Genomic DNA, 120,166 nt, shown 5'->3' on the forward strand with positions numbered 1-120,166 from the left:
TTGAACATTCTCAATAAGCACAGAACATAGAATTTACCCAATAAACACAAAACATTCCTGCTAAACACAAAACATAGAACTTACCCAATTAACACAGAACATAGAACTTACAAAATAAACAAAGAACATTCCTGCTAAACACAGAACATAGAACTTCCCCAATAAAGACAGAACATTACTGCTGAGCACAGAACATAGTACTGAGCAAATAAGTACAGAACATAGAACTTAACCATTAAACACAGAACATACATCTCAATAAACACAGAACATACCTGCTAAATTCAGAACATATAATTTACCCAATAAACCAGAACATGGTACATACCAAATAAACACAGAACATTCCTGCTAAACAGAGAAGATAAAATTTACCCAATAAACAAAAACATTCCTGCTAAACACAGAACATATATCTTACCCAATAAACACAGAACATATACCTTATACAATCAACATAGAATATAGGCACTAAACATAGAACATAGAATGTACCCATTAAACACAGAAAATAGAACTTCCCCAATAAACACAGAACATAGAACTTACACAATAAATACAGAATATAGAACTTACCCAATAAACACAGAACATTCCTGCTAAACACAGAGCACAGAATTTACCCAATAAACACAGAACATAGAACTTACCCAATCAACACAGAACATAGAACATTCTCAATAAACACAGAACATAGAACTTACCCAATAAACACAGAACATTCCTCCTAAACACAGAACATAGAATTAGTCCAATAAACACAGGACATAGAACTTACCTAATCAACACAGAACATAGAACTTACCCAATAAACACAGAACATAGAACTTACCCAATAAACACAGAATATAGAACTTACCCAATACCCACAGAACATTCCTGCTAAATACAGAACCTAGAGCTTACCCAATAAACACAGAACATAGAACTTACCCAATAAACACAGAACATAGAACATTCTCAATAAACAGAGAACATAGAACATTCTCAATAAACACAGAACATAGAACTTACCCAATAAACACAGAACATATAACTTACCCAATAAACACAGAACATTCCTGCTAAACATAGAAAATATAACTGACCCAATAAAGAAAGAATGTTTCTGGTAAACACAGAATACAGAATTTACCAAATAAACACAGAACATAGAACTAACCCAATAAACACAGAACATTACTGCTAAACACAGAACATAGAACTTACCGAATAAACAAAAACATTCCTGCTAAACACAGAACTTAGAATTTACCCAATAAACACAGAACATAGACTTACACAATAAACACAGAACATAAAACTTACACAATATACACAGAACATTCCTGTTAAATACAGAACATAGAACTCCCCCAATAAACACAGAATAGAGAACTTAACCAATAAATACAGAACAAAGAACTTACCCAATAAACACAAAACATTCCTCCTAACCAGAGAACATAGAACTTACCTGTTGGTTGCTAACTTGGTGTATCCCTCCCCTCTCACAGAGCCTTTTAGTCTGCTATAGCAAGAATTGTTTACACCCTTGGCAGCTGCTCCTAGCCCCTGATGTGGGGCTGTGATTTTCCATGGCACCCTTCCTCCCCACGGAGCCTTCTAGCTTGTTGTTTTTAAGAAGTTGTTTAAGTCCATGATTGGGCCGGAACTTTCACCACACAAATTTTCCTGTGTTCCTGGTTCGGGATTTTCACTTGCCTTGTTGTTTTCCCCCGGCTTTTGACTTGGGTATATAAAGAGATCTCAGTAAATCCTTGGTGGCACTCGCTGAAAAAAGGGTGACCCATGTACTTGATTTATTTCAATCCCGCAGACCTATGCCTGATATTCATACTCTGGCGGTGCAGTCGCCGACACTTTCCCAATAAACACAAAAAATTCCTGCTAAACACAGAACATAGAACTTACCCAATAAAAACGGAAAAGAGAACCTACACAATAAACACAGAATTAGAACATACTCAATAAACACAGAACATAGAACTTCTCCAATAAGCACAGAACATTCCTGCTAAAAACAGACCAAAGAACTTACTCAATAAACACAGAACATTCCTGCTAAACACAGAACATAGAAGTTACCCAATAAATTCAGAGCATAGAACATACCTGCTAAACACCGAACATAGAACTTACCCAATAAAAACAAAACATTCATGTTAAACACAGAACGTAGAATTTACTGAATAAACACAGAACATGGAACTTACCGAATGAGCACAGAACATTGAACATTCTCAATAAACACAGAACATAGAGCTTACCCAATAAAAACAGAACATTCCTGCTAAACACAGAAAATAGAACTTACCCAATAAACACAGAACTTAGAACTTACCCAATAAACACAGAACATGGAACATACGCAATAAATACAGAACATAGAACTTATCCAAAAAACCCAGAATGTAGATCTTACCCAACAAAAACAGAACATTCCTACTGAAGACAGAACATAGAATATACCCAATAAAGACAAAATATTTCTGGTAAACACAGAACGTAGAATTCACCAAATAAACACAGAACATAGAACTTACCCAATTAACACAGAACACAGAACATTCTCAATAAATACAGAACATAAAACTTACCCAATAAACAGAGAGCATGCCTGCTAAATACAGAAAATAGAACTTACCCAATAAACACAGAACATAGAACTACCCAATAAACACAGAACATTCCTGCTAAACACGGAACATAGAACTTACTCAATAAACAAAAACATTCCTGCTAAACACATAACATAGAACTTACCCAATAAACAGAGAACATAGAACTTACCCAATAAACACAGAACATTCCTGCTAAACACACAACATAAAACTTCCCCAAAAAAGACTGAACATTTCTGCTAAACACAGAACATGGAACTTACCAAATAACACAGAACATAGAACTTACCCACTAAACACAATACATAGAAAATTCACGATAAACAGAGAACATAGACTTGACACAATAAACAAAGAATATACTTGCAAAAGCAGAACATAGAACTTACCCAATAAACACAGAACAACGAACTTACCCAATGAACACAGAACATTACTGCTAAGCACAGAACATAGAGTTTACCCAATAAACACAAAATATAGAACTTACCCAATAAACACAGATCATAGAACTTACACAATAAACACAGAACATTCCTGCTAAACAGAGAAAATAGAACTTACCCAATAAACACAGAATATAGAATTTACCAAATAAACACAGAACACAGGCCTAACCCAATAAACACAGAACATAGAACATTCTTAATATACACAGAACATACAACTTACCCAATAAACACAGAACATGCCTACTAAATATGGAACATGGAACTTACCCAATAAAAAGAGAACATTCCTTCTAAACACAGAATTTAGAATTTACCCAACAAACACAGAACATAGACTTACCCAATAAACACAGAACATGCCTACTAAATATGGAACATGGAACTTACCCAATAAAAAGAGAACATTCCTTCTAAACACAGAATTTAGAATTTACCCAACAAACACAGAACATAGACTTACCCAATAAACACAGAACAGAGAACTTACCCAATACACACAGAACATAGAACTTATGCAATAAACGCAGAACATTCCTGCTAATCACAGAACATAGAACTTACCCAATAAACACAGAACATAGAACTTCCCCTAAAAAACACAGAACATTCCTGCTAAACATAGAAATAAGAATAAGAATAAGAATAAGAATAAGAATAAGAAATAAGAATAGACTTACCCAATAAACATAGAATATTCCTGTTAAACACAGAACGTAGAACTTACCCAATAAACACAGAACATTCTTGCTAAACACAGAACATAGAACTTACCCAACAAAGAACATAACTGCTAAACACAGAACATAGAACTTACCAAATAAACACAGAACATACCCGTGAAACATAGAACATAGAACTTACCCAATAAACACAGAACATAGAACTTATTCAATAAACACAGAACATATCCACTAAACAAAGAACATAGAACTTACCCAATAAACACAGAACATTCCTGCTAAACACAAAACATAGAATTTACCCAATAAACACAGAACATAGAACATATGCAATAAACACAGAACATTCCTGCTAAAAACAGAATATAGAACTTACCCAATAAACAAAAACATTCCTGCTAAACACAGAACTTAGAATTTACCCAATAAACACAGAACATAGACTTACCCAATAAACACAGAACATTCTTGCTAAACACAGAACATAGAACTTACCCAATAAACAAAGAACACAGATCTTTCCAAATAAACACAGAACATACCCTCTAAACACAGAACATACAACTTACCTAATAAATACAGAACATACAACTTACCGAATAAACACAGAACATATCCACTAAACATAGAACATAGAATGTACGCAACAAATACAGAACATTCCTGCTGAACAAAGAACGTAGAAATTACCCAATAAACGCAGAACATAGAACATATGCAATAAACACAGAACATAGAACTAATCCAATAAAAACAAATATAGAACTTACCCAGTAAACACAGATCATATAACTTACCCAATAAACAAGAACATATAACTTACCCAATACACACAGAACATTCCTGCTAAACACAGAACATAGAACTTACCCATAAACACAGAACAAAGAACTGACCATATAAACACAGATCATAAAACATACACAATAAACACAGAACATAGAACTTACCCAATAAACAAAAACATTCCTGCTAAACACAGAACATAGAACTTACCCAATAAACACAGAAAATACAACCTACCCAATCAACACAGAACATACCCACAAAACATAGAACATAGAACTTACCCAATAAACACAGAACATTCCTGCTAAACACAAAACATAGAAATCACCCAATAAACACAGAACATAGAACATATGCAATAAACACAGATCATTCGTGCTAAAAACAGAACATAGACCTTACCCAATAAATAAAAACATTCTTGCTAAGCACAAAACTTAGAATTTACCCAATAAACATGTAGTGAGCCATATTGGATTTGGGCCTGGCCATTTTGTAACTGTATAGCTCAAAGTGGCTACGTGACTCTTGGCCACACATACTCCTCTAAGAGCCTCTCCCATGAATTTACGGCACAGGAAGATAACATTCATAGGATGCTTCAGCCTAAGCAAAAATCAGTTATCTCCTCAGTCTACACCCCGTGTCTCCACTGCCTGACCTCATCATCTACCACCTGACCTCTTTGCCTCCAGCTATCACTGCCTATACCCTCATCTCCCCCTCCTTCATGTTTCACAAAGGTCACACCCCTACCTGAAAGCCTTAAAAGTTGTAACATTCATCCCAATAAACAAGACCTTGACAACAGAATCTTGCTTGGTCTCCTTCTTCTCTTCACCCTCATTTGGCCCACAGGTAGAAAGCCTCTTCGGGACCCTGAATAACTGGGTCCCTGCTGGCGGGGACATAAACACAGGACATAGACTTACCCAATAAACACAAAACATTCTTGCTAAGCACAGAACATAGAACTTACCCAATAAACACAGAACATCAGACTTACCCAATAAACACAGAACATACCCACTAAACACAGAACATACAACTTACCTAATAAACACAGAACATACCCACTAAACATAGAACATAGAATTTACCCAATAAACACAAAACGTTCCTGCTGAACAAAGAACATAGAAATTACCCAATAAACACAGAACATAGAACATATGCAATAAGCACAGAACATAGAACTAATCCAATCAAAACTAATATAGAACTTACCCAATAAACACAGATCATATAACTTACCCAATAAACAAGAACATAGAACTTACCCAATACATACAGCACATTCCTGCTAAACACAGAACATAGAACTTACCCATAAACACAGAACAAAGAAATGACCATATAAACACAAAACATAAAATATACCCAATAAATACAGATCATAGAACATTCTCAATAAACACAGAACATAGAACTTACCCAATAAACACAGAATATTCCTGCTAAGCACAGAATATAGAACTTAACCAATGAACACAGAAAATAGAACTTACCCAATAAACACAGAACATAGAGCATTCTCAATAAACACAGAACATAGAACATTCTCAATAAACACAGAACATAGAACTTACTCCATAAACACAGAACATTCCTGCTAACCACAGAACATAGAACTTACCCAATAAACACAAAACATTCCTCCTAAACAGAGACCATAGAACTTACCTGTTGGTCCCTACCTTGGTATATCCCTACCCTCTCACTGATCCTTTTAGTCTGCTATAGCAAGAATTGTTTACACCCTAGGCAGCTGCTATTAGCCCCTGATGTGGGGCTGCGATTTTCCATGGCATGCTAACTCCCCACCGAGCTTGTTGTTGTTAAGTTGTTTATGCCCCTGATTGGGCTGGAACTTTCACCACACAGATTTTCCAGTTTTCCTGGTTTGGCATTTTCACCTGCCTTGTTGTTTTTCCATAGCTTTTGCCTCGGCTATATAAGGAGATCTCAGTAAATCCTTGGTGGTCCTCACTGAAAAAAGGATGAAAGGAGGGAGAGAGGGCTGAGAAGCCGTGGCAGGACAAGATGGCAGGTGATGTTAAGATTCTGCTCTGTGTATTTACAGATTGTTATTAATGTTCTCAAGGAATGGATAGTACCGGGCTTTGTATGTTTAAGTGGGCAATTATATCTTACCAATTGGATCTAAGATTATTGTGTTGTGTGTTCTTTTACATGAGAGTTTGAGTGTAGGAAAGTGGGTGGATATTTAGCAGATATCTTGGGGCACCAAGGTGTAGACCTAGCAGGATAAAAGACAACTATACTTTTTTATTTTTATATTTTTACAACAACAGATGGCGAACCAAGGTGATGGGCAAGAATCCACTAGTAATCCTGAGAGTTGAGAGAAAGTTTTTATTTTCTAAGTAAGAGGACACCGGCGCCATGTTAAGTCATGTGATATCTTAAGTTCGGGGAATTCAAACAAAGAAATGGGGAAGCCACCTGGGCTGGCAGGCTGTAGGTCCCCTGCTGTGTGAGAAGTAATGCCAGATCAGAGAGTTAGAGATTAAAAGCTACTTATTAAAGAAAGTTGTTTAGAAAGTCTTTCAGGATACTCATACTCTTTTTAACGTGGGCTCCACGGGAATTTTGGGTTGAAATCCTAGTTAGACAAGCTACTTCTTAATTACAGGTATTATTAAAAGGTGATTGAGTTTGTTTTTAGAAAGAAGAGAGTAAAGAGATTACCTGAATCAGGTGGGGATTTTCATCCACGGTTCAGAACTTAGATAGGGAAAAATTAGTCACTACCTCCAAGTATAGAGTTGTGATGAATGTCTCTAACACCAGGGAGAGTGAATGCAGGCATATATTTTAGAAGTTACTAAGGTTAAAGAAAAATCTGTGGCTCCGGGTAGAGAGCTTAACAGATGGATATATTTTGGGTTAAATTCCTGAGTTTTAAGTTGTTTATTGGTATTAGAATTGATAGAAGGTGTTTAAGTTTGTTTTAAGGAGAGTAAAGAGATTACCCGAATCATGTGGAGATTTTCATCTATGGTTCAGAAATTAGATAGGGAAAAATTGGTCACTAACTCCAAGTAGAGAGTTGTGATAAATGTCTGTAACACCAGGGAGAGTGAATGCAGACATATATTATAGAAGTTACTAAGGTTAAAGAAAAATCTGTGGCTCTGGGTAGAGAGCTTAACAGATTGAGATATTTTGGGCAAAAGTCCTGGTTTGATGTGTTGCTTATTGATATTAGAATTGATAGAAGGTGTTTAGTTTGTTTTATAAATTATCTCACTAAAGGCCATATGGCTTGTTGATGCTGGCTAGCGAGGGTTTGTGGTTACTTTTGATATCTACCACCACAGGAAGCTCAGATTCTCTTAATGTGGGCTCCACGGGAATTTTGGGTTAATTTCTTGATATCACAGAGTACAAAAGCCTATCAGGCTCATTGTTTAGCTTACTTCCTTTTTAAAAATTTGTTTAGTCTTCATGATGGGTGTGACTTTGAGTTTTATGGTTATATTATTACTCTGGGAGAGAGTGCAAGATACAAGCTTTTCTGGTTACAGACTAAGGAACACAGTATTTTGGGAGAAAAATTTTGTCTTTGTGTTTTTAAAAAGTGTGATTAGGCTCTGGAAACCTCACAGAGTCATACTGATCAGATTGGATAGAGGTAGACTGCCTGAAAATTTTATTCAGGAGAATCAAACAAAAAGATATCTCGATTTTAAACTTTTGTCTTGAGAGTTGTATTTTACAGAGTGTGCCTACTTGGCTTCCTGATCTCAAGGACTTTCAGCTGGGTCTAGTCAGGTCACATCCTGCTACAGCATTTGCTTCATTCTTCCTACCCGCTATCCCTAAGGTTATCTCAATGCCCATGTACAGCTTGAAGAAGTTATGGAGGATCGTCGCCCCAATTCCCTGGACTTTGGGGTGCTGAAAGTGGTTGTTCTAAAGTTGTTTTTATGAGGTACTTAAAATTGGTTGTAATTTATCAGGGAGGAATTAGGTAGATTGAGTTATACAGTTGTAATCTTATTTGCTAACTAAGCTAAAATCATATCTTTGTTTTGATATAGAATTTATTTGTTAAAAGAGATTAAAAGTACAAGGTTTAGAGCCAGTCCTTCTATTGATGTCATTACAAACTACTGAGTTGATTACACATGTGAGTTAAGGGCCAAATAGCAAACATATTACTGACTTTGTGAGAGAACTTTCAAGATATTATTAAGATATAAAGACAACAGTCCAGACTGTTTTATATAGGGAGATGGTTTTCAAAAACGTCAGAAATCCACAAAATTTGAGATTTAAAGTTATTTATCTTTTGTTGAGACTTATCTGCTCCTAACAGTTCCCCTTTGGTGGATTTAATGAAGAATGTGAACATCTCTACCTCCAGGTAAGGCAATACTTTGTGACTGGGCAGCCACTACACAAAACTGCCTGTTTCATCTGCAGACTAATACTGTCCAGAAAAGGACAAATTATGCAGAGTAGTTGACTGATAAACTCTGCCAAGACAGGGTGATCAGCCCTTCAAAATCTGCATTTCAAGAGTCTGTCAGTTGATTTTGGGCCAGAAGAAGAAGACATATACTCACATGTTGCTAACAGGGGACTGTGCTGGTGGAGATTTGTCTCTACAACCTCTCAGTTCTGGAAGCCGTGTTAGGCTTCCTATGTGTATAGATATTTGGTCATTCTCAGATTTCTGATTGGGTTGAAGACATTATAGTCTCATAGCCTATCAGGCTGTTTAACTCTAAATATACATATTTTATTGGATAGTTATCAGATAGTATACGAGCTGGCCAGATATAATACAGATTGTAAGCCTTTCTTAAGCTGGAATGGATAACTGTTTAACTGATATAGTGATGGACTGGGTATTGAGAATATCATGCTTTATAAATTATGGAATGGCAATAATTGTACTCAATTTATATATGAGTGAAAAGGCTTTTTAACTGGACAAAAAGGGGGAAATGTTGTGGTTTGCCCTGAATTATCTGTATTTTGATGCTAATTCCACTGCCCCAAGGACAGCTGCCTAGTCAAGAATTCAGAACTCAGGTGACTTCACCAGAACCACCTTTCCATTGAATTTGTAAAGGTGAGGGGCAGGTACAGGATAGAAGGAGGCCTGTCATTGGAGGAGAAGGAAGGACGGGCAGGAAAGAAGTTTGAAGGAAGAGGAGGAGACGAGGGAGGAAGGAAAGACAGGAGGGAGAGAGGGCTGAGAAGCCGTGGCAGGACAAGATGGCAGGTGATGTTAAGATTCTGCTCTGTGTATTTACAAGTTGTTATTAATGTTCTCAAGGAATGGATAGTACCGGGCTTTGTATGTTTAAGCAGGAAATTATATCTTTCCAATTGGATCTAAAAACAAACAAACAAACAAAAAAAAAAACAAAAGAAAAAAGGATGACCCTTGTACTTGATTTATTTCAATCACGCAGACCTATGCCCGATATTCACACACTAGCAGCACAGTCCGAGACACTTACCCAATAAACACAGAACATTTCTGCTTAACACAGAACATAGAAATTACCCAAAAAAACCAAAACAAACAAACAAACAAAAATCGGAACAGAGAACTTACACAAAAAACACAGAACATAGAACATACTCAATAAACACAGAACATAGAACATACAAATAAACACAGAACATTCCTGCTAAAAACAAAACATAGAGCTTACCCAATAAACATAGAATATTCCTACTAAACACCGAACATAGAACTTACCCATAAACACAGAACATTCCTGCTAAAAACAAAACATAGAGCTTACCCAATAAACACAGAATATTCTTGCTAAACACAGAACATACAACTTAACCAATAAACACGGAACATTCCTGCTAAACACCGAACATAGAACTTACCCATAAACACAGAACATTCCTGCTAAATATAGAACATAGAATTTACTCAATAAACACAGAATATTCCTGCTAAACAGAGAACATACAACTTAACCAATAAACACAGAACATAGAATGTACTCAATAAACACAGAACATAGACCTTACCCAACAAACACAGAACATTGAACATTCTTAATAAACACAGAACATAGACCCAATAAACACAGAACATAGAACTTACCTAATAAAAACAGAACTTTAATGCTAAACAAAGAATATAGAACTTACCCATTAAACAAAACATTCCTGCTAAACAGAGAACACAGAACTTACCCAATAAACACAGAACTTCGAACTTACCCAAAAAACAGAACATAGAACTTACCCAATAAACTCAGAACATTCCTGCTAAACACAGAACACAGAACATACCCAATAAAAACAGAATGTTTTTGCTAAACACAGAACATAGAACTTACCTAATAAACACATAACAATCCTGCGAAACACAGAACATAGAACTTACCCTACAAACACAGAACATAGAACATACTCAATAAACACAGAACTAGAACTTACACAATAAAAACACAACATTCCTGCTAAACATAGAACATAGAACTTACAAAAGAAACACAGAACATAGAACTTACCCTACAAACACAGAACATAGAACATACTCAATAAACACAGAACTAGAACTTACACAATAAAAACAAAACATTCCTGCTAAACATAGAACATAGAACTTACAAAAGAAACACAGAACATTACTGCTCAACACAGAACACAACACTTACTCAATAAACATGGAACAGAGAACTTACACAATAAACACAGAATATAGAACATATTCAATAAACAGAGAACATAGAAAATACACAATAAACACAGAATATTCCTGCTAAATACAGAACATAGAACTAACCCAATAAACATAGAACATTCCTGCTAAACACAGAACATAGAAATTACCCAATAAACACCGAATATTTCTGCTAAGCACAGAACGTAGAACTTACCCAATAAACACAGAATATTCCTGCTGAACCTAGAACATAGACCTTACCCAATAAACAGAGAACATAGAACTTACCCAGTAAACACAGAACATATAACATACTCAATAAACACAGAACATAAGACTTACCCAGTAGACACAGAACAATCCTGCTAAACACAGAAGAGAACTTATCCAATAAACACAGAACATCCCTGCTAAACACAGAATATAGAGTTTACACAGTAAACACAGAAAATAGAATTTACCCAACACAGAACATAGAACATTCTCAATAAACACAGAACATTCCTGCTAATCACAGAACATAGAACTTACCCAATAAACACAGAACATAGAACTTACCCAATACACACAGAATATAGAACTTACCCAATAAACACAGAATATAGAACTTATCCAATAAACACAGAACATTCCTGCTAAGCACAGAATATAGAATTTACCCAATAAAAACAGAAAATAGAACTTACCCAATGAACACAGAACATAGAACATTCTCAAGAAACACAGAACATAGAACATTCTCAATAAACACAGAACATAGAACTTACTCCATAAACACAGAACATTCCTGCTAACCACAGAACATAGAACTTACCCAATAAACACAGAACATAGAACTTACCCAATAAACACAGAATATAGAATATTCTCAATAAACACAGAACATAGAACTTAAACAATAACACAGAACATTCCTGCTAAACACAGAACATAGAACTTACCCAATAAACAAAGAACATAGAACTTAATCAATAAAGACAGAACGTTGAACTTACCCAATAAACACAAAACATTCCTCCTAAACAGAGAATTTAGAACTTACCTGTTGGTCCCTACCTTGGTGTATCCCTCCCCTCTCGCTGATCCTTTTAGCCTGCTATAGCAAGAATTGTTTACACCCTTGGCAGCTGCTCTTAGCCCCGGATTTGGGGCTGCAATTTTCCATGGCACCCTTCCTCCCCACAGAGCCTTCTAGCTTGTTGTTGTTAAGAAGTTGTTTATGCCCCTGATTGGGCTGGAACTTTCACCACACAGATTTTCCAGTTTTCCTGGTTTGGCATTTTCACCTGCCTTGTTGTTTTTCCATAGCTTTTGCCTCGGCTATATAAGGAGATCTCAGTAAATCCTTGGTGGTCCTCACTGAAAAAAGGATGAAAGGAGGGAGAGAGGGCTGAGAAGCCGTGGCAGGACAAGATGGCAGGTGATGTTAAGATTCTGCTCTGTGTATTTACAGATTGTTATTAATGTTCTCAAGGAATGGATAGTACCGGGCTTTGTATGTTTAAGTGGGCAATTATATCTTACCAATTGGATCTAAGATTATTGTGTTGTGTGTTCTTTTACATGAGAGTTTGAGTGTAGGAAAGTGGGTGGATATTTAGCAGATATCTTGGGGCACCAAGGTGTAGACCTAGCAGGATAAAAGACAACTATACTTTTTTATTTTTATATTTTTACAACAACAGATGGCGAACCAAGGTGATGGGCAAGAATCCACTAGTAATCCTGAGAGTTGAGAGAAAGTTTTTATTTTCTAAGTAAGAGGACACCGGCGCCATGTTAAGTCATGTGATATCTTAAGTTCGGGGAATTCAAACAAAGAAATGGGGAAGCCACCTGGGCTGGCAGGCTGTAGGTCCCCTGCTGTGTGAGAAGTAATGCCAGATCAGAGAGTTAGAGATTAAAAGCTACTTATTAAAGAAAGTTGTTTAGAAAGTCTTTCAGGATACTCATACTCTTTTTAACGTGGGCTCCACGGGAATTTTGGGTTGAAATCCTAGTTAGACAAGCTACTTCTTAATTACAGGTATTATTAAAAGGTGATTGAGTTTGTTTTTAGAAAGAAGAGAGTAAAGAGATTACCTGAATCAGGTGGGGATTTTCATCCACGGTTCAGAACTTAGATAGGGAAAAATTAGTCACTACCTCCAAGTATAGAGTTGTGATGAATGTCTCTAACACCAGGGAGAGTGAATGCAGGCATATATTTTAGAAGTTACTAAGGTTAAAGAAAAATCTGTGGCTCCGGGTAGAGAGCTTAACAGATGGATATATTTTGGGTTAAATTCCTGAGTTTTAAGTTGTTTATTGGTATTAGAATTGATAGAAGGTGTTTAAGTTTGTTTTAAGGAGAGTAAAGAGATTACCCGAATCATGTGGAGATTTTCATCTATGGTTCAGAAATTAGATAGGGAAAAATTGGTCACTAACTCCAAGTAGAGAGTTGTGATAAATGTCTGTAACACCAGGGAGAGTGAATGCAGACATATATTATAGAAGTTACTAAGGTTAAAGAAAAATCTGTGGCTCTGGGTAGAGAGCTTAACAGATTGAGATATTTTGGGCAAAAGTCCTGGTTTGATGTGTTGCTTATTGATATTAGAATTGATAGAAGGTGTTTAGTTTGTTTTATAAATTATCTCACTAAAGGCCATATGGCTTGTTGATGCTGGCTAGCGAGGGTTTGTGGTTACTTTTGATATCTACCACCACAGGAAGCTCAGATTCTCTTAATGTGGGCTCCACGGGAATTTTGGGTTAATTTCTTGATATCACAGAGTACAAAAGCCTATCAGGCTCATTGTTTAGCTTACTTCCTTTTTAAAAATTTGTTTAGTCTTCATGATGGGTGTGACTTTGAGTTTTATGGTTATATTATTACTCTGGGAGAGAGTGCAAGATACAAGCTTTTCTGGTTACAGACTAAGGAACACAGTATTTTGGGAGAAAAATTTTGTCTTTGTGTTTTTAAAAAGTGTGATTAGGCTCTGGAAACCTCACAGAGTCATACTGATCAGATTGGATAGAGGTAGACTGCCTGAAAATTTTATTCAGGAGAATCAAACAAAAAGATATCTCGATTTTAAACTTTTGTCTTGAGAGTTGTATTTTACAGAGTGTGCCTACTTGGCTTCCTGATCTCAAGGACTTTCAGCTGGGTCTAGTCAGGTCACATCCTGCTACAGCATTTGCTTCATTCTTCCTACCCGCTATCCCTAAGGTTATCTCAATGCCCATGTACAGCTTGAAGAAGTTATGGAGGATCGTCGCCCCAATTCCCTGGACTTTGGGGTGCTGAAAGTGGTTGTTCTAAAGTTGTTTTTATGAGGTACTTAAAATTGGTTGTAATTTATCAGGGAGGAATTAGGTAGATTGAGTTATACAGTTGTAATCTTATTTGCTAACTAAGCTAAAATCATATCTTTGTTTTGATATAGAATTTATTTGTTAAAAGAGATTAAAAGTACAAGGTTTAGAGCCAGTCCTTCTATTGATGTCATTACAAACTACTGAGTTGATTACACATGTGAGTTAAGGGCCAAATAGCAAACATATTACTGACTTTGTGAGAGAACTTTCAAGATATTATTAAGATATAAAGACAACAGTCCAGACTGTTTTATATAGGGAGATGGTTTTCAAAAACGTCAGAAATCCACAAAATTTGAGATTTAAAGTTATTTATCTTTTGTTGAGACTTATCTGCTCCTAACAGTTCCCCTTTGGTGGATTTAATGAAGAATGTGAACATCTCTACCTCCAGGTAAGGCAATACTTTGTGACTGGGCAGCCACTACACAAAACTGCCTGTTTCATCTGCAGACTAATACTGTCCAGAAAAGGACAAATTATGCAGAGTAGTTGACTGATAAACTCTGCCAAGACAGGGTGATCAGCCCTTCAAAATCTGCATTTCAAGAGTCTGTCAGTTGATTTTGGGCCAGAAGAAGAAGACATATACTCACATGTTGCTAACAGGGGACTGTGCTGGTGGAGATTTGTCTCTACAACCTCTCAGTTCTGGAAGCCGTGTTAGGCTTCCTATGTGTATAGATATTTGGTCATTCTCAGATTTCTGATTGGGTTGAAGACATTATAGTCTCATAGCCTATCAGGCTGTTTAACTCTAAATATACATATTTTATTGGATAGTTATCAGATAGTATACGAGCTGGCCAGATATAATACAGATTGTAAGCCTTTCTTAAGCTGGAATGGATAACTGTTTAACTGATATAGTGATGGACTGGGTATTGAGAATATCATGCTTTATAAATTATGGAATGGCAATAATTGTACTCAATTTATATATGAGTGAAAAGGCTTTTTAACTGGACAAAAAGGGGGAAATGTTGTGGTTTGCCCTGAATTATCTGTATTTTGATGCTAATTCCACTGCCCCAAGGACAGCTGCCTAGTCAAGAATTCAGAACTCAGGTGACTTCACCAGAACCACCTTTCCATTGAATTTGTAAAGGTGAGGGGCAGGTACAGGATAGAAGGAGGCCTGTCATTGGAGGAGAAGGAAGGACGGGCAGGAAAGAAGTTTGAAGGAAGAGGAGGAGACGAGGGAGGAAGGAAAGACAGGAGGGAGAGAGGGCTGAGAAGCCGTGGCAGGACAAGATGGCAGGTGATGTTAAGATTCTGCTCTGTGTATTTACAAGTTGTTATTAATGTTCTCAAGGAATGGATAGTACCGGGCTTTGTATGTTTAAGCAGGAAATTATATCTTTCCAATTGGATCTAAAAACAAACAAACAAACAAAAAAAAAAACAAAAGAAAAAAGGATGACCCTTGTACTTGATTTATTTCAATCACGCAGACCTATGCCCGATATTCACACACTAGCAGCACAGTCCGAGACACTTACCCAATAAACACAGAACATTTCTGCTTAACACAGAACATAGAAATTACCCAAAAAAACCAAAACAAACAAACAAACAAAAATCGGAACAGAGAACTTACACAAAAAACACAGAACATAGAACATACTCAATAAACACAGAACATAGAACATACAAATAAACACAGAACATTCCTGCTAAAAACAAAACATAGAGCTTACCCAATAAACATAGAATATTCCTACTAAACACCGAACATAGAACTTACCCATAAACACAGAACATTCCTGCTAAAAACAAAACATAGAGCTTACCCAATAAACACAGAATATTCTTGCTAAACACAGAACATACAACTTAACCAATAAACACGGAACATTCCTGCTAAACACCGAACATAGAACTTACCCATAAACACAGAACATTCCTGCTAAATATAGAACATAGAATTTACTCAATAAACACAGAATATTCCTGCTAAACAGAGAACATACAACTTAACCAATAAACACAGAACATAGAATGTACTCAATAAACACAGAACATAGACCTTACCCAACAAACACAGAACATTGAACATTCTTAATAAACACAGAACATAGACCCAATAAACACAGAACATAGAACTTACCTAATAAAAACAGAACTTTAATGCTAAACAAAGAATATAGAACTTACCCATTAAACAAAACATTCCTGCTAAACAGAGAACACAGAACTTACCCAATAAACACAGAACTTCGAACTTACCCAAAAAACAGAACATAGAACTTACCCAATAAACTCAGAACATTCCTGCTAAACACAGAACACAGAACATACCCAATAAAAACAGAATGTTTTTGCTAAACACAGAACATAGAACTTACCTAATAAACACATAACAATCCTGCGAAACACAGAACATAGAACTTACCCTACAAACACAGAACATAGAACATACTCAATAAACACAGAACTAGAACTTACACAATAAAAACACAACATTCCTGCTAAACATAGAACATAGAACTTACAAAAGAAACACAGAACATAGAACTTACCCTACAAACACAGAACATAGAACATACTCAATAAACACAGAACTAGAACTTACACAATAAAAACAAAACATTCCTGCTAAACATAGAACATAGAACTTACAAAAGAAACACAGAACATTACTGCTCAACACAGAACACAACACTTACTCAATAAACATGGAACAGAGAACTTACACAATAAACACAGAATATAGAACATATTCAATAAACAGAGAACATAGAAAATACACAATAAACACAGAATATTCCTGCTAAATACAGAACATAGAACTAACCCAATAAACATAGAACATTCCTGCTAAACACAGAACATAGAAATTACCCAATAAACACCGAATATTTCTGCTAAGCACAGAACGTAGAACTTACCCAATAAACACAGAATATTCCTGCTGAACCTAGAACATAGACCTTACCCAATAAACAGAGAACATAGAACTTACCCAGTAAACACAGAACATATAACATACTCAATAAACACAGAACATAAGACTTACCCAGTAGACACAGAACAATCCTGCTAAACACAGAAGAGAACTTATCCAATAAACACAGAACATCCCTGCTAAACACAGAATATAGAGTTTACACAGTAAACACAGAAAATAGAATTTACCCAACACAGAACATAGAACATTCTCAATAAACACAGAACATTCCTGCTAATCACAGAACATAGAACTTACCCAATAAACACAGAACATAGAACTTACCCAATACACACAGAATATAGAACTTACCCAATAAACACAGAATATAGAACTTATCCAATAAACACAGAACATTCCTGCTAAGCACAGAATATAGAATTTACCCAATAAAAACAGAAAATAGAACTTACCCAATGAACACAGAACATAGAACATTCTCAAGAAACACAGAACATAGAACATTCTCAATAAACACAGAACATAGAACTTACTCCATAAACACAGAACATTCCTGCTAACCACAGAACATAGAACTTACCCAATAAACACAGAACATAGAACTTACCCAATAAACACAGAATATAGAATATTCTCAATAAACACAGAACATAGAACTTAAACAATAACACAGAACATTCCTGCTAAACACAGAACATAGAACTTACCCAATAAACAAAGAACATAGAACTTAATCAATAAAGACAGAACGTTGAACTTACCCAATAAACACAAAACATTCCTCCTAAACAGAGAATTTAGAACTTACCTGTTGGTCCCTACCTTGGTGTATCCCTCCCCTCTCGCTGATCCTTTTAGCCTGCTATAGCAAGAATTGTTTACACCCTTGGCAGCTGCTCTTAGCCCCGGATTTGGGGCTGCAATTTTCCATGGCACCCTTCCTCCCCACAGAGCCTTCTAGCTTGTTGTTGTTAAGAAGTTGTTTATGCCTCTGATTGGGCCTGAACTTTCACCACACAGAATTTCCTGTTTTCCTGGTTTGGCATTTTCACCTGCCTTGTTGTTTTTCCATGGCTTTTGCCTCTGGTATATAAGGAGATCTCAGTAAAGCCTTGGTGGCACTAGCTGAAAAAAGGGTGACCCATGTACTTGATTTATTTCAATCCCGCAGACCTATGCCCGATATTCACACACTGACGGCGCAGTCGCCGACACTTACCAAATAAACACAAAAAATTCCTGCTAAACACAGAACATAGAACTTACCCAATAAACACAGAACATAGAACATTCTCAATAAACACAGAACATAAAACTTACCCAATACACACAGAACATTCCTGCTAAATACAGAACATACAACTTACCCAATAAACACAGAACATAGAACTTACCCAATAAACACAGAACATTCCTGCTAAACACAGAACATAGAACTTACCCAATAAAGAAAAGCATTCCTGCTAAAAACAGAACATGATTTACCCGATGAACACAGAACAGAGAACTTACCCAATAAACACAGAACAATCCTGTTAAACACAGAACAAAATTTACCCAATAAACACAGAACATAGAACTTACCCAATAAACACATAACATAGATCATACTCAATAATCACAGATCATAGACTTACCCAATAAACACAAAATGTTCCTCCTAAACACAGAACATAGAACATACTCAACAAACACATAACATTCTTGCGAAACACAAGACATAGAAATTACCCAAAAAACACAGAACATTCTTGCTAAACACAGAACATAGAACTTAACCCATAAACACAAAACATTCCTCCTAAACAGAGAACTTAGAACTTGCCTGTTGGTCCCTACCTTGGTGTATCCCTCTCCTCTCACTGATCCTTTTAGCCTGCTATAGCAAGAATTGTTTACACCCTTGGCAGCTGCTCTTAGCCCCTGATGTGGGGCTGCGATTTTCCATGGCATGCTACCTCCCCACAGAGCCTTCTAGCTTGTTGTTGTTAAGAAGTTGTTTATGCCCCTGATTGGGCTGGAACTTTCACCACACAGATTATCCTGTTTTCCTGGTTGGGGATTTTCACCTGCCTTGTTGTTTTTCCACAGCTTTTGCCTCGGCTATATAAGGAGATCTCAGTAAAGTGTTGGTGGCCCTCACTGAATAAACAATGACCCATGTACTTGATGTATTTCAATCCCGCAGACCTATGCCCGATATTCACACACTGGCGGTGCAGTCTCCGACACTTACCCAATAAACACAGAATATTCCTGCTTAACACAGAACACAGAACTTACCCAATAAAAATGAAACAGAGAACTTACACAATAAACACAGAACATAGAACATACTCAATAAATACAGAACATAGAACATACCAAATAAACACAGAACATTCCTGCTAAAAACAGAACATAGAACTCACCCAATAAACACAGAATATTCTTGCTAAAAACAGAACATACAACTTAACCAATAAACACAGAACATTCCTGCTAAACACAGATCATAGAACTTACCCAATAAACACAGAACATTCTTGCTAAACACAGAACATAGAACTTACCAAATAAACACAGAATATAGATCGTACTGAATAAACACAGAACATAGAACTTACCAGATAAACACCGAACATAGAACTTACCCAATAAACACAGAACATTCCTACCAAACACAGAACACATAACTTTCTCAATACACACAGAACATTCTTGCTAAACACAGAACATAGAACTTATCCAATAAGCAGAGAACATAGAACTTACCTAATAAACACAGAACTTTCCTGCTAAAAAAGAATATAGAACTTGCCCATTAAACAAAACATTCCTGCTAAACAGAGAACATAGAACTTACCTAATAAACACAGAACATATTACATACACAATGAACACAGAACTTAGAACTTAGCCAATAAACACAGAACATAGAACTTCCCCAAAAAACAGAACATAGAACTTTCCCAATAAACACAGAACATTCCTGCTAAACACAGAACATAGAACATACCCAATAAAAACAGAATGTTTTTGCTAAACAAAGAACACAGAACATAGAACTTACCCAATAAACACAGAACAATCCTGCAAAACACAGAACAGAGAACTTACCCTATAAATACAGAACATAGAACATACTCAATAAACACAGAACATAGAACTTACTCAATAAAAACACAACATTCCTGCTAAACATTGAACATAGAACTTACCAAAGAAACACAGAACAAACAACTTACCCAATAAACAAGGAACATTGAACATTCACAATAAACACAGAACATAGAACTTACCCAATAAACACAGAACATTCCTGCTAAACACAAAACAAAGAACTTTCCCAATAAACACAGAACATTACTGCTCAACACTGAACACAAAACTTACTCAATAAACACGGAACAGAGAACTTACACAATAAACACAGAATATAGAACATATTCAATGAACACAGAACATAGAACTTACACAATAAACACAGAATATTCCAGCTAAATTCAGAACATAGAACTTACCCAGTAAACACAGAACATTCTTGCTAAACACAGAACATAGAACTTACCCAGTAAACACAGAACATTCTCAATAAACACAGAACACAGAACTTATCCAATAAACACAGAACATTGAACATTCTCAATAAACACAGAACATAGAACTTACCCAATAAACATAGAACATTCCTGATAAATACAGAACATAGAACTTACCCAATAAACACAGAACATTCCTGCTAAAAATAGAACATAGAACTTACCCAATAAACATAGAACATTCCTGCTAAACACAGAACATAGAAATTACCCAATAAACAGAGCACATTCCTGATAAACAGAGAACATAGAACTTACCCAATAAACACAGAACATTCCTGCTAAACACAGAACATAGAACTTACCATATAAACACAGAACATTCCTCCTAAACACAGAACATAGAACTTACCCAATAAACACAGAACATTCCTGCTAAACACAGAACATAGAACTTACCCAATAAACATAGAACATTCCTGATAAATACAGAACATAGAACTTACCCAATAAACACAGAACATTCCTGCTAAAAATAGAACATAGAACTTACCCAATAAACATAGAACATTCCTGCTAAACACAGAACATAGAAATTACCCAATAAACAGAGCACATTCCTGATAAACAGAGAACATAGAACTTACCCAATAAACACAGAACATTCCTGCTAAACACAGAACATAGAACTTACCATATAAACACAGAACATTCCTCCTAAACACAGAACATAGAACTTACCCAATAAACACAGAACATTCCTGCTAAACATAGAACATAGAACTTACCCAATAAACACAGAACATTCCTGCTAAACACAGAACATAGAATTTACCCAATAAACACAGAATATTTCCGCTAAACACAGAACGTAGAACTTACCCAATAAACACAGAATATTCCTGCTAAACCGAGAACATAGACCTTACGCAATAAACAGAGAACATAGAACTTACCCAGTAAACACAGAACATATAACATATTCAATAAACACAGAACATAAAACTTACCCAATACACACAGAACAATCCTGCTAAACTCAGAAGAGAACTTATCCAATAAACACAGAACATCCCTGCTGAACACAGAATATAGAGCTTACCCAATAAACACAGAAAATAGAACTTACCAAATAAACATAGAACATAGAACATTCTTAATAAACACAGAAAATAGAACATTCTCAATAAACACAGAACATAGGACTTACCCCATAAACACAGAACATTCCTGCTAATCACAGAACTTAGAACTTACCCAATAAACACAGAACATAGAACTTACCCAATAAACACAGATCATAGAACCTCATTAATAAACAGAACATAAAACTTACCCAATAAAGACAGAACAATCCGGCTAAACACAGAATATAGAACTTTTCCAATAAACACAGAACATAGAACATTCTCAATAAACACAGAACATAGAACATTCTCAATGAACACAGAACATAGAACTTACCCAATAAACACAGAATATAGAACATTCTCAATAAACACAGAACATAGAAGTTACCCAATAACACAGAACATTCCTACTAAACACAGAACATAGAACTTACCCAATAAACACAGAACATTCCTGCTAAACACAGAACATAGAACTTACCCAATAAACACAGAATATTCCTCCTAAACACAGTACACAGAATGTACCCAATAAACACAGAACCTAGAACTTACCCAATAAACACAGAATATTTCTCCTAGACACAGAACATAGAAGTTACCCAATAAACACAGAACATAGTACTTACTCAATAAATACAGAACATAGAACATACTCAATAAACACAAAACATAGAACTTACCCAATAATCACAGAATATTCCTGCTCAACAAAGAACCTAGAATTTACCCAATAAACATAGTACATAGAACTTACCCAATAAACACAGAACATAGATCATTCTCCATAAACACAGAACATAAAACTTACTCCATAAACACAGAACATTCCTGCTAACCACAGAACATAGAACTTACCCAATAAACACAGAACATAGAACTTTCCCAATAAACACAGAACATAGAACATTCTCAATAAACACAGAACATAGAACATTCTCAATGAACACAGAACATAGAACTTACCCAATAAACACAGAATATAGAACATTCTCAATAAACACAGAACATAGAAGTTACCCAATAACACAGAACATTCCTACTAAACACAGAACATAGAACTTACCCAATAAACACAGAACATTCCTGCTAAACACAGAACATAGAACTTACCCAATAAACACAGAATATTCCTCCTAAACACAGTACACAGAATGTACCCAATAAACACAGAACCTAGAACTTACCCAATAAACACAGAATATTTCTCCTAGACACAGAACATAGAAGTTACCCAATAAACACAGAACATAGTACTTACTCAATAAATACAGAACATAGAACATACTCAATAAACACAAAACATAGAACTTACCCAATAATCACAAAATATTCCTGCTCAACAAAGAACCTAGAATTTACCCAATAAACATAGTACATAGATCATTCTCCATAAACACAGACCATAAAACTTACTCCATAAACACAGAACATTCCTGCTAACCACAGAACATAGAACTTACCCAATAAACACAGAACATAGAACTTTCCCAATAAACACAGAACATAGAACATTCTCAATAAACACAGAACATAGAACATTCTCAATAAACACGGAACATAGAACTTACCCAATAAACACAGAATATTCCTCCTAAACACAGAACATAAAACTTACCCAAGAAACACAGAACCTAGAACTTACCCATAAACACAAAATATTCGTCCTAAACACAGAACATAGAAGTTACCCAATAAACACAGAACATAAAACATACTTAAAAAACCAAAATATAGAACTTACCCTATAATCACAGAATATCCCTGCTAAACAAAGAACCTAGAACTTACCCAATAAACACAGTACATAGAACTTACCCAATAAACACAGAACATAGAACATTCTTGCTAAACACAGAACATAGAAGTTATCCAATGAAAACAGAACGTAGAACTTACCCAATAAGCACAGAACATTCCTGTTATACACAGAACATAGAACTTACCAAATAAATACAGAACATTCCTGCTAAACACAGAACATAGAGCTTACCCAATAAGCACAGATCGTAGAACTTACCCAAGAAACACAGAATATAGAACTCATGTAATAAACACAGAATCTAGAGCATTCTCAATAAACACAGAACATAGAACTTACCCAATAAACATACAACATTCTTGCTAAACACAGAACATAGAACTTACCCAATAAACACAGACCATTCCTGCTAAACACAGAACATAGAACTTACCCAATAAACACAGAATAGAACTTACCCTATAAACACAGAACATAGAACACACTCAATAAACACAGAACATAGAACTTACCCAATAAACACAGAACACAGAACATACCCAATAAACACAGAACACAGAACATACCCAATAAACACAGAACACAGAACATACCCAATAAACACAGAACATATCACTTACTCAATAAACACAAAACAGAGAACATTGTTCACACTATTAGAAGAGATCTGTTAAAGACAAAATATGCAGTGGCCATTTTCATTTAACTGGGCCTGATTATTTGCTCCCAATATCTAAGAACCGTGGGTGCAGTCGGGGAAAGACAGGGCAATATTCTCCTAGTACTTTGCTGAGAAGTTCAACAAACAAAACAGAGAACAAGACACAGTGATGTAGGGAGCAGTTCCAATGCAAAGATCCTGTTCCCCAATTGGTTCTTGATCTGTCAGTAAAGGAAGCCATAGGCTAATTGCTGGGCCAAAGGTACAGGTGGGACTTCTGGGTCCCTGGAGGCAGGCAGGGAAATGCAAGGAAGGAGAGCAGAGTTCACCATGTTTTGGAGAGAGGAGAACCAGGAAACCATGAGGCCTGTGGCCACTACTGCAGGCAGGTGGTCAGGGAGTTTAGCAACTGAAGATTAGGGCAAATGGGAGAATCAGATAAGAAACTTAAGGGTACTGTTTTCCAGGTGGGAGATAGTAGTGCCTAGTAACTGTGCCAAGAAGGCAAGTTGAAAAAGAACAACTGTGTATGTGTCTTTTATCCTCGGATTCATGGGAGCTGGGTGGGAGCTGGTAGCTCAATTACTCCCCTGAACAAGGCAGGTAGAGTAAAAGCCACACACAACACTGGGGACCAATGCCCATGTGAGCAATGTTGCCCTTTTGCTAGTGCCCTTGTCTTGTCAGATACTTCATTGTCTCCTGATGGGATCCCAACAGAACCAGAATCAGATGGTTTAGAAAGACTTATAAAACCAAGTGCCATAGACATAACCCAAGCTGGTAGAATTGGGATCAGATGTCATAGAATTATAACTTACCCATAGAGTCCTCCCAGCCAGGTGCTTCCTGGTTTCTTTTGATGTAGCTGTTAGCTGCAGCAAACTGGTCCTTGGAATGCCCCCAAAGTGTGCTCCCTCTGGGGAGTGGTTCTTCAGTTTTGGAGGGTCAGAGCAAAGGGTCCAGCTTCTAAATTTGGGTTGGAGACCTTATATCTCATGGGCCTCTAATGTGGAGATTTCTGGTTTCTTTGGAGACTCGGTTGTATCATGTGATGCTTTTCAGGAACCTCTTATGAGAGGATGATTTTGCTGAAGCAGATACATGACAGGATGTTTTGCTAAGACCAGACACATGGTGTTTTTCTGGAGACATCCTGGAAAAAGGGAATATGATGTTTTGCTAGAGCAGATGCTTAGGAGAACACATGATGTTTGGAAAGGATTTAATATAGCCCAACGGACAGTGGATGATTCCGGATGGTATTGGTGCCTTACCATTCTTTTGCTGGTCATTGTTGGGCTTTGCTGATGCTGGCCTTTGTGACACTGGGTAGTATTGGTCTGCCTTACCATTCTTTGCTGTTCATTGTTTGTTATGACTTCATAGAGAGAAATGCACCAACAAACCTACTGGTTGTATTCCTGAGGCTTCTTGCAGCTTCCAAGGATTCAGCAAATTGGCAGGGCCTTGCGGTTTCTTCTGAATCGACAAGCTGTTGCTGATTCTTGGATGGTGTTTGCCTGTGGACAGAGGTGCTGCTGCTGATTTGTGTGAACTGAACCGCTGATATTGTGACAACACGGATTGGATTTGCTTCAAAGAACTACTTCTGAACAGGCCCACATCCTCCTCTGCTCTATTAACCTTTCCTTTCCACGATCTCTGGTGAGTGGCGGGCCAGAAGGGACATTAAAGCATTTAAGAACCATTAATAAAAGTGGGTTTTGAAAAATCTAAGCCTGCAGGCCTCCAAAGGTTAATCCTGAAGACTTGAGTTGAAAGACCACCAGTATGGCCACGTCAAAGCAAGCTTCACGGTGCACACCAGAGATCTGGGAAGAGGCTGCATCTTCCCCTAGGAAGGGGTTCAAGAGACCAGCCCTGAGCCAACCTCATTCCTTTTTAATAGGGCAAAAGGACAAGGTAGGGGATCTTTTTCAGGCACCAGTGGTTACTGAAGCAAAAAGAAGCAGTTAGGAAAGCCCCTCCTTGAACAATGGGCACATCACATTCCCAAGGAATTGGTTCACAACTGAGTTTTGGGTCAGTCTCTAGGAAACAGAAACTTAATATAGCTGCAGACTCAAAATGGCTTCTGGCTATAAAATGGAGTCGGGCTGGTTCTTCACAGTCATTAATACCCGCATCTCCTCGGCTGGGATTGCAGACCTGAAGAGCTTCCTTCCTTATTATTACAGGGTAGGTGAGAAAGTTGCAGACTACCACGAATATAAGGCCACATTAAAGTATTTTATTGTTGGTTGGTGTGGCGGCCAACATAGACTCATAGGGAGTGGATGGGTGGGGTGTATTGGAGGAAATGTATCACTGGGGTCGGGCTTTGAAGTTTCAGAGGCCCAAGCCGGGCCCAGTGGCTCACTTTTCCTGCCTGCTGCTTGCCTATCAGGATGTAGAACTCGGCTACCTCTCCAGTACCATGTCTGCCTACGCTTCCCACCATGACAATAATGGGCTAAACCTGTGAGCTGTAAACCAACCCAATTAAATGTTTTCTTTCATAAGAGTTGCTGTGGTCATGATGTCTCTTCACAGCAGTAACACCCAACTAAAACAGCCAGTGGCCAGGAGCAGGCTAGCGCCTCAGAAAGACTCTTGGTAGTGAAGCCCGGAGGCAAAGTGTTTTTTTTTTTTTTATTAACTTGAGTATTTCTTATTTACATTTCAAATGTTATTCCCTTTCCCGGTTTCCGGGCAAACATCCCCCTAATCCCTCCACCTCCCCTTCTTTATGGGTGTTCCCCTCCCCACCCTCCCCCCATTGCCGCCCTCCCCCCAATAATCACGTTCACTCGGGGTTCAGTCTTAGCAGGACCCAGGGCTTCCCCTTCCACTGGTGCTCTTACTAGGATATTCATTGCTACCTATGAGGTCAGAGTCCAGGGTCAGTCCATGTATAGTCTTTAGGTAGTGGCTTAGTCCCTGGAAGCTCTAGTTGCTTGGCATTGTTGTTCATAAGGGGTCTCGAGCCCCTTCAAGCTCTTCCAGTTCTTTCTCTGATTCCTTCAACGGGGGTCCTATTCTCAGTTTAGTGGTTTGCTTCTGGCATTTGCCTCTGTATTTGCTGTATTCTGGCTTGTGTCTCTCAGGAGAGATCTACATCCAACTCCTGTCTGCCTGCACTTCTTTGCTTCATCCATCTTGTCTAATTGGGTGGCTGTATATGTATGGGCCATATGTGGGGCAGGCTCTGAATGGGTGTTCCTCCTGTCTCTGTTTTAATCTTTGCCTCTCTATTCCCTGCCAAGGGTATTCTTGTTCCCCCTTTTAAAGAAGGAGTGAAGCATTCACATTTTGATCATCGTCTTGAGTTTCATGTGCTCTATGCATCTAGGGTAATTCAAGCATTTGGGCTAATAGCCACTTATCAACAAGTGCATACCATGTGTGTCTTTCTGTGATTGTGTTACCTCACTCAGGATGATATTTTCCAGTTCCAACCATTTGTCTATGAATTTCATAAAGGCATTGTTTTTGATAGCTGAGTAATATTCCATTGTGTAGATGTACCACATTTTTTGTATCCATTCCTTTGTTGAAGGGCATCTGGGTTCTTTCCAGCTTCTGGCTATTATAAATAAGGCTGCTATGAACACAGTGGAGCACGTGTCTTTTTTATATGTTGGGGCATCTTTTGGGTATATGCCCAAGAGAGGTATAGCTGAATCCTCAGGCAGTTCAATGTCCAATTTTCTGAGGAACCTCCAGACTGATTTCCAGAATGGTTTTGCCAGTCTGCAATCCCACCAACAATGGAGGAGTGTTCCTCTTTCTCCACATCCTCGCCAGCATCAGCTGTCACCTGAGTTTTTGATCTTAGCCATTCTCACTGGTGTGAGGTGAAATCTCAGGGTTGTTTTGATTTGCATTTCCCTTATGACTAAAGATGTTGAACATTTCTTTAGGTGTTTCTCAGCCATTCGGCATTCCTCAGCTGTGAATTCTTTGTTTAATTCTGAACCCCATTTTTTAATAGGGTTATTTGTTTCCCTGCGGTCTAACTTCTTGAGTTCTTTGTATATTTTGGATATAAGCCCTCTATCTGTTGTAGGATTGGTAAAGATCAATCTGTTGGTTGCCGTTTTGTCCTAATCACAGTGTCCTTTGCCTTACAGAAGCTTTGCAGTTTTATGAGATCCCATTTGTCGATTCTTGATCTTAGAGTATAAGCCATTGGTGTTTTGTTCAGGAAATTTTTTCCAGTGCCCATGTGTTCGAGATGCTGCCCTAGTTTTTCTTCTATTAGTTTGAGTGTATCTGGTTTGATGTGGAGGTCCTTGATCCACTTGGATTTAAGCTTTGTACAGGGTGATAAGCATGGATTGATCTGCATTCTTCTACATGTTGACCTCCAGTTGAACCAGCACCATTTGCTGAAAATGCTATCTTTTTTCCATTGAATGGTTTTGGCTCCTTTGTCAAAAATCAGGTGCCCATAGGTGTGTGGGTTCATTTCTGGGTCTTCAATTCTGTTCCATTAAAAATATGGAAGCTTCACGAATTTGCGTGTCATCCTTGCGCAGGGGCCATGCTAATCTTCTCTGTATCGTTCCAATATTAGTATATGTGCTGCCGAAGCGAGCCCGGCAAAGTGGTTTTAAATGCAAGCATCACACAGACCACAGTGCTGTCACTCTTAGATGAGAGGCAGAGTAACCCTGCAACATCTGTTTTTACAGAACATAGCAGTTATTTCAGAGACACCACAGCTGCTGATTTTTATTTAAACCTGTATCAGTTTCAGTTTAGTCTGTACGAAGATTGTGTTGGTTAATCCCGCTGGACCATGGAGAAATCATCTCAAATGTGTTGTCAAGGTGAATGTGGCTGTTAAATGGTGGGATGGGGGCTGGAGAAGTATTTAAGCAGACACAAAATGGAGTCAGGACAAGATGGCATTACCTTACTCCGGTGACCTTTCATGATGAAATATTTACAGGCCCAATCTTATTTACCATTTCTCTCTCTGGGTGGCTTGGAGTCCTAAGTACAAGGCAGGAATGAAGAAAGGGCCATTGCACAATACATATACAGGAAACCTGGAGCGAGGTGGGTGTGTGCATTCTCATAGAGTAGCACCCACTACTACCACCTCATAGACCTCAACTTGATCTTTCCGCTCAGCACAGGAGAGGATTGGCTAGTCTCTACAGAAGGTCTCCGAAGGCCGGCAGTCTCAGGCTGTAAACATCGGTGAGGAGGAGGAAGCTGCGGTCAACAGAGTTTTGTATCAGTCATCCTTAAACACTGTTGCTTGGACCGGAGGAAAAGACACACTGAGGGCTCTGAGCCTGGCCCATATGGAGGATGGCTTTGGTCTTTGCCATGGCTGTAACCATTTCAGCAATACACTCACAGTTGCACTCCTGCAGGGCTTCCTCTGCATCCTACACGTATGCAGCTAACACAGCTACTGTGTGTGTATTAGCACAGAGCATATCAAGTCCAGAGGATGTTTTCTAGCCCTTCCTCTCCAACCTCCCAGGTCTCTCTCCCCCCTCCCCTCCCCTCCCCTCCCCTCCCCTCCCCTCCCCTCCCCTCCCCTCCCCTCCCCTCCCCTCCCCTCCCCTCCCCTCCCCTCCCCTCCCCTCCCCTCCCCTCCCCTCCCCTCCCCTCCCCTCCCTTCCCCTCCCCTCCCCTCCCTTCTGTCTCTCTCTTTGTCTATCTGTTTCTCTCCCCCTCCCTCCTTCCTAAGATTTACATTTTATTGTAATTTTATTTTTTTATTTTTTAAACTTTTAAAAACTTTTATTTCACCTGTACTGATGCTTTTCCGAAGTTTTTTACCTATGCTGCATATGCATGCTTTGTGTCCAGAGTGGCCAGTAGAGGGCACCAGATTCCTTGGAACAGGAGTTATAGAAAGTTGTGAGCCACTGTAGAGGTTCTTAAGACCTGAACCCAGGTCTCCTGGAAAGTGCTTTTTTAACTGCTGAGCCATCTCTCCAGTCCCAGGTCTTATATCTTTTTTAAAAACAGGTTTATTTATTTATTTTATATGAACACACTGTCGCTATCTTCAGACACACCAGAAGAGGATATCAGATCTCATTACAAATGGTTGTGAGCCACCATGTAGTTGCTGGGATTTGAACTCAGGACCTCTGGAAGAGCAGCCAGTGCTCTTAACCACTGAGCCATCTCTCCAGCCCCCAGGTCTTATATCTTTCTGCCCACTCTTATACTGTTCTGTAATATTCCCTAATCCTTGGTGTGTGTGTGTGTGTGTGTGTGTGTGTGTGTGTGTGTGTGTGACTTAGATGTCTTGATTAGGGCTGAGAACTTGAGTCATGTGTCTCAGCACTTTGAGGAGTTATGAATCTTATATTAACTGCTGCTCCTTTAAAAAAAAGATTTATTTATTTATTATATATAAGTACAGTGTCTCTGTCTTCAGACACACCAGAAGGGGGCATCAGATCCCATTACAAATGGATTTGAGCCACCATGTGGTGGTTGGGACTTGAACTCAGGACCTCTGGAAGAACAGTCAGTGCTCTTAACCACTGAGCCGTCTCTCCAGCCCTTAACTGCTGCTCCTTGACAAGAAAAAAGAAAAAAGAAAAGAAAGAAAAAAAGGAAAAATAATTCTCTGGTGAAAGTGGAGAGCAACATTAATCTAACAGTGATAAGCACAGTGATTTGGAAGGCAATGTGTTGGGCACAGTATGTCCATTTAATACAACAGACATGCTCCCTGCTAGGGTGGAGGGATTCCTCACCCATGACTTTTTGCCTAGGTTTACATTTCCAGGCATGAATTCCTTCCTGTGTATCTGGACTCAAATCCAATCTGAAAGTGGTTGGTTATTTCTCAGAGTCATGTCACTCTGGCACATTTAGTGGATACGAATGACTGGCAGTGTTGGGTATTTTTAAGATTTATTTATTTATTATATATAAGTACACTGTCGCTGTCTTCAGACACCAGAAGAGGGCATCGAATCTCATTACAGATGGTTTTGAGCCACCATGTGGTTTCTGGCAATCGAATTCAGGACCTCTGGGAGAGCAGTCAGTGCTCTTAACCGCCGAGACACCCATCTCTCCAGCCCTGTTGTGTATTTAATAGTAATTCAAGGACATAGTTAGATACACAGAGCATGTGCGTCTTTAACCCATGGAATCTAAATTCATCTATGTTGACCTGGAAAGTTGTATACATTCCTTTCTGAAAACATCATTTACTAAGAATTCGGAATTAAAGATAGTAGCACAATTAAAGACAGCATTAAGGTTTAAGGCCATAAAGTCAAGCTGGCAAGGAAGGGCCAAGGAGGGGGAAGGAGGCCTGCAGTGTTTTCCTTCACTGAAGCCATTAACTTCACATGAGCAAGTAGAGAACAGCAGATGCCTTTAGGAAGTAGATGGTCAAGATGGTAACGACAATCTTGTCCTTCAAGCAAGAAGGGAGACATCATTAGAAAGCCATTAAACGGGAACAGGAGGAACAGGTCCCAAGGAGGCCGTTACTAATGGGTTTGGAGTCTAGAATGGGCTGCTTCTGATCCTCTGGAAAAGCAGCACACGCTCCTAACCACTGAGCCATGACCCTAGCCCGGCTAGTACTTCCTTCTGCCCACTTCATGCAATGTTCCCCGAGGCCAAGAGAGGGAGCTGTGGTAGGTCCCAACGAGGACTGAGCACTCAGCAGTCACTGTTGGTATCAGGAATTGAAGCGACACTATTTGGTCACTGTTGCCCTGGCAACAGCCACGCATTCCCGGAAGCCCCTTTGGCTCAATTCCCACCTCCACCCGGGATAGTCATACCACATTCCAAGTAGAAGACAGACTTCCTCTGCCCTCCTCCTCTTCTCTCCTCTTTCTCTCGCCCCTTCCCTTGTCTCGTTCTCCCATTAAGTCTCTCCACATGGACCCGTGGTGCGTTCTATCTGGGCAATGAGATTTTAATAGCATCAGTCACCTTCTCAGATCCGTGTTTCTGGCTGTGTCCTTAGAGGCAAGATAGAATTAAGAGACTGTTCATGATGGTGACATCCCAGGCAGGGCACAGCGCCCACCCGATGCAGGGACGGCATGGCCTTACTTTATTATTATTATTATTATTATTATTACTATTACTATTATTATTATTATTATTATTTATTTTTTTTTTTTGAGGCACGGTCTCACCAATAAGGCCAAGCTAGTCTTGAACTTACAGAGATCTGCCTGCCTGCCTCTCCCTCCTGAAGTGATGGGATTAAAGGTGTGTTTTAACATACTCCAGGATAAAATGTTCTAGAAATATATATAAAAAACTTCATTATAAAAAGTGGCAAATAAAAAAAGAAAAGAGAAAAGAAAAGCTATTATTCTATAGAGCAGGCTAGCCTGGAATTTACTGTGTTCCCCAGGCTGGCCTCAAGTTTCTTTCCTCAGCTTTCTAAGTGTTGGGATTATAGGCATGAGACACTAAACTTAGTTCCGACCTAAGAACTTGAAGGAGATCCCAAGTCAGAAGCCATCCTGGGCTATAGAGCAAGATGTTGGCACAAACGAAAGCATCTGAGAGGGCATATGATATGCTGGATAGTTTTATGTTAACGTCACACAAGCCAGAGTCATCTGAAAGGAGGAAACCTCAGTTGAGAAAATGCCTCCATAAGATCTACCTGAAAGGCATTTTTCTTTTCTTTTTTTTTTTTTTTTGGTTCTTTTTTTCGGAGCTGGGGACCAAACCCAGGGCCTTGCGCTTCCTAGGTAAGCGCTCTACCACTGAGCTAAATCCCCAGCCCCTGAAAGGCATTTTTCTTGGGGGGGGGGCCCAGCCTGTTGTGTGTGGTGGTGGACCTGGGTTGATGGTCCTGGGTTCCATAAAAGAAATCCAGCTAAGCAAGCCATAGGTAGCATGGCCTCCATGGCTCTCCATGGCCTCTGCATCAGCTCCTGCCTCCACGTTCCTGCCGTGTTTGAGTTCCTGGCCTGACTTCCTTTCCAAGATGACAGTGATACAGAAATGGAAGCCAAATAAACACTTTCCTCCCCAACTTGGGTTTTGGTCATGGTGTTTCGTAACAGCAATGGAAACCCTAAGACAAGTTAGTACCAGGCTAGTGGGGCATTGGTGTGACAGATCTAACCATGTTTTTGGTAGGATCATGGAAGGACTTTGGACCATTGGGTGTTGAGAGCTCAGTGACTATCCTGTACACATGTAGGAGATAAGAATGTTAAGAGCAGGGGCTGGAGATGGCTCAGTGGTTAAGAGCACTGACTGCTCTTCCAGAGGTCCTGAGTCAATTCCCCAGCAACCACATCTGTAATGGGATCTGATGCCCTCTTCTGGTGCGTCTGAAGACAGTTACGATGTACTCAATAAATAAAATAAATCTTAAAAAACAAAAAGAATGTTGAGAGTGGTGCTAAGATGGAGACCTGGCTTTGGACATTTTAGAGGGAAGCAAAGACTTTACTGGGCCATTTGTGTGAAGAAAGGGTGGTGTCTAGTCAGCTAAGGATGAAGAACTGGCTGTGATTAGTGAGAGTCCAGGAGCACGAAAGCAAAACCTTTGTCTTACTGGGACACCGGATGCTGCTTAGCTAGAACTAACACAGAATTGGTGGTGGTTAAGTAGAGACCAGCATTGCTAGGGCAAAATCTTCTGGACAGTGTTTTCAGTGCCTGCACACAGTAGGTGTGTTTAATACATGGCCTAGTGTTGGCTGCTGAGTTTGGTAGCATATGAATTACCCGGGTGGGACTGGTTTGGAAGGCATGAAGGGGTCCTAAGGAGCAGGCCCAGCTTTGCTGGTGCTGTGCCAAACAGCTGTGCTGGCTTCACGACTCTTGCTTTTTCCAGTGGATATGGCCGTGTTTCTACAGCCTGAGTTCTGTCCTGTGACCAGTGTTCACAATGGTAGCCATGCAGTGGGGGGACCAGGGGCTGTGAGCGCCAGTCTGCGGATTACCTTGCAGAGCGAATGTTCCTAGGCAGAATGCACAGCCACGAATGTTACGTGACTCACATACAGCCAGAGGCTAAAGATCTTTCTCTAAAAACCATTTCACTTAAGTGAGCAAACACCTCTATTCACCAGGTTCCCGCTATGTAGCTCTGTCTAGCCTAAAACTGCCGATACAGACGAGGCTGACATTGAACCTGTTGCAACACTCTGGCATCTGCATCTCAAAGAGAGCTGGCTTCAGGTGGTTGTGTGTGTGTGTGTGTGTGTGTGTGTGTGTGTGTGTGTGTGTGTGTGTCTGTCTGTGTGTGTGTGTGTCTGTGTGTGTGTGTGTGTGTAGGTGTAGGTGTGACCCAGACTTTCCTTCTAGATCAATTAATGTTGGACCCCTTAAAGTCCTTTCTTCTAGTCATTCAGTGAGACTTGTTGGGCTTTGTCATTATTGTAGGTATGGAGGGATGGAACCCAGTGCCTTGCACAAGTTAGGCAAGCGCTTTACCACTGAGCTACACTTCCAGCACAAATACTCACTGAGCTGGGAACACGTGGGAAGTCTCAGGTGCTGAGCACCCAGCAGTCAGCTAAGCAGACGCACTCTCCTTTTAGTGCGTACAAAGGTAGAGTATGTCTCAGTAGAGGAATTTACAGTTAGAAGGTCAAATTATGGTGACTCCTACGGGAGCGGGGGAGATAAGGGACTGGGTACTTTATAAAAATGTGATGATCTGGGGACATGTGACCAGAGAGATAGGTAGAAAGGAAGCTTATGCAGACATGTGGGTAGAAACACCAGCTGGAGCACAAGCTGCAAGGCAGGACTGAGGAAGCCAGTGAACCTGGGGAATAGGAGGTGACCTGGAGGTAACAGGGCTGCACACTGTCATCTCACTTCCTGTAATTTTGTGGTGGGGTGGTAGGTGGGATATGTGAAGGGCTGGAGGGTTGGAGTGATGGTGATGTGTGTTTGAAGTGTGTGGAAAAGTGATGAAGAAAGGGTCTTAGTTGTGGTCCAAGTGTGTGGGGTGTGTAGATGGGGCGAGGTGGGTGTTTGGAGGATGGAGAAATGTCACATTGTGTAGTGGGTATGGAAGGTGTGGGGAAAGAGGCGTCTGATGGTTTGAAAGAGTGCTAGGGGCCATTTGGGGTATGGGGAGGAGGGGTGCTGGGTTCTGTAATGGGCTGGGTATGTAAGATGTGGGGTATCTGGAGCATAGAAAGAATGGTGGGGTACGTAGTGGGGGATGTGTTTGGGTGTGTGAAAGAAAGATGGGTTGTGTGGTGGAGGCATGTGTTACTTTTGAGGAGGAGGGGTTAGGTTGTGGTGGAGTGTGTGGTCAAGACGGGTTGGGATAGGGTGTTTGAAGCACTTGAGGGGAGGTAAAGATGGGAGGGGTGTCCAGAAGGGCTGGGTTGTGAGCGCAGGGTGTGATGTGCTTGTGTCTTGTGTGTTTAAGTGGTGGAGGTGTGGAGGGATCCTGTGGGGATGTGTATGGGGCTTGTGGAGAGTTCAGGCATGGTATCGTGTGAGGGCCGTGTGAAAGGGTGAGGGCATGGGTCGCTTTTATGAACTTTGTAGAGAGGTTTACTGCTTAGAAATCTGGAAGGGGTGTGTGTGTGTGTGTGTGTGTGTGTGTGTGTGTGTGTGTGTGTGTGTGTGTGTGTCTGTGTCTGTGTGTCTGTGTGTGTGTCTCCCCTTCCCCCCTGGCCAACCCTCCATTTTCCTCTTTCCCATCATCCCCTCTCCTGTAACTTCCGTTCTTGATCCTGCCTCCTGCCAAGCCTCTAGCCTGCCGCTCGCCCCTCCCCCTTCGCACTCCCACGTGGCGCCGGCGGGTGGCTCCTTGACCACCGCGGTGCGGGAGAGCTTTCCAGCAGAGCAGGAAGAACTCCTTTAGTGATGCTGAGACTGGTGCTGTTGCTCCTGGCCACAGACTTTGCAGGTGAAGCTCAACTGGGTCTGGTGTCAAGGAAGAATCTCAGCTTGGATCTGAGAGCGCTGGCCTGCTGGGCTTGGATAGTTAGGCGACGGATTCTCACCGTTACTGGCGGTTGTGCCCGGTGGAGAGTGGTGGGCATGGAAGCTGTGGGTCAAGTATCCTCTGTCGTTCCAGTTGGGACTTCCATCCTAGCTCCAACCACCATCTCTACCTTTCTTAAGCAGATTATTCTGAACCCATGTACACACTTGAGTTGTGTCCACAGCTCTACCGAGCCTGGGGGTGTGCTAGACGTGGGAATCCTACGAGACCTTCTTCCGAATGGACTTGACATCTATGGGGAAGCAGAGTTGAGATCCTAACACCTATACTAAATTTTGTGTTTATTTAGTTTGATGTACTGGCTCACTCCTGTAATCCCAGCATTTGGGAAGTAGAGGCAGGAGAGCCATGCCCCTGTTTGCAACATAACAGCCGGTTCAACACCAGCCTGGGCTCCCTCACACTCTTTTTTTTTTTTTTTTTGGTTCTTTTTTTTCCGGAGCTGGGGACTGAACCTAGGGCCTTGCGCTTCCTAGGTAAGCGCTCTACCACTGAGCTAAATCCCCAGCCCCTCCCTCACACTCTTAAAAGTTAAATCCGAGTTTTGTGTTTATTTGAAAAAAAAAAAATCTTGGACACACAGACAAAAAGCACTGTTAGTTACTTCCCTGACCCGTGTAACTTCTAAGTCAGTTTTCAAGAAACTTGATGGAAACAGAATCAGATGTTTCTGTGCATTTCTTAGAAGTTCCAGAAAGAAATGATGGAAGGTCTTTTTAAAGAGGCATGGAGAGGGGCACCAGAGAGACTGTCATGTAGGGATAAACCACAAACCACTTTGGTTTTGGTCTTTGTGTCTTTTTTTTTTTCCCTTTTTTTTTTTTCTTTTTCTTTTTTTTGGAGCTGGGGACCGAACCCAGGGCCTTGCGTTTGCTAGGCAAGCGCTCTACCACTGAGCTAAATCCCCAACCCCGGTCTTTGTGTCTTAAGTGTGTGTGTGTGTGTCTGTTTGAAGGCATGTGAAGGCTCGGTGTCTTTGATTGCTCTCCACAGTATTTTTGAGACCGAGTCTCTTGCTGAATCTATAGCTTGCCATTTCTGCTAGGCTGGCTGGCCGGTAATTCTTGGTATGCACTTGTCTCAGCTCCTTCCAAGGACTAGGTGTTCAGACCCAAGCCCAGCTCTGGGTTTTGAAGATCAGAACTCAGTTCACAGCAAGTTCTTCACTCATTGAGCCATCTCCCGCCAACTGTTTTTCTCTACTCTCTCTCTCTCTGTCTCTCTCTGTCTCTGTCTCTCTCTGTCTCTCTCTCTCTCTCTGTCTCTCTCTATCTCTCTGTCTCTTTCTCTCTGTCTCTCTCTGTGTCTCTCTCTGCCTCTCTCTGTCTCTCTCTGTCTCTGTCTCTCTCTGTCTCTGTCTCTGTCTCTCTCTGTCTCTCTGTCTCTCTGTCTCTCTCTGTCTGTCTGTCTGTCTGTCTCTCTCTCTCTCTCTCTCTCTGTGTGCTTCTCTCTGATTGGCTCAGGGTACTTCCTCTGTAACCACCCTCCCATCTTATTTACGCACTGGGATTTAAGGATCTTTGTGGACGACTTACCTTAGTCATCCTACAATGCCAGCATTTTCTCCTTACAGCTTCTGATGACTCTCTGGACTCTTCCGATTCTCAACTCATAAAGAGGTCACAATTCAGAACAGTAAGTATGAAGCCCGTGTACCGTCTCTTCTCATGCAGCGAAGTAAGTGTTGAACCGGTTTCAAGCTAGACTTGTCACTTCAGAAACCACGCACGGCTTTGTAAAGCCAGCATCTCACGCAGTTTCCTTGATCTGGAAAATGAGTATACACGTTTCTTTTCTCAAGAGCCTCCTGAGCCCTGGGATGACAGGGATGAGCCACCACATCAGCTAAAAGTGTACCTTTCAATCAAGAATGGCTCAGTCTTCGAAGGCCCCCTGGATGCTTTGTTCTAACATTTCCTTTAATAATTCAAATTTACTGAGGCATGATAGTTACTCTGTATATTAGGCATTTCACGTATTTCATCCTATTAAATTCTGTGGGCATAAATAAAAATAAAATGAGACAGTTCATTGAGAACTGCAGTGTCAAGGGTCTTTCAGCAACATTTTCATCTGGGTAGAGACTCCCTGGTTGACAGAGGCTCGGGAAAGTGTCAAGGTGCAGAAAGAGGCATTGGGTATGGCCTGGTGCAAGCTCTTGGCAAAAGAAACTTTAGGTAGGCAGCCTACAAGACTGGCTAGGGGTGCACAGACAGCTTCACTCGGTTGGTCCTCATTGGGGGTCTAGGACAAAAGTAACAACTGACAGTTGTTAATCAAGACCTGGCCACTTAAATGGGTTATTTGGCTTCTTGGACTGGCTTTAGGGGCAGCAGCCCGACTTCTAACAAGTCAGATGTAAGGAGGATGGATTCCTTTCGGTATTTATTTGACAGTGAAAATGTTTACAGCCATTCTCTATGTAAAGAACTTGAAGGTACAAGATCCAATCTTCGTCTCTAAACAGTTTCCACAGCGTATTTGTCCCTTGTTGCCTGACTGAGACTGATCACTTGCATGTAATAGAACCTTCGACTGTCCCCTGAGCTGGGAGGCTTTGCCATGCTAGAGACAGAGTGCTGGGATCACAGGTGTGCAGGACCACCCCAGGCTTAGCGTTCTAGACTCTGGGATGGAGAGTGAGTGAAGGCTAGGCTGTCACTTTTCCAAATTAAGAGTATATTTCCTATACGGGTATAGCCACGGAGGTTGAGCATGTGGCTAGCATGTATTACTGTGTGTCCCTAGCTGGAGTTAGAGACTTTATAACACTCGAGGGTCTAATGGAAACATGAGTGTAATGAAGGAAAATTATGTGTGGGGGAGCAATATCTAAAATACTTAAAAAAAAAAAAAAAAAAAAACACCCGGTAAAAGGCATTGCTTAAAAAAAAAAAAAAAATACTGGGGCCGGAGAGATGGCTCAGCAGTTAAGGGAACTGACTGCTCTTCCAGAGGTCCTGAGTTCAATTCCCAGCAACCACATGGTGGCTCACAACCATCTGTAATGGGATCTGATGCCCTCTTCTGGTGTGTTTGAAGAAAGATTTAAAAAAACATACTGTAGCTTCTGGGTGTAATGTGAGCTTCAGAGGGCAGAGATATCTTTGAGGCCAGCCCGGTTACATAGCAAGCGACAGGCCAAGAGTGGGATTCTGCCTCAAAATAGATAACCCTCCCTCCAAACCACTGTTGATTTAGGTAAGAAATGGGCCAGGGAGGATTTAGAAATGAGGCTTACTAAGTGTGCAAACTCTCACTGTGTTTAACAGTATTGTGCTTACTTCCTTCTTTCCTTCTTTTCTTTTTTTTGTCTGAGACAAGGTCCAGGCTGGTCTCAAACTGGATGTATAGCTGAGTATGACCTGGAACAATGATCTTCCTGCTTCTGCCATCCAAGTACTGGGATTATTGTCCAAATGGTACCAACGAGGCTGGGCTCTGAGTTGTGGGTTTTTGGGTTTTTTTTGTTTTTTTGTTTTTTGGTTTTTTTTTTTTGTTTGTTTGTTTTTTTTTTTTGGAGGGCACAAAGTCTAGATGTGTTCCTTAGGCTAGCCTAGAAGTTGCTATGTCTCCCAGGCTGGCCTCAAACTGGAGGCAGTCCTCTTTCTTCAGCTTCCCAAGTACTGGAATGACAGGTTTGAACCACACCTACTCTGAGCTCATTTTTTTCTTTATTCTTTTTGTAATTGTATTTGAACTCTCACATATGAATTTTACGTTACAAACTCATTTTTGGAGGGCGGAGAGAAAGCATAAGTAGTTATGTAGGATATTTCTATGACATTTAGGGAACATTGGGGACAGTATAATGGTTGTGTCTCAGGTCATTCTCTTACTTCTCTGCTTTTCTCTTTTGTAGCCAGACTGTCATCGTTTTGACTACCCAGTATGCTCCAAGCACCTCAGCCCTGTGTGCGGAACGGATATGAACACTTATGGGAATGAATGCACTCTGTGCATGAAAATCAGGTTGAGTATTTAAAAAAAATCTTTAAAAAAAGATCATTTTATTTTATGTGTGTGAGTGCTTTGCCTACATGTATGTATGTGCACAATGTGTATATCTGGTACCCACAGGGGTCAGAAGAGAGAGTTGAAGACCCTGGAACAGAACTCCCACATGGTTGTGACTGGGATCAAACCTGGGGTCCTCTGCAAGAGCAGCAAGCGCTCTTACCGACCAGCCCCAGGTCACACACATTCACAGCTGTCTTCCCTTTTCCCCCACTCAGCTCTCTTCCCTTTTATTTTTTTATGAAACCAGAACATTTATTTTATGACCGATTGAAATCCTCAAGATGAACTGGATGCTGCAACAGCTGCCCTCTTGGGTTTAGGTGTTGCTCCTTCACGGAATCCATGTCTGAATCTTCGGTAGACAATTTTTTTTTTTTTTTTTTTTTTTGGAGCTGGGGACCGAACCCAGGGCCTTGAGCTTCCTAGGCAAGCGCTCTACCAATGAGCTAAATCCCCAACCCCTTCGGTAGACAATCTTTAGGTGCCCCATCGGACCAGTCCCGGTAGTGTTTCGTCTCTTAGCCTTGGCACTCCAGTTATACTTTCTCTTGCGCTTGGCAGGGTAGCCCCATTTGCCACAGGTCGACTTCTGAAGGGGATAGGCCCTGGAGCCACAGCGGCGGCACAGCGTGTGTGTGTGTGTGTGTGTGTGTGTGTGTGTGTGTGTGTGTGTGTGTGTGTGTGCGCGCGCGCGCGCGCGCCTCCTATCGGGACACATTCCAATGGATGACATTCTTTTCATCGTCTTGCTTCTACCGGCGAGGCCAAAGAGACCGGAAGAGCCTCTTTCCTTTTCTTGAATTCTGATTGGTGGAGGTAGTAACTCCTTTCTCAGATGGAGAAGTCGAATGTGACTTCAACTATTTTTGCTTTTTGTACAGACATTTAAAAGCTGTAAGACCTGCAGTCTATTTTTAGATCAAAGCTAGAGAGTAAAGCGTGTGATTGGCCAACTCCAAAGCAGCAGACAGTCGAGCTGTGTCACTATCTCCGTGTGCAGTTTTCCCAAACGAAGAGTGTAGTTGAGACAAAGGGTAGCTCAGGAGTTTGCCTAGAATACAAGAGGCCCTGGGACCAGTCTTCACCACTGAAGGGAAAGACAGGAGCATATCGCATATTTAGGGGCTGAGATGTAGCACAGTGGTAGAGAACTGGCCTAGCATACGTAAGTCCCTGAGTTCAAGTCTCAGGACTATAGGACCCACAAAAAGTCTATATTTTATAGTTAAGGCCTACAGAATGTTATATTTCCTTTTAGATTTACAGGGCATGCAGGTACACTCTGTATTTACCTGTTGGAGGTAAGACTTACTATATATACTTAGTAAAATGCTATAAGTGGTCAGTGTATGACTTTTGACTCCCTACATGCAACACACTGATGACATGGCCATAGCGCCCGGGGGTATGTATAGCAGAGTTCATTTCTGTATCTGAGATTCCACTGCACAATCCGAGCCTTCATGGGACATTTTGTATGATTAGAACCCTCTACCTTAGGTTTAGTGTGTGTATATGTGTGTGTATGTGTGTGTGTGTGTGTGTGTGTGTGTGTGTGTGTGTGTGTGTGGTGGGAATGGCTAAATGGGGAAATAAGGTCTTTACCCTTTATGTTTTCTGGATTAACTTTTAAAAGTGACCAAGTAAATACAGTCCCGACAGGAACTGAATGTATGGGGGTTGGGGATTTAGCTCAGTGGTAGAGCGCTTGCCTAGCAAGCGCAAGGCCCTGGGTTCGGTCCCCAGCTCCGGGAAAAAAAAAAAGGAACTGAATGCATGATGGACATAGGCCTTTAAAATGCAAACAGTGTCCGGGTTTCAGCACCATAGGCACTAATACCATGTTCATGGTTTCTCACTTTGCAGGGAGGATGGTAGCCATATTAACATCATCAAGGACGAGCCATGCTGATGGGCAGCTTGCAGGAGAGCAGATGGAGAACCCCCCTACCTCTCCAGTGCTCCTTGCTAGAATCCCACTCCTTTTTCTGTTTTCCCCGTTTCTTTGCATGATACTTGTTGACAAAACTTCCATGGGTAGAGGCTGGAAGTGCTTCATAAACTTAAAACTCCTGTCTTGGGCTTCCAGCCTACAGTTTATACGACCCAGGCAACTTTTGCCTCCTTAATTTCATTGGAATAAAATGAGCATTGAATTCAATCACTCGTCTGATCTGCTGAAAGTGCTATTTCGACCTGATGGGAAGTGTAACCTGCCTTGTTTCCGGGTTTTCGCACTGAGCCTGAGAATTAAGTGGCGCAGAGAGATTAGTGGGAGAAAGAAAGGCTTGCACAGGAAACATCAAAGGGTGCAAGATGTGGGTAAAACCTGAGAAAAGTAAAAGGGAAACCAAGAGAAGGTAAAGATAAATGATGTGGAAAGATGGGGTCTGGGGTAAAAGGAAGACTCCAAGTAGGAAAGAAGCCAGTAGGTGGTTCTCAGGGGGGTTAGGGGGAGTTGGGTGGGGTGGGGTGGGGTCAGGGTGAAGGTAAAGGAAAATCTAAACCTTTATTTGAACGTACCATAATGTTATCTACCTAATACTTTATGTAGTAACTTAAATGTTTTTAAAGGAGTCAAAGGAGGAAATGCACAGAGACATGACATGAGAACTGGATACACGTGAATTAGACAAAGTAGTAGCTAGGTGGTGGGGTGGAGAAGTGACCAGGAACACAGAAATTATTCTAATTAAGTCGTTCATAAATATAGACTACGTCTATCCTCAATTGTTATTCTTAAATATTTCTTTCTCTACTAGGAATATTCCTCAAAAAAAAAATCCACCCTATCTTTTGAAACAGGTTGTCATGTTTCCTGATTCTTCTACCTCTACTTCCAAGTGCTAAGAGCTGAGGAAACAGGCACCCTCCAGCCACTCTCAGGAGATGCTGAACAGAAGGCCCTCCTCGTGCCTGCCTAGGTCAGCACTCTACCAACTGAGCCATATCCTCAGCCCCGGAAAAGCCATGTACCTCAGGGTCTTAGAACCCTGATTCAAGGCATTGAGAGGGGACACACACACACACACACACACACACACACACACACAGAGAGAGAGAGAGAGAGAGAGAGAGAGAGAGAGAGAGAGAGAGAGAGTTTGTAATGACAAATTCAGTTTATGTGAGGAAACAGCACAGCTGAAGGTGGATATTATAATGGCTAATGATTTCCTATCTTTTCATCGTAATCTGTGAATGAAAGTTAAAAACCCATAGAGTTTGTAACACTCTTAAAAATTAATTGTTGGTTATGGGCAATATAATAGAGCGAGTATCAAATCCATGTAATTGTTGACAACACTGGGTCCTCCCCTGAGGACCCTCCCAATTATTAATTGAGCAAAGAGAATAAGGTAAGCACTTGGTATTTTATGGCCCTCATGCTGTAGATAGTGTGTATCATCCAGAGGTGTATCATCGTGTGCTATAATACCCGACAAGTTAGGACACAAGTTAGTGGAATAAGTAAGTTTAAAGGCAGTGTAGGCTCCACATATACACAAATGCTTCATTTTACTCTGGATTCAAATAGCTGTAGTTCTTTCTTTGCCTCTCAAGATTAGATGAGAGGACTGTTCAATGCTGTCCCTCCTTCTAGAGTTTTGAATAGATTGGCTAGTGCATATAAACATTTTGATTTGGCTGAAAACACCAAGCCAGGGAGGAACTGGGGAATTGATTTCTTTTCCTTCTGTTCCCTGGCTTGCCTGGGTGGTCATGGGTTCTCATCAGGAAATGGAGGAAATATAAGATTGGTTGATTTCAAATCCCTCACCCTATGCTTGAGGGTCATTTTCAGGCAATGGAGGCTCCGTGTCTAAAGGAGGCTGTGATAAGGAGAGCCAGGGAGCTGTTACCACCACCTGGCACTGTTTTTATTTATTTTTAAAAAGATTAATATATATATATATATATATATATATATATATATATGACTGCACTGTAGCTGTCATCAGACACATCAGAAGATGGCATTGGATCCCACTATAGATGGTTGTGGGCCACCATGTGGTTGCTGGTAATTGAACTCAGGACCTCTGGAAGAGCAGTCAGTACTCTTAACCACTGAACCATCTATCCAGCCCTGGTGGCACTGTTTTAATTTCCATTTTTCCAGAAAAGACAAAATTTTTTTCCCTCTATCACTAATTATTATAGTTTGATTATCCAATGTATATTCATTCAAGGAATTAGCTGTCTCTTTATCACCAGTAATATCTTCCTTAAGAGTGTTTTTAAAAAGATTTATTTATTTTTTTATGTATAAGTACACTGTAGCTGTCTTCAGACACACCAGAAGAGGGCATCAGATCTCATTACAGATGGTTGAGAGCCACCATGTGGTTGCTGGGATCTGATGCCCTCTTCTCATGTTTAAAGACAGCTACAGTGTACTCATATGATAAATAAATAAATCTTTAAAAAATAAATATTTTTATAAATAACTGCAAGTCTAAACTACATAAAATATCTCCTTAGAAAAATTTTGTTTTTTTGAAACAGGGTTTCTCTGTGTAGTCCTAGATGTCCTGGAATTCACTTTTTAGAGCAGGCTATCCTCCAACTCAGAGATCCACCTGCCTCTGCCTCCCGAGTGCTGGGATTAAAGGTGCACCACCACCACCTGGCAAGAATTTTCTGTGTAGCGTGGAGAGCTGTACACTTCTACATACACCGTAAGTGTTTGGGATTGGCTTTATGTTACTTTTTGTGATTTATTTTGTACTTTTTATGATAAGAAATAATATTGTGCTTACAGGAAATCAAGGCCCATATCCTTCAATGTTACCTGCTTAGATCTCTGAGCTTACGTCCTTGACAACAGGAAATGAAAGCAGTGGGAATGCCCGGAGCGTGGAAAACATTGAGCAGAAACAATGTTACCGATAACATGAACCACAGTATCTTGGATGTATGTTACAGCTTTAATGACCAAGCCAGCTCAACCAGTCAACAGGGTCTCGAGGGAGGGAATGAGGATGAAAATAAAAAGAGACAATTAGACAACATTATAACATGACTCCAGCCAGTGCTGAATCAGGTTTGTTTTTTCCCAGGCTGCTTTTTTTTATCACTCCAGGTACATGCAAAGAATAGGGTCAGCTCCCAAAGACAAAGTAGTCAGGGAACAAACAGTAGTAGTAGTAGTAGTAGTAGTAGTAGTAGTAGTAGTAGTAGTAGTAGTCAAGGCAATAAACAAAGTCCCATGGTCACTGTGTCTAGGGGTTTATCAGGACGACCAAGATACAAGGAATACAATACAACCCTCTGCTGTATTCATCTTGAGCCTTGTCCTAGCCCAATGTAAATGCTCTTGCCAATATTCTTGAAGCGGCATCAAGGGCTCTCCACCCTTTAAGCATCATTTTAAGTTGATATTAGATCCATAAAGAAGTAGTGAAAGGAAAATTATACAGATTTGAGGTTTAAAAATATGAAGTTAAAAGAATAAGTTTTAAATTCAGACTCAGGGCTAAACACTGTGAAAAGCAAGTCCAGGCAGCCCCGCCCTGCCGCTAGAACTAACAGACCATAAAAGGAAAGGAATGCAGAACAGACCAGGAGTACCGGATCTGACTCACAGGCCACCTGGCAGGAAGAGATAAGCCCCCAGCCCCCGACATCCAGGACGCCCCAAAACCTGCCAATGTGTGTAGCTATACCTTATTACCTCATCATGTGAAATAGCCAATCATATGTGAACATGTCTATGTGCCTCGTTTGAATCCACCAGTCCCCGTAACTATGCATCTGCTTCTGTACGCCCGCTTCTGCTTCCCCAATCCCTATAAAAGCCCCATGCTGGAGCTGCTGGGCGCGCAAGTCCTGTGTGCCCGCAGGTACCTGTGTTTTCCAATAAACCCTCTTGCTGATTGCATCCGAGTGGACTCGGCTCGGTCACTGGGCGCTTGGGACTCCTCCTGAGGGAAAGGTCCTCTCCGGGGGTCTTTCAGTAGATAGTAAGGCAGGGATTTGCAATTTACTTCCATATTGATTCCATTCAGATTTGGTGGCACTAGGGAAGCTGGGGCAGGAGGACATTTGGGGATTTAAGGCTAGCCGGGACAACGTAGAATGTTGCAGGATGGCCCACTCTGGCTGAGGAACCATCGGCCACTGATGCCTGCAGTGGGAGGGAGACCAGCTTTCTTCAGGGATGGGAATCCTGAGAATCTCCTCGAGCACATTACAGGCAGCCCCGAGTCCACTTTGTTTGTTTTAAAGAGGAAGAGCTCCTGAAGTTGGGAGAAGAAAAGTGGGTGGGAGGGACAGGAAGGAATTAGGGGGTCTGTGTACAAGCCTGAACCCCAGCCCTCGAATGTAGAGGCAGCAGGCAGTAATTGAAGACTATCCCTCAGCCACATGGCAACTTGAGGACAGCCTCGGTAGCATGAGATCCCTCTTGCCCCCCCCCAAAGAAAAATAAACTGAAAAGAACAACAACAAAAACTCTATAAACAAACAAAACAAAATAATAATCGAACTAATTGGGTTAACATTGCTGTGTGGAGACACCATAACCAAAGCAACTCTTATAAGGAAAACATTTAATTGGGGCTGGCTTACAGTTTCAGAGGTTCAGTCCATTATCATCATGACAGGAGGCATGGCAGACTGGTGCTAGAGGAGCCGAGAGTTCTCCATCTCGATCCTCAGGCCACAGAAGACTGTCTGTCACACTGGGTATTGCTTGAGCATATGTATAATACCTCTTGAAGCCTGCCCTCACAGTGACACACTTCTCCAACAAGGCCACATCTACTATAGTAAGGCCACACCTCATAAGAGCACCCTTCCCTATGGGCCAAACATTCAAATACTCGAGTCTATGGGGGCCATAGCTATTTAAACCACCACACTAATCTTTATTTTTGGGACATATGTCCTTCCACAGACTAAGCTCTCTCTTATGGCTTCCCCAACATGTCTCCTCTGACACCAGTGGGTTTATGATGTTGTCATTGCTTTTCAGTGCCAGGGATCAAACCCAGGTTCCTTCATGCATGTAAGGTAAGGACTTTGCCCCAGATCTACCAGTCCCTTAATAAGCTGTGATCTCTTCATGGTCTCCTTTTAATCTGCAGCTATTCCATAGAAAGGCAATCTATCATTACAGGAATGGCAAATTCCAGGGGAGACTGCACAGTCCTGACCCATGGCAGGTGTTCCCAGCATAGCAGGTGTTCCCAGCTTGGCAGGTGTTCCCAGCATGGCAGGTGTTCCTAGCATGGCAGGTGTTCCTAGCACAGCAGGTGTTCCTAGCATGGCAGGTGTTCCAGCTTGGCAGGTGTTCCTAGCACAGCAGGTGTTCCTAGCATGGCAGATGTTTTGCAGCCTAGACTTAGTCTAAGAATCCTGGAGACAGTGCTGTTGCCTATAATCAAGTAGACATGCGTTGACACCTGCTTTGTGATTTAACCCAAATGAGTGGATACTATATTTTCTCCTTGGTTTGGGTTTGTCTAAGTTGGAGTTTCTATTGCTGTGACAAAACACAATGACCAAAAGCAACCTGGAGAGGTTTATTTCATCTTGCAGCCTGTAGTCTATTACTCAGAGGTCAGGGTAAGAACACAGAAGCAGGAACTGATGCAGAGAAGCCATAGAAGGATGTTGTTTGTTGGCTTGCTCCTCAAGATTTGCTTGGCTTCCTTCTTTCCTTCTTTCCTTCTTTCTTTCCTTCCTTCTTTCCTTCTTTCTTTCCTTCCTTCCTTCCTTCTTTCCTTCCCAAACCTGGGCCAGTACCGCCTGGCCAGCCTGCTTTCTTGTAGCTTCTAGAACCACAAGCCCAGAAGTGGAATAGCTCACGATGAGTTGGTCCCATCAGGATCAATCACCAATAAAGAAAATGCACTTGCCCACAGTCCCATCTAATAGGGACATGTTCTCTTCCAAGATGACTCTGGGTCAGGCTGTCATAACACTAGCCAGCAGAGGACTTTAGGAACTGGAAACTGGATGACAAGCAGAAGGGAGAAACTGCGTTTGGCCTGTTTCACAATTTTACTGCTTAAAGACACACGCACAAAATTCTTAGCTGTGTGGTAGCACACACCTTTAAACCCCTGCACGCAGGAGGCAGAGAGTCAGGTGGAACTCTGTGAGTTCAAGGTCAGTCTGGCCTACAAAGTGAGTTCTAGGACAGTTAAGGGCTGTTACACAGAAAGATCCTGTCTCAAACGACAACAAAATGATGAGACAAAATCTTATTTTAAAAAATTTTTTTACACAACATATTTTGATCATATCCTTTCCCCTCCCCAACTCCTTCCCAAATCTCCCTACTCCCCCCCACATGTTCTTTCTTTCCCTCTCAAAACAAAAATAAAAACAGGCAGCAAACAAAGAAACAAACTAGCTAAGGCCATGACAACAACAAACCAAAGAAAAACCCAAGCCAAATCAAAACATAAAAGCACACAAAAATCACAGAGTGTGTTTGTGTTGGCCAATTATTCCTGGGCACGGGACCTGCTCTGGACTGTGGTTGGTACGCCTAGGAGAGCCCCACTGGGGCAAACTGATTTTCCCTTTCCTAGCAGGTATCAATTTCAAATAAAGTCATGGTTACGGGTAGAACTTTGTGTCCACACCCTCATCTCTGAGCTGGGATTGTTTTCACCCAAGACTTTTTGCCTGCTTTTATTTTAATAGCAAAAATAAAAATAAATGAATGAATGGATAAAGAAAAGAACCAGGATTACTGACCTACAAAATACCTTTAAAATAATGTATTAAAAGAAATGCTGGGAATAGAGGGAGGGCTCAGTCCATTAAGGACTCTTGCTGCTCTTACAGAGGACCCAGGTTTGGTTTCCCGCGTCTCTAAGGAGGCTCACAGGCATCATTAACTTTACTTTGAGGGGATCTTATGCCCTCTTCTGGTTTCTGAGGGCGCTGCATGAATGCGGTGCACTAACATTCACACAGGCATACCCGTTTACACACAAACATACACTACAAGTAAATAAAATCTTTAAAAACATTTTTAAGCGAGGAATACTCTGAGATCATCCTAAGTGGGTGGCCTCTCACCTCACAGACACCCAGCAGGTTTCGCACAGACGCTCTTGAGCCCACAAGGACAAGTGAAGTCCCGGCGCAGCTGGCGTGAGAGTGGGGAAATGCCCCAGGGCTTCATGACGTCACGAACAGCATCACAACGTCTTCCAATCATTTTGGGTGCTTTAGGTTGCCGCACCTGGAATCCGGTTGGTCCTGGAAACTTGACTTAGGGCGCCTTGGGAATGAAGAGATGACAGACACTGAAGTCACGACAGACACACTGATAGAAAAGCTGGGGTTTCGGAGGTGGATTGTACTCAGTGAGATGCAGGGCACCTGTAACCAAGCCTTGAGGCTGGCTGGGGTTTATTAAGTAAAGCACAAGAAAGGGCGGTTAGCTAGTCTTGGTAGGAAGTTTCTGCTAGGGGGTGGTCTCAGGCTGCAGTCTTCAGGGAGGAGGAAGCTACAGACGCTGTGCTTCCTGTCGATTGTTCCTAAACACTCACACTTGGACCAGGGGACGCTTTGCTATTTCTCTGAGTCTGACTTGGGGAGGGCTCTGCCACTCTCACGGGTCTGAAGCGTTGATCCAGCATTGACTCTACTGTAGACATGTCAACAGCAAACGCCCACCGAGGACTGCGTCTGTAATATTTAGCCTTTTAAATTTATCTGACATTTGTACCCACAAAGACATCGGAGAACCTGCTAGCTCAGTCAGGCAATTTTACTTTCTTAACCACTTACAAAATGTCTACTCACACACCCCCAGATTCTGCAACGGAACTGCTAGCTCTTCCGAAATATCTTTTTAGCTGTCCTTTTACCAAGCTCGTCTACCTCCAAACCCATTAGGGCTCTTAGCTCACTTTCCTAGGTTCCTGTCTCACCTGTGTCCTGCCAGCTGCTTCTCTGTGGTTCCTACAGTAAGCCCGGAGAGAGAACTCCCCGTCTCTTACCTGGAGCTCCTTCCATGAAGTTCTTCCAAGCCAAACGAGCGAGAGTCTAAAGGGAGAGCCAGCTCAAGAGGCTGACCCAGAAGGTGCCCCTCAAGAGTCCAACTTCTATAAATGAAGTCTCTAACTCTTCTCCTACGCCTGTTACTGTCATGGTAGGGGATTCCAAGTCAATGAGGGCTGAACCATTTCACCTTTATGGTGGGGCAGCACAAGGCCATCCAGCTGAGTCTGCCTTGGGTCATAGAGCAAAGACCACAAGGCCTCTCCCAAGCAGTGTGCCTTAAAATAGGCAGGAACTTTCTATTTTTTTTTTTTTTAACCTTCTTATCTAAGGAAGCCTTAGAGGCAGATCCGAACTGCACCTCTACAGGATGTACCTAACTGCATCTGACAAATGCAATATCTTTCTAGGCCTTCATGTTTTGCTAGCAATTAGGTTTTCTATGAACTGAAATCACATACCCTGTAACATCCATCTGTTCCCCACACCAAATACTTTGACGTTGCTTAAAGAATAACCTAGAATTTGTTCTCTTCCTACTCAGGTGGGACTACCGTGACTTCTGTGATAGAAGGCAGAGCAGAAATCCGCACTGAGAGGCCCTTCACAGAGGGAGGGCAGCACTGCTGGCACACAAGAGGGCTTTGAAAGGGCTAAAGGACAGCATGGAAGAATAGCAACAACAGTGTCTGTGAAGTACAACCACGTCTATCCACCCTCTCCTACTCCTATAACCAAAGCCAGGAGGACTTTATTGGTGCTGACAGTGGAGGGAGAGGGAGGACTCTTAGGACCAGGGAGGCAGAGACAGTCGGTGATTCATAAGGTTCCTGGTCTGAGGGAGCACAGTCATCTTTTCCGGATTCTTTAAGAATAAATCACATTTTAGAATCTTAGAGTGTGTGTGTGTGTGTGTGTGTGTGTGTGTGTGTGTGTGTGTGTCACAGATGCTGTGATGTATATATGGAAACCAGAGAACAACTTGAAGGAATTAATTTTTTCCTTCTACTGTGTGGGTCTCTGGATTTGAACTCAGCAAGCACCTTTATCCACTGAGTCATCTCACCAGCCATCATTTCAGGATGCAGAAGTCTCTGTTTTTTGAGGAAGAGTGTCTTGGGTGGGGATTGGGTAGAGGGGGGCAAGGAAATCCAAAGAGAAGTGAAAATAGACCTTGCATCTAGTGTAGGAGGAGGAGGTTCTACACTAGGCAACAACGTCTGTGTGAAAAGCTGGGCAAATTGGCACTGGAGGATGGGGAGACCTGAGAGGTTCCATGGTGAGAGGGTGTAGTCTTAGGCTAGGTGGGCTCATGACAATTTCAGGCACTCCCAAGCAAGGCCAGTTCTTTCCCTGCAGGTATGTTCAAAGAGTGTCCCCCCCCTTTTTTTTTCCAAAAAGAAAGAAAGCAACCTATCAGAGAGATTCTCTAAGGATGATGATATTTATTTGTAGATCAGTGCAGTGCAGATATTCCTGCTGTCGTAAACCATGAGCATGTTTAAAGGGATGGGGGAAGGGAGGAGAGGGGATGTTTTAGTAGCAAAAATGAAGAAACATTGAAAATGAATCAGACATTTTGAAGCAATCATTCCTGGCCACAGTGATTAACAAGGCTGAGCAGACAGTTGCTGGACAGACACACTTGCAAGGCAGACACACTTGCAAAAGGGCTTCTGTACAAGGTTGGGTGTCCTCCACGAGGGCTTGTGGTTTTTCAGAGTCTTTTGAAATAATTACTATCTCGCTACCAGGCACAAGAATCCTTCCTCTTTAACAGTTAGCCTGTGGTCAACCAACCCTTTCACAGGGGTTGCCTAAGACCATAAGAAAACACAGATATTTATGTTGTGATTTGTAAAAGTAGCAAAATGACAGTTACGAAGTAGTAATGAAAATAGTTTTACGGTTGGAGCCGCCATATCATGAGGAGCTGTATTAAAGGGTCACAGGATTAGAAAGGTTGAAAACCACTGCCATATAAAGGTGGCTATTATAACTTCATTCTTTTGTTGTTAGGGTTGACACACGTGACTCCCAGAAAATGCAGTGCTGGTGATAAAGTCCTAAATAGAGGGACTTTGCTCAGATAAACAGAAACCTAAAGGTGGGTTACCAGGAAAGCAGATCTCTAATGTGGTTTCTGAAACCAGGAACTTTGCTTAATCTTTCCCCAAAGGTCAACTACCTCAGGGAAGGGCACTGAGTTCTGTCAACCTGTACAGCCTGCATCAGCTCAAAGATCTCCACCCTCCTGACTGTCAAATAAAATCTAACTTGCTTCTCTCTGATCCCCAAGGAGATAGCCTTGGCAGTTCGATCCCCAATAAACCTTTCTTTCTACCCATGGAGTGGTCTAGTACAGCAGTTTCACGAAGTTTCCACCTGTGTTTTTTGGTAACCTACTGGATCTGAAGTCACTTAGGTCAGCTCATAAAACCCAGGTTATTTGAGTTTAGGCAACACCTGGTGGATGACGTGCAGGAGGAGAGCCCTGGGCAAGTGAGCTTCCTGGAGACAGTTCACTGTTCTGCATGGCTGCTATGGGTGCATGGCTGCTATGGGTGCATGGCTGCTATGGGTGCATGGCTGCTATGGGTGCATGGCTGCTATGGGTGCATGGCTGCTATGGGTGCATGGCTGCTATGGGTGCATGGCTGCTATGGGTGCATGGCTGCTATGGGTGCATGGCTGCTATGGGTGCATGGCTGCTATGGGTGCATGGCTGCTATGGGTGCATGGCTGCTATGGGTGCATGGCTGCTATGGGTGCATGGCTGCTATGGGTGCATGGCTGCTATGGGTGCATGGCTGCTATGGGTGTACCTTGGAGAGGAACGACCTCAGAGGTTTTGTCCCAGGCTTGCTTCTTGCTACCAGTGTGCCTTCTCATCTCATGATTTTCATTGCTATATTCTTCTTAAACCTGTGATTGGGCATGGAAAGACCATCACTGTTTATAACCTGGTGTGATTGCTTCCTAGATGGTAACCCACTCTGTTGGGCAAATTTCTTGCAGAGCAACATGAAGAGGAACTTTCATGAAATAATGCTGTCTAGATGACTTGATGTCTTTAGAATTCCTGATAATGACTTTACAGAATTCCTAATTTGATTCAAATAACTTTAAGAAGTTAAGATAGTTGATAGTTTAAGGTTAAAATTAAATGTAGAATGTGACTTCTCCTGCAAAATAGTAGAGGCTGCCCAGGTTAGAAGAGGAGTTCAATGATCTCTCATGTGTTACAAGCACACAAATTGCACTTGGAAAAAAATAGGCTTGGAACAAGTTAATGATCAAGAAAAACATTCATTCTAGATTAGGTTCAGGGATGAGGCCAAAGATCTCGGTGTGAACCATGATAAAGGTAAGGTCATGAACAGGGAGTGGGTAATTTTATTATGAGGTTAAGAATAGAGAGTGAACGATTAGCTTATACAAGACTTCAAAAGTAAGGATATAAGATAAATGACTTGTTTCATGGTAAAAAAACATTGTTAACCTATGACATAAAAAACTATTGCTTTGAACTAATAACGAACTTGTGAAATAAAAGATAGATAACTATCTTAATTTATAAGAACTGCTGCTCTTAATTTATAATGAACTTGTGGAACTGTTTTTAGTTAGGTACAAATTTTAATAGAAAAACATGTAGTAGAAAAACATGCAATCCTGATGTAACTTCCTCTTGTGTAATATTTTATCTGTTTTTGAATGAGATAATTATTCTTCTTACATAGAAAACTTTGTCTTAGGGGCTATAAAAAGGCCTAAAGGGAAAAAAAGTTGTTAGAGCTTGCTCCTTAGAGTTTTAATCTATCCACCAACTGTGTGTACATGAACATATGTAAAATGTTTGGAGCCAGCTTGTTAGAGCTTTGCTCCACCCACCCAATGCATGAATGTGTATCAGTCTGTCTATCTGTCTGCCTGCCTGCCTGCATGTTGGCATGCATGTTAGTAGAAGCCATCAGCTCTGCTTTAGGACAACCTTGTGTTGGTAATACAACCAGTAAGTACTCAGGGAAACAGAAAAACAACTATCCATTCTGTCCTCTAATTACATGTGAGACTAATACTCCCTTAGCTCTTAGTACTTTGTAGTATAGCTATCATACATGTGTGACATTACTTAAGTTACTCAGCAATGTGGCTGGTATAAAAAGTTTCTGGGTGCCATCTGTTGTTGTAAAATTATAAAAAAATAAAAGGCTGTTCCCCCCCCCCCACTAGATCCAACACCGCAGTGCCCTAAGATATCTGATAGATATCTTAATCTCAGTTATCAAAGTGTCTCACCCTCTTTGCTCCATCCCATATCACACTGCCGAAGGCTTCTCTCTGATCCTGGTTGCAATCTCTCTACCCATCTAGGTCCGCTGGCCAGCCCGAGTCTGCTTCTGCACTGGCATGATTTTCAGAACCTCATCCTTTAGAGATGCACCCAGGAAAAAGTCAATAATCTCAGACTCCTTAATGGGCAGAGAGAATAGGTAGATCTCCAAGGACTTCATGTCCTTAACCAGGCGACCCAGCTTGGTGACCGGGATCCACTCCTTGTCTTCAGCTTTACCTCCACGAGCCCCGCGGCCTCAACCGCGGCCACAGCCTCGACCACGACCTCGGCCCCTAAGGCGGCTGCCGAATCCTCCACGGAAGCCACCGCGGCCTCCTAATCCTGGGCCCCCGGGTCCTCCGGGCCCTCCCGCTGCACCGGTGTCATCTGCCATTTGGTGTTTTCCCGAAAAAGAAGAAGTGTTATGGGCTGGAGAGATGGCTCAGTGGTTAAGAGCACTGACTGCTCTTCCAGAGGACCCGAGTTCAAATTCCAGCAACCACATGGTGGCTCACAACCATCTGTAATGAGAACTGATACCCTCTTCTGGTGTGTCTGAAGACAGCTACAGTGCACTCATATAAATAAAATAAATAAATCTTTAAAAAAAAAAAGAAGAAGTGTTATTTGTTTTCATGTCTCCACTCCGCCATTATGCCCTCTTACCCTCCAGAACTGTGAGGTCAGATAAACTCTTCTACCCCTTTGTCTTGGTCATGGTGCTCTAACACCGAAACCGAAAAGTATCTATTGCAAGTGGATAAAGGCCACATCAGTTTTCCATGCCAGGTTGCTGTGGGACTGGAGGGGAGGAGGAGTCCTCACCAGGACTGGAGGAGTCATGGGAAACATTAGAAAATGACTGAACTTTACAGTTGCCTAGAGAAACCGGAGCAGTTGGAAACTGAGAGGGGAGGAGAGAGATGTTCTAGGTGGATGATGGCACAGTAGGCAAAGCCATAGGTCAGGAAGGAGGCAGAAGGCAGAACCAGGAGCAGGTATGGATGGACACCAAAAGAAGGAAAAGGAGGTTGGGGATATGGCTCAGTGGGGGATGCTTGCCTGGCAGATATGAGGCAAGTGCTTTATTCCCAGCACCGCAAAAATAAAATAGAAAAAGAATGTGGCAAGAATACTGAGAAGAGACGGAGAAGTGCAGGCACTAGAGGTCCCCTTGTTACTCTGCAAATTCTTACACCATGGGGTAGATGTCTGACAACCATAAGTGTGAAGAAATATTCTCCTCGATATTTCTATTTTCAAACCCTAAGTATAACATGGTGTGGTGGTTTGAATGAGAACCCCGCCCAACCCGCCCCATAGGCTCACATATTTGAATGCTTAGCCACGGGGAGGGGGATGGGGGGTCTGTGTGAAAAGATTAGGATTAGTGTCCTTGTTGGCCTTATTGGAGGAAGTGTGTCACTGGAGGTGAACTTTGAGGTTTCAAAGGCCTAAGCCTGGTCTAGTCTCCTCTCTCTCTCTCTCTCTCTTTCTCTCTCTCTTCCTCTCTCTCTTCCTCTCTCTCTTTCTCTCCCTCCCTCCCTCCTCTCTTCTCTCTTCTCTGTCTCTTCTGTCACTCTGTTTCTCTCTTTTCTCTCTTCTGTTTCTCTCTTTTTGTCTCTCTCTTCTGTTTTTTTCTGTCTGTTTCTCTCTTCTCTCTTTTCTGTCACTCTGTTTCTCTTTCTTCTCTCTTTTCTTTGTCACTCTCCCTTTCTCCCCCCCCCCTCTCCTGACTTAGGACCAGCTACTTCTCCAGCACTGTGCCTGCCTGTACGCTGCCGTGTTCCTTAAGATGATAATAATGATTCCTCCCCTGAAATTATAAACCATCCCCAATTACATGATTTCCTTTATAAGAGTTTCCTTGGTCATAGTTGGTTCTTCACAGCAGTAGAACACTGACTAAGACAGTGTCACAGCTCTTAGTTTTATTTATCTAGTTCTAAAACCAATCTCTACAAAACTGGTTGTAAGTCTAGGTATATAGGTGGTATACCTATAATAGCTTCTCCACTTGGGAGTCTGTCTTAGGGTTTCCATGGCTATGAAGAGACACCATGACCAAGGCAACTTTTATAAAAGAAAACATTTAACTGGGCCTGACTTATCGTTCAGAGATTTAGTCCATTATCATCGTGGTGGAAGTACGGTGGCATGCATGTAGACTTGGTGCTGGAGAAGGACCTGAGACCTTGATCTGAGGGCAGCAAAAGTGACTGTAAATCACAGTGGGCATAAATCAAGCACAGGAGACCTCAAACCCCACCCTCACAGCAACACATCTCCTCCAAGGTGACAGTTACTCCAACAAGGCCATACTTCCTAAAAGTGCCATGTTCTATGGACCACACATTCAAATACATGAGTCTCTATAGGGGCCCTTCCTAGTCATACCACCATAGAGCCTAAGGTAGGATTATTTCAAGTTCAAACTGGATTAGATAATATATAACAAGGCCCTGCTCCCACACTCCCAACCGAAAAACCCACCCCTCCTGTTCAAACGAACTTACAACAACAGCAGGAAATACCTCCAACAAGCTGATGGGGAACCAGTCTAATATGAGTTTTTTACAGTTTAGTGGATGCTGGCTGGCTCCCTCAGTGCAGCCATGGATGCTTCCAGGTCTTCCTAATCCTACCTCTCTAGTGGTGCTGGGCCACCTCTGCCTTACCCTATTGATTTAAGTCATTGAGAATATAAGGGAGGGGCAGACATAAGGGACCACATTTGGGTCTTGGATATGGCAGCTCATTTGGGTCTTGGATATGGCAGTCTACATACTCTTCCTTCGGGCTTCTGCTGGATTTTACATAACCCTGATTAGAGGAAGCAGGCGGCAAGCAATCGCCTCTGCTGGAAAACAGAACCCAAATAGGAAGTTAGGTCTCCAAAGGGACAGTTGTGTAGACAGATCCGGACCCTGAAGCTGGGTGAAGCCCAAAGTTTACACAGACTCTGGTGAAGGAAAGTGGGCTTTGGATCTGAGCTACAAGAGCTGCTCAGCTCTTTCTGGCAGAGAGGCACACACCTTCCAGGACAGCAACGGAAGCAGAGAGCGCATCTGAGTCATCCAGCATGCTAGCTGTTCTACACTCTCCCGGGAACTCCCAGGAGTGAGGGTGGACCCAGCCAGACCGGAAGAGTTGGAGCTCCGAGTGTCGTCCTGGTTCCAAGAGTTAGCTGACGCCAGATGAATTCTCCCCAAGCGCATACCGCAGACTTTCACATGACTATTGGTAATACCTTCGCTTTGAGACTTCTTTTCCCCCAACCCACTGTTCCCACCCACTCCCGGCCTCTGCTTTTCACTTCAACAGTATAAAGCTGGGGGAGCTGAATTAAAACACACCATTCAGATCACATCCTCATCAACAGTCAGTGTAGAGGTGCTCTTCCTCTCCCCCTTTCTCTTAGAAAAGATGCGGCACAGTGTTTGTGCTCACGCGCATGCGTGTGTGTGCGTGCCTGCGTGCTTGCGTGGTTTTCCCAGCTTGCTTTCTGCTTATTTTATATTTCGGTATTTTGAGACAGTTTCATGTCATCCAGGTTAGCCTTGCACTCATTTGCTATTTAGTGGAAGGTGATCTTCAACATCTATCTTTACCTCTCAAACACTGGTCTATCAGGTACTTATTATTTCGAGATTTCTCTAGATATTCTAGGTTGACCGTCAATTCACCAAGTAGCCCAGGTTGCTCTCAAACTCAAAATAATTCTCCTATTTTATGTTCCCAAATTGCTGTGTGTGTGTGTGTGTGTGTGTGTGTGTGTGTGTGTGTGTGTGTGTGTGTGTGATGTTCATGCCCAGTGTCCAAGGAGGCCAGAAAGGGGTGTTAATCTCCTGGCACTGGAGTTAAGGAGAGTTGTGAGTGGCCATGTAGGTGTTTTAAACCAAACCTACTCTCTGCAAGAACAATGCATCCTCTTAACTGCTAGGTCATCTCTCCAGCCCTAGAGGAAGAAGCTTTAGTCCATTTGAGCTGCTATGTAAAATTATAATTAGAGGCCAATGGTTAAATTTTGAAGGTTGGGAAGGCCAAGTTCAATATCAGGGCAGATCTGAAATCCAGTGTTTGCAGACAGTGTTTGGTTGTGTTCTCATGTGGTAAAGAGCACAGAGAGCAAGCCTGTGTATGCACCTCTTTTTAGAAGGACACACATTCCATTATTAATGCTCCACCTGCTTGGCACCATCTGACTTTAACAGCTTCCTAGCTACTTAGCCCCAAATACACTCACAAGGTGGGTTAAGAGTTCAACATTTGGGAACTGGAGAGATGGCTCAGCAGTTAAGAGCACGGACTGCTCTTCCAGAGGTCCTGAGTTCAATTCCCAGCAACCACATGGTGGCTCACAACCACCTGTAATGAGATCCGATGCCCTCTTCTGGTGTGTCTGAAGACAGCGACAATGTACTCATATATAATGAATAAATAAATCTTTTTAAAAAAGACTTCAGGGGGTTGGGGATTTAGCTCAGTGGTAGAGTGCTTGCCTAGGAAGCGCAAGGCCCTGGGTTCGGTCCCCAGCTCCGAAAAAAAGAAAAAGAAAAAAAAAAGATTTCAGTATTTGGAACTTTGGAGAAATTCAGTCTGGAACTGGGATAGAGCCACCACAGACACTTGCAGGAACGAGGAAGGACAGGCTGATCCTGTCCTGTGTCTCTGTGGTATCTGTGCCAGCAAGAGCAGAGGCAAGACAAGGAAGACGAAAAAGGGGGCCACCTGGCTTCATCCCCTGCATTCCTAAGAGCAGAGACCAAAAGGAATGGCCACTTGGACACACCATCACTACAGACAATCTTTCTCCCTGGTGGGAGTGTGGCCAGATGACCTTGGTTTAATTATAACCAAGGGCAAGGATGGGACCATGGTGATCATGGGCTGTTGGTATAGTGGGAGACTGTCCATATTTAATTCTTTCTACCTTCGTTACGAGGACATCCTGTAATATCTCACCTGCACATGAAAAGAGTCCTATCCTCTTGTTTAAAGCAACATGCTCATAAATTATATTTAAACTTTTAAGACAATGACTTTCTAGAGAACAAAAGGAAACCGCAAAGCATTTCAAAGTCCTAAGTAACAAAAGATGGGCAGAAATATGCACACAACAGACTTAAACATTGCAATTGCTGCCCAACTGTGGATGATTTAATTATCTCAGTTCTAGGATGCCTATTACGCCACTACAAATGCCCTTTCCATTCGGAGTCCTGGTGTCTCCATGTAGCTCAGGCTGGCATTTCAATTCAAGATCCTTTTGCCTTAACCTCCTAAGTACTAAGATGACAGGCAAGCATGTTTAGCATGTGAGAGTCTTTTCATTTCTTCTCAGTGTTCTTCAGTTTAGATATAAATGTAGAACTATCCTCCTACGCCCATTTATGCTTGTATCTACAGAGGTCTCTCTCTTTGTTCTTAATGACTCATTTATTTATTTTTATGTGTATGAGTGCTCTATCTGCATGTGCGCCCGCATGCCAGAAGAGGGCAACAGATCTCATTACAGATGGTTATGAGCTACCAGGTGATTGCTGGGAATTGAACTCTGGACCTCTGGAAGAGCAGCCAGCATTCTTAACCACTGAGCCATCTCTCCAGCCCTCTACAGAGGTCTCTCGAGTGCAGCAAATGGACATTCAGTGCAGCCTACTTCTCGCCAGGGCCTACTCACTACTCACTACTTTTTAAGCTCTGGTCCTAGGGTGCTGCTGACTCTCGACTGGGATGCAGTGTGTCCTGATATGAATCAACATGCACTTTGGCAGCTCTTGGCACATGCACAGGTCTTGGCAAGGGAGCGGCTCACAAATTGTCAGAGCCATGGGCCGGAAGAATGAAGATCAAACAGGAAGCAGAAGTAGGAAGCGCTCTCTCTCTCTCTCTCTCTCTCTCTCTCTCTGAGTCCATTCCATTTTTAAAAGCTAACTTTCCAAAGATGCTTAGGTTAGAGTTAGTGACCACTGAAATCTGAATGTCTTTCTCCTACTCACATTGCGTATGTTGAAGTCTTAACCTCTGGGAGATGGGATTAGGAGGTAGTAGCACAAAACTCTCATAAAAGGGACATCCCAGGGAGCTAGCTGACCCTTTCCACCACATGGTGGCCACACACACACACACACACACACACACACACACACACACACACACCAGCCAGATTTCAGGGATATGGACCAACAATAGGCTTGAATTCACCTCAGGCTGAACTTTCCAACAGCCAGAGATGTGAGGAGTGAATCCCCGTTGATTCCGAGCTGCTCAGTTTGTGATTTAGTGATGGTTATCCGAATGGAGTAATTCGAGCCTCCATGGTTGATTCTAAGCTATACAACCGTGTCTATGACTTTATCAGCAACTTGGCAGAATACAGACAAGACAGATGCCGAGAGAAACCCGAGACAGCTCTGTTCATCCCTCAGGAGAGGACTTGACTGAATGAGAAGGGCCTGTGCTGTAGACAGCCTTTCCAGAGAATTCCCAGACACTCCTTCAGATCCTGCCTGTCACAGCTTGGCAGAGCCATTCCGGTTTCTCTCTTCGGAGAGAGTTGCTTCCTGCCATAATTAACTAGCTCGGCAGTGTCTTCTCATCAGAAACCCAAGCCTCCCAGTTGCTTGCCTCCACGCACCGTTTGGCTCCAACAAATCAGTCTTATCTCCTGGCTCCGGGCGGCTGGGCTTACGTGTCTGATTTCTGTAAGCCAACTTAGAAGAATTACAGCTTTCGTCATTATATAGTTCCCCTGCTTCCCAAGGCAGGGAAACACTTTGGTGAGTTGATGCCCCAGGCTTTACTTCTGCTGGGGCCCGTTTCAACTTTCTTCTTCTTTTAAAAAGACTCCTCAGGTTCAGGAGACCGCTGCGAACGAGCTGGGACAGTCCCACATCACAGTGACTCTGTGTGCATCGTGGGTGGGTGGATGGGTGTGCGCTGTTCTCCCTCTCAAATCCTTCCCGCATCCAGATTCACATCCTGTTCTTGAGTGGATTCAAAAGGCCCATGCGGACCTGCCAGGTCCATGAAGAACCCAATACAGGCAGCCCACTTCCCAGCCTGCAGATGTGTGCTGCCCTCAACCTCTTCATCCACCTGCTTTTTAATGTATATGAGAAGGCCATTGCTGTGTTCAGACACACATTGGTTTTTCCATATTTCCTTGCTTCTTCTTCAGCTGTGTGTCTTCCTCTGAGGCAATGCCCTGTCTTCTTTCTTTCTTTCTTTCTTTCTTTCTTTCTTTCTTTCTTTCTTTCTTTCTTAATTTCATTCGTTCATTTATTTATTCTATATGAGCACACTGTAGCTGTCTTCTGACACACCAGAAGAGGGCATCAGATCCCATTACAGATGGTTGTGAGCCACCATGTGGTTGCTGGGAATTGAACTCAGGACCTCTGGAAGAGCAGTCAGTGCCCCTAACCACTGAGCCATCTCTCCAGCCCTCCATCCACCTACTTCTTATTTAAAAAAAAATCTCTTGAGTTCTTTTTGTCAGTCCAAGGAATGGTGACTTGACATATTTTATTTTATTTTTTTGTCCACATCTCTATTTTCACAGGGAATGCAACCCCAGATTAAAGGACAGGATGGTGCCGTGACGCTGGAGTACCAGGTCTCCACACAGCAGCAGGTGAGGAAGGTGGGCAGGAGTGGCTTGGGTCTCTAAGATCGCATCATGGAAACATTGAAAAAACTCACCCGAGTTAAAAGCAGCTCTGTCTTCAGGCTTGGGTCAAAAATTGGCTTATTTGGGGATCTCAGATTATATCCCATGCTAATCGTTCAGTCCTGAAAGGATTTATCTGTGACTGTATAACCTTATAATCCTTAGTGATGACTAACCAGGGACGCCTTCTGGAATTCTCCAAAGCTCCTGCCCCATCACTCTGAGAATGTGCTCTGGATGCTGCGGGTGTCCATATCTCTGTATTCCAGCCAGGGTGTACTGGGTAAGTTCTGCTCGTGGAGGAAGGAGCAGCTCTCCAGGGGAAGATGAAGACGGGAATCTTGAACTCAAGGTGCTCACACACACTCGTTTGGGAACAACCAGTAAGTAGGCAGTTAGCTGCGTAGGCCTGTAGTTCAGGAGAGGGGCTGATGCCACAAATTACCGAAGTGACAACTCACCTTCGAGGGTCTGGAAGGTGAAGACGCAGGAGGGACAGTGTCACATGGCCGGTCAAGGAAGGACTGCTGAACTTAAAAGACATGGAGTAGACAGGATGGTATTCGGAGATGAGAAACGCTCGGGTAGGTGGGAAGGAAATAGAGGCACAGACATGGGAGAGAAGAGAAAGTGACATTCCTGCTATGCAGGTGCTCGCAGTTGACTGAATCAATTACAGTAAGAGGGGAATTTATCTCAAGTTCCAAGGAAGGTATAATCCAAACAGAACAGAACATCTATCTGGGAGTTCCTTTTCGGTTTATCGTGTTTGCATAATTCTCCTAAGGCCTGAACTCCTTTCCCATAAAACAGGTAACTGAGAGGTTAGTTTATTATATATAATAGTGTAATTACATATAATGTGTAAGGACATCATTAGCAGGGCTGTTTTCTTAGATGAATGCAGTTATATCAATAGAAGGCTTTGAAGCCACTAGAGCATAGGGAACTCTTTTTCTTTCTCAATACCTTTCCATCATCTCTAAAATTAATAGCTTTCAGCATGTGTAAGCTTCATTTGAGACTGAAAAATAAAACTACATCCTAAATTTCTCAACCTGTGTGCAACGAGTTTCAAATGATCTCCATCTCAGAACCACCCACATCAGGGTATTTGCGTGATTTTTCTCACGGTGAGATAGATAGCCACATGCTAGCTGGGGAATATGAAGTTAACTATCACATATTATATGTGCAAAATTTACATTATTTTCTGAATTTTGGTTTTGTTTTGAAGCCTGCAGCTTTTAGAATTCATCCTTTTCTTTGTTAAATTAGGGAAATGCTACACATTTGAAAGTCTTTTGTTGATACAGATAAAATATTTAATAGTATTATTATTTGCCCAGGCCTAGTCATTAATTTAGTAGGTCAACCTAAGGGAGTTTGTACAGTGTCCAAGTCAAAATCATCTAATGACCTTGGGAGGAAAATTCTGAGAAGTGCTCAGGTCCCAGAAAGGGACACATGGGTTGGGGAGATTGCTCAGGGGTTAAGAGCACTGACCACTCTTCCAGAGGTCCTGAGTTCAATTCCCAGCAACCACATGGTGGCTCACAATCATCTGTAATGGGATCTGATGCCCTCTTCTGGTGTGTGTGAACACAGTGACAGTGTACTCATATAAATAAAATAAATAAATCTTAAAAAAAAAAAGAAAGGGACACATGCGACTGTAGCTATCTCCCCTCATTTCACACCCAAGTTTAATGTTATCTGAATAGGTATTTTAGAGTAGTTGTTATTACACTGCACGGGCTGCTTGTCCACGCTTGCTTGCTTTGGTTCTGTTGCTGAGAAGTACTCTGCGTTTTCAAGTGCGCTGTATTATTTATAAATGTTTTATAATGTATCATTACCTATATTCCTGACCATTGATCAATAAGAAAGAAACCTCTCTTAGCCATCTTCCTTACAGAAGTGCCACTTTTGTTCCTTTGGTTTGGAGTGATTCAGTAATTCTTCAGTAAATGGTACTGATGTCATAGAAAGAAATTGGAGCTATCTAGAGAAGGACGGGGGGTGGGGAGCTAGCTTTATCTGCCTTAAGAGTGTCTGACATTTGAAGACTAATGTAACGGAAAAAGTGGTATCTGAATAGGCTGTCAGACTACAAGAAGCTCTTTGGCTGCAGCTAAAACAGTGTGAAACAAATTCAATGTAACTGCAGTTAGGGCAATGAGAATCATTTCCACTCTGTTTTAAGTGTGGTGAAGCGTACTGTCCCATAGTAGTTGGTTACAAAATATTTGTTCAACGAATGTATGATTGAATGAATAGATACAAGTTAGCATCCTATCAGCTCATGAACTATGGGCATAAGAAGTTCATGATGAAGTCGCTAAGGCTGAGGAGGTATTGAGAGAACACAATTTGCTAACTTTATTTTTATTTCCTTTTTTATTATTTGCTGTGATTTGAATCTACAATGTCCATGTATTTATTAGACAGGGTTCTTTAGAAGAATGGAATGGATAGTGGATAGAATGGACCCATACACACACAAACACACGCACACACACGCACACATGTACATACATATGTATGAAGGGAATTTATTGGCTTACAGGCTAAGGTCTGGCTAGTCCAACAATGACTGTCTCCTGATAGAAAGGCCAAGAATCTGGTAGTTCTTCAGTCCATGAGGCTGGATGTCTCAGCTGGTCTTCAGTCTACATTGGAATCTCAAATAATTCTAGCATCAGCAAAGGAATGCCTCCACAGCAGGATAGATGAACTTGCCAATGAGAGTGAGGGCAAGCAGGCAAAGAGCAAAAGCTTCCTTCTTCCAAATCCTGAGCGGTTACCAGAAGGTGTGGTTTAGATCTAAGGTACTTTTTCTAACTTCAAATAATCCAGTCAAGAAAATCCTTCGCAGGCATGACCAGCTGCTGGGATTTAGTTCATTTCAGATGTAGTCACACTGATGTCCAAGATTGGCCATCACAGTCCCTAACAAGATCACGCGTTTGACTATGTGGTCTCAGTTTGGTAGTGTTGTTTGGGACGGTTATACGATATTTAGGAGGTGGCATTCTTCTGGTGCCTGAGGGTGAGGGGGACTCAGGGTTTTACAGCCTTAGAGACTTCCTAGTAGAGACTTCTGTTTGTTCTCAGCTTCCTGATGGCAGATACACTGTGACCCGCTGTCTTACGTGCTCTTGCTACCATGCCTGTAAACTGTAACTCTCAAACTGTGAGCAAAATAAACTCATGCTCCTTTAAGTTGCGTCTAAGTGTTAGGTCACAGTGTAGCAGTGAGAGCAGCAACTACACTGCTAATGCATATTCATTATATTCCCGAATGCTGGCTCTCAGTGTAGCAGTCACACCGCTCTACCTGGCTAGCCTAATGCTTTCAATTTCCATATTCATGTGATTTCTTTTGCTTTCTTGTTTAATACTTGTTTCATTGTCTTGGTTTTGTCTTATTTTGAGGGACTAGGTCTCATGCATCCCAGACTGGTCTCGAAGTCTTTATGTAGCCAAATGAGTGAGAACTTGAACTCCTGATTCTCATGCGTCCACTTTCCAAGTTCTGGGATTCCACGGGTGGGTACACACACACACACACACACACACACACACACACACACACACCTTGGAGTTAGAAATACAAGGAAGTAAGAGGGCTCTCCTTGGATTTACTCCAGGCTAAACCTCTCTCGTGAAGACTTTATAAATTTTATACATATTGAGACAGTCTCACATTGAAGCTCAGGCTGGCCTGGAGCTCACTATGTCATCCGACCTGGCATGATAGTGACACAAATTTGAGGCCAGCCTACGCTACATAGCAAGACCCTATCTCCCCAACTGCTCTTTCCTCACAAAGGCTTTGAACTACTGAGGTTGCTAAAAGTTTAAAAAATGGCGATACTTTGACTTGAACCTTAATTTAAAAAATATTTTATGTATACATGTGCGTGGCTGAGTGTATGTCTGTGCACCACAGGAATTCAGGAGCCCGCAGAAACCAGAAGTACATGTGGGATTCCTTGGAACTGAGTAATAGCAAGCTGATGTGTGTGTGTGTGTGTGTGTGTGTGTGTGTGTGTGTGTGTGTATGTGTGTGTTTATGTGTGTGTATGTGTGTGCATGTGTGTGTATGTGTGTGTTTATGTGTGTATGTGTGTGTTTATGTGTGTATGTATGTGTGTATGTGTGTGTGTATGTGTGTGTTTATGTGTGTATGTGTGTGTATGTGTGTTTATGTGTGTATGTATGTGTGTATGTGTGTGTGTGTATATGTGTGTGTGTGTGTGTGTGTGTGTGTGTGTGTGCGTACTCGCACTAGGAACTGAAACACAGGTCCTCTGCAGGAGTATTAAGTGTTCTTAACCCCAGAGCCTACTCTCTGACCTTGGGCCTTAATTCTAGCTAGTCCTAACATATTTGAATTATGAAAAGGGAAAGAAATGCAATTTTACTATTTTAAAACAAAAAGGGAGAGGTGGAAGTTCCCTCTTGGTGTACAAATTGTCCTTTTCTCTGTGCATTTCATGTAAGACAACACTGCCATGGTCCTGAGGTTACACAGTACACTTGACCTGTTGGGTTAGGTAGTGGACTAGCTGAAAGTCACAAGTGAAAGTAAACTCTTCTTGGCTTCATTCCAGGATTCACTTCTCCTGTAAAGATTCTAAAAATTGCGTACATGTTATATATACTGTATAATATGATATAAATTATACATGTTAGAATATAAATATGACATAAATGTATATATAATAGTCTCACATCAATGTAGCTCAGGTAGGTCTGGAGCTCACTAGGTAGTTCCAGGCTGGCTTGCTGATACCATGAGTTTGAGGCCAGCCTGTGCTATGGAGCAAGACTCTTGTCTCCTCACTTGTTCTCTCCCCATAAAAGCATTGCTTACCTCTGGGGCTTGTCTGCAGGGCAGGAGTCACTCTCTGTGTGATCTCTTCTCTGTGTGGTCTCTTTAAGTCTGTGGCCTGACTTCTTCCTTGTCAGCTAGGAGAGTCTACACTCGATCTTAGCCAAGAGGCCGCTGATCAGTTAGCTAAGAGATTTTAGAAACTGAAAATTAGACTCCTTCTTTAGGCTTGGACTTAGAGCTGGAAGAATGCCATGTCACAGAATTCTACTGTACAGTGTGTGTCATGAAGGTCCTCTAGATTTCCTGTGAGAAAGGACTTCAAAGGGTTTTATACCATGAGGTAGGGTTCTTGCGAGGGCATCTTCAGAGACTAGTTACTACCTCTGTTTGTAGAATGAATGGATTAGAAATTTGTGATCTAAGAACCAAACGTGTTTGGTGTAATTATATCATTCCTAGTTTGGGTGGCTGTGAGCATGTATTGCTGTGCAAACAGTTGTCCATAAGAGGTCAGTCACAGACCTTGAGAAAAGCTCGAGGATGGTCCTCTTGAATCAACCTTGTCTGGCTTTGCTCTGGCTGGAGTGGTGCAAGATGACACAGTGAGGCCCGGAGCCGCAGGACTTCTTGGGAAACTGTTTGCCTGGTTGGGGCAAAGTGAGTCCTGCTGGGTAGGTGCAGCCATTCCTGTTTTTCTTCATTCTGGGGTAAGTTAGATGGAAAGTAAGATGAAGCATCAAAAATGGGGCACCCGGGGCTGGAGAGACGGCTCAGCGGTTAAGAGCACTGACTGCTCTTCCAGAGGTCCTGAGTTCAATTCCCAGCAACCACATGGTGGCTCACAACCATCTGTAATGGGATCAGATGCTCTCTTCTGGTGTGTCTGAAGACAGTGACAGTGCACTCATATACATGAAATAAATAAATTAATTTTAGAAACACTGTAAAGATATGACGGACCGTGCTGAAGAGGGATAGGTAGCTGGGGTGGATTTTGGTAAATATTTTCCAGGAGTTTCCAGGGGACAAGGAAACCTACCTGAAGACCAGCTTATATCATTTGGTGATGAGGGGGGAAATGGAGTTATTGTAGCTTCTGGATGGAAAAGGCTTTGGCCGGTGCATTTAGTTCGTAGGATGTGTAAGATCTATATTACAGCAAACGATGGCTGCTGTATGTAAATAGAGGACATCGCAGGCACACAGCACCGCACACCCCAGGTCCTCTTGCTGTAGGTTTTTCCTTCGCTCACTCCCTCTCGGGTCGGGTCACCGTCAGCTGATGAGGCAGCTTCTGAGGCCCAGTACCGACTACACTCCTGTCTTCACACAAAGCAGTTGGTTCTGTTCTTTTCCACGTTGGCCTGAGTCTCACGATCACAAGCAGTGCAGAAAACTTCCTTAACTAGCAGGGAAATCGTGGGACTCTCGCGGGAACCATTCTAGGAGGAGATACCAAGGCGCAGATGGGTGAAGATGGTGTCTCTGCGCCTTTGGCGAGGCTCTGTGGACATCCAGGCTCGCTAGGCAAGGCCTCAACTGCAGAGGTACAGAGCGGCTCACCTGCCCCGCCTCCACCCGCCGCTCCTTTCAGAGATTTGAAACATTAGGGCGATTGTCAGACCGGTGTTTATTGGGCTGACTACCGGCTTTCTCCTCTTGGCAGCGAGTGATTGGAGAGTCTTAGGGATGAGATCAAGTTTCTCTTTCTCGAATAAATATTTAAAATCCTAAGAGGTGGAGATGCCGCGGATAGGAATGATCTATTTCAACTTCCTGCGTGCCCTCGCAGGTGCACAGGGTCTCCATCCAGGAAGAGCAGGCTAGGTGGCTTTAGTTACACAGTAGAAACACAACCGTCAGTCCCTTTGCTCTGTAACGGCACTTACAAGGGCAGTGCCAGAGCCCTGGCAAGAGATGTCACATGTTCAGAGGGCAAAGAGGAAGTTTTCCTGAAAGGCTCTTTACAAACGAGTGGTGGTGGGGTTGAGGGAAGCCAGTGGGGGATCCCGAACCACCCCAGAGCCAGGATGTCACCCTAGTTCTGAAAGGGTAAGGGGTTGGTAATGAAGTTCAGAAAAAGCAGATGAGAGGACAGAGAGATCGCTGCCTCTGGTCCCTAGCACCCACACCCTGTGGCTCACAGCTACCTGTAACCTCAGCTCCCAGGCCTCAGACAGCCTTTTCTGACCTCAGAGGGCACCTGCGCTCACACATTTCTATGGGCAGACACAAATATATACATAATTAAAATTTAATACATTATTTTAAAATCTTTTTAAAAAATCCGGCTCATCTTCGAATCTCAAATGTTTCCTTGCTTCCCTACTTTGCTTAGCCTCGTGACGATCCTGTAGAGGCCTTGGTTTATTTTATTTATTTATTTATTTATTTTTTGGTTCTTTTTTTCGGAGCTGGGGACCGAACCCAGGGCCTTGCGCTTCCTAAGTAAGCGCTCTACCACTGAGCTAAATCCCCAGCCCCCGAGGCCTTGGTTTATGAACACTGTGGTCAGAGCCCTTTGGGGAGCACACTTACTGCCTTTTTGGTTTTATCCGTTTTTGTCTTTGAGACAAGGTCTCACTATGTAGCTTTGGCTAGCCTGGAACTCGCCATGTAAACCAGACTGGCCTCAAGCTCTCAAAGATCCCTTTGCCTCTGCTTCCCAAGTGCTGGGATTAAAGGACCAGAACTTAAAACATTTTGAATAGGAAACCAGTTAAAAACTTTTCATAAACTTTAGCCTCTAACCTGAGCCTCCTTTGCTTGGAGGCCATCTCTCAACCACAGATGTTCTTCCTCTCCTTTTATTCTGTTTTTTACATTGTTGTATTAGGTATTTATTTATTTATTCATTTATTTATTGTGTGTATGTGAGTGTATATGTGTTGTATGTGTGAATGAGTTTGTGTGTGTGTGTGTGTGTGTGTGTGTGAGAGAGAGAGAGAGTGTGCATGTTTGGTGTGTATGTGACAGTGTGTATGTGTTGTGTGTTTGTGTGAGTTTGTGTATGTGAGAGTGTGTATACATGTGTGATGTGTATGTGAGAGTGTGTATGTGTTGTGTGTGTGTGTATGTGTGTGTGCGCATGTGCTTGCGTACACATGTGTATGATCTTGGGTATTGCTCCTGTACCACAGTGCACGTAGACATCAGAGGCAACTCTCAGGAATGGGTTCTAGCCTCCTACTATGTGGGATTGAACTCATCTGACAGCAGCCCCTCACCTGCCAAGCCACCTGAGGTGCTCCTCACCACATGTTTATTCAGAGGAGGACTTTGTTTAACTCCCAAGTAGGAAGTAAAATTCAAGCAATATAAAAATACTTTTTTAAAGTGTCACTTTCGTCCTGTTCTCTGGTATTTATTTAAAGTGCTTTTCAAACAAACTGGTCTGACAGAAACTGTAGTAGCAGGAAGCCGGAGCCCAAAACAAACACACACACACACACACACACACACACATACATGCACGCACGCACACGCACGCACGCGCACACACACACCAGAAAGAAAGAAAAGAAGAAAGAAAGAAAAGCAAAAAAAAAAAAAAAAAAAAAAGGGCCATTTGATGCAAGAGTCAAAGAACTAAACAGCTGGCCTCTGGAGGAGGCTATCCCTCTGCTGGCCTCTGCTGGAGGCTGTCTCTCACACAGAGAAGTAGCCGTATTCCAGTTGGAAACGGTTGCAGATACCGAGAATGAGCAGGTGCAGGTTCTGTCTCTAGTGAGAATTTTACCTTCTCCCTCCACAGTCCTCCCCATCCCAGTGCCCCAGCTACCTGCTCCTCAGTGCCTTCAAAGCCAAACCCACAGCTGCAGACGCTCAGCCAGCGAGGGCGGGCGGAGTGAGCCCCACAAGCAGCGTTTAGTGTGACAGGAACCACCTCGGTGCTGGTGGGAGGTGCAAATGGATCCCATGCAGTAGCAGCCAGGCAGGGCGAAGGCAATGTAATAATCTGTCCTTGTACTTGCTGCCTTGCCCTGGGTCCAAGCCAAAAACAAAGCCCAGACTCTGCTTGAAGAGACCTCAGCGGTTGACTCCAAAGTCTCAGCTTTGCTAACACTTCCCGAAACCTGTCCCGCCTTGCCCGTATCCCTCGCCTGCCCACAACTGTGCTTCCTGCTGCCCTGTGGGCTCTCACCTCGGTGTCTGCCTATGTCACTCTCCCCCACCCCAAAGGCCTGGCACAAGCAGTTTTGCTTAGTTACATTCTGTTTTGTTATTTTCCCATTTCAGTCTTGTATTTCCAGAGCTCAAGTTAGCGTGAGATTCTGCAGGGTTGACTTTGAAACTGGTGCCGGCCGGGCATGGAACATGCTCTTCTTATCCAGCCCAATCGATCAAATTGCCTGGGCTTGGGCTGTGTGGCCTTGGCAGACACTACTCTGGCTGTTCCCCAGGAGGCATAGCACAATGCACCCTAAGATGCTGCAACTGAAGCTGCCGGGTTATGCTGAACCATCAGATTCACAGCCACCACCAGAGGATTCTGGGAATCTCTTTCTATCGCTTCCAAATGACAGGACCTCATCTTAAATCTTTCTAGATGCTCAAAGGAGTTTCTCTTGCATCATAAAATTTCACTCTTATTTTTCATTATGGGTGTGTGTGTGTGTGTGTGTGTGTGTGTGTGTGTAGGGATATGTGAACAGGGGTGCACATACTACCACAGCTGGAGTGGATGCTGGACCAGAGATGTCATAACTAGAACTAGATATAGGAGCTGGCACCCAAACTGGATCCTCTGAAGAGCGGTGTGAGCTCTTGACTACTGAGACATCTTCCAGCCCCCACTTGTATCTGTGTAGTTCAATCAGCTCAGTTACAATGTCACTGAGCTCTGCTGTCAGGACCTGTGTCATTGTCACCCTGCGTTGGTAAAGCACAGAGCAAAGCGGTGGTGGGAGCACGTCATCCCCGGGTTCCCATCAATGGGTCGTGGGCCAAGAGATGGCCCCATAAAAATCACAGAATCTGTGCATGTTACCTTATTAGGGAACAAGAAAAGCCTTGGCAGATGTGACAGACATGAGGATCTGCACGACGTGCTTGCTCTACGCTGTCCAGGGGCATCTTGTATGCCTCTTTATTAGATAGACGTGGAGAAGGTTCCCACACAAAGGAGAAGGCTATGTAAAGGCAGGGTGGTAAGGACATGAACATAAAACGAAAGCGGTGCCTGGCCAAGCACGAGACGATCAAGAGGCAAGCACGGCTTCTGTCCAAGGCCACCTAGGAGCTCTGTTGTAATGCCTTGACTCTGGCCTCTGGCCTCTGGAACTGCGAGACCACACACTTCTTCGCTGGGCCCTCTAGTTTGCAGTTACATGTTGGAGCAGCCTTGGAGAATGCACGCAGGATGTACTGAGGGATTCCCTCTGTGCTCTGCCGGGTTTTCTTATGCAATTATTGTTTGAGGCCGGGTCTTGTTATATTGCCCAAGCCGGTCTCAATCTCCTGATGCTCCTGAGTCCCTGGTTTACAGGCATGTGCTACCGAGTCTGACCTGTTTATTTGTGTTTTAATTGGGTGAGTGTTCTCGTTATAGTGTGAATATAGCTTGTTCCCACCAAAATTCGCGGTGAAGCTTCGCTCTTCAGTGTGGCAGTGTTGGGAGGTGTCCGGCAGTGGGAGATGTTTGGTCATGGGGTGGGGCCCACATGAAAGAATCAGTGCTTTTCTTCAAATTGTAAGCTGTGACTCTCCCAGGCTGAGTTGCCTCGAATACTGTCGTTATAAAGCAAGTCCACCCCCAAGGCTTGGCTCTCTCTTACGCACTTGCTTCTCCACTTTCAACTATGAGTTTAGCACAAAGGCCTTCATCAGATGTCACTGCCCAACCTTTGTCTTACCTGCTTCCAAACCCAGGAACCCAAATACACCTTTATTCTTTAAGAAATTACACCATCCTGGGTGCTCTGTCGTAACAATAGAAAGCAGACAAAGATAACTCATTACCTGAGTTAGTTTTTTCAGATAATTGTCCCTTTTCATCTCTAATATTATATGCAGGTCTCAATCAAGCTGAATTATGACCACAGAACCAGTTGAGATCACGCCTCCCGTAAGCGTAAAACAGTTCTGTTTGGTTCTTACCCATTTCGGACAGCCTTTTCCTAAAAATTCCTTGAGGTCTCCTGGGACCTGGACTCACACTAGACAATGCACATTGTAGGCATAAGTGTATACTGGACAAAACTTTCCTATGCATCTCAAGATCAAAACTAATTAAGCAAGCAAGCAAACAACCCCCCCCCCAAAAAAAAAACCATCAGTGAGGACAACAAAGGCGGTGGCCATTGGAGACCAATCAGTCAGGACAGTGCTTACCTTGAAAGCATGAAGATCTGAGTTGCATCCCAGAACCCCCATCAATAAATCAGTCACTGGGCATTTTAGAACAAGCTTATAATGCTCACGTTAGGGAGGCAGAGTGATGTTCTCTGGGACTTGATCACCTGACAATCTAGAACTGCTTGGTCAATTCCAGGTCAGTGATCAAACCTTGTCAAAAAAACAAAACAAAAAACAAAACAAAACAAAAAAAAGTAATGTCCTGTGGAATGACATCCAAGAAAAATTAATAAAAAATGCATTTGTGTATATTTTCACTGAGAATCTAAGAACATGACAGAAATAGACGATAGTCAGCAGACAGGAGAGGAAGGGCTGAGCTTGGTGGTTCAGGTGTTAATGCTGGGCATATCCAGAAGCAGTAGATGTCCGAAGGGACTGTGATATTTCACAACAAGGTGGGCGACTCACCCAGCCCTCAAGGGCTGCCATTCCACACAGCAGCTTAATTAGTAGTTCCAAGCCGTATGGTAAACTTGTATTGGAACCAGGAGAATCAGAGAAGCCATGGTAATAAGAACGACTGAAAACCCTTGGCACAAATGCTTGACTGTTGTGAGGGTTTGTATATACTCAGTCCAGGGAGTGGCACTATTAGTAGGTATGACCTTGTTGGAGTAGGTGTGTCACTGTGGGCGTGGGCTTTAAGACCCTTGTCCTAGGTGCCTGGAAGCCAGTCTTCTGCTAGCAGCCTTCAGATGAAGATGTAGAACTCTCAGCTCCTCCTGCACCATGCCTGCCCAGATGCTGCCATGCCCCTGCCTTGATGATAACGGTCTGAACCTCTGAACCTGTAAGCCAGCTCCAATTAAATGTTGTCCTTTATAAGAGTTGCCTTGGTCATGGTGTATGTTCACAGCAGTAGAACCCTAACTAAGACAAGTGTCAACTGGTGCTATTGACACTTAAGTGTCATTAATGTCACTGGGGGAAATGAGCATAGCGAGAGGAGGCTACATCCCAGCAGGGAACTTGTGTCACAGCTAGGAAGACAGGAGCCTTGCCTCAAACTTGGGAAGCAAACAATTGCAGGGATGGGAGAGTATGGAGTCCATTCAGTTTAATGCTGTTTGCATGCTGTCTTAGGGTTTTACTGCTGTCAAGAGACACCATGACTGAGGCAACTCTTATAAAGGACAGGGTTTAATTGGGGCTGGCTGTACTGATTTTGATATTTTAGCCTGTTATCGTCATGGTGGAAAGCTTGGCAGTGTCCAGTCAAGCACGTTGTTGGAGGAGCTCAGAGTTCTACATCTCGTTCTGAAGGCAAACAAGAGAAGACTGGTGTCCAGGCAGCTAAGGGGAGAGTCTCAAAGCCCACCCCCACAGTGACTTCCTTCAACAAGGCCACACCCACTCCTGATAGTGCCACTCCCTGGGCCAAGCATATTCACCCCACCACAACCATCAGTTACAGGATGGGCGAGTCTGGGGTCATTCAGTTTCCTTGTTCTCAGCTGTTTATCCTCAGGCCCACCAGTTACTCCTAGAGCGAGAAAGCAGTGCCTGTCTTTGAGTGACCACACGACTGGCTTTAATCTACGTTGATGGGAGAAGCAGAGGTAGGTCTTGGTGGACCATGTCGTTCTTCTCCAGGGCTATCTAGTCATTCTGCTGGAGACGGCGCTGGGGCAGTAGGGTGTCTGTAGCGTAAAATAACACGGTGTATGTTTCACAAAGACGCAGGAGTTCAAAGGCTCCCAACACAAAGGCGTGATAAATGTTTAAGGAGATGATGTGCCAGCCGCTCCCATCCCATCACCACACATGATACACAAGTTATCACCTTCTACCCCACTAATGTCGGCAACTGAGGTTTCTGTTGTGAGATGTGTAACGAATGAATCTTTCTTTCCTCTCCTTTAAAAGAGTTAATGGTTGACTTATGTAGCCCAGGTTAGCTTCCAGCTTCTCTCTTAGTCTCCTACATGCGGGCTTGATGAATCTTTTTTTTTTTTTTTTTTTTTTTTACTGTGTAACAATCAGCTTTAGATGAATCTTTTAATATCTTCTCTGTGAGCTGTCTTTTTGTAGCTTTTACCTAAGAGGCAATTACTTTGATCCCTATCTGCAGTTCCCGTCCCTTCCCCTCCCTTCTTGGCATCCTTAGCTGTTCCTAACTGCCAGGAACCCATTAATGAGAGGCCCTTCATTGGCAGAGTCTGAGCTTCTTTTTTTTTTGTCTTAGGTGGCAGCTGTTGGGCTCTGTAGTAGCATCTGTGGGTTTAGGGCGCTTGGCGAAGTGGCAGCTCTAAGTAGGGCAGGGTGCTGGGCCGTGTTTATCACCAGGCAGAAGAACACGATGAACACACTGGACCAAATACTGGCAGGGGTGGTCCAGGCTTCGACAAGCCTGAGGGGTTTTTGTTGTTGTTTTGTTTTTGTCCCCTCCCCCTGACCCTCGAGCCCCCCACCCCCCTCCGAGCTGAGGACCAAACCTAGGGCCTACCACTGAGCTAAATCCTCAATCCCCTGAGTTTTATATAGTGGAGTTTCCTTCCCCTTTAAGAAACAGAGTTCTAAAGGGGAGCTAGAAAGAAAGAAACAGAGCCAGACATGGCAACGTAATCAGAGTAGAGTGCAAGTTCAAAGCCAGCCTAGACCACATAGTGAGGTTCTGTTTCTGTGGAGTTATTCTTTTTTTCATCTATTTGGATGTTTTGTCTGTCTGTATGTCTGCACACCAGGAGCATGCTTGGTAGATGCCCTTGGAGGCCAGAAGAGGCATCAGATCTTCTGAAACTTGGGTGCCATCACAGCTGAGCTATGATGGGGCTGTTGAACCAGGGTGTCTTACCTGCTGTCTATCTCTCCAGCTCTCCTAGATCTTATCGATGCCGGGTACTGAATCTAGAATCTTATGTACAGAAAGCACTTTACCACAAAACTATATCCCATTTCTCCAGGGTGATACCCTAGCTTAAAAAAAAAAAAAAAAAAGGAAAGAAAGAGGGAAATGAAAGTAGGTACGTCTGATTGCTTGAAGAAAAAAAGTTATTCTAATGTTCAAATGTACAAATGCTGGCCAGGAGTGGTGGCTGGGATTAAGATTCCAGGTCTCAGAAGGCAGAGGTAGGGTGAGTCAAGGCCAGTTTGGTTTACAAAGTGAGTTCCAGGCCAGTCAGAGTCACATATCCATGTTCGGTTTAAAGAACAAAACAAACCAAACAAACCAAAATAAATAAGAGTAATAGCAAGGATAAAACAATTACCAACTTTTTAAAAACACTATTTTGTACTCATTCACTATCCTGCTAACTATTTTTAGAAATCCTGAGAGTTAATAATTCTAAAAAAAATATACGAAATTCAGTCTTAAGTTGTACAAAAAAAAAAAAAACACAAAAAACCAAAAACCAAAAAAAAAAAAAAAAAAAAACCACCAAACCAAAAAACCAAAAACAAAAACAAAAAAGACTTAAAATCGCTTTTTGTATTGGATGTGTCATAAAGTCACAACTACATTATTACGTTGGTTTTTCCACATTTCCTTGCTTCTTCTTCAGCTGTGTGTCTTCCTCTGAGGCAATGCCCTGTCTTCCTTCCTTCCTTCCTTCCTTCCTTCCTTCCTTCTTTCCTTCCTTCCTTCCTTCTTTCTTTCTCTCTTCCTTCCTTCCTTCCTTCCTTCCTTCCTTTCTTTCTTTCATTCATTTATTTATTGTATATAAGTACACTGTCGCTGTCTTCAGACACACCAGAAGAGGGCATCAGATCTCATTACAGATGGTTGTGAGCCACCATGTGGTTGCTGGGAATTGAACTCAGGACCTCTGGAAGAGCAGTCAGTGCTCTTAACCCCTGAGCCATCTCTCCAGCCCAAATTGCCCTTCTGGCCGGTTCGAGGAGCGACATCCTATGCCTGTTATCGACCAATCTGTCATGTTAAGAGCTTGCATAGTCTAACCCGATGCAGAGAACTTGACCCTGCACCCACAGCCAAGCTAGCTGTTTGGAACATTGCAACAGGGTCATGGGGTGCAGCTGAGGGTCTATCACATTCATTCTGTGAATTTCCTATCAAAAAATAAATGCAATCATCATGTTACTATAATGTTATTAGTGGAATGTGAAGGATGAGTAGAACTTTCTAAGATTAGCTTTCAGCACTGTCCTTTCAAATCCTGTTTCTCCCAGACCAAGTCCGTACTGTACTGCAGTTCTGGTCCTCCCTTTGTCCTGTACCTTCACGATCTGACGCTGGTTGCCTTGGTTTGTAAGGTTCCTGGATGCCTGGTGCTAACCTAACCAGACACAGTAGTGACTTGGAGACACAAGCATTTCAGCCACTCAGTCCATTCTCAACCTATCCCTGTCCCCCCTTCTCCTTACCCAGAATGCCCGTTTCTGATTCATCACTACTCAACAGATAGACAGTCAAAAGAGTGATCACCAAGTGCTGTCGATGCGTATCTCATTTTCCAAATTGTATCCCAGGAGACAGCAGTAGGACCACCTCATTAGGGCTTCTAAGAGTACTAGATGAGGCATGGACAAGTAACTCTCATCTGTTTTAGCTTCTGCTCAGTCATCCACACACATGCTCCTAAAAAACAGTGTACTGTCCTCAAACACCCAACAGTCAAAACTTTCACCGGCATTATCATATTTGACCTTAAGAGCAGCCTGCATGTCACCAAAGCAGATACCAAAATTTGGGGAAAGCAAAACAATTTGTTCCAAGCCAGAGAAAACTCCCGGCTTTAAAAATTGAGGCCTTCTGAGTTTAGTATCCAACCTGTCTCCATCCTGCATCTCCAGGAAAGAATAAGAGAACCGCTTGCAAAATAAGGTCTCAATACGTACCATGGAAAGAAGGGAAGAAATGGACCAGGAGCCGGGACTGAGTTAAGGGGCAAGGATGAGAATCCTTCAGTGAGGTAGGAGGGGCCGGAATCCAGCCCTGCCTGCCGGGATACATTTGCATCTCTTGTAGCAGTTCCTCTTTTCTTTTCCATTGTAAAAGGTGGTAACTGTACAGGACCTGAGGTCTGTGTTCTCATAAAAGTTTGTTTTTCTGGGTTACAGTTGGGCAGTGAGCTGGGTTTTCATCTGTAGGTGGAGTTTGGGCAATGGAGAGTTATGGGTGAGCCTTAATTAGGTTAATTGAGGCTTTGGCAAAAGGAGGAAAATGTGCCTGGTAGATTTCTTTAGAGCCTGGTAGATATTCTCCCAGTTGAAACCTGCTACTTTCCACGTTTCGTGGGAGGAGACAGAAAAGGAAGTCTGGATTTTAACTCAAAGGTCCCCCGGCCTGATCTTTGCTGCAGATGTGAAGGAGGCGAGGGGAGCTCTCAGGTTTCTCTTCTGTGCTGTAGTAACCCCCAGCTCCAGTTCAGCAAACAGACAAGGGGCTGGATGCTCTGAGGTGTCTATCCCTGTCTATCCTGAGAAGGGATTATTATTTTATCAAGCAGATAAAACATTTTATTAGCATGTACTCATCGCACAAAATAATGGGTCTCAAAGAAAACAGACAAGAACGTAGTTGCTCTTTCTTATGTTTGTTCTACTTTTATCGCCATCTTAAGGGTTTGACTTAATTTCTGACATTTATTATTATGTACTAATTACACACAATAATGAGTTTTATGGCATTTCCCTATGTACGCTCTGTACTTCGATCAGGTTCACCCCCCACTTATTGCTCTGTCTTGTCCTATCACACTTCTGTAGATCTATGAAGATAATAGGATTGTGAAGGTTCCTGTTTGACAGTTAAGTAAGACCACTTCTGTGAGGGGTTTCTTCTTCAGGCCAAGCTGCAGAAGGTCCGTCTCAGATGTCAGAGGGGTTTCCTAGAGCTTGGTACCTTTCTCTGCTTTCTTACGTCTGGCAGCATGGGAAGAGTAAATGAAGAAAGACTTGAGTCTCTCCTCCAGTGTGCCATCATGGTGAGGGACTAGGTATTCCCACAGCTCGAGAAACCACCTGTTTCCCAAGCTGTGCCCCTCCCTCTGGTTGGTCAGGACAAGCTTCTGGAGCTTGCTGGGGCTTGCTTCTTTTATAATGGAGGCACTGTTCAAGCTGGATGGGCAGAGCCTTGGGTGGATTGCAGCCAGGAACATCCAATGGCAACAAACAGCAAGTTTAGGAGAGATACACGTGGGAAAACATCAGTTTAATGTGAGCAGCCAACCCAGGCCTGGGATGTCAACTTCGAATGAAATCTCAAACATTTGAGAGCCAATTGGAGGAGACCGAGGAAGTTCCATCCACACTGGAGAAGGTGTACTTCCCACTGGAGCCCTCTCCAATGGGTTTTAGTTCCCTGGAGCATTGCCAGGAAGAACTTGCCTGCTTTGACCACAAGAAAATCCAGGTAGACAGGGAGTGAAGGTGCTTCCCCAATTCCCAGCACTTGGAAGTTGAGGTTGGCAGATAAGGACTTCTAGGCCAGCCTGGACTACAAAATGGGACCCCATCTTAAAAGAACAGAACAAAATGAGAAAGCGTCAAGTCAGGAAGGGAAGGAGGACTGAAGATGGCAAACCAACAGACAAGGATCAAAGATTATCGTGTCACCTAATTCTGAAAGGTGATGAGCTCAGCATGTCCAAAGGAGGATGGCCTAAAGCCCTCAGCTCTTGCCCCAAGTCCTCACGTTGCCAAGTGACCTTGGACCAGCCACCTCAGTTTGAAACTCACACTCTATTTTCATGAAATATAAGACTTTAGTCATGGTGGCCAGGGAGAGGCGAGATGTTCAGCAGGCAAAGTACTTGTCAGCAAACCTGATGACCTGCATTCAATTCCTGGTACCCACACAGCAGATGGAGAGAAGTGACTTCTGCAAGTTGTCTTCTGATGTCCACACATGTTCCTGGTGTGCGCTCACACTCACATACACAAACAAACAAACAAATGTAACACAGTTTTCAAAGAGAAGGTCGTACTACAAAGTCCAGTCTGAAATCAAACTTGGAAGCATCCTGCTTCAGCCCCAAACGGCTGGAATTATAGGCACGCACCACCACGTGTGGCTCCCGGTTCAACTTTTTTATTGTTTTTTTTTGGGGGAAGGGGTCAGGGTCTTTTCGTGTAGTCCTGGCTGGCCTGGACCTCACTATGTAGACCAGGCTGGTCTTGAACTCAGAGAGACTCTGCGTCTATGCTGGGACTAAAAGCATGCACCACCACACCCAACTCTGTTTAACTTCTTGAGGAGCCGCACACCATTTCTCCAGTGTCTACACCAGATCATATTTTATCAGCAACGCACAAGGACTCCAATGAGATAGTGAACTTCTGTTAGCAAGAGGCTCTGTTCTGTAAGGGGCACCGTCCAAGAAGCTGAATTTTGAACACAAATAAGAACGCTGGTCCTGGGCTAGAGAGATGGCTCAGTGGTTAAGAACACTGACTGCTCTTCCAGATGTCCTGAGTTCAAATCCCAGCAACCACATGGTGACTCACAACCATCTGTAATGGAATCCTCTCCTTGTGTGTTGAAGACAGCGACAGTGTACTCATAAAATAAATAATAAAAATATGTTTAAAAGAACGCTGGTCCTTAGGGGGCGCTAATCCCAGTCACGTGGGAGAACGGATACCCAACTAGCATCTGGGGGGACAAAATGAAAGTGGGATGAGGTCTTTGGCAAGCTGATGAGGTCCTTCTCTAAGTCAGTATTGTTGGGGTAGAAATCTCGGCCCGCATCCGGACAAAGCACACCAAACCAACATGGTTCCATGTGGAGAGGTTTAATGAGAGAAGAAGAATAGAAGGGGGGAGGATATGTAAAGGCCGGCCATGAGCACATGGAGAGAAGTGACAGGGACAAAGAGGGCATTAGAGCAGAAAAGAGTAAGAGAGAATGAGGAGGGGCAAGCAGCCCCCTTTATAGACAGACATACCTGACTGTTGCCAGGCAACTGTGGAGCGGAGCATACCTGGCTATTGCCAGGTAGCTGTAGGGGTGGAGCTTAGACAGACTACTAACAAGTATCATACGAGCCTCTATCATTCTAGTCTGTCCACCGGGTTGAGCATGTGGTAGGCTCAAGGCAGGCTTACTGGCCTACACTTTGCCTCTTCTGTCTTATGAACGCTCACAGCAGAGCATGAGGCTTACATCAGAGTATCAGGCAGAGGAAGTATGAAGGGTGCCTGTAAGTCACATGAACAAGCTGACCCTGCCTCTGCCTACAGGTTCTTTCGGCCTTTGAGGATTGCATGGTAGAGGAATGTTGCAGGGATGCAGGGGCGCTCACTCTGTGCACATGTGCAGTATGACACAGCTTCTGCCCTCGGGCTCTTTCAGCCTGAGTGTGTTGCGAATGGAGGAATGCAGGGGAGATTACCCCATTCACGTACGAAATCTCCAGCCGCGGAGGAGGAGAAGGAGATTGCTTACGTCATATGTACCTTCACCTACAGTCTCCCTATGGGAACAAGAAAGGGAGCTAAACCTCTCCCTTGATCAGAAAGGAAGCCCATTGGGAGGGCAGAGTCTGTGGATCTCAGAGTGTTCTCAAGTCACAAACCCTAGGATCAAGTGCTAGGTTCACCATTTGCTAACGGAGGGGAGAATACATGGGCTCCTTGGGCTTCCGTGTTCCATCTGTACAATAAGGGCAGTGGTAGAAACTATACTGAGAATGAAATGAGCTCGTGACGCTAAGATGCTTAATCCAGGTCCTGGTACGGTTAGCAATCTCGAGGCATCAGCAGCTGCTCTTTCTGGAATAATTCTGGAAGTGTTCACGCCACATCGGTCTCGGTCATCTCTATCCCCAGCCTCTAGCCGAGTGCCTGGCTCCTAGAAGGAGTTGATTATATTTTTCAACATGGATTATGTAACTGTCTTTCCTGTTGGCGATGCCCTGTGCCACACACTCTCTCATGGTGATGGGTGACAAAGATGAGAAACATGAAGCCAGGCTGGTTGAAGGCGTTCCTCGCTAGGTAACACCCAGAGACGGCATGCTCAAGAGCTCGATGAAACTCAAGCTGTGGAATGTAGTTGACCATGACTCTCTCAGTCAAGAGCCTCTCCCATGCTTTGCTCTTGCCTTCTCTCTCCACAAAGGAATGTGTCTTACACCATTTCTCTGTATTCCAGAAAAACATGTGAAGTGATGGGGGAGGAATGGGAGAGTTAGACTACGAGGTCACAGTTAGAGGCAGGAGGCTCTGGGGTATGACTGCATAGCATGTAGATCACACATGGTCTGTGTAAAGCAAGAAGGATTTATCCTAAGTAAGAAGGATTTGGGATCATTTCTCACGAAGAAATGATAAAGTTATAGAATAGACGTCTTTAACTTGATTTAACCATTGTACAACATACACATGTATTTCATGGTAGTCATGGATATACTTAATTTTATGTTTTGTAAAAATCTGTTGAAAATTTTAAAAAAAGAAAGAAAAAGCAGTAAAATAGCTTATATCATACACCACCACATTGATCAAATAAGGGAAAAGTTTAAAAGAAAACAGAAAGGATATAAAATGACAAATTAGGATGCGAGCGACATTCACCTTGAAAAGTTCATTTTAGAACAACAACTGTTTCTTGGCTGTTGAATGTTACAAGTTCAAGGTTCTTTGCTGGACAAGAGAAATTCAAAGCTGAGCGAGAAGACACCTCTGTTCTCAAGGATCCTATTTTTTAAGTAAATGAGTGGTTGGTGGCTATTCCAGTGCAGGAAAAACATTGCCCAAAGAGAATAAACGGATGGGACGCTATACCGTCTGCCCTCATCGGAGGAGTGAGGGCGGGGTGGCGTGTGCATGCGTGCATTTCGTGCATTGCATACTTTGTGTGCATGCGTTGCGTTGCGTGCGTGCGTGCGTGCGTGCGTGCGTGCGTGTGTGTGTGTGTGTGTGTGTGTGTGTGTGTGTGTGGTGTCATGTGGGCTTGGGATTTAGCAGGCAAGCAGAAGGAAATGGGAGATTTGGGAGGCAGAGGAAGAACTGAAGTAGGCGTGAAGGGGTAGAAAAGAAGCGGCGAGTGCTCGGTGGGCAGTGAGTCTCCAGTTTGAGATGGGGCTGTGTTGAGTAGGACAGTGTGTGGTCAGGCTGGTAGTTATACAACCACCATGGCAGAGGTGCAGGTATGCTAGAGACGGACCCTTGTGCCGCTCACTTCATCTCTCAGAACTGAGGAAACGGACTCCAAGGGCTTGGAATTGATTTCTTAAGAGTCTCCCTGGCAGTGGTGGTAGGCGTTGGGGGTGGGGCCATCTAGATGGGGTGCTTGTCTTTCAGGAAAAGGTTTGTCACCCAGGAAGAGTTTTCGCCTGTATGATGACTGAAACCACTTTGCAGGGTCAATGATAAGTGGGACCACACCCTGACCAGGAGTGCCTAGTCCTGCTGACCTCTTCACACTCTTACCCTGTAATAAACCTCAAGTCACTGAATCTGTTTCTCCTTCCAGGCAGCCACACGGAACAAATCTCTTCTCTGTTTCTCACTATTTAATTTGCATCTCTTTAATTGGCATACTGAAGATGGACGCCAAAGGCTAGTGTGTAAGGGCTACCAAGGTCCAGATTTGACCCTTAAAGCTTGATGACAGTTTGGATGATACAGGGCTAATGGGCGTGTGAAAAGGACTGTGGTGCAAGAGCAGAAGCGGGGGACAAACGAAAGGGACAGTTGAAAACGGCAGGGTTTATAAAGAGGATGCTGGGTGTAGGAAATAGACAGGAAGCCTGAGAAGAGGCTCTGCTCACACTTACCGTGGGACTTAGAAGATGGCTCTAGGCTGGGAGGCCAGGGAGGGCCCTAAGATGGCGGCTGGGAATACAGACCCAGGAGCATCCTTGCTGGTCACTGGTGCTCCCGTGCTCAACTCTAACTCACTGTCTCAGAATAAAGACCTGCATGAGGCAGGGAAGGACGGGAAAGGTGTCAGCCACACCCGGTCCTCAGCTCGGAGGCAGGCACTGTCCTTAGCAACCTTGAGCATACTGGGATGTAGCACCTAGGTCAGGACTCTGTCAGGAATATGATAGAGAAAGATCAGTAACTCTGTATCAATTTTCCTTCCTCTCCTCCACACTCCACTCCCCACCCCCACCAACACAGAGGGTTTCTCTGTTCATCCTCCCCCTCTCTTCAACTCGTCAGAGAGGGTTTTGGCTTCGCTACTTCCGTGTTTTCCTACTGAGACAGAGGTAGGAAGGAAAGGGCAAAATTCCTGATTAGAGGCCATCAAAGTGGCTCATGGGTAAAAGCACTTGCCAGTAAGTTTAGCAACCTGAGTTCAATCCCTGGAACCTTCATAAGGTTGTCCTCTGGACCTTCATTTGTATGCTGTGGCTTGTAAATGCCCCCACACATCATATGCACATCACACACATAACACACACTCATACACACTCACTTACTCATACACTCACACACTCATACACACACACATACACTCACACACTCATACACACATACTCATATACTCACACACGCATACACACACACTCATACACACTCTCATACACACTCACACACACACACAGACATACATACATGATGGTAATAACCACTAAAATATCTCTCTTAATTGTTTGGGGGAAATTCCAGGATTAGTTTTTGTTTCTTACACTCAGGCAAAGAGCTAAACAGTAAGTTGAGAGTGAGTCCAGAAGACAAAGTCAACCCATACAATAGGAGCCAAGAAGGGACTTAGAAGAAAAACTATCCCGAGCTAGGTTTAGGGCATATTCGTAAAGGAAGGTGAGCAGTTGAAGGGCTCTGAGATCTGAAATGTGTTGCTGTGGTGTGGCCGGAGAATGGTTACCACCTCTGGACCTCACACTTTTACATGAGCCTTCCTCAACGAATATGGGCTGTACTTGTCTACAAGTCAGATTCTCCAGTGATGATAGGGTGTCACTTCATGATTAAGTGACAAAGGCTATGGTCTCAGTCCTGTTAGCAGACTCTCCCTGTCTGTCTCTGTCTCTCTTTCTCTCTGTCTCTGTCTCTCTTTGTGTCTCTCTGTCTCTGTCTCTCCATCTCCCCCCAACCCCCCTCTCTCTACTGGCCATGCTAGAAAAGATCACATGCCAAGGCACTAAAGATAGCTTGTGGCCAGTGCCTCATACAGCACCACAGGCCTCAGTGAGGAACTGAGTCTTTCCAACAACCACTTGGTAGAAGGGGATCCTGCCTGCTCCAGTTCTGTGTCTATGGCTGTGATAAAGGCCACAACACAATTGTTTCAGTTGCTGTTCTATTGCTGTGATGAGGAATCTTAACCAGGGAAATTTGTAGAAGAAAACATGTAATTTAAAGCTTACCGTTCCAGAAGGTTAATTCGTGCCCCTCACGTTAGAAAGCATGGTAGCAGAAAGGCATGGTGCTAGAGCAGTAGCTGAGAGTTTACATTTTATCCACAAAATGGAGGCAAAGAAAGGAGAGGGAGGAGAGGGAGGGAGAGGGAAAGATACTAGGCCCAGCACAGGAAAACCTCAAAAGCTCACCCCCTGTGACACACACATCTAAACAGGCCACACCTCTTAATTCCTCCCAAAACATTTCTACCAACTAGGCAATAAAACATTTAAATATCTGAGACTATGGGGATGGACCATTCTTATTCAAACCACCTCAAGAACTGAAGGCATCTGTGGCTGGAGGGTTGTTTTATCTCACTGTTCCAGGTAATACCTCATCACTGAGGGCGGCAGGGCAGGGAGACCAGGAAGATGCTCATGGTTGGCTTGCTCAAACTGCTTTCTTAGACAGCCCAGAACCACCTGCCCATGGTTTGGTATTGCCCTGGTGGGCTGGGCCCGCCTATATTGAAGAATTAATCAGGAAATGGTCACTACAGACTTGCCTACAGGGCAGTCTGATGGAGGCATTTTCTCAATTGAGGTTTTCACTTCCTAAAGTCCCTATCTTTTTGTCACCTTGATGAAAAGCTAACTAGCACAATCCACTCCTTGTCGACCCACACACAAACACATCACTATCAAACCATCACCTTTCCTTATTACTTCCAAGACCTCATTTTAATATCACATAGAGAAATATAACTTTAAAGGTGCATTGTTTTAAGCCAATAACTAGAAGGATGTTGTCCCCCTAGCACAACCAAGAGCCCTACTTGAGAATGTGAGAGCTGAGTGAGGGCAGAGGACCTTAGGACATGGAGGTGGCAAGGGCTGCACTTGAGAGCCACTATGGAAGGGACCTCCTCCAGTTGGCACTGTGCAAACCCCAGGTCTGTGTGGGGAGGATGGTGACTCAGGCAGAGGCTGCCCTAGTTCTTCCTGTCCCAGTGTGGGTTGGCCTGGAACACTCAGTTCTCCTTGTGTCACTGACCTCCTCACAGCACGTGAATGTGGACCTTCTGGAAATGCCTGCTTATCTTTGTGATGCTTGTCTGTTTATTCATTCACGTAACAACTGGGAGCTGGACACTTGTGTGTACGAGTTGTGCATTTCTTAGGAATGCGTAGAGCTAGAAGTGTTTTAGATTTATTAGCCTATGCATTTTAGAATATTTGCGCAGCCAAAGAGATGTTTAAGGGTTGGAATTCAAGTCTACATGTGCTGCCTATTAACTTCACATACTCTGTACAGACAGTCTAAAGGTAATTTTATGTAATATGTTTTAGTAATTTGTACAGGAAAGTTGTTGTGCTATCTTGTGCTGAAAAAGGTTCCAGGTTTTGGAACATTTGGGACTTCAGATTTTTCAAATTAAGCATGCTCAATCTGTAGTGTGTAGATATGCCACTAATTAGAAATGGCCCCCACACCCTTTATTTTGGCTTTGCTGTTATCTTTTCCATTGTTCCTCTAACTTCTCAACTGAGGTAACTTTCACTACACATTCTTTAAGGACTCATGTTCTTCAAGGCATAGGCCTTGTTCCTCTGAGTGATTTTAGGCTTAGTGACCTCTTTGTCACCACCAATGATGTGAAATCCCCATGTATATATAGCTCAGAATGCACTGGATTCTTGGCCATACCTCCGCCTGCCTGCCCATGTGTCTCTTATAACGCTCCGGACACTCAAGTTACCAACCACCAAGAGGAAACTCGTTTTCTTCGCTCCTTCTCTCCTGCCTTTCCAAACCGTTTTTCGTCACCCCTACTATATCCGGGTTATAGGCTGTTATTTCAGGAAGGAGTCTTGATGGCTGCCTTAAAACTTAAGATCTTCTTACCTCAACCTCCCATGTGCTGAGTCCATGGGGACAGACAACCATAATCTGCTCTCCTGAGAAACAATACCATCATCTGCCTGGATGGAATGTGGCTGACTTCCACTGGCTTCCCTCTTGGCCTTCCCCAACGTCCTTCTGTCTCGCCGAGTGTTATAGGCTGGCTCTCTGGGTGCCTGTCCATGCTCTCTGTGACCTTGAATCTGACTTTCCAGTCATAGCATTCACTTTTCTGCACCAACCTCACCAGTTAACCTCAGGTGGTGTTTCTCGAGGATGATGGATGTAGCCCTGGCTTTCACTGCCCAGAGGAAAGCGTCCATACTGGTAAATGCCTAGCCCTTCGAGAAAGGCCCTGGCTCCATCCATCCCAGCCTCTCTACCTACTTGTGCTTGCAAATGCTTGCTCTGACAACATGATCTTTAGTTGTCACATGATCTTTAGTTTTTCCTGCTATGCTCTGGCTTTTCACTTTGGCTTGGAACTTGACCTTGTAACCAGGTGAACTCTAAGTCAAACTATAAGACTTTGCCTAAGCATTTTGTAGGCCTACTCAGAACTGGTGTCTCTCATGTCCTTTGTTTTACCATCATTATAGAAAGAATATGGACTCCATGGAGGCATATTCCTGTGACTCCAGTGTTTGCTTGTTGAGACAATGCCTTATTTTGCAGATACGGTGACCTAGAATCCATTATGTATCTAGGCTGGCTTTGAACTTGTGGTAGTCCTTCTGCCTCAGCCTCTTGAGTGTTGGAATTACAGGCGTAAGTCACCATGCTGGGCTGAGACTTTTTAATCTTTAGTTCCAGTGATTATCCATTACCGTGCATGCAAAGAAAGTTCACTGAAGGAGTAAGTGAATGGGTAAATACATGACGAGACAAACAGTGCAAGGTCGAGTCTATATAAACAGAATAAATCAAGAGCTCTAGGAGACCAGAGTCCAGTTGCTTTTCTCCTCTCTCAAGGTCAGACTTACACTCATTGCTTTTATCTACGTTGAGGACTGGAGATTTCGCTTGGTCGGTAAAGTGCTTGCCTAGCATGTGTGAAACCCTGGGTTCCATCCCAGCTCTCCATCTTCCCGACTATAGTCATTTCAACACGAGATGTCCCCACAGGCTCGAGCATGTGTGCACCTGGTCCCCCAGCTGCTGCTGCTGTTTAGGGAACCCTTTAGAAAAAGAGCCTCACTAGAGGAACTAGGTCACTGGGGAAAGACTTGGAGGTTTTACAGCCTGACCCTACTTCCTGTCTACTCTCTCTGTTTCCTGTCCCACTAAGATATGGAGTCCCATCTGCTCATCCCTCAGTCAAGCACCGTGGTGCTTGCTGCCCCTTGGTTTGCTTTCCCCTCTGTGATGGACTATCCCCTCCACTACGATCCAAAATAAAGCTTTCCTCTTAAGTTCCTTTTGGTATCTATTTTGTCACAGCATTGAGCACGATCACTGCACCCCAGAAACGCCAACACTTCTTTGCTTATGCTGCTAGCGTCCTTGCTAGTTCACCTCTCACTGCATTGTTAGTCAAACACATGAATAAAAACAAATGAAAATTGGACTTGGATCCACTGATTATATAGATAAAAAAGGGACAGTACGTAGTTGAACGGCATCTCCCTTGTCTTGGCTACTTTTTTATCGCTGTGATAAAACACAATGACCAGGGCGATGTATCAAACCAAGTGATTAATTTGGCTTATGATTTTAGAGGATTAAAGTCTAGGGTGGCAGAGTAAAGAAACAGCTGAGAGCTCACATCTTGACCTAGAACCATGAGGCAGATTGAGTACCACCAACTAGGGACCAAGTATTCAAATATGGAGTGAGGAGTCCCACCTGCTCATCCCTCAGCCAAGCACCGTGGTGCTTGCTGCCCCTTGATTTGCTTTCCCCTCTGTGATGGACTATCCCCTCCACTATGATTCAAAATAAAGCTTTCCTCTTAAGTTCCAAGCCCAATGGGAGCTATCATCATTCAAATTCACGTCTGTCAGAAAATTACCATGACCTTATTTGGAGCCAGGATTTATCTTAGTTTGTTTGAGTTCTTAAGACCCATGACTTGATAATTTACAAATAAAGTAATTTTTATAATCATACACCTGTCAGACTTTATGTCTGCTAAAGGCCTGCTGCTTATGGATAGAACATCTAAACCCCCACATAATGGATGAAGTGCAAAAGGAGGGACAAATAAATACTTTGTCCTCACGTAGTAAGAAAGAAGACCAAATCCCATCTATGAAATCCATACTCCCTTTTACTGGGTATAAAGATGTCACCATTCTCTTTTGACTTCACTTTCTGGTAATTCTAAGTGTTTCCCCGTCAGCAATGTGTGATTTGGAGCTCTTTTGAGAATTATTCTGTCTTCCCCATGTCCTTACCAGGCGTCAGTGGAGCATCCCATTGGATAGTTGGCGTTCTGTGGATGTTTTCCACTGCCTGTGGCTTCCACAGAGGGTAGTGTGTGTGGAAGCTTTGTTCTGGAGCTTCCTGTTGCCCCTTTGTCCCTCATTTAGGCCGGCATTTGTTTCATTGTTTCTGGAACAGGATGACACTGCAGAATTTGGGTGACAAAGAAGTTTTAGCCTAATGATCCCTGGCCCACTGACAAACACAATGAATTGGGAGAGAGAATACAAGTCAGGCAAATCTCTCAGCCAGGATGAGTAAAAAGCATTTTCGTGGTATCTGGGGCACAAGGCTGGCCAGAGGTGAGTAGGCCACACTGGTCAGCCTTTGGTCATTCCCTCCAACTTCTGTGGGTGTCTCCTGCTGATGCATTTCACTCACACATCTGTCATGGGTGGTCTCCACCGAGACTGTCTGCCTTTCCTAGAGACAGCCAGTAGAAAAGATGTGAGTGTGAAAAAGCAGAGGCTTACCCCCTTGTCTCCACCAGCCCCAGAACTACTACCCAAGGAGGAGACAGAGGCCCTTGTGGCAGCTATACGAAGTTCAGTCTTTCTGTCCATGACAGCTATTGTTCTTGAGGGTCTCCTCACTTCTCACTCCCACTGACACACCGCCCCCCACAAACATCCATCTCCTGAAGGTTCTATCCCTCCTCGGAAGACAACCACAGAATGGGAGGGGCCTACTTAGGCCTCCAGAGATCCCCAAGGCTCAGCCTTGTACAGGAAAGTTGAAGGAAAATGGTGTGTGGTCAACATGGACAGAGACAGCTTGGTTGGCCCCCAGGTTGCTCACAGCCCGGAGCTTCTGTCAGAAGCCTGCAGTGTGGTTAGAACCATCTATGTGGTCAGGGAAGTTGGACAGTGAACCTGACCTTAGGGCTGGGAGAAAGAGCCTGCAGCTATGTCCCAAGTGAACTTTAAAGTAGGGTAAAGGTGCTCCACCATGATGAAGACGATCTCATGGTGACTTTGAGCATCCATCTTCAACCCTCCCTGCAAAGTCAAGAAAAGGAAATTGAGTGGCAATGGAGACAAAAATCTCAGTAAAACATCCTGTCCTCATTCACTCTGAAATCACAACATGGTTGTGGTGCACAAGCCAATGATGAAAACAAAGCCAAATAAAAAAAGCGATGGATTGAAGAAAATGTTCCGCAGATGTGAGATAAAAATTAGCAAAGGTAACATAAGAAAAATCCACACAAAGAAAACCACAGACCCCAAATGAGAAACCAGTAAAAGGCAGAAATGGAAGTCATAAAAATGCAAATACCTCAATAGAATAAATATGTAAAAGATGTTTCTTCTTCACAAATAATTAGAAGTACAGAATTTTGGAGAGATCACAGCCAGATTTAAGTTCTCAGTCCTCCTACCATGGCTTTCGGGAGCTTGGATTATAGGCACGCACCCCCATACCTGACCCACACAGCCACCACCCGTGTCTCTTGCTGGATTTGAAACTTGTTTGACAAAGATAGGGTTTTGATGTCCCACAAGGGTGTGGTCACCTCTTTCTTTGTGCTGCTGTCAAGTCAGTAAGAAGGAGATTTCTCGATGTCAGTCACCTAGAGGGCAGAACCCATCTTAGACGTGAAGTAGAAACTCAGGCCTGGAACGGAGCCTCAACCTGTACAGTCATGGGTTCACACAAACGATTCTACCTGTGTATGCTCGGATAAGGCTGCCCAAGTCAAATAAGGTAGAAAAGAGCGATTACTGGATATTCATGTAGCGATTGTACCGCCCACTTGCCAAGCATGACTTCCCTTGCTAAGTGGAGCTGAATGACCTGGAGAAGTAAGGAGAACAATGAGCTGCCCTTCACAGCTAGCTCACATGTATGCTTCTGCGAAGGCTTGTTTCCCTCCACCTTGTGGTTTTAGAGCAGTGGTTCTCAACCTTCCTGGTGCTGCCACCCGTTAATACGGTTCCTCAGGTTGTGGTGACAATTATTTTCGCTGCTGCTTCTTAACTGTCATTTTGCCACTGTTGGGAATCACAGTGTAAACATCTGATATGTAACCCCTGTGACCCACAGGTTGAGAACCTCCGTTTTAGCACGTACCCTGAGAACGCAAACTAGACTTGATACTGAGGCCTTTTAGGAGTCCTACCGGCTCCAGTCAACCAGGGGATACACAGCAACATAGCAAGTTGCTGTCTCAGAACTGAAAGTAAGAGGTGTTAGGGGTCCAGCTCAGCTCAGTGGCAGAGCGGTCGCCGAACATGGATGTTTAATTGTTAGAAAATTAACTTTTTATAGAGAAAAAAATGTAAAGCAACACTAAAAATCATTGTTCGCCCAGCATGTGGGGCGGATGGCTGATTTCCACTTGAGATCTAGAGTCACCTGGAAAAGGTGTGGGGTTGTCTAGATGAGATGGGCCTGCCAGGCCTGCCCTGGGTTTTCCTGGTCGGTTATTGAGGTTGCCTGGGCTGAGTGTCTCCCAACACAGATTACTACTGTGCACTACACTTTTTCCTGGCAGTGGATACCACAAGGCTGGAAGCTTCAGCTCCTGCCACCTTGACATCCTGACCGCCTGTGAGCCAGGAGACATCTTTCTTAAGTTGCTTTTGTTAGGGTAATTCATCACAGCAACAGAAAAAATCAACAGAGCTAAACCTGTTTTAAACGTATTCGTATCCAGGGTTGATGGGAGTTTGAAACGCTGTATTAGCTTTCAGGGGAAACGTAATCCCATATAGGGGTTAAATAGTCACATCTTTTGCCCCACTGTTGATATGCAAATATCAGAAACACCGTTAAAAATCAGTGATAATTTACACACTTCATACTCCAGAGTCATTTTTCTTAAGGGTGCTAGAGGTCAAGCCCGGGGCCTTGCTCATGTTACATAGCACTCTGCCATTGACCTACGTCACCCGCACTCTGTGTAGTTTTCTGTTAGTGGAACAAACTGCAGTTAGCCAGTACCGGTCACTATAGGAAGGGTTAGATAAGACATGCCCACAGGTGAAATCTTCTTTCTTGAAACTGCTGAAGATTTCAGTGGTGGGCCGAGATAGCTCCCAGAGACACAGATGTTTGAACTCCAGCTCCCAGTTGATGGTGCTGTCTCGGTAGGTTTGAGCTGGAGGAAGTATGGCCCTAGATGATTTGGTGAGAACCAGGTTCAATAAAAGACTCTCTCAAAAAACCATGTGGGGAAGATAAAGACACCTAACATCACCTCTGACCTTTACACACCCTCACGTGCTCATACACATATGTGCACACAAACGTCACATACACTCAAACACATGCACATACATGTGCATACACACATACGATCATACACATATGTGTACACACACTCAGACACACTCTCATGTACATATGTACACACACTCAAACACACATTCACACACATGTGCATATACTCACACACCTGTGCACACAATCACACATGCTCATACACATATGTACACACACACTCAAACACACTCTCACACATATGTGCACACACATGAACACACAATCACATACATGCACACACTTTTATTTTAAAGGTACTAATCACATGCTGAGATTTGAACTTACTCTATTAGGGATTCAGTGCTCAGGGGCAGGATTGGGTCCCTTTCTGTCAGTACCACCACCATCCCTGCTCATTACCCATGGCAACATCAGCAGTGTCCTGGTTTGCCTCCCAGATAGCACCATGGAGTCCCAGGGAACTGGGACTCAGAGAAGTGAGTGTCCAGGCCAGCTCCGCACAGCTAAAAATAGCAAGGATGGACGTGAGCCTGAGGGTTTCCAAGCTGACTCCAGTTTTCCTGACCCCTTCCATACTTGCTGTTTCTACTTTCCTCTCCACTAGGAATTGAAGTCTATATTTTTAGCTTAAACTTTTTATCTAAGTGATTTATTTATTTTTATTTTATTCATATGAATTTTTGCCTGCAGGTATGTGTACCATGTTCATGCCTGGTGGCCTCAGATGCTTTGGTAAAGAGGACTTTGGATCCCCTGTAACTGGAATTACAGATAGCTGGGAACTGCCATGTGGGTGCTGGGAATGAGCCAGGACCCTCTGCAGGGCAGCCAGTGTTCATCGCTGAGCCACCTCTCCAGCTCAGTCCTAAGTTTTTTACTCTACAGTAATTTTAAGCCTACACAAAGCCTGCAGGGAGAATGAGGACTCTGAGTGTCCCTTGATGTTGAGATCTGTCATGACCACGGTACATTAATCACGATTTAGAAATTACTATCATCCCCATTCACTATTGTCTTAGTCAGGGTTTCTATTCCTGCACAAACATCATGACCAAGAAGCAAGTTGGGGAGGAAAGGGTTTATTCAGCTTACACTTCCACATTGCTCTTCATCACCAAAGGAAGTCAGGACAGGAACTCACACAGGGTAGGAACCTGGAGGCAGGAGCTGATGCAGAGGCCATGGAGGAGTGCTGCTTATTGGCTTGCTTCCCCCTGGCTTGCTCAGCTTGCTTTCTTATAGAACCCCGGATTACCAGCCCAGGGATGGTACCACCCACAATGGGCCCTTCCACCCTTGATCACTGATTGAGAAAATGCCTTACAGCTGGATCTCATGGAGGCATTTCCTCAAGGGAGGCTCCTGTCTCTGTGATAACTCCAGCTTGTGTGAAGTTACAGTACAACTATACCCCAGGCCGTTCATATTTCACCACCTTTCTGTCAGTATCTTCCCCCCATCTCCCAGGGTCTGATCCAAGATACTCACAGTTCCCTTCTAAGTAACTAAAGACTTGGAGACAGGCTTTTTAACACCAGGGGGAACACTGCACAAGTTGGCCGTGGTTTTCTGAATCTGCTCAGAAACTTTTGCTTCTTCAATAACCTCTCACAAGAATACACAATCTCACTGTCTCTTCTAAGTAGGAGAAACAAGATTTTCTACAGTATAAAATATCACTGACTTTTAAATAGTGTCTTTGCTAAAATTTCCTCATTAAGAGGGAGAGAGAAAGGGAGAGAGTGAGAGAAGTAGATGAGAGAGAGAGAGGGAGAGAGAAAGGGAGAGAGTGAGAGAAGTAGATGAGAGAGAGAGAGAGAGAGAGAGAGAGAGAGAGAGAGAGAGAGAGAGAGAGAGAAAATCAGGTTGATCGGGTTGAGGGGCGACTTGAATAGAATATAATCTCTAGGCATCACTAAATCCAACGTGACAAAGACTAAGTCTCACCAGATCACCAAGCTGCAAAGGATTCAAACTTTCCTGGAGCTTCAGTGGAAACCACATTTAGCTTAATTCCTAGAAAAGAAAGCAGAGAGCCAGCCCACAGTCCACATCTGCCAGTTATCTAAGAGAACACACTGGCTCCCGGGGCTGCCTAACCCCCCAGGGAGAAGAAAAATGAAGCTTGCTCATAAATTAATGTTTCTGCAAGCAAACTAAAATTTACTGCTGTTCTTCAGGGAGTCCTGCCTTCAGTAATGCAGTGAGAAAGTCCTTCTTTACACATATACACACATGCACACACATGCACACACAACACACACACATACACTCACATGTATACACTCACACATACTCACACTCACATATATATGCTCTCACTCATATATACTCACCCCCTCACACACACTCACATACAAACACACATATGTTCACACATACATACACATACACACTCACATACAGACACACATATGTTCACACATACATACACATACACACTCACATACAGACACACATATGTTCACACATACATACACATACACACTCACATACAGATACATGCACACTCACATAAATCTCACGTACATACATACACTAAACACACACTCACACACTCACACACACATACATTCACACACATACACATACTCACATACAGATACACACACATAATTACACAATACCCAGACACACATGTTCTCTCACTCACACATATACATACAAGAATAAGTATAGACACCCACACATGAACACACATGCTTTGACAAAGAGCTGTTGCTTTACATTCTGCCCTTTTTTCTCTACCCTTCCTCCCTCCCTCCATCTGTCCCTCCTTCCTTCCTACCATGCAAACTTACTGAGCCTTTATGCGTGTTGCACGATTGTTAGGTGACATATCTGGAAATGAAGAACAGTGATTAAATGAAATGAAATATTAGTCATCTCCATCTTTCTGGGAAAACAGTCACAGAATGATGGTGAGGGGCAATATGATTTTAAACAAATAGTCAGGAAAGGTTCGGTAAGTAGCTGAGGCTGGGTTCGATGGTGCGCACCCATCATCCCAGTACTTGGAAGCCAGAGGCAGGGGGATGGAAAGTTTGAGGCCAGCCTGGGCCACAATAGAAAGATTCAATAAAAAAACAAAAAAGAAAGAAAGGAAGGAAGAAAAAAAGAAAGAAAACAGTAACAACAATAAAACTACGATGAAGCTACTGAGAGAGAAAGCCTTGTAGGCATGGGGGGGGGCAAGGAATTATGGGAGTGGGGCTGGAAGTTTGAGAGCTGCAATGGTCAGAGCCAATAGGCGGCAAAGACCAGCCCAGCAAATCCTGCGACTGGATCTCGTCCTTCTTTCAATATTTGTTTGCCACATATAGTTGCATTAACTTTGACGCTACATTAAAGTGCTATTTATTTTGACTCCTGATTGGAACTGATGTGACTTCCTCCTGGTGTGGTCTCCTGATGTGGTTGAGTGGGGCAGGTGTGAGGGAAGGGGAGGGTGGCTAGGAAACCACTGCGGAAGTCAGGGCAAGGAGGGACTGAAGGGAGCTGGATCTCAACTCTACAGCTAATGGGAAGTCATCGGAGTGCTGTATGTTTTCTGAAGCTGCCATAGTACAAGGCTGTGACTGACACAACGCAAACTTGCTGTCGTTCTGCAGACTGGTAGTCCAACATGGCCTCCCCGACAACGTGAAGCCATTGATGTGACTGCATCTCTCACTAGAAGATTCTTAACCAATTCCAAAGGCATCTAGGATGACACTTCCTGATACAGTGCAGAAAATTCTAATCTGATATGTGACGTCACTCACTCTCACTAGTGGCTTTATTAGAACATCTGTACTAAAGAAATGTAAGAAAATAAAACTCTTGATTGTTAAGGGGGAACTCGAGGAGAAGAAAATCTCCAGGAATTACTAAATATGATGTTTTGGAGGCTTTCTCAAGATCTTCTCAACAGGCTTCCAGAATCCGGCTGCTACTTGTTTGCCTTGCTAGTGACATTTGGGGACAGTGCTTAGAGGACTGAGGTTGCCTTCCCCTTGCTGTTGGCTTCCAACACTCTTCCCCCATATTCAAGGTCAGCATAGAGTGGCAAGTCTTTCCCACATCTGCTTCTGCAATCCACTTTCCTCCCTCGTGATGGCCGAGGGGTGGGGTTCGGATGCCACAGCGTGTATGGAAGTCAGAGGACAACTTCGTGAAATTGTTTCACTCTGTCCACCCTTACATGGCTTCTGCCTATTGAATTTGGGTCCCCAGGCTTGTGAGCTGTCTCCCTAGTCCCCTGAACTGCTTCTAAGGACCAGAACAGAGTGGGCCATTTAAATAAAGCAGGACAATCTCAAGTTAAAACTGGCCCCCAATGACCCCTACAAAGTTCCTTTGTTACCAGGGAAGGTAACACAGCCATGAGCTGCACGGATTAGGACTCAGGCATCTCTAGGGAACTGTCGTTCTGCCCACCACAAAGGGATTGAGCAATGGCAGATGGCTTGCACTCTACCTGACAACTGTTCACTCTGCTCAGCTGAAAACAGCTAGAGGCAGTGGATGGGACAGAGGGGACAGGAGAAGAAGCAGGGGACAAGTGAAGAGGCTCTAGCTATAATTTGGAGCAAAATGCAAAAGCCCCAGCCAAGGGCAGCTATAGAGGACAGAGTTGTGCTGATGCCACCGAGTGGTATGCATTAGCTCCACTAAATCACACTGTTACTCAAGCAGTAGTCTGGGGGTTACAATGAAGATGTTTTATGTGGGCGATTAAATCTCTAGTCGGGGTAGGAAGACAGATTAGTGGATGAATCACTTTTGGTTTAACGTGAGTGCAAGAGTTCGGATCCCTAGCATCTACACAGCCAGGCAGGTCCAGGTAAGGTATCCCAGCACTTGAGAAGCAGAGACAGGGGATTGCAAGAAAAAGCTGGAATGTTGAGCTCTGGGTTAAGCAAGAGACCCTACTTGAAATCTAGGCAGACTGCCCCCCACATCAACTTTGTACCTTCATATGAAAGCTCACGTAACGCAGGGACACTGCACACACATATCACTCCCACATGAACGCAGACGTGCATATATGCACGCACACACATGCACATGAAAAAGGATTCCCTAATCACATGCATTTTAGTTAAGGGAGCATCCTAGATCCAGGGCGAGTTTGAATCAACCAGTTGGACGGTCTTAAGAGCAGAGTGGAGGGTCCCTGGTCGGGAAGTTCATCCTGTAGGCACTCATGTTCCACATTTGCAGGGGCCTCACGGAGTGCAGACTCGGTGTTACATCAGGCAGTTCTCCATAATCTGGTAGCCCATGTCTGACGCCAATTCTGGTTCTCTGAATCTGATAGGTGCAGATCCCAAACTGATCTTGAACATGGTGTGGGCAGGATCACCTAGCAGGCTGAAAGTCATGTGAAGAGAAGAGCGGAGGGTTTGTTGCAAAGTCTCAGGATGGCTAACTTGTCTCCTTCCGAGGCTTCTAGAAATGGCTCTGACACAAAGGCCTTTGGGAGAGCAGGCTCAAGTGACAAGAGACCCTTCTCTCATTTGAGCCCCATTCAGAGGGGGACACCCACAGGCAGGAACATGTGTGCCAGCCCTGACCAGAGCAACAGTGAACAGTCACTGCTGTGTTTGACAGCATCCATCCAGAAACACTTGTGGTTTTCCATCACATTCTAGAATCCACAGGAGACCTGGAAGCTGACTCTTTCTCTTCTGTGATCTCCGCCTCCCCTGCTGGCCTGTGCTCTGTGGGAACTCATTAGCTGAACCCTGGACAAGGACAAGCAAGCAGGGCTGAAAAGAGACTTTATGAACAACTGTGGTCTGCTGTCTCCTTGTGAAGAAACCTGAACTAGAAAGCAGGGAGTTTGGCTTTGTTATTGTTATTCCTGGAAGGGATGTGTGTGTGTGTGTGTGTGTGTGTGTGTGTGTGTGTGTGTGTGTGTGTGTGTGTGTGTGTGTGTAGGGGGGTAATAACAGCATTTGTCACTTTTACTGCCTGGTTGTGATAGTAGTCCCTGCCCCCTTTCCAGGACTTCCATAACTTGGCTCAGAGTTGGCCCTTAGATTGGCAAACCAAAGTTGGCACTGAGCAACACATAAGAAGTAGAAAGAATTTTTTCATGACTTCAGCAGCTCCAACAGACTCTGAAGGGAGAGAGGTACCAGTCCTATTGCTTACCATCCAGTCCCAGAGCAGCAGGGTCCTTAGACCTGCATCTCAAGCCAGGTAGCCTGCACATCAGACTCACACAGGATATGGGATCTCCATCTTGGGAGAACAGCATTGATGCTTCAGCTCTGGCCTAGTCATTGCCAATGTCCATCGACGGTTCATCTTCACTCTGAGGGGAGCAGAAAAAGGGGGGTCTCATTCGGATGCTAAGAGATGACAAATTTCTAGAACCTTCTCTCTCTTCTGTCAATTCTAGCTTGGATGAGCAATTAGCAGTCAGAAGCAGACGACTCTACTCAGACAAGTTCCAGAAGGTGAGAGCCGGGTCCTTGATGCCAAAGGAACCTCAGACGATTCCTGCCGGGTCTGCGTTTCCTTCCCTTGCTTAGATAACAGCACATGGGTCCTTAGGAGCTTGCACATAAAAATAAATGAAAGATTTTTGTTTACCCTCATCTATCTTTAGCCCCATAGGAAAGAAAAAAACAAGCAAACAAAATAGGCCTGGGCAGTCTGGTTTGGAATAAAAACACAAGCGGTGTACACGATTTTTGTAAAAATTAACTTTGGCTAAAGCATTTCGGAAGTCAGCAGCATCTAAGCTTAGTCGGGCAGATTCATGGGTGAAAGCCTGTGTAGTTGACAAGCGTTTGCAGATGAGAAAAGAGAGAAGTCTCTGTAGTCCTAGTGAGAAGCCTTGGCTGACTCCATGACAGGCTTCAAACTGGCAGTTCAGGAGACTAGGCCTAAATCTCTTTTTCCAAGAACTGGACAATTCCAGGCTAGTTTAGGCCTCAGAAGCTTCCCTGCCATCTGGCCTGAGACAAGGACAATGGGGTCAGCAGCCATTTCCAGACTTCCTCAGCTACTTCCTCAGCGGCAGTTTCCAGACCTCCCCAGCAAGTTTCCAGCCCCCACACTTCAGTAATGGATGTCGGTAGAGATGGACCCAACAGATTAACATAGACGTCATCTACCCTGGAATTCCCTAACGTGCTTTAATTCAGGCCTGCAAGCTCTCTTGGTGACTCTCTATTCTGGTAACGGGAAACCGCAGCACGCTGGACTTCTACAGAATAAAACACTTTGTGGTTATATACTATTTAAGTCCGGGTATCATTCTTCAGTGAATCATGGACCCTTACACTAGGAAGGAGATATCCCAGCACAGTGTAAGGTATTGGAACAGAACAGAGTCTCCCAGAGAGGAGGGCCAGAAGAGACTCCTGGCTCCATGAAAAAACTAAAGATGGCAAGAACACAAGGCAGGAACTTGGACAGTATCAGAGCTGCGAGCTGTTCTGAAGGGTTTCTGCCCCTGGTTACTGACATAGCCTACAGGAGTTCTTCCACCTATGCCTTTGAGTAGAGGAGGTGTAGGATCTGCAGAACATCCAGAGCCTTGTTCTGGAACAAAAGCTCTAACCCACAGCTGTGTGGTGCTTGCAGTTATGTACCCACAGTAAACCACAGTCCAAAAGTATTAAATGGAAAACTCTAAAAATAAATAACCCATGGTCTTTAAATTGCAGCCTGTGTCGGGAACTCTGGTCCCATCAGCTCCCTCTGGCCCCTGCATGTGAACTGTTCCCTCAAGCAGTCTACCCCATCCCTGCACATTAGCCCTGGTTTCCTTCCCAGCCATTTCACTCTCAGGCCCGCTGTGGTGGCACAGTAATTTAGATCTACATTAAGTTTATGTTGTTGGTCTTGAGCTGGGCTTAATTTATGAATTAAACTTATTCTTATTGCACACCCATAGGAAAACACATAGTGTATACAGTGTAGTTCTTTCTACGCTTCTGCTATCCTATAGGGTTCTTGAAACTCCCATGAATAAGAGACCATGTCCATTTGGGGTATAGTGGTGCACACCTTTAATCCCAGCACAGGGAGGCACAGGTAGGTGGGTCTCTATGAGTTTGAGGCCAGCCTGGTCTACATAGTGAGTTCTAGGTCATGTAGCCAGAGCTACATAATTAGATCCTGTCTCAAAAAAAAATCATCAAATTCTGTTCATCAGACTTATTTTCTGATGACCCTGTAGTACATTATCAAGAGTCCAGACTGAATACACTTGTCTCACATTTCAGCTACTCCCAGGGATACTCAGCAAAGGAAAACATGGGTAGAAAGCATGGTAATAAACTGTCTTGCAGAAGGGTCTGTTTCTGGGCAGGAGGATGATAAAACTATAATGTATGTTTAGTGATTGTTGTGGTAGGGGAGACACTGTCCTTTGCATTTCGTAGGTACTAAGTTCTTTAACCTTACTCCTACTCAATGAACGAAGACGTCTATGCAAAGAGAAGTTACGTAATCTGCCCAAGGTCCATCGAGAGCCAGGTTTCAAATTCATACTTCCCAGCTGTGTACTCTTCCATGAACTAGAAATAATACTGTCTCCAACTTGTCCTCAACTAGGAAATGGGACAGGATCATGTCGGCAAAAGTGACGCAGGTTCGTTTTGATGTGGACAGCTTTGACCATAGACCAGAGAGCAATACAGTTCAGAACATGCATCAGGAAGGATTGGGGGTTGGAAGCTTCCTCTGGAAGGGACAGAAAAACAAACAGAAAGTGCTTATAAATAGGTACTTCTTTCCCACAGCAAAGACGGGGGCCTCACTATGCAGCCCTGGCTAACCTGGAACTCACTGTGTAGACCAGGATAGCCTCAAACTCATGGGGATCCACCAGTCCCCGTCTTGTGTTAACTATGGTACCCCTTTACAAACAAGATGGTCACAGGTCTTCCAGGAATCCTATGTCATCCTATCTCTCACTAGTGAGAGATTTTGCTATGAGTCACTTGACAGATTTTACAGGTCGATGAGACAAAAAGCAGGACTCCTATTTTTGACCTAGCTTTAGGAAACTCAAAACAAAACAAAAAAAAATCTATAAAACAACTTAAAACAAGGTCTAGAAGACAAAACCACCTGTACACCTCTAATCTGTAAGCTCCACTTACCTAAGGACAGATCCTGGAATGCTGGGGGCTGTTCCAGTAAGGTAACAGTATTTTCACTTCTGCAATCAAGCTTGGTTGCACCAACTGCCCAGTATGTGTGCTTGATCACATGTTGGCAGGAAGTACGTCAGGGTATATGCTGGGCTCTGATTGGACAAAGGTAGGAAGTATGCAGCCTCCTGGCTTTTGCTTTTATAAGTCCCTGACTGATGTAATGTGGCACCATATTCTGAAAATCCCGGGTACGGACCTGGCCTTACCCATGGTCTTGGCCAGTATTTATTTAATAAAGATTGCTTCAGATTTGGCTCAAAAACTGTGGTAGTACTTGTTCTTGACCCCTGGGATTAACCCTGTTCCTTTACTCTGACATCAGGAAACCACGCGCCCTTTCTTTTATAAATTGCCTTCGTCATGGTGTTTTAGCACAGCAGGAGAAAGGCGACTAAGGCACCTGCTAAGCCATCTCTCCAGCCTTCTCTTCTCATGTCCATGCCTCTAAGCTGTGGGTCCACAAAAAGCTGATCAGGACTGGATACAAATTGCTGAGTCATGACAAAACCATCCACAGCCAGCTCCAGATGTATTTCTAATCTGAGGCAGGGATTCAGATCCACACAGCTGGAAACATACGGTCCTGACACAGAATACATGATTCCCTGGAGGGAATGTGGGAGCAGTGACTTCCCATTCTGCCCCACGGCGTGATCACTGCTATTTCTTTCCTACTCTTCAGCCTCATTTCTCGCTGCTTTTTTTTTTTTTTTTAACCGAACCCAGGGCCTTGCGCTTCCTAGGTAAGCACTCTACCACTGAGCTAAATCCCCAGCCCCTCTCGATGCTTTCTTATGAAAAGAGATTTCTCAATGTGGAAAAGACTTAGATTGGGCTGTTCCCTATCAAAAGAAGTTTTGGGAAATACCAGCATTGAGGCCGCTCACAATCACCAGAGAGAAGGCTAGCAGTGTCCCATCTCCAGAGAGACAGCATTGCATCCATTAGGGTTCACATAGGCTGGGCAGGGACACTAAATGTAGCTTAAATAAAGCTGCGCTGGGGCTGGAGAGATGGCTCAGTGGTAAAGAGCACTGACTGCTCTTCTAGACGTCCTGAGTTCAAATCCCAGCAACCACATGGTGGCTCACAACCCTCTGGAATGAGATCTGATGCCCTCTTCTGCTGTGTCTGAAGACAGCTACGCTATACTTATATATAATAAATAAATAAACCTTAAAAAAAACTGGGCTGTATTTTTATGTGAGCCCCTCTTCTCCCTGAGGGGTAACTGACCACCAGCCTGTGAGGACAAAGGGAGCAGAGGCATCGGGCAGGATTCCGAAGTCTGTGAGTATAGCAGAAGAACTTCTAGAGACCTCTGCAGTGAGACAGGTCCACTTTATAGTTCCAGAGAAAGGGCTAATTGATCATGGCAAAGTATCATAAGGCTGGGAAGGACCGATTGGTCATAACAGAGCATCAAATTATCATGTGGCCAGGAAGCCAGAGTGGGACTTGAGTGCTGAGTTGTGCAGCACTGGCAGGGAGTCCTGCACAAGGTCATTTGCACAAGACAAAACCAGGCACCCGTGCTTACAGGACCCGCTTCAGGCAGGGTCCCGGAGAGAAAGGGAAGCCCCGCTGAGAAAGAGAGTCCTCTATTTTGCACTGAGCTCAGAGAGCTGTCTGGACAAGGGGGTTGGTGAACTTAGCAGGCAGCATTCTCCAACATTTTTATCTCTTTTTTTTCTTCTTCTTTTTTTTTTCTTTCTTTTTTTCGGAGCTGGGGACCGAACCCAGGGCCTTGCGCTTGCTAAGCAAGCGCTCTACCACTGAGCTAAATCCCCAACCCCCAACATTTTTATCTCCTACAAAAGCCCTGATAAGAAGCTAAGAAGTATGCAGTTGTGCTATGGGAGCAGGAGAGTCAGGAGTTTAAGGTCATCATCCTTGGCTACATATGGAGTTCAAGTCCAACCTCATGAGCCACTCTCTCCTAGAACGAGGAATTCAAGGCACTGAGAGGGGTTAGAAGGCTCCATGGACCCTAGACTGCTTTGGATTTCTACTTTGTTGCTATATTGTAGTCCATAGTGGCCCTTCAGCCATGACATCTGCCTTCCAAACAGCAGGAAGAGTAAAGGGGAGGTGACAGGCCAAAGGGCAAAGGCCACCGTTTCCTGACGCTGCCTCAGAGCGTTCCATTGGCCAGGCCTTAATCTCCCTGGCACATCTTGCCACAAAGGAAGACGGAGCACGATGTCACAGGGTTCTCCAGAGAAACAAAACCAGTGGCTGTGGGTGTGCATAGAAATCGACTCTCACGGCTGCGGAGGCTGAGTCCAAACCTGAAGAACGCACACACAGACCAGTCTAAAGATAGTCTGCTGCGGTAAAAATTAAAACACGGTGGGACTGGTTCCCACATACCGTGGCAGTCGCTAGTTCTGGCTCCAACAGGCCATTGGAAGTAGAGCTAATTTATCTCAGATTAGTATCTCTCCTGGCAGCTCTCTGCTAGCCTCCACTCTCTGGCTCCAGCTACCCTGTAAAATCATGGCTCTGCCCACACTCCCAGCAACCGCCCCCCTGGTAGTTAAAGTACAAACTCCCAACTACCAGGTAAAATCAAGACTCAACAAACTGTAACCCAACGATCAGATTTGCATGTTAAATTCTCAATCCGCAACACATCCACACAATAAACTTATAACCAATTGATAAGGATATAAACCGCCCACCTAGATAAGATAAATTTGCCAACAGAAATCCATCCCAGCTACCTTGGCAATTCAAGACCACGCGGATCTGGGTCGTCCTTCTCTGTCTCCACCTTGGTTCTCTTTCTTTCTCCTTCTCTCCCGTTTTACAAAAACTTTGTCCCCACCTTATTTTTTTTTACTGTTCAATCATGGCCTTGACCTAACTGTTGTCAGCTCTCACCTGTATATTGATATCAACCAATGTCTGTTCTACATTTGGAAAGATCCAGTGCTGTGGGTAAGCCTGAAGCAGTCTTCTGGAGAGTTCTCTTCTTAACTACAAAGCCAGTCTTGTTTTTGCTAAGCAAGCTTTCTGTGGGTTGGATGAGGTAAGGAGGCCTTCCCACTATGTTCAAAATCAGCTGAATCAAATTCATTGAAAAACATCTACATAGAAATTCCTAGAATAAGGTTGGTCAAATATCCTGGCCCGTTATGGGCCGGCCAAGTTGACACACAAAATTAACCCTCCTTACATCTTTAATCAAGTCAGCCAATGGCGCGTTCATATTAGGCCAAGTGGCAACAACCTGCAGCCAATAGTCAGATCTGACTAGCTTCCTGTTCTGGGAGCACAGTCACCTCATTCACGCACTGTCCTCAACTCCATATGTACTGTCATGGCAGAGCTCAGTAAACACAGCCAGGCCATCTGCCAAACCTAAAATACGTTCTGTCTCTGGCCTTTCTGGAAAAGTTGGCTGACCTCTATTTTTGTTTTGGTTTGACACAGTATCACTCTGTACTCCAGATGGCCTTGAACTCATAATCTTCCTGCCTCCACTACCTCCTGAGCCCTGGGATTCCAGGCTTGTGCCACCATACCCAGTTATGACCTTTGCTGCCAGTGGCTGGTTGCCTAGCTAAACACTGGCGTCTGAAAAGGGTGCAGGAGGAAGTCGATGATGAGCAAATGGTGATCTCAGCACAGAGGAGCATAAAGGGCTTGTTGATCTGGTGTTGGAAGAGTCTGTCGGTCATTCCACAACAAACGTGTTTGAGCAGCGTAAGCGATACCGAAGGGTATCAAGGAGCAGAAGCCATTTTCTCTGCATGAGGATTGTCCCATTGTAGGATTAGGATGAAGCAACGGTCCTTGAACTCACAGCGGCTGAGGATGAACTAATTACCAGCCATGTGGCTCAACTTCTCAGAACTTCAGATTCCCCATCTGTATTGTGAGCAGAGTCCCATTTTGTCACTGGGTTGTTCCAGGAAATAAACAAGGTCGTTTATGTTACCTAGCCCATGACAAGCCCTCTCACCTTGCTTGATAATGAAAGAAATAATAAATTAAGTGAACTTTGTATGCATGCCAGTCTGAGGGCCCTCTGCATACTAATTCATAATCCTCATAATTGCCCTCCGAGGTGGGCTTGGTCATTGTCCCCGTTTTCTGATAAGGTCATGGAAAGATTGTGAGGGTCCATGATTTGCAGAAGAATGATACCCCAGACTTAAGCAGTATGTAAATGCAAAGAGTGTTTTATTCTGCAGAAGTCCAGCATGCTGGGGTCTACCATCTACAAAGATGGAGTCCCCAAAGTGAGCTCAAAGGCCTGATTTAAAGCACATAAGGGGAATCCTAGGGAGGGGTAGGTGACCTCTATTTTAATCGGTTTGTTCTATCTGTAGAGACATTGTAGAACCATCACTGGGGTGTGTGTGTGTGGTGGGAGGCTAGAAACTGTTGCTGAGGAAGTCTGGAAACTGCTGCTACTGGAAATTGTCCTTGTCACACACAGGTCAGGTGTTAGGGCAGCTTCTGAGGCCTGGACTTGCCTGGATTTTCCCAGTTCTTGGAAACAGAGATTTAGGCTTAGTCTCCTGAACTGCCAATTTGAAATCTGTCGTGGAGTCATCCTGTCTCAAGATCAGGGATCTCACCAGGTCACAGAGTTGGCAGTTAAAATACAGCTTGTTTGATTTCTGAGCCCCAATGCCAAGCTGTCCCCATACCTCCCCTTATCCCAGCCCTTGAGCCACTGGTCTTTAATCCTCTGGCTACAAGGCGTTCACAGTGCACCAGGAAAGCTAATCGCACACTTGAGCGAGAGGCTCGTTCATGATAGCAGGCAGTGGAGAAGGTGACCCATGAGTGGTTCGCTCAGATAAGCACAGTTTCCTGGAGTTGTCAGGGTCGGTGGAGATGGGGCCAAGCAGGGTAATGACAGATGGGCAAGAATTAGAAGACTGGAGAACAGGCAATGTGCCCGGCGCAGGGGCTGGGGGTGGGGTGGGGTGGGCGCGGGTGAGTGGTGTCGAGTGGGTGAGGAAAAGAAGCACCAGGGTTACGAAATAGCAAGCATCCTTGCATCGTGGGAAGTTCACAGGGAATCCTGAGGGGACAGCAAAGAAATTGCATCAGATGAAGTAGGAATGTGGATGCTGGCACATGAAGCTGCAATGTATTCAACTGACAGTGGGCCGTCCCTTGCCCGCTCTGAGCAGCGAACGCCAGAGATGCAAGCAGGATCTGGTTAGAGATACAGTGGTGCTTGCGGGAGGTGTGGCAGGCAGGACGGTCGGTGGGAGACTAGAGGCTGTTGGCCTGGATCTGGACATGAGGTAATTGAGAATCTGGAGTCAAGCATTAGCACGAGGTGCGGATGGAGTGACAGGCATGTGAGAGATGTCACGGGAGCTGGGAGTCGCCAGGGATGGCTGCCGGCTACCAGGATGTGGGTAAGCCCAGACAGCAGGAGGCGATTGTTTGGAACAGAGGAGCCCAGGGGAACCTCCATTTCCCCCAACCTTCTGCAAGGTCTCTGTATCCACGGAGCCCCTCAGTGTCCTCCAGAGGTACCTAGAAAGTCCAGTGTTGCTTTCTTCTCTGACACAAAGTTCTGCTTCTATTGGAGACGGCTCATTTGAGGGAAAACATCGTCTTTGTCTAAATCAAACGAAGTCTGCTCTGCCCATGACTAGCACTGTATCCAAAGGCATTTTTTTTTTTTTTTAATTTAAGTGCAACCTACTCTTTGTTGACATTTGGCTCGGTGCCTGACGCATAGCAGATGCTCAGTAATGAGGACTAATGAGTTGTGCCTGTAGTGCCAGGGGTGTGTTAATGAACCCCAAAGACCAGATAGGAACTGATTCGGTGCAATCACACCATGGCCTTTATTTGAGCTAGCTCGGGCCCCTCAGTCCAACTCCCACACGCAGGACGATTTTGGTGGAGAGGAGCCTGAACATCTATGGGGTAAGGTTTCATAGACAGCAATGGGGGAGTGGGGGTGGTGATGGTGGTGGTGGTGAGTGTTTCTAGCAGGCATCTCATTGGAGAGCTACTATGGGCCATTAGCATAATTGGCTGGTGCTGGGAGTCAAACCTTAAACTTCTGCTTCCCTCTGCATTGGTGGGTGTTAGGCAGGGGCGGGCTTGTTGGGGATTAACCTGGAAACTCAGGATTTGTTGGGGAGATTAACCTGGAGAAGCAGGTCTTGTTGGGGTTAGCCTAGAAACTGGAGCTGTGCTCACGGTTTTGTTTGGGGGGGGTGGTAATTGGTATGGGCCTGTTAGTTTACCTGAGGTCAAGTTCTCTAAAATGGAGACTGAACTTAAAAGATTTGGTCTCGCACGCGCACTGTATATACTTAGCTAAGTGTATACACTTATACTGTCACCGACCTATCCGTGGTAGTGAGGGTGGTCCTATGACTTTCACAGGTTCCGGAATCTGAGTATGCTCACGTTTCCAAAGTAAACTGGGATTGTACTTGAATATGATGTGAGCTCATCATTCTGCACATTTCAAACCGTTTCTGGATTAGTTGTACTACCTAATTCAATGTGAACCCTCTGTAAACAGTTGCTGTATTGTTTAAGGAATAGCAGCAAGGAGAATATTCACGTTCAGGGGAACTAAAGGTTTTGAAGACAAGAGAGATAACTCAGTAGGTAAAGATGCTTGCCACTAAGTCCAACAACCTGAGTTTGACTTCAGGACCCACAAGTGAAAGGAGAGAACCAACTCCTACAAGTTGTCCTCTGTTCCTCACGTATGCTTGGACACACACACACACACACACACACACACACACACAGATATACATACACACACAAACATAGATACACAAACACACAAACACAGATACACATACACAAACACAGACACATACAGAGGAGGGAGAATACATAAATTTTCAAAAATATAATATGAAATGAGTTCTCAATAATATAATATAAACATGTAATAAAAATAATATAAACAAATGTTTAAAATAAAAAGATGTTTTGATTTGTCACAAGTTAAATTTGAAGATGTAGACCCTCTGGATATAGAGGTCTATGACACTCATTCATATATTCCTTACAAGCATCCTGCAAGAGTATCAGTCTTACCCCAATGCGTGAAGAAATGAGGCAGCTGTGGGAAAGAATAAAGGACACAGGATATACATAGGCTGGGCTGAAGGTAGAGCCTAAGCTTTATCATCATAGCCTGCAACTCTCTTCCACTACCCTGTATTGAATCAGTGAGCAAAGCTAGTGGCCATGCTCACAGGGCAGAGCTCCCTCTGCAGACCAAGCTGGCCTTGAACTCAAGAGATCTGCCTATCTCTGCCTCCCAACTGCCAGGATTAAAGGTGAGTGCTACCACTCTCCATCTTAAACCATCCTAACAACAACAACAACAGCAACAACAACAACAACAACAACAACAACAGACCCTTCATTGTTGATAATGGCTCATGACACCAAGCCTCCAGCCCAGAAGTGGTCTTGTCCATTCCTCTTGGTCGTTGGATCCTGGGAAGAACATGGGAGGGAGCAGACCCAGAAGTCAGGTGAGGTTAAGTGGCTGTACAGGGTGTTTTCTGGAGGCCCAGAAGAGTGTCTTTCAACAATCAGTAAAGAATTATTTCATTATCTTAACTTTGAGCACCAAGATGAAGTTTGTTCTCTCTAAATACCAGAACAGGTTACTTATCAGTGTTCTCTGGACAGCTTCTGGGTAAAACAAACTTTGGAGTTTTAAGGACGTTCTCAGGTTGCCCGTGGTACTGGTTTGTAGGTATATCTTATTATAAAAAGCTATGATTAAATTGTTTTTTAAAAAATTTGAGGCAGCTTGTGATAAGTCCTTAAAAAAATAAAAGAATTAAGATATGGGGAAGTAGGGCTAGGATATAGCTCAGTTGATGTAGTATTTGCCTAGATGGAATAAAGCCCTGGGTTTGGTCTCCAGTAAAACACACACACACACACACACACACACACACACACACACACACACACACAGAGAGACAATCACACATATATACATTCACACACATAGACACATACACTCATTTACACATGCAGACACACACATACACATATTCACACACTGACACACAACCACACATACACACATTCACACATACACTCATTTACACACACACACTCATACATACACATATTCACACACTGACACACAATCACACAAACACACATTCACACATATAGACATACAACCACACATACCACATCCACACACACACACACACACATATTCACACTGACGTACAATCACACATATATACATTCAGACAGACAGACAGACAGACAGACAGACAGACACACACACACACACACACACACACACACACACACACACACACTATGGTGCCAAGGACCAGCCTCAGCTTGGAGAGGAGGTCCTGAGGAAGGTGTGTTTGAGAGCCACAGAAGAAAAGACTCAAAATCAGTGATGGGCGCAAGCTGACAGCTGTGGCTTCTGCTTGAGTTGGCTCACCAGACAGCTGTGTAGATAGCTCAGCTCTTACAGATCAAATCCCATCTTTTATTTATATATCAATTCAGTCATCACCCCAGGTTCCCTTTTGATTTTCCCATGAATCAGCATTTTATGACTTTAGCCCCTTGATTTTTAGAGACAGCAAGTACATTTTTTTAAACATAGCAAATGAATTCAGAGATCTGAATAAACTTAGCTTGTTGGGATCTTGCCCTGAAATCATCATTCCCTGAATCTCTTATCCCTTTCCTTAATATCTTTCTGACAAGCTGGCTCATAGAGCAGCTGCCTTTGTTCTTTTAGGTCCATAAGACCCCTCATACAATTCATAGTGCATCCTTATATTTTGCATAGCTGAGAAATGATATATTCTTGAATTCATGTTTTCAGAGTTCTTTCCCACAGCTTTAAGGGCTGTCCTGAAGGTCACAGTATTCACCATTTTGCTGAGAAACACATTCTAGCCTTCTGGACTCATGCTGTTTCTAGTTATCATGGAATTATTAACCTTAACGGGGAGAGCATTCCCTGAAGGAAAAACATGAAAATATGTACATTATTATACAAACAAGCTTTACTCCTAGCAATCATCAACACTTGTGCTCTGGGGGCAGGAACTGTGTCATGCTGTCCCTTCCACAGCCATGCAGGACTTGGCAATATGGGTAAGTCACAAAAGTTGTAGGTGTACAAGTGTTTGTGGTGTCCTGGATGTTTTGTGTTTATGCAAAATTCCTATGCTGATATTCTAACTTACAATGTGATGGTGCCAGGAGATGTGGCCTTCGGAAGATAATGACGTCGTAAGGGTGGAGCATCCGTATGAAAAAGACCCCGGAGAACTCTCAAATCTCCTTAGTCATAGGGAGGATAATGGAAGAACTGTCCATGAACCCTCCTTTGACATCTGCAGAACCTTGATCTTGGATTTTCCAGTCTCCATACTGAGAGAAATATGCTTGCCTACAGGATTCTGGTAAGAAATCTGGAACCAGATAAGACAGTTTTGTATTTGAAAACATCATTTGAATGCACAGCAAAAGTGAGCTCCAAATTTGACTCTGAGACTCCTACTGTCCAAGACAAAACAAGAAACAGGATGAATTTCCTTATTATGAAGGCTGATCTAAACTCTTCAAAAGATTTTTAAATGATTTTTACTCTTTGAGATATTATATCACTCATCCCTTCACTTTCCTCCATCCAGACTCTCCCATGCTCTCTTTACAAAAGAGACCTTGCTCTCTTTACAAATTCATGGCCTATCTTAATTCTGTAACTATATATATATATGTATACATATACATATATATATCAAACACACAAAAATTAAATGTAATATATGTATATATAAAACCACATACATAAGTACATCCTCTTTTTTTTTTTCTCTTCTTTTTTCCGGAGCTGGGGACCGAACCCAGGGCCTTGCGCTTGCTAGGCAAGCGCTCTACCGCTGAGCTAAATCCCCAACCCCACATAAGTACATCCTGCTCAGTCTGTGTAATGTGCACTTGTATATTTGTTTTCAGGGATGACCACTTGGTATTGAATAACCAATCAGTGTGTTCTTCCCTAGAGAAGACTGTTTCTTTTGTTCACAGTATTTCTTAGTTGCCTATATTTACTTCTTTTATTAATGCCAAAGATGTAAGGAGAGAGACCACTGATCCAAATCATCATGGACAAATTAATTAATTAAAGCAAGCTTTTTTTATTTGTACATATAAACTGCCTTCCTCTAAGGTGGGATTCATGAGGTCAGCCTTGGATGTGAGGAAGACAAGGTTTTTTGAGCTCAGGGGTAGGGAGTTTCCAAATGGGGGATCTGTCAGGGTTACAGGAGTTGAACATAAGCGTAAGAAGTTGGTCATAATGACCTCCTGAAACAAAGACATGATCAAGGTGGTTCTAACAAGGTAGTCATAACAACAGATACTCACAACAACCCTCTAAACAAAGGCTGGATGGCAAGATGGCTACAAACAAGGTTTTGAAACGGAGACATGGTTGCCATATTCTGGAGCAGGCAGTAGAGGACCATTTGTAATTGAAGTTACAAGTGGGGCATAGCCCAATCCTTGAGAAATAGAAACTTAAAAACCAGGCAGGGTGGTGGCACACACCTTTAATCCTAGCATGTGAAAGGCAGAGAGGCTGGAGGGTGTCAAAGCCAGCCTGGTCTATGGAGTGAGTTTTAAGAAAACCAGGGTTGTTAGAGAGGCTCTATTTCAAACAAACAGCAAGCAAGCAAACAGAAACCCAGAGATGTCATCATAAACAAGCGTGAACCGAGTCTGTCTTTACTATAAAATGGTTTTTATGCCTAAGATGAAGTCCAGGTGTTTCATCACAGTCTAGGATTGAGGCCCCATAAACCCCTCATTTCCCATATACATGTTAACATGTGTATTGGTGCCCTTGTTCAGGTCATGTTTAGGCATTCATGTTGGTGAGGTACCATGGGTGCAAGTTCTGACACTTCTAGGAGATACAGACTCACAGCAGACACCGTGTTTCTCTTACACTCCTTCTGGATCCCCTTCTGAAATGATCCCTAAGCCTTAAGTGGGTTCTATAGTTGACCTAAATGCTTAAGTCCCTATACTTACAATTTAAGTGCCAGCATCGGGATGGCATTTTTGATATGAAACCAGCAGGCATTCTTGTTCAGAAAGAGGGTGGTCCGGCGTGCCACTCCATGGGAGCACTCTACGATCAAAGGGAAACACACCTCTCTGGCTTGCTTCTGCAGAGTGGGAAGCCAACGGGCTTTGACAGTCAGAGAACAGTTGAACAGGACAAGCATGACCTTAGAGGAGGGGAATGTGTTTGGACCATGCTTTTTGCCTCAAGTAGTCTGCACAGGCACTCACTTTACCTAACATAATTTGCATGCCAGTGCCTGCCCTCAAGCATTGGTAGAGCGTGGCAATTAGAGTTCCTTGGAAAAAAACTTGGTAAGTACTAGAGAGATGTGTGAGGCTTTCCAACTTTTTGGGGGAGAGGCAGCCACTTAAATGGTGTGAAATTCTTTCCTAAAGCACCTTGCAACACTAAGGACAGTCTGGAAAGGTCACCGTTAACAGAGACTCCCAGACAGTTCATTTCTGATGCACTAGAGGGAACGGCTTCTGCCTCCCTTCCTCTGCTGTGCCCGTGACCTAAATCACCCAGATCTCAGCACCCCACATAGACCAGAATGCCCATCTGCTGACCGGAGGTTGAACCTCAGAGGTTCTCCCCTTAAAGTTCTAGGACTCAGTAGGGTGTCAGCAGCCCTGAAATCCAAGCCTGCTCCCAGGGGTGTCAGCGGGACCATGCCCTTTTGCTTCTGTTCCCTCAGGACATAAGCAAAGACGACTATGAACATGTGGCTTCTAGAAGGAGAGTGGCCATGACAGCCTGTTCTAGGGCAGCTTTCAGTCAGGAAGTGCCTGCCACTTGATCTGCCCCCTTTCCACCACCCAGGGTCACTTTGATGCCTTTTGCTTTATTTTTCTTTGCTAAAAATGGCAAAAAGAAAAGAAAAGAAAAAAATCTCATATCTCACAAGATGTAACAGGAACTGACTGTTTGATGGTTGGTTGGCAATTTGAAAATGCCAAGCACAAGTGCTGGGACAGGAAACCAAAGATTTGTGGCTTCCCTAAGAGGCAGCTGGATGTGTCGGCCCTTTCTCCTTCTCACTGTAAATATTCAAAGGAAATGGATTTGATATAATGTCTGGGAGATTCTTTCCCTCTTGAGAAGTACCCAAGTGTGTACAACTGTGCGTTTCCTTTCTTTATTTTTATCTTTTCTTTGTCTCTTTCTCTCTTTGTTCCTTTCTTTTTCTCTCTCTTTCTGAGATAAGGTTTTTCTATGTAGCTCTGGTTGCCTTGGAACTCACTATGTAGATCAGGTTGGCCTTGAACTTAGAGGTTGACATAATTTCTTCAGATACAAATATTCTAGGAGAACGTTGTGTTCATTTACACCTATGGCATATTACATTGCGTTTTCCAGAGAGGGCCACAACAGCTTGAATTCTTTTAGAGCTGCCTTTTAGAACCTCACCTTCCAGAACCGTCTTTCTATTGGGAGGTAATTTGGCCATGACTGGTAACCAATAGAATGCTGTAGGCTTCATGTCAGATGACTTCTAAGGCTGCCTAGGCCCTAAATGTTGATGCAGCTGATGCCTGGATGGAACCGGGAGCATTTAAGCACTGAAGCATTTAACTACCCCAGCTCACCACAGTATGTAGAAGCTCAAACAATGTCTAAGAAAAACCTCATGGGAAAGACCTGGGGAAGGCAGAGGTACCCTGCAAGGCTGCATTTCCCTGGGCCCCTCTGGAACTCTGTCTCTAGCCAATGTCTCATTACAGCCATTTATGTGACCCTAGATCTAAAATCTCCCTACTTGAGACCTCTCTGAATTCTTAACACACTGAGACCAGAAGTAATAAAGTGACCGTTGTTTACTGAAGTCTCGTTTGCAGGAAGCAGTAACAAGGCATGCCTTAATGCATTGCTCCGATAATTAAATTCCTTGACTTATAAATCAACTGTTTCAGAATTTAATTTTCCCTGGGAAAGGGGTGGGAAGGAAGCATGAGAAATCAAAAGGTGATTTGGTAACCTAGGAACATCTATTTTGTAGAATCCTCCCAGAGTTTGGTGAACGATTTGGTGCTGGCTGAAGCTGTCAATGTTACTCCCAATGGCTTCCAGCCATACTGTTCATTCCAAATGCAACCATCAATGGGGTGGGCACCTTAGGAGTGAAAACTCCTAACAACGTTGTTTATGCAAATCAGCAAATTTACATAGATTAGAGAGTCCCTTTCCTCTAGCTCTTTCCAAAGGTGCTCTAATTATGCAAGATTACGTCATCCACTGTGGTGGATGAGAATAAGTTCATTATCGGCAGAGGCGCCAAGAGTCTTGTATCTCGAGCTTCCCAACTTTCAAAGGCTTCAAGTTTCAATGGGAATCGGGCACTAATTCTAATGATTTGTGGTGGGGCGGGAGGACCGTGATGGTAAAGGTGTTTGCAATTTGAATAATTCCCCAGTCCTTGGCACACAGCTCCGAACTCAGCTTAAAAATTGAAGACCGGTGCCCCTCACCCCTCACCGGGTCATTTCCTTCCATTTAGAAAAGGCCCAGATCCCTTTGACACACTCCCTGGCTGCCCGCGGCTTGTTTTCTATGGCATCTTCGATTAGGCCTCCTTCTATCAGGACATTTGAATAAATAATCCCCTTGCTCCTCTTTTGTTTAGAGTGTTTGCCTGCTGTTTCTGGTCTCCAAGACAGCTCCCCACATTTCCAGCCAGGAATTAAGATGCCTGTGAAGTCCACCCTTGTGCTGAATGCCTTGTAAGGGAGTTCTTAGAAAACACTAACTTCTTTTTCTTGTTCAGCCACTAAGCAGTAGTCACTGGGAAACAGTCTTTTAGAACGGGGCCATTAGCTAAGAGCCTCCGCAGACGACAGCAGAGGGGCAACAAAGAAGCCGAGAAGAAGGGGGTTGATAATCTCCTGTTTGAGACTCCTTAGTTGTCGCTATTAGAAGTGACTTCTGCTAGCAGGCAGCTGTTCCTGTCATTTACACCTAATCAGATCATCACAGGGCCGGCAGGGCCCCTAATCCACTCTCCTGCATTTGTTGGGAACTCAAAAATGCACTTGGGATAGGAGGCGTCATCAAGTCCTTCCAATAGAGACAGAAAGCGTGTGTGTGTGTGTGTGTGTGTGTGTGTGTGTGTGTGTGTGTGTGTGTGTGTGTGTGTGTGTGTGTGTGTGTGTGTTCCTCTGGTTTCCTTCCTAAACAATCTGGTGAAATATCAACCTTAGTCCCTATGACTGCTATTCTTGCTTGTCAACCTGACTACATCTGGAATTTAAAATGAAGGGCATACCTTGTGTTTTATAAAACAGAAGGAGAAGCCAGGGATATGTTTGGTGGAGGCAAGGTATGGTGTGGAGGTGGGAAAAGAGGTTTCTCTGCGGCCCACGCTGAAATATCCCTTCTTCCCCCTGACGTACCAGCCACAAGTATAGTACAGAATAGGGTTTGGTCATGGGGAGGGGATGGGGGGGGAGAGAGAGGGAGAGAGAGAGGACAAGGAAGAGGAGGAAGAAGAAGAGGAAGAGGAGGAGGAGGAGGGGAAGGAGGGACAGAGGGGGAAGAGAGGAAGAAAGTGTGAGTGAGGAGCCAAGCAGCTCCTTTTATACTGAGTCAAGTATGCCTGGCTGTTGCCAGGTAGCTGTGGGACGGAACCTAGAAGAAATGCTAATGTAAGGGGTTTTTGCTTAATTTGAAGTAGAAAAATCCGCTCCTAATCCAGATCTTTGATTTGAGAAGACACAGCTTTAATGTAGATCATTTGATCTGGGTAAACCCACCTCTAATTTGGGCCACGCCTTCTGTTGGAAGAAGGAAGCGTTTGCCCTTTGCCTGGCTGCTGTCCACTAACCAGTCCATTCCTTCACTGGCATTAGAGCCTGCTTCTTCCGGATCCCGGCAGATACTGAAGACCAGCTGAGACATCCAGCCTTGTGGACTGAGCCACTACTGGATCCTGGGATTTTCCGCTCACAGCTAGACTTTGTTGAATTACTTAGCCTGCGGCCTGTAAATAAATTCCATTACTCTAGAGAATCCTGGCTAATGTAGTCCCCAAATACTGAGGTTATCTTTGTAGTCATTTCACAGATGGCCAAGCTAAGGCTCAAAGAGTTGTGTTGCCAGATGAGGGTTCTTTTAACACAGGACTTACAGTGCTTGAATCAGAATAGATGTAGGAAAAAGCCAGAATGTGGTCACCCTAGGCTTAACTGAAACCCAGACTATTTCCAAACCCTTTTCTGGAACCCAAGCACCGCCGTAAATTGCTCTTGGCTCAGGGATAGATGGGGGCATCTACTGGAGCACCCCGAAGAATTCAGAGTCCTCTCTGAGTCAGAGGGCAAAGCTAGATGTGTCAGCTTTGCAAGATCAGCTCGGGACAGCAAGCTGCTGGCTCCTCAGAGACCACTGGAAAGGCTAGTCTAGGAGCTGACTCTTAAGAGATGTGGGAGTTCAGTGTACTAGCATCACCACTTATATGACATGTCATACCACAAAGCCATCCTAGAAGAGACTATAAATCCTTACCAATAGCGATGCCAGTGCCAAGGACTCAAGAAATAAGAGTGAGCTGGAGAAATGGCTCAGCGGTTAAGAGCACTGACTGCTCTTCCAGAGGACCCAGGTTCAATTCCTGGCACCCACATGGCAGCTCACAACTGTCTATAACTCCAGTTCCAGGGGATCTGGTACCCTCACACAGGCATACTTGCAGTCAAAACACCAATGCACATAAAATAAAAAATAAATCTTTTTTTAAAAAAAACCCTCATTATTATAAAGGGGGGAGGGAGGGACACGAGTGTGGAGGAGGCTAGCTTCTGCTAGAAAGCATGGAGCAGAACTGAACTGGATTACTGAACAGCATCTGACCATAGACTATCCTTCCCAAACCAGAGATCATGTTCCCTCCTTCCTTTCTTCTACTTTCCTTTCCTCTCTTCCATCCCCACTCTTCTTAACCCCAAGGGTTCCCTATTTCCCCAGGGCCTCTCTGGACACTGTGGAAAGCCAGGCACTAATCAAACTTGTGATAGAAGGAAGGAGTTGGGACAGAGTCCTGTTTAAGAGGTGCCCCCGCCCCCAGACACCCCCCCCCCCCCAGTCTCTCTCACCCAGACCACGTCTTAGTGTCTGTCACTGCATGCTAGGGAGTACAGGAAGCCCCAGAGGAGGGCCAGGTTGTTGGAAGAAATGGGAGTTTGGGAGCAGTTCCTCCCAGGAGTCTGGAAGGAGAGTATGGTTGAGAGGCAAGACCACGCCTACACATTGATCCTTTCTCCCTCTGCCCTAAGTCAGAGAACCACCACTCTCTGAGTCCTGCTCTAGCTCAGTCCTCCCTTGTCAGAGAGACCGTGCTTCTTCCTCACTAATGCTTGTCTGACAAGCTCACCTTAGAGGACAGGAGTTTCAGACAAAGTCCCAAGGCACAAAGGACAGAAGAAAGTCTCTGAAAGTCATACCAGAGTCAACCTTAGTGCCTCTGGGTTGGAGAAAGAGGGTGGAATAAAAGAGGGTCTTGCTTTGAATCAGGACCGCTGTCAACTAATCTACAATTTTAGCTCAAATAATTTTTCTACCTTTTTCTATTGCATCGTCAAACACTTTAATGTTTCTTTAGATTAGTCTTTCAAACTTCACGCTTTTTTGTTAGCTCAGTTTCCTCTTTGCCACCAACTAAAACCACTCACAGACATCAAATGTCCTAAGCAAGTAGGACCTGTTGCAGGAGGCTCTACACACTGTCTGTCCAGCCTGAATGCTTTAAGAGTATTGGTCTCCACAGGGCAGTGGAACCAGAATGTCCAGGTTGAGTGCCCAGTTTATTTCTCCTCAACTCCCAACCCACTGCTTTCTGAGAACGCAGGTCCCATCCCTGACATTTCAGAAGTGGGTGTGGGACACTCTCCTTGCCCTTCTGCATTTGGAGATTATAGTCAGGCTGGGTGGCCTCTACCTGCTGTATCTTCCCATCATTCATGGAGAAAGAGGTCTCTGGATAAGGCACCACTCCCACCCTTTTTGAGAATGTTACCATACTGCTTCTTAAGCAGCTCCTACGGGCAGCAGGCAAACCTTGGAAGGGAGAAGACAAGCCAAGCTTTGGGTACCCAGAGTGAGGTCTCCTTGTACCTTCCTCACCAGTGGGGTAAGGCCTCCTCACTCAGTTGCTACCTCCAACCAACCTCGTGAATAGTATGACAAAGACCCCCTCGTTCATTAGACAATGGGGCAGGGATTGAGGGAACATTGGTTCCCACCTAGGAGAGCCATGGGCCACCCTGGGTGGAGCAGCCTCACCCAGGCACTTTCCACAACTCCCAGGCATCAGCTGACTTAGAATATTATAGGACAGCAAGAAGGTCATAAGTAGGGATAAAATGATGAAACCCAAGCCTGGGA

The 120,166-nt window shown here is 43.6% G+C and overlaps 1 protein-coding gene, 4 long non-coding RNA genes and 1 other non-coding gene across 14 annotated transcripts; 3 read left to right on the top strand and 3 right to left on the bottom strand.

The window, feature by feature from the left end:
* Positions 1-29,075: 29,075 nt before the first annotated feature.
* LOC120096875 (U6 spliceosomal RNA) lies at positions 29,076-29,181 on the bottom strand. Its single transcript, XR_015637785.1, has one exon. It is a non-coding gene; the product is annotated as a U6 spliceosomal RNA (small nuclear RNA).
* Positions 29,182-36,314: 7,133 nt separating this feature from the next.
* On the top strand, positions 36,315-42,724 carry Spink2 (serine peptidase inhibitor, Kazal type 2). Of its 2 annotated transcripts, NM_001008870.2 has the most exons (4): positions 36,402-36,444; positions 38,117-38,178; positions 40,406-40,515; positions 42,430-42,724. In NM_001008870.2, the coding sequence occupies exons 1-4, from the start codon at positions 36,402-36,404 to the stop codon at positions 42,473-42,475; spliced, it is 261 nt and encodes an 86-aa protein (NP_001008870.1). In that variant the 3' UTR covers positions 42,476-42,724. The 2 variants fall into 2 exon arrangements, with proteins under 2 accessions (XP_087440126.1, NP_001008870.1); XM_087584000.1 differs by lacking the exon at positions 42,430-42,724 and having other exon boundaries at positions 36,315-36,444; positions 40,410-40,496.
* A 4,375-nt stretch (positions 42,725-47,099) lies between these two features.
* Positions 47,100-74,286, bottom strand: LOC108352735 (uncharacterized). 7 transcript variants are annotated; one of them, XR_015637367.1, is made up of 5 exons: positions 68,429-68,993; positions 67,912-68,091; positions 67,429-67,572; positions 49,603-49,807; positions 47,100-48,521 (listed from the first exon to the last, which is right to left on the bottom strand). It is a non-coding gene; the product is annotated as an uncharacterized LOC108352735 (long non-coding RNA). The 7 variants fall into 7 exon arrangements; XR_015637370.1 differs by lacking the exon at positions 67,429-67,572 and having other exon boundaries at positions 68,429-68,994; XR_015637369.1 differs by lacking the exons at positions 67,429-67,572; positions 67,912-68,091; positions 68,429-68,993 and adding an exon at positions 73,723-74,286.
* On the top strand, positions 57,764-65,767 carry LOC120096731 (uncharacterized). Of its 2 annotated transcripts, none has more exons than XR_015637372.1 (3): positions 57,764-58,114; positions 62,439-62,510; positions 62,712-65,767. It is a non-coding gene; the product is annotated as an uncharacterized LOC120096731 (long non-coding RNA). The 2 variants fall into 2 exon arrangements; XR_015637373.1 differs by having other exon boundaries at positions 58,044-58,114; positions 62,751-63,601.
* Positions 74,287-81,778: 7,492 nt separating the features above from the next.
* LOC102551595 (uncharacterized) lies at positions 81,779-102,726 on the bottom strand. The gene is made up of 6 exons (XR_015637374.1): positions 102,637-102,726; positions 99,668-99,830; positions 91,176-91,296; positions 90,271-90,443; positions 84,436-84,693; positions 81,779-82,797 (listed from the first exon to the last, which is right to left on the bottom strand). It is a non-coding gene; the product is annotated as an uncharacterized LOC102551595 (long non-coding RNA).
* A 5,032-nt stretch (positions 102,727-107,758) lies between these two features.
* Positions 107,759-117,816, top strand: LOC148001299 (uncharacterized). Its single transcript, XR_015637375.1, has 3 exons — positions 107,759-108,600; positions 111,916-112,118; positions 117,637-117,816. It is a non-coding gene; the product is annotated as an uncharacterized LOC148001299 (long non-coding RNA).
* The last annotated feature ends 2,350 nt before the right edge of the window (positions 117,817-120,166 follow it).

Source organism: Rattus norvegicus, chromosome 14 (genome assembly GCF_021556685.1).
Source record: "Rattus norvegicus strain SHRSP/BbbUtx chromosome 14, alternate assembly SHRSP_T2T, whole genome shotgun sequence".
Lineage (NCBI taxonomy): Eukaryota > Metazoa > Chordata > Mammalia > Rodentia > Muridae > Rattus > Rattus norvegicus.

Excerpts from the sequence above, each read along its gene's own strand:
- Spink2 (NM_001008870.2), top strand. The coding sequence starts at position 36,402 with ATGCTGAGACTGGTGCTGTTGCTCCTGGCCACAGACTTTGCAG. Across the intron at positions 36,445-38,116 it reads CCTGGCCACAGACTTTGCAG|CTTCTGATGACTCTCTGGAC; the intron begins GTGAAGCTCAAC and ends TTCTCCTTACAG. Across the intron at positions 40,516-42,429 it reads ACTCTGTGCATGAAAATCAG|GGAGGATGGTAGCCATATTA; the intron begins GTTGAGTATTTA and ends CTCACTTTGCAG.